This window comes from Mirounga angustirostris, unplaced genomic scaffold, assembly GCF_029215605.1.
Source record: "Mirounga angustirostris isolate CCGP_5_RB_7025 unplaced genomic scaffold, mMirAng1.0.hap1 SCAF_13, whole genome shotgun sequence".
NCBI classification, from domain to species: Eukaryota; Metazoa; Chordata; class Mammalia; order Carnivora; family Phocidae; genus Mirounga; species Mirounga angustirostris.
The window spans coordinates 10946063-11090241 of NW_026991721.1; the positions used below are offsets into that span (position 1 = coordinate 10946063).

Genomic DNA, 144179 nt, shown 5'->3' on the forward strand with positions numbered 1-144179 from the left:
ACTGAGAGAGACAGAAACATCTAGTACCCTGAAACATCTACTAGACAGGCTGCAGAAATTCCTGAAGGGGAATCTAGAAGCACTGGGGGTAAGTAAGTAAACCACTAATAAAGAATTTTGAACCAGGAGAAACTGGGGGATATATTGAGGGTGAAGGATTATTTTGGCTGATGAAGTGGTTGTCATAGAGGCACCAGGTTATGACCTGTGTCAATCATTCTGTGGAGTGGAAGAAAGACACTTTGATTAAAAGCAAGGGACCATGTTTATATGGGCATGGGAGGGGTGCATTAAGAGGAGACTGCAAATGAAGCTCTTGGATGAGCCTCATTGTGACTGTATCTTATGAAAGCAAAGTTGACTCATATGGGCTGGCCTCTGGAAAAAAAAAAAGCACATCTCCAGGATCTGACTCTTCTTAGCAGATCTTTTAATAGTATTCAAGGGGGTCAATCCTATGGATGACCAGGATATTTGGACCAGGTGATTCTCTCTCCTGAAAAATGCTCACCTTTGTCTTTAAAACATGTATTTTTGTTTTGTTAATTTTGATGGTTTGTAATTTGGTTTGTTTTGTCTCTTATCCAGATGGCTCAGATTATGATTGGTGTGAAATGCTTCTTTTATGGGATAATTGGATTTCTTGTTCCTAATTCTGAAATGTACAGAATCATTTTCTTCTCAATTTACACAGGCTTCTCTTTCTGCGGGGCATTGTCTGTGAGTATCTCACATCTAAAATTATAATTATCCAATCATTTATTCATTCATTCATCCACTAAACACACAACTTGTATGGCATCTTGCCAATTCTAGAATACTTGCAACGATAGTTAAGATTGAATTTTCAACCTGAACTTTAATATATATTCTAATGTAACACTTTCCTTAAGCTCTATTCATTGCTGTGTAGTATGATACTATTCAGTATAATCTTGCTGTTTTGCTCAAGGAGAAAATCCTGGGTTTGACACATGGAAGAAGTGTCTCTGAAATGTAATAATATTTGGATCGGAGAAGACGCTGGGGGTAGAGAAGTGTTACTCTTCTTAAGTCATCACACTTCTTGGCCAAATACATTGAGAAAAATGCCATGTAATCTGAGCTCACGTTTTCCCCTTTACTGCACCCCAAAGTGTGTCTTCGAATTATATTTACTCTACTTATTTTATTTTCTCCACATTGAATAAGTAGTTTTCTGCTGTGGTTTTTATGTCCACTTCTCTTATTTAGCTAAAGGAATTTTACTATTCATAAGGATAAAAGTATAATTATGGTACTTTAATTGTGCAGTGCACACACTTTCATGATTTGCTTTCCTCTGAGTTCTGAAGGGATGCCTGGGAGGTGGGGGGCACTAGATAGGAAGAGAAACATGCATCTGGCAATGGGGTGGGAGGGTGAGTTGGAAGAAGCTGCTACTCTGCAGACATCTTTCTTATCTTATAAACAGTTTATCGTTTCTGGAAGTCTGACTGTTGTGTCTGCCAAGAAGCAAACAAAATCACTGGTAAGCTAACAAGTTTTCCATTTGTCATTTCCATTTGTCAGAACTTATAACACTCTTGACTTTCCCATGTGAAGCCCAGTCATCCAGGGGATTCATCATTTTATAGTACATTTCATCATGTAACTGTCCATTTGGCCCAATGAATCATGTGATCATCCTATAGCTAGACACAAACAAGCTGGATCTCCTGGGATTTTAGAAATTCTGATCCCCATATCTTGTCACCATAAGAAGAATGAGTAAAGATTTATCTAGCTATTAAAGCTTTTTTATGGTATGGGGTAGGGCAATGTTAATAAAGATAAAAGCATGGCTTAGGCTTGAGCAAGGCAGAGTTTTATTTTTGGTGGAGGGAGGAGCTAATACAGGGTCAGAAACTAGAGATGCTAAAATGTCCACAATGTTTTTATCCTATCCATGGTATGTGTTTAAGAAAGATCAATCCTCTCCCACTTTTCTTCTCCCAATTGTGATTTGCCATTGAACTGAATTGGCAATCCAGGGATGATGAATGCCTGTAGATCCCATGGCTAAGTTAAGTCAGAATTCTCCTCCCAGTTTATAGGGTCTAGAAACCCCTGGTCCTTAACTTATAAGCTAGTTATTTCCTTTTTTTTCAGCTGAGAGGGAATCTAGGTGCTAACATTCTCAGCACCTTGGTCTCGATTATTGGGATCTGTATTCTGTCATACAATTTAACAAAAAATTGCCGCTATGATTGCAAGGAGGAAACTTTCTGTTTGGGCATCAAATCAATTGCAACTGTAAGTATTATCCTCCTGAATTCTGGGAAGACTGAATGTTATCTGAGCATGAGGAAGATGAGTCATGATCATTGGTATATGGTAATGCATGACATTTTATTTTCTTTAACAGGAACTTGTGATTGTCCTGATTATCCTAACTTGTCTGCAAATTTTAATTTCATTACCTCTCTCCATGCTCAACTATAATGTGGATGACAAGAATATTCACTGGGTAAGTGCAATTCTTGGAAGAAAGAGGATGATTTCAACTATTTCATTAGATGATGCTGTCAGTGACCTTTTTTTTTTTTTTGGTAAAATGAACAAAAATATAAACTATAAGTGATTGTATGGACAACCTGGGAGCTACTAGTTGTGTGTTGAGCACACTTGGAATACACAGTGTATAATTCTCTAGTCCATACATAAACTCTCACTGAGGGGTATATATCCATGAATTCAAACATCCATCCATCCATCCATCCATCCATCCATCCATCCATCCATCCATTAATTTACTGTATGAAGTATACTCTTTAGTGTGATGAATATACAAAGTATCTATCATTCAAAAAATAATAAAATCAAGGCATAATTAATTTAAAAACCTGAAGGAGATGAAATATATAATTGCAGGTATATACAATTGAAAATAAAATAAGCTAAGAAACACAAATATAGTTAGAATTTTATGCTTTATTATCACATGTAACAATTACAGGTAGTACAGAGCTAGTGGCCTGCTTTCCCCAACCTCATCAACTGGTTCTTTTTGTGTGTTGAAATTACTACCACGGCTGTGTGTCAGTTAGAGTTAATTCAAACAGAAAATGGAAAGTTTTATGGCATCAGAACTCCCCTCATTTCAAGTATATAACATTTATCACAAGCATTGGATTCTATGATTCTAAGGGCTAGTTAAGCCAAGTCTGAATTCCTCAGGGCAGTCAGTCAGGAAAGGAAGACCATGGGTGGGATGGACCCCTGGGCATGGCAAAAGGTGTCACACATAAGTAGAATTTCTTCTCTTCCACCTTTTATTGTAAGCAAGAAGAAGCCAGGCTTTTCCTTCAGTGCTTTGGAATTCTCAGTTTGTTATCCAAGTTTATCATTTACTAGTTATGCTTTCCACATAACTGTCAGAGAACATTCGGTTAAATTTCTGCCACTGCACCACAAGACCCTCTCTCCAGTTTCCAGTAATAGGGTCCTCACTTCTTTCTGAGCCACACTGATAGCATTCTCAGAGTCTTTATTTGCACTAACAAACCGTTTGAGACATTTTAGGCTTTATCCATACTGTACCTCAAAATGTTGCTCCTCCAAGTTTTGTTCGTGAAAATTTTGCTCCTCAAAATTTTTCTCAACCTTGTTTCATCCCACTGCCTAATGCCAAAGCCACTCCTGTATCCTCGGTATTTATTTACAGATCCTAGATATACTTATAGCAATAATATTGTATTGTTACCCCATTTCCAGTACCAAAACACATGATAACTTTTTGTTGTTGCCTGACAAATTGCCACAAGCATATCAACTTAAAACAATGCCTACCACCTACTTACTACCTCACAGCTCTGTAGATCAGAAGTCTGGGTGGACCCGACTGGATGCTTTACTCAGAATCTCATAAGGCTGAAGTCCATGTACTAAAAACTAAACAGTAATAAGCCAGGTAGTCTGATACTCACCTGGCTAAATATCTGGAAAAAAATAATCATTGGGTAGTTTTTTTTAACTTTTTATTTAAATTACAGTTAGTTAGCATACAATGTAATATTAGCTTCAGGTGATGTGGAGATCCACTCATCCTGGGAAATGGGTGTGGCCAGAAAGGGGGCCACCCCCTTGCCCGTAGCACAATGCACGTCATGGGGAACCTGGTGCTAAACCATTCTTAGACAACCTGCTTCTGGGTGGGGGTTTTCTTCGTAGCAGAGCAGCTCCTTTGCTGTGATCTATTGGAAGTCAGCCCTCAACACAAGGGTTTGTAAATATTATGTAAATAAAATTTTAAAAATACTAGCTTCAGGTGTACAATATGTGATTCATCACTTCCATACAACACCCAGTGCTCAGCACAACAAGTGCACTCCTTAATCCCCATTGCCTATTTCACCTATCCCCCACCCACCTCCCCTCTGGTAACCATCTATAGTTAAGAGTCTGTTTCTTAGTTTGCCTCTCTCTTTTTTCCCTCTGTTCATTTGTTTTGTTACTTAAATTCTACATATGAGTGAAATCCTATGATCTTTGTCTTTCTCTTACTGACTTATTTCACTTAACATAATACTCTCTAGCTCCAACCACATTGTTGTGAATGGCAAGATATCTTTCTTTTTTATGGCTAATATTCCATTGTATATATACACCACATCTTCTTAATCCATTCATCAGTTGATGGACACTTGGGGCTGTTTCCATAATTTGGCTATTGTAGATAATGTTGCTATAAACATTTGAGGTGCATGTATCCCTTTGAATTAGTATTTTTGTATCCTTTCAGTAAATACCTATTAGTGTAATTGCTGAATCGTTGGGTAGTTCTATTTTTAACTTTTTGAGGAACCTCCATACTATTTTCCAGTATGCGTTTACCAGTTTGTGTTCCCACCAACAGGGGGAGAGTTCTCTTTTCTTCACATCCCCTCCAACATCTCTTGTTCCTGTGTTGTTGATTTTAGCCATTCTGATAGGTGTGAGGTTATATCTCACTGTAGCTTTGATTTGCATTTCCCCAATGCTCAGTGATGTTGAGCATCTTTTCATGTGTCTGCTGGCCATCTGTATGTCTTCTTTGGAAAAATCTCTGTCTTCTGCCCATTTTTAATTGGATTATTTGGTTTTGGGGTGTTGAGTTTTATAAGTTTTTTATATGTTTTGTATACTAACCCTTCATCAGATATGTAACTTGCAAATATCTTCTCCCATTCCGTAGGTTGACTTTTAGTTTTATTCATTATTTCCTTCACTGTGCAGAAGCTTTTTTTTTTTGATGAGGTCCCAATAGTTCATTTTTGCTTTTGTTTCCCTTGCCTCAGGAGACATATCTAGAAAGAAGTTACTACGGTCAATGTCAAAGAGGTTGTTGCCTGTGTTCTCCTCTAGGATTTTTATGGTTTCATGTTTAAGTCTTTAATCCATTTAAAATTTATTTTTGTCTATGGTGTAAGAAAGTGGTCCAGTTTCATTCTTTTGCATGTTGTTATCCAGTTTTCCCAACACCATTTGTTGAATCATTGGGTAGTATTAGTCATGATTGAAATTGACCTCACCCTCTACCTTTTTTGGAGAGCAGCCAGTAGGCTCCTCTGGGCCCAAAGTACACACAATTTATCTTTGGAGTAAGATAGCATATATTTGGAGACAAATCATTGAGGACTTGGATTATATTATTCTTAATGGCTTATTTTACAGACTTTACAGATTATTCCTTAGCATTGTTTGTTTGTTTGTTTGTTTGTTTTTTACAGATTTCTATATTGTTTTGCTGGAAAACACCTTCTGAAGGTCTTTACCAAGACTTGTTTCCTCAAACTTCAATCTATCAAGAACTTGAACGTAAGGAAGAAACACCTTCACGTTATCCCACAGATACTAGCAAACAAATATGAAGCTGCACTTCTGTATTTTGAATCCACAGTGATAGCAAGAAGCACATACTGGGACCACTGAGGCATAAATATACCTGTGTATATTTATATATACAAATATACAATATGTGAGGATACAACTGTGTGGTTTAGAGTTATAAAGATAGCAACTGGCATTTATAATATTAAGAATTTGGTTGTCACCACTTTTTTTGTTATGTTTGGATGTCATCACAGGCTAGGTTTATGCTCTGTTACAAAACTTAACCTAGAAACATTGATGGCTTAACACATCAGAAATTCATTTACTTCCTATTTTTCATGTTCATTATTAGTTGGCTATTCACTTTAGACCCACACTGATATGGGTTCTACCAAATAGAATGATATCTCAAAAAGTTGTTTGTTTTTTTTAATTTTGCCAAGGTAGGGAAAGAAAAAGTTAGAAGTCGGACCTTTGGCAATTAGGTACTTTGGTCTGGAAGAAGCATGTGTCTCTTCTTGCCACAGTCCATTAAACAGCACTGTGTGGGAGACAGGAAATGTAGGGTGACGTAAAGTTCCGAGGTTTAACGTTTGATGAAAAAACAATGAGGTAAACGTAGTTTCCTGAACTAATTGTGAAAATACTTTGCAAGTTTGGTCCATCACTTTTACACTCTGTGTCTTTGGGTGTGTATCTTCTGTGGCTAAACATTAGGTTTATTTATCTCTCAAATGGTCTAGCTCGTGCTTACTCAGTTTAGATTGGGATATCCATCAAGGAAAACAGTAAATATAGGCAAAAATACTTTTAACTATATGAAATACTATAGGTTATAGTATTTCATTAATATAGTGTTAGGTTAATTAATTATACTCTATCATTCTAAGTACATTAAGCTTTTCTGATGATATTTTACATAAATAAGCTCATATATAAAAGCTTGTGTTGCTTAATTGGCCCACTGACAACTAATCAAAATGTTACCCCATTCTTCTTGAATAATATAACCAACAATTTTCAAAGTCCAGTAAAATTAATACTATGTCCCATGAGATCAAACAATTCCATTTTTGTTCTATATAATACAATAACCACTAGATACATATGGCAATTTAAATTTAAATTATTTAAAATAAAAATATTTTTAAGTCTATTTTCTTAGTCTCAGTAACCGTATTCGAAATGTTCAATGGCCACTTATGGCTGGTCCAAAATATTTGAGGAAAAAGATGGAGGAAACTAAGAGGAAAAATAGACGAATATACTATTATATTTGGAGACCTCAACACCTCTTTGACAGCAACTGATATATCAGCCAGGCAGAGAAGCAGTGAGGGTATGGATGACCAGAGCAGCAGTATCAATCAGGTTGATCTAATTGACAGTTACAAACTTTTCCATCCAACAACAGTACATTTTTCTCAAATGTACATGGGATATTTACCAGTTGGTTACTTCATGTGTTGAAACACAACTTAACAAATTTAAAAGAATAGAAATCATACAAAGTATGTTCTCAATAGTTCTAAATAGTCCACAGGGTCACAGAATAGTTTTTTAAAGGTATAAAAATTGTGGGCTTTCTTTTGTCTTTTTTAGCACTTTTTGTGATTTTTTTTTTAAACCAGATGTAACATATACTATAACAGATGGCTACAGATAGAAGCTTTTATAGAGTTGTATAAACATGATGCTATGGACTGAGTGTCTGTGTCCTCCTCTATCCCAAATTCATATGTTGAAACTCTAATCCCCAAAATGATGGTTTTTGGAGATGGGGACTTAGGGAGGGAATGAGGTAAAAGGGTGGATCTGTTGTGATGGAATTAGTACCTTACATAAAAGACATGAGAGAGCTTGATTCGTCTCTTTACTCTCTACTATTTGAGGATACAATCAGAAAATGGCTATCTGGAAGCCAGAAAAAAACCTGACCATGCTGGTACCCTGATCCCAGACATCCAGCCTCTGGTATTGTGAGAAATAAATGCGTTTAAGCTACCCAGTCGATAGTACTTTGTTATGGCAGTTCAACTAAGACACACGAGTTAGTAGACATATGTATATTTCTTTGCTCTGTTAGCTGAGACAACCTGAAAGAAATGACATCCTAATAGCAACAAGCACACCTAGAGTCCAGATCTTGATTTCTAATACCATTCTCCACTAAAAGGAAACAGGGCTGCCTGATGAAATGGCTGATTCCAAGACTTGAGCAGGAACCACATAAGATGAGCCTGAGAATATGGTAGTGCAATAAAACAAGGAAGTGCTCAAAATGAGACACAATGACGGGATACACAAAAGGGACGCAGGAGCCACTGTGATGAAATCAGAAAAAATTTGAGCAATAAAATAAAGTAGTATTCGATTATAACCCAAAGTATATATAAGTATTCATGAATCTATACAAATGAATAATTGAATGCATAAATAGGTGGGAGAGAATAGACAAAACCCCAGTGCAGAATATCTAATAACTTATGCACTTTCAAAGCAGTAGATCATAACTCCTGACTCCTTGAGGCTGGGCTGCACACAGTAGCTGTATAGTGACATTTTTCCAAAGACTACAGTATAAAAGTCATGAAAAAGCTAACTTTAGAGTGGAAAATACTGGAAAAACTGTACTCAGTGAGGTGATTAAAGTCAACATCAACAGTGTAAGTCATGTTGATAGTATGTACCCTTGATTGAATGTGATAAGAATGATATTTTACTTCTGAGTTCTTCCTCCTCAAAACACTAGTCTAATCATGAGAAAAATATCAGGCAAACTCCAGTTGAGGGACATTCTACAAAACACTTGACCAGTATTCCACAAAACTATCAAGGTCATCAAAAACGAAGTCTCGTCAATAGTCACAGCCAAGAGGAGCCTGAGGAAACTTGACAGCTAATAAATGTGGTGTCTTGGGTGGGATCTTAGAACAGGAAAAGGGCACTAGCTAAAAATTAAAGAAATCTGAATAATAATAATGCTTAAGTTAACGATAATGTATCAATATGGTTCATTCTACACTAATGTAAGATGTCAACTGATTTGGGGTGTATGGGAACTCTCTTTACTATCTTCTCAATTTTTTTTAATAAATCTAAAGCTGTTATAAAAATAAATAGTATTAAAAATATTACAGTCTGATACAACTACATCAAAATGTTTAAAATGGAAATCACACAATGTCAAGGTGAAAATGTGCAACGACTGGAACTCAAGCACTGTGAGAAGGCACGTGCGTGTTATATGCACTTTGGATATAACCTAGCAATTCCACTGCTATGTCTATGCCCAGTGGAATTTTACACATGCATGTACCAAAGTGTATAGATACATTTTTATGCACAGCATTATTCATCCCAAGTAGAAACATCCCAAATATTCATCAATATTTAGATGATATATTGTTCTATAAATCTTACAATAGAATATCTTGCAGCAATAAGAATAAGTATTGTTACTGGCAATAGCATGAATGAAGTTCACAAACATGCTAAAAGAAAGGAGTCATATCCAATATATATACTCAGTTATACATATCAAAGTATTCCATTTTGTAAAATTCAAAGATTGCAGTTACCCTGGGGATCTGAGTGAATGCAAGGGGCCATTCAGTCTTCTGAAACTTTGGTAATGTTTACTCATTGATGCAAGTGCTGGTTACATGAAGATGTTCACTTTCTATTCATCTAAAAATTGGGGGCACCAGCCTCGCTCAATTGGTAGAGCATGTGACTTTTGATCTCTGGTTGTAAGTTCAAGCCCCATGTTAGGTGTAGAGATTACTTAAAAATAAAAATCTTTTAAAAAGTTGGCCAGCTGTTACAATGATCTATTCACTTTTTTGTATAGTTCCATTAAAAGTTATCATGAGAAATGATACTGTGCATCCCAGTCATATGATTGGTTATGGGACGATGTGGGAGGATGGGATTCAAAATCACAATCAGCATCAATAGAGGGGGAAAAAATGTATTTTATTTGGTTTTGCAGTAACAGTGTTCCCATGCACAGATGTGAACACTTTCCAGCAGGCAGGTTATTACTGACCTAGTGATACCCAATGAATAATTTTTCTAAAAGCAGGAACTATTCTGTTAAAACTCCAGGTCCTCATAAACATGTTTATCAGGGGCCATTACTGGGGGCACCTTGTCATTGGTTGGCTGGATAACCACCACCTGTGGAGCTTGAGAATAATATATATTGTTATTCACATACTCTTCCAGCTAGAGGGATTCAATTCATCCTGGGGACCCCTACTTCTTTTCTGTAACCTGGGACCTGAGAGTTAAATATCCCTTCCCTCAGGGCCTTACATCCCCACTAGATAAAAATCAATATCCAGCAAGACATGAGGCTCCCAGAAACATCTGCCATAGCTCTCTCTGTGTTCTGCTGTCTCCTCCAATTTCAGGAAGGAGTCGCATACACAACGATCGTTCCTTCACTCTTCATCTTTATCCTTCTCATTGGTTCAGAGAGAAGAGACACAATGAGAGAAACAGGAACACAGACTCAGCATCACATGACAAATGTGAACCCTCCCTCAGGTCCTGAACACTCACCTGTGTGACAAAGCAGGTCACCTTGCATCCAAACACAGAAAGAGAGATAGCGATGCTGACTTCCAGCAGGGAGAGGACTAATATCGCAGTCTCAAATACCCTCTAAAAAGAAGCAGATTCCACCAGGAGAGAGAAGAGGAAAAAGGAAAGGAATATAATTAATAGATGGATACTTCCCCTGGCCCTGGATTCTCTGATGCCAATCTGACTCTTTCTCCACTATAGAAACAGGTATGTTCTCTCTCCTAACAAACCAAAAAAGAAAAATTGAAAAGAAAATCCTAAAATGGCTGAGAGGAGTTCTACTCTGGAACTTCATAAGTGTGGGGAAATTCAGATTAAAGCAGATGTATTTCCTTAGTTTTCTTGGCTTAGAAATTCTCTCTGTTGTCCACTTCAAGTTATCAAGTTATTTTCCTTATAATAACCTCCCTGTATGAATTTATACTTTTTCCTCATCCAAAGAGGAGAGAACCTCCAGGTCTACGAAAGTGATATCATTGTTCTTTCCTTACGCATACATATACCCCCAAGGCTCTGAGCATCTTGGCTTGGAGCCCTGACTCTCCTCACCCCACCTACAAATGACACAGTTTGCTGAGCCAGCATGGCAGCCCACTGCCATCTCAACTCGAACCTGGAGACTTTGAAGAAAGGTCCTCATGATCAATTTTCTAACATCGCTGTGTTCAGTGAAGAATGTGAGAAAAAAAGGTAACTGTTCTGGTAGGTCCTAGCAAAAAGGGACTGAAAATTCTCCCCATGAGATCCAAGTGCCAGATCTTTGTTTGTGGTGATAAGCCAGGATCAACTGAAAGACAGTCATCTAAGACTAATATACATTTAGATAATATAAATATAACTTCAGAAAATGAAAGCAGCTCAGAAACACTTACAAGAATAAGACCCTTTTTTCTGATCCACGTACCATAGTCAGCTCTACTGTTAACATGATTATCCCTATTCCCCCAACCATGGCACTGAGCATGTTCATTCCCAGGCCGCCTTTGATCTGGAAGAGAATGATCAGCGTCCCTTATGTCCCTTTGTTTCATGCTCTTCTTCCCTTTGGAAAACACAAAAACATTCACTTATTTTGAAGGGGTTGAAGACACATTCTTAAATAATTTTCCTAAGTTTAAGAAAGAAAGAGGAGCATGGGCTGAAGCATTGGATTCTGTATTCATAAATTAATCCCAGGGATGGAGTGTCAGAAATAGGGGTGATAAAATTAAGTCAAACCTCAGTTTCCTCGTGGAAGAATTAGCCATGACCCCCATAGAGCCCAAATGATTCAGAGAATTGGAGATTATTTCCTTTGTCTTGAGATAGAGCACTTCTGATTCTGCTTGTTGCTTTGGGCCCAGGGAAATACTTACCAGGTTTAATGTCATGTTTCTTCCAGCAGCAATAGACACAGCTCCAGATACAAAGAACTAAAAATGGAAGAATCCACTCAGCCTGGTGAACCTGCACCTGTACTTCCCCAAACCAGAGATCATCAGAACCCCAAAGAATTCAGGTCACATCTTTTGCTCTAAGAAGTAAAATCCCAGATCAAGTCATTGGTTTTTGAAAGGGAATGCTGGAAGAAATATTTGCAGAATTCTACCACTGAGGAAGTTGAAATATTCCACATACTCACAAATAAGGATCCCCATATAGGATATCCTGAGACCGTGGTTAGGGGATAACACCAAAAGGAAAAGTCAGAAGAATAAAAACACAGACCTATAACAAATAGGCATACTTTCATCAGACCAATCAGGATCTGAGCCACCTGGGGAGTGAAAAAGAGGATGCTCAGAGTATGAAGCACGCAGGTTTCTAGGAAGATGATTTTGTGGTCTTTACACAGAGCTATTTCCCATCTCCTGAGTTTAGAAGGGCCCCCAGGATGAAACCCCTAGGAATCCATGGCCTTTTCTCAAGTTCAAGGCTATTTAGAAAGGTTTTATGATAATTTTCTTTTTCCCCTCTCACTAGAGAAATGCATTTTCCTTTCAGATTACAGCACTTCTGATTTTTAAAAAAATCTATTTCCTGCCACTGTAAGGTTTATGGAGGTCAGTTTATGACACAGTTAATCATACCTCAGGAGCCATAAAGGACAACTGTTCTCCTCTCCGGAAATGGCTATCTCCCCAAATACTATGTTTAAAGGTCAAGCTCACTCACCCGCAGTATTTGGGGCTCCCCCTTCAGGAAGGTCTTCAGGTTGTCTGTTTGGTCTACTTGGATGATGTTTTTCTGTAGAGGATTCGGGCCAAACCATGCAGTTGTTCCTTCTGATGTATTAACACAGTCTTTAGTGCTATAAATGTAAATATTTTACAGAGCACAGATTCATTCTTCAACCCCTTTCTTATAGACATGAAAAATGGCCTTTGGAAGAATGGTATTAATGAGGCAGTTTGGTATGACGGTGAGTTAAATTGCCTGAGTTATGATTCCAGTCGCATACTGTGTAAACTGGGGCAGGTCTCTTTTACCATCTCCATGTCCTAGTTTTTAAAATTATAAAAAGTCAGGGAGGCGCTGGATGGCTCAGACCGTTGAGCATCCAACTCCTGGTTTCAGCTCAGGTCATGAGATGGAGCTTGGCGTCAGGCTCCACATTTAGTGCAGAATCTGCTTGAGATCCTCTCTCCCTCTGCCCCTCCCCGCATTCTCTCTCTCTCTCTCTCTAAAATAAATAAATAAATAAATAAACTCCTAATAAATAAATAATAAAATTATAAAAGGATGTGCTTGTGGTACTTGCCTCTTGTTGCTTGTCATACGTCTATATGATTTCAACAGATTTGTACATGTAAAACTTGGAACTGAGTGCCTGGTATATTCTAAATAATAGATAGCATCATTATTATTTTTATTGTATTATTGTTAAAATTTAATATGATAAATATGCATTCAGAATGCTTACATTTACATATTCTAGGAAAAGAAACTGATGGAAAATGAACAAATCATTATAGTGAGTCCTGTAGGTGCCATTGTTATAATATCATTCGTTGGTCATTATATTATGGATATGGGTAATATCCATTCATTCATTCAGTCAACAAATATTGATTAAATGTCTACTATGTGCCAGACCCTGTTATAAGTTTTGTTGCTAGGAATATAGCAATGAACAAAACACGCACAATTCCTGTCAATTGGAAGCCTACAATACAGTAAAAGAAAATAAGTTTTTAATTTATATAATGAATTTATAAGTGCATGTGAACAGAAACTACATAAAATGACAACCTTCACTTTCCATGTAAGAAACTTAGTTTTAAAGGGATTCTAGTCATGATCCCAGGGTCCTGGGATCGAGCCCCGCAGCGGGCTCCCTGCTCAGTGGGAAGCCTGCTTCTCCCTCTCCCACTCCCCCTGCTTGTGTTCCCTCTCTTGCTTTCTCTCTGTCAAATACATAAATAAAATCTTAAAAAAATAAAAAATAAAATAAAAAAAATAAAGGGATTCTATCACTTCTTCAATGTCAGTCAGCATTTCTGTGTTTGAACCAAATGAGAATTCAATTTCTCTAGCAAATTGGCCTTTGCTAATGTTGCCCTACACCACAAGCATAGTGATGATTTATTAAAAGCTCTGATGTGCCATGCCAACTCAAAATGGTTTTCAGAGTTCTCTTTAATTGTTGTATACTACCCTTGCAAATAGATTTGTTGCATGACAGCTTTTTTTTTATTATGTTAATCCCCATACATTACAAGATTAGTTGCATGACAGCTTTTATTCTTTTCCCTTCCCTGCATTCATACCAGTGCCTCATTACACGGCTGCTGCCCCCATTAAAAGGTGGAATATATTTCCTGTCCCCCTCAATTTTGATTTCGGCCTTGTGACTCACTTTGGCCAGTGAGATATCAGCAAATGTTTTAAAAGCACAAGCTCTTGAGCTCATGTCATGGCTGAACAAACATAACTGGGCCACCTTGCTTGAGGATAAAAGATACAGAAATGAGAAGAGTCATAGCACTCATCTCAGCTGAAGTCATCCCTAACCAGATAGCAATTATCGACCCTCACGTGAGTGATCCCAGGGAATTTCAGAAGAACCATGAACACCCATGTGCAGACTTGTCAGCAATATGCATATTTATTGCTTTAAGCCATTAAGTTTCAGGGGGTTATTTGTTAGGCACCATTACTGTGGTAATAAATCACGGATGCACCCTTGTTCATACTGCCTTATATGCTCTGCCTTAGTTCTAAAGTGACCTATAGTGAGTCTGGTTTGTCTATATTTCCTAGTTTCTGTCTCATTCTTTAGTCTTAAAGGAAAAAAAAAAAAAAAGGTCATTCCTGCATATTTGCCCACACGAACAGAGCTAATTACAAATAGACTCAAACAATAACATTACTACCTCTGTCTGGGAAAAACAATGCGGACAGAGCTTTGACAGCCATCTGTTAAGTGATCAGGATCCAGGTCTAAGCAAAACATCCTGAAGATAAAACCTAAACTTGTGACCTTAGGTTACATCGGGTCTCGGATAATTTTTGTGTGTTTTTAAGACCCATAGATATGGGGCAATGTCAAAACATGTTAGTATATGACATGTGTCTTATGTGTCTCAAAAAAGAGTAATATTTCTTTTTCTTTTTTTTTTAAGTACACTCCATGCCCAGTGTGGAGCCCAACACAGGACTTGAACTCACTACCCTGAGATCAAGACCTGAGCCGAGATCAAGAGTCAGATGCTTAACTGACTGAGTCACCCAGACACCCTGAAAGAGTAATATTTCTATCATAAGACAGGGAATAAAGGATGGACCAGAAGTTTCCTTACATGATCAAGTTTCAGAGTTTCCCTCTCACATCAGGTCACGGGTGAAGCCAGGGTGTGTTTCTGCACATGAATATACACAACAGAACCATTTACCAGGAAAGGAGGACTTTATCTGATCTTCAGCCAGCCACTTCTTCCCTTTCCTTTCCTTCAATTTCTCCAGTTCAGATTCCATTTATTCTGGAAGTTAGTTAGTATTTTTCCTTTGAAGTAATTGTTGAAGGGGGCACAATTCCCTAGCCTGAACATTCACTCCCACATAGATGAGAACCTGTCCTTCAAAAGCAGGCTAACTCGTCCCAAATTTCATTCTCACCTCAGCTTTTACTAGACACTTTTGACCCATGTTCCTACATATCACCCACTAATAGCTCAACCCAGAATTCTTCCTAGAAGCTGAGAATAGAAAATGAACTCTTCCTACCTTTGCATCCCTCTAGAACTGCACCAAATGGGAGGTGAGAGCTCCTCTTGACCATCATTCCTTGAAACCATTTCCACTGAAGAGTCTGATCTGATCTGAAGAGTAGTGGGACAATCACCTTCATCTGTGTTGTCACCATTACTTCCTGTGGGTCATCCTACCCTGCCTACCACAAGGCAGCTGCAAGGAAATTTCAGTGAATAAACTAGTGCTCGCATGAGATAGTGAAGCCAAGGACCAACTAACAGAAACTTGCTTTTAAATCTTGATTGCACTCCCAGCCTATTTTCTTAAGTACCATATTTAAGGGTTTTCCTATCAAAACCTCAGTCACATGAAGACAAGTGATTCTGACTTTTATCCCAAAGGCCAAACAGCAGCTAAGAATAAATTTGAATTTCCACAAGTTAACATTTTGTTAACAAACATCAGGACAAAAAATCACTAACCACTTTACAACTGGCTATACCAAAAAAATTTACTGGGGTGCCTGGGTGGCTCAGGAGGTTAAGTGTCCTACTCTTGATCTCAGCTCAGGTCTTGATCTCGGGGTTGTGAGTTCAAGCCCTGTACTGGGCTCCACACTGGGCATGGAGCCTACTTAAAAAAAAAGTTATTAACCAACCCTTTTATTAGCCCTTTTCTCTTGGTTACATGGGAGAACTCTTCAACCACTACTTTCATTGATTATCATTATGATTATGATTTTGCTTGAGATGTAACTCGTAATGTTCTACCCTGTCTTCTAAGACTTGTTTTCAAATATTTACCCACAGCCCTGGGTCCCATCAGTCAGTTTGTAAATCAGGGAGGATATTCCATTTATTTTATGGCTTGCTAATTACTTAATTTTTTTTTTTAAATCAGAGAACCAATTGTTTCAGAAGATCAAGAGAGAGAAATCAGATCAAAAGAGTTTGTTTTTTTTTTTTTACTGATTCCACTTTTCTACAAAATATAACATTAAATAAAAATCATATTTTTCCCACATTGATTTTCAATGCTCTGCTCTTTACATTTTTCACTGGTTTTGAAAGTCTGTGAAAGGGAGGGCATTCTGTTAGCATATGGGCAGACAAAAGTAGAGTTGTCCGTAACCAACGGATTGTGTTTTTGTGTTTTAAAACTCTATCATGTTTACTTCATCTTCTTCAAAGAGCATTTTCCACTCACTATCATAATGTGTGGCCTTTATTCATTCATTTTCATTATTTTACCATATTCCACTGTGTAAATACAAACATTTTCTTTCTTGCATGTTGATAAAATCTACAGTTCCTGCAATATTTTTATTTCAGCAGAAACCCAATTCAGAACATCCTGGAGCATGTGTCTTTGTATACTGGGAAATAATTTTCAAGGTTTATGTCTTAAATTGTGCACACCTCTTACCATAGGATATTGTTAAATTATTCTCTAAACTCATAGTTTGAATTATCTTACTCCAAGAAATATGTGACAACTGCTGTTACTATTGCTTCACATCCTGTCCAATTCTTGGTTTTATAAGATATTAAAAATAAGTAATATACAAGAGACCAGTTTGTACCCATTCTATGGGCTTAAAATGGTGGTGAGCATCTTTTCACATGTTTATCGTTATTTATATTAGCTCTTTTGGAATTGAATGTTGGTGTCTTCTATTATTCTGTTGGTTGGTTTGAATTTATTGTACTGATTTTAAAATCTTCTTTAAATAACTCTGTCTTGTTTTCGTCTGTTTGGACTACTCTATATAACAGAATACCACACACTGAGTTGCTCATGCATAACAGAAATTTATTTCTCACAGTTTTAGAGCCTTGGAAATCTAAGATCAAGGTGTAGACAGATTTGGTATCTGGTCGGGACCCACTTCCTGGTTCATAGCAGCCAGCCTTCAGATGGCAAAAGGAGGCAAGGTGGCCCTCTGGGGTCTCTTTCATAAAAGGCACTCATTTTATTCATGAGGGCTCTGCCCTCATGATCTAATCACCTCCTACAGATCACATCTCCAAATACCATCATGTTGGAGATTAGGTTTTCAACTTATGAATTTTGAGGGGACATAAACATTCAGTCTACAGCATGCATTAATTTTGTCAGTCAAGTCTGAAACTACTATACACATATACTAGAATTGAAGAACTAAGTAAGTGGATGGTGGATTGTGGAAGCCATGTTTCTCAGTCTTGAAATGAGAGATTATAGACAAGCAAGGGGAGAAGTCCAGAATGATCCACATGGCAATCTATTAGAGATGGAAAAATCAGTATGAACTCATATTTTAGTTAACATAGATACATGTGAATATATGTAGGAATATCTATAGATACATGTGTTTACAGGGGTCAACATGCATACATATCTCCTTGTTCTTTCAATTGAGAGAACCTTAAAAAAACAACACCCCACTAGCAACAAGCACACCTAACTCACAGATCTTTGCTTCAAATACTGTTCTCCAGTAAAAGAAACCAGACCTTGAGTAAATGGCAGACTAGTGTCTTGGGTAAGAAATAGACAAAATAAGTCTGGAGTATCTTTTCATCCCAAAAAGTAAGAAAGTAATTAAAAAGAAACATAATGATAAGGGTATGTCAAAGGGACAGAGGAGCCAATTGAAAGAGCTTATAATGTCCAAAGCTGGAACATTTTAAGCAAAAAAAGATAAAGTATTGCTGGATTAGAATCCAACATATAAAATAAATACCCATACTGGTATAAATAAATGATTGAGTAAATAAATAAAGGGGGATAGACAATCCTGCTGTGCAGAAGAATTCCAAATAATTTCAATTATCTACTGCAAGGGGCTACTTAGGAAACCAGGCAGTAGATAAACTAAATTCTTTCTAGTCTCCCAGGATGTGAAAATATTCTATTTTCCTTCCATGAACTCAAGTTCTCTCAATCTCACTGCTTACTGCCCACCTTTTCCACCTCCTCACCAACCCACCTGCACCACCGGATGAACAGCTGCCTGAACTTGGTGAATAACATTTGGAATTGGGAAAAGGGAGAGAAGATTGTAAGATTATAGCCACAGATATATAAATATCAGGGTTAGACTCACATTACACCAGTGACTAAATCTGCAACCGAGGTAATAATAAAACCTCTCTAACCTTTAGTTTCTTTAATGTCCTTAAATGAAAGCCAGTGGTATGTTTCTTAGTTTTTGTTTTGAATTTGAGGAGACCATTGGGGAGATTACATATAGAGAGATAGATATAGATAGATAAATTATAGATTACATATATAATTATATGACTATATTTTTATAATTATATTTTATTTAAATATTGTATTATGTATATTATATACATAAAATTGACAGTGTGCTCATTTCCATTTGAGCTCATAAAATTCTGATTATAAATGTTCTATAAAATTAGCAATGAAAACAAGGGAAAGAGATATATTCTCCACTTGTATTAACTCTGATAATATCCATCCACACTTTGGCTTTACTGTAGGATATAATTAAGAAAGATCTAAAGCAAAGACATAAAGAAGAGGCAGAGAAGAAATGCACTATCCTCAATATCTATCCATTTCAGTGGGAAACACTAACTTCTAGAATAAGTGGCATCTCAGCCAGGGAAACAGAGGAGTGAAAAGGGGAAGAGGGAGTGGAATAAAGCTATCAGAGTCTAATTCTAGGTGACAGAGATGAGTAATTATCTACAGTACCAGAAGTCTGGACACATCGCAGCTGTGTATCAGAGAGCACCATGGCCTAAAACAAAGATAAGGAAAAACCCACAGGAGATCCTGCTAAAGATTTCTTGGCCCAGATACTCAGACTGTGACAAACACAGAGAAGTTTCAAAACACAAGGAGGTTCCCTAGATATGACACCCACAGCACTGGAGAGGGCCCTAGTAGGCACAGCCCATTGCCAGGTCTTTATTCTTTGGCTGCCTCCAAACAAAGAGAATCTTTAAGCTGGAGAAAGGTCATTTTCTAACTCAGGTTTTTAGACAGATGTTTTAAATAAAAAATTTAAGAATACCTTTTATATGTCACCTAGATTTTGGTTTATATGGGAACCACAAGCTCTCATTTTCTGTATTGACGTCTCTATCCCACTTTAAAATTTCATGTAATCAAAACTTGCAAATGAAATATCTTCTCTTTTCTCTTAAACTCTTCCTTTAGGTTGATCACATCCAGTTACATAAGTGTAACTAGCATTTAGGTGCACGTGGCTTCTACCGTTTTATCCCCAAATCTAAACACATACTCCAGGATGCAGACTCTACACTCAAATGCTTACTCATCATTTTACACTCTTATCTGTAACCTTAAATGCCCAGTGAGAATCTCTTAATTCCAAAAGTAGCCATTAACCATTTTTTTTAAGACTTTATTTATTTATTTGACAGAGACACAGCGAGAGAGGGAACATAAGCAGGGGGAGCGGGAGAGGGAGAAGCAGGCTTCCCGCAGAGCAGGGAGCCCGATGTGGGACTCGATCCCAGGACCCTGGGATCATGACCTGAGCCAAAGGCAGACGCTTAACAACTGAGCCACCCAGGCGCCCCGCCATTAACCATTTTAAAGTGTATGATTCAGAAGAATTTAATACATTCACAGTGTTGTGCAGCCATCACCTCTGTCTGGTTCCAGGAACTCTTCATCACCCCACATGGAAACCCTGTGTCCATTGCTCCCCTACCCACAATCCCTGGAAACCACTAATATGCTTTCTGCATGTATAGGTGTGTCTATTTTAAAGGCTTCATATCAATGGAATCACATAATATGCTTCCTTAAGAACTACAAACAGGGCGCCTGGGTGGCTCAGTTGGTTAAGCGACTGCCTTCAGCTCAGGTCATGATCCCAGGGTCCTGGGATCGAGTCCCGCATCGGGCTCCCTGCTCTGCGGGGAGCCTGCTTCTCCCTCTCCCACTCCCCCTGCTTGTGTTCCCTCTCTCGCTGTGTCTCTCTCTGTCAAATAAATAAATAAAATCTTAAAAAAAAAAAAAAGAACTACAAACAAATATTCAAACAAATACTGTATACATATGTTCATAGCAGTACTATTCACAACAGCCAACAGGTGGAAAAAACTCATGTCCATCAACTGAGGAATGAATAAACAGAATGAGGCATAGCCATATAGTAGAATATTAGTCAGCCATAAAAAGAAATTAGGAACTGATATATATATGCATCAAAGTGAATGAAGTTTGAAAATATTACACCAAGTAAAAGAAGTCAGATACACCTGTGAGTTTTTATTATACAATTTTAAAGGGGTTTCTTTTAGGGGCACCTGAGTGGCTCAGTCTGTTAAGTGACCCACTCTTGATTTTGGCTCAGGTCATGATCTCGGGGTTTTGAGATCAAGCCCCACAGCAGGCTTCACCTTGAGTGTGGAGCCTGCCTGGGATTCTCTCTCTTTCCCTCTCCCCAGCCCCTCCCCCAGCTAGGGCACACGTGTGTACCTGGGCTCTCTCTCTCTCTCTCTAATTTAAATAAATAAATAAATAAATGTTTGGGTTTTTTTTTTTTTTTAACAGCATTTAGTACCTTAAAAAAAACCATGCAGATGGAAAATAAAGGCCATCAACTTGGAGGTAATATTTGCAAGATATATAAATTGCACAAGATTAGCACATGCTGCAGACTGAATGTTCCTATGCACTCGAAGAAAGATAGCTAAATGTCTCAGCCTCTTGCACTTTAAGTTGACAGTTCTGGGAGGTGTTTTACACACTTCTTGAAGGCACTTGGGTAATCGAACCCCAGTTGCCCAAAATGGTGGATTTAACCATCTTGTTGTGGCTTTCCTTCTTTCCCATTTACTCTCCGCATTCCCTCTCACAGCTTTCTGAGCTGACCACCTAATAAACCATCTGCACTCAAGTCCTTATCTCACATGCTCTTTTTAGAGGAAGTAAGGAGAATGGAACCAGAAGTGGCTCTATGAAGTAGACCTTCTTTATCAGATTTTGGAAGTGAGTGTCTACACAATCATAATCATAAAGATTCCAGATTAGTGGAAATTATAACGATGATCTCTAGCATGTTGTAATGTCACCACTGAGACTCCAGCCAGAAGAGGGTAGGAATGCAGTCCATGTAGAAGAGAAAGCTTTGAGTTAAGCAGTTTTAGCGCTTTAAGCAATATGGGAAGATGATAATGATAAGGATTGTCGCATTGGCTGGTGATATTAACCTCATTAGAAACCTTGAAGAAAATGAATAAAATTCTTAGGTTAGTTAAATATCAACCCGATGCACACCATGGAAGTCACAAGGCTTCCCGTAAAACACTTACAAATACATATATTCTGCAGCCATAAAGCAGACTGTGTTGAAAATCAAGCACAAACTTTAAAGTTTGAAAGGACTGCAAAGGACACTAGATATGCATTTTTAATAAGTCTTCTATTGTACTGTCAGAAACCTTAGTGAAGAAAACAATGGGATGATGAGACTTGGAATGGGGATATGGTCGTGAAACTTGAAATCCCAGGTTTTCCTATATCCTGTAAACTGGCAGAGGCTTTCTTATTGCTAGAGAAAAATCTTTCTCTTGCTTTTGCTGATGAGCTTGGAGAAGCGCAAGCATGATCCACTTTAAAAAATGTAAATTGGACTTCAAATGAAAACATCTGTTATTTGAAAGATGTTGATGTAGAAAAGGCTAGGAGTAAAGAGTTTCAAATCATATTTCCAATAAAGGACTTGAATGAAGACTATACAAAGACCTCACAACTCAATAATTAGAAAAGAAGCAATTCGGTTTAAAAGGAGGCAAAAGATTTGACTAGATACTTGACCAAATAAACAAGTGATGGCATGAAAAGAGCTCAAAATAGAAGTTAAAATCACAATGAGATTAATTCACATCTATTAGCGTGGTAAAATGAAAAAGACTGACCATACCAAGTGCTGGCATTGAGGTGGGGAAACTGGGTCTTTCATATACTGCAGGGAGGGATGTAAAATGGTACAATCACTTTGGAAGCTACTTGGCAGTCTCTTAAATGTAAAGTATCTTTCATAGAACTGAGCCTTTCCACTTCTAGGTATTTATCTAGGAGAAATTAAAGTTCGTGGCCATATAAAGGCTTGAACATGAAAGTTCATAATAGCTTAATTTGTCAAAGACCAAACCTGGATACAGTCCAAATGCCCACCAATAGGCAAACTGGTTAACAAATTGTAGTAAATCCATACAATGAAATACTACTCAGTACATGTAAAGACATGGATGACCATCAATATAAGTTTGCTAAGTGAAAGAAGCCCAACAAAAAGAGCACATAGTTGTCAAAAGAAATTACGCATCTTAATACATAAAGGAAGAGAGGCGAGAAAGATAACGTTGTTTTGCAGCTCTAGAGGTTCCTCTTTCTGGAATAATCTACGAGGTCACCTTTTCCCACACAGGAAACAGAATTATCTTCAACACCATCACTGGGGACATTTAGAACCAATGTGTAACAATAACCACAAGAAAAGATTTTATATTTAGTGAGTGTTTTCCTAGCAGTTCATTCTTAATAGGTTGATGGTATGTGTTAAGATATTTCTCATCACCCAAGAGAAATGTTTTTAGAAGTTTCCCAAAGCTGATCTGGTAGCATGTTTCTCTATGGCCTCTCCCCATCTACTTCTCTGCCTGTTTAGGGCTAAGACAGTACCATCCTCTAACATACATTTCATGCATTTCAATTTACCTAGAAAATATCCTATGTGAAGGTTGCTAATAATTATCTTCCCCGGTCCAGTCCAGGGTCCCATACCCACTTTCTCCAACTAGAAATGACAAGGTATAGGTGATTTTTGTCAAAGGCTTCTGAGAAGTTGAGACAGTGTCTCTTTTCCTAATTTCAGGTTCATGATTAGACGTCAATATTTGTGAATGCAAAAATAGGTCCTAAACATCATTCTGACACTTGGCTACAGGATCTTTGAATATACACAATGAATTTGAAATAGTTGTATTTAATAAATCCATTTAAGAAATAAGAAAAATAAACTAAGATAAAATTGCCCAGAGAGAGGTAGTATCTAACAGAGCTACTACAATTTGCTTCTGAGTATATTATATTCCAAAGTTCACATTCAAAACAATCCCTTTTCCTCAATGTCGTTCACCAAAACCCAGAGTGTCCCAGAGAGCAGGTGTCCCAGAGAGAAGTTGTTTGGGAGACATTGAGCACACTAACTGCACAGCGAGTAGAGGTTTTCCAGGGGAGGAAAATGCTCATGAAACACAGTGACTATCAATGGATTTACACACTCTTGCATATATAAATTCACCTCAACACTCTACATCAAGCTGAATTTATGAATACAGTACCCTATTTAATCAGTGTTTTTGTAGGTGGACTCAAACTTCATAGAATAGGAATTATTTGGGAAATTTTATCTCTATGACAATTTTCAGAAAGAAACCTTTGGTTTGCTTTTGTCAGAGGAGGTTAGAACAAATATTACTGTCCCAGGTGCCTTACTAGGCCATACATCAACCAGCATCAAATAGCTCTGATTGCTGTTGCTATCCCAACCATAAGTTTAATCATTGTGATTACCAAAAGCACGGAATATGGAAACAGAAAGATCAGTTGGAAATCTTCTGTTGCATTTTCAAGAACTTTCTGCTCATTTTCAGAGAACCTGAGGTCCACAAAGGGAGAAGATTGTTCTGAGTTTACATAACACAGCAAATAAATTAGGGTCAGAACCAACTTGTAAAATGAGATTGATGATCACAGTTTCTTTTACACTTTATCCCATCATTTGTTGGCAAGAGGTGGCTGGCAATTGCTCTTAAAACTGTTTTCTGTCTAGAGGATTATTTATAGATTGTTCCATTTGATAAAACATTGATCAAAAAGGAGGACTCCACAAACTGTTCTTGGTCTTGGGCATCACTGAATCGATGCTTTGCTTCTCTGTTACTCTTGGTCAGACCCTTACCCTCATACACAAACACAAACACAGACAGGAAATCAACTTAAAGTATTCCAGTTTATTTCACAAATACTAGTAATTGAGGCTACATCAAGAAGATCACAAGTACACAAACAATAAATGATCATATACTGCATTATGGGGTAAAGTGGTTACGGAACAAGAAATGAAGGCTGGATGAACAGGTGTGCTATCAGGCAGTCTTCATGAAGAAGGTGACCTTTACGTTGAAATTTTTAGGAAGTTAATTTGAAGCAATGCATGTGTGAAGAACAGGCCAGTTCTGTGCTCAGTGTATGCCTGAAGTGGGCACGTGATAAAAGGCAGGCAGGGGCAGGACAGCTCTCAGAATAAGACAGAAATTGTGTTGTGTATCCAGGAAAGATATAGTCAACAATTTGGTTAAAATATGCATTGAGTGGGAGAAAGAGTGCTAATGTATGGTACTGTTGTAAAGATAACCTGGATGCATTTCTAGAGGTCCTGGTAGACCAGCCTTAGGAGTTGGATGGGAATGTATATGCCACAAAAGTGATGTGATCCAGAATGGGAATCTCGCTTAGCAGCAACACAAAGGGTATATTTTTATGCTGCTATCAAACTTTGAGAAACATAATTTTATTTCAGAAAAATGAAAGTAGAGCAGTGCCTGGGTGGCTCAGTCAGTTAAGGATCTGCCTTTGGCTCAGGTCATGATCCCAGGGTCCTGGGTGTTGGGCTCTCTGCTCAACAGGGAGCCTGCTTCTCCCTCTCCCTCTACCTGCCGCTCCCCCGGCTTGTGGTCTCTCTCCCTCTCTCTCTGTCAAATAAATAAATTTTTAAAAATCTAAAAAAAAAAAAAAGAAAGGAAGGAAGGAAGAAAAAGAAAAATGAAAGTAGAAAACCTGAGGTACTGGGTTAGATAAGCATACCAAGTGTGTGGTTATGCGATCACTTTCATAGTCTGGGGGAGTTAATATCTTCCTGTCGCTTTCTAATTTTGGCACTCTGAGTACATAAAACATAATTATTTTATTAATGACTTGTGAATATTACCCCAAGATGATTTTTCAGGCTTTCCACAGGACCTTGTCTGCTTACCCTAAGATGTGAACTACTTTTTCCTCCTTTTCATAACAAAAACAGCAACAGCAACATAAACATTTTGCTTACTTTTCTTCATGACTTGCTACTCGCCATCTATTTTCTGACTTCTCATATCACATAGTCTCTTACTAAATGCCTCTGCAAATGTTTTATTCACTTACTTACCACCATGCCCTGGTTCGAATTTCTCTGCACCTCTGCCATTCATTCATCATTGCTGTTGGCTCTGCCCCATCTCCATGCCTCCCCTGGAGGCAGACTTCTCTCTCACCCGCGCTGGGGGCAAGACTTCTCTTGTAGACTTTTCTCTTGCCCATGCTAGCAGATGCTGTGTCTGATGGTGAGTTATTCTCTCTTTATTGGACCTTTCTCTACTTTGAGCTGCCCTCTGTCTACTGCTTCACAGTGCACTTTTCTGATAATTCTCGTAACTTCTACCCTAGGTTTGTTTTTCCTCTTTTTTTCCCTGTGATTATAGGTATATGAAGGTTAACTTGGCTTCCCTTTGATCTCAAAATAATTCAGAGTGTTAAACTGCTTCATTTAATAATGAGCTCTCTCATAATGACACCAAATTTCATCTTTCCCAAAACTCTGTATTGGACACTGTCAGGCCTCTCCATTGCATTTCTCTTCGGTCACCTAAAAATGAAAGTCTGAGACTGAGCTTAATTTAGGTCTATCTGTGCTCCTCTCTCAATAATTCATATTTCTGACTTCCTATCAGTTCTTTCAACCTTAGCAGGTGTCCTCCTTTGACCAACGGTTTGTCTAACTTTATCCTTTAATTCAACTTGTTAACAAGATCTACCAATTTCTCTTTCACTCAGTGTTTTAGATATGACCATTTCTCTCCATTCCCACTAACTCCCTTTTAGGTCAGGTCTTCATTAATTTATTTTCATTTCACATTCCTCATTAAATGATCTTTCCATGTATCGTTTTCCTGTTTTCACCCACCCACCTCACCAGAGACTGAGTAACTTAGTAAAACTCCCCACTGCCCACTCATCAATCTCCAAACATTATTGAACAAATTATGTCAGTGAATGTGCTGGTGATTCAGGAAATAATACAGATTTTTATGAGACTTTGTGTCTTTGAAAAAATTATCATTAAGGGGATGTAAAATGTATGCATGTGGAAAGTTACATTTAGTGTAAGTTGTGTGTGTGTGTATTTGTTTTGAAAAATTCATCTTCTAGAGAGAAGAACAATCTTGACTAGAAAACCCTAAAGAATGAGCTGGGATTTAAGGAAGAGATTAAAGAAAGAAGAAATTCAAGCAAGCACAAAAGAGAGGGCAGAACATTGCAAGCCAGGGTGCTGATGTGAGATGGTCAAGCACGAAGCATATTAAAGAGAAAGTTGAAGTGAAATGAGAAAGTAGGGCCATTAAAGTTAGTCTTAATTTAGTGTGTGTGTGTGTGTGTGTGTGTGTGTGTGTGTTCCCACAACAAATCCTGGCAGGTAAATTATTTCCAATATCCTGGGCAGGTAAATTATTCCTAATAACTTAATTTCACAGATGAGAAAAGCCAGATCAAGTAAAAAAATTAAATAACTTGCCACAACTAATAAGCAATAGGCTTGGGGTTCCAATGCATTTCATAAGATTGATGATCCTTCAACATTCCATGTTGGATTCTCCATATAAGATCACACATAAGCAGGAAGCGTCCATTGCTAAGCTGATAGGATAAACATCCACCAAAATGACTAACACAGACCTGCAGGATTCTATTCAAATCTCCATCTGACTATCCTCCTAATGCTAAATATCTGCCAATTTGGTCTCCTTATCACCTCCAAATTCACTTCAGAGTAATTTCTTTCTCCTTGTCTACTCTACTTCTCACCTGACCTTGTGGGATACCCTCCCAGAATGTTAACCCATTCACTTCGTAAATACACTTTGAGCTCCCATGATGAGGGAAACTGGGAAACACGAGGTGAAAGACACAAGTGTGGGAAATTTCAAACACCTAATTTGTCCTCAGTATATGTTTCCTGCACAGGCTTTGCCCTCTAGATGCTTATAGTCCAGTAGGGGGCCAAATATCATGCACATGTGTAGCTCTTTTGAACTCTGAAAAGGGCTAAGAGCCAAACATGATCAAACTGTCAAAGGTTTTTTTTTTTTTTTAGATTTTATTTGTTTATTTATTAGATTGAGAGAGAGAAGGAGTGGGAAATGGGACAGAGGGAGAGGAAGAGAGAGAGAATCACAAGCAGACTCCCCACTGAGCGAGGAGCCGGACATGGGGCTTGATCCCATGCCTCATGACACCATAACCTGAGCCAAAATCGAGTCTGACACTTAACCGACTGAGCCACCCAGGCATTCCAAAACTGTCAAAGTTTAACTCAGTGCTCAACCAGACTTCCACTTGTTTCCTCTATTTGCTCGGATATAGGCACAAAGCAAATGCTTGCTGATTACATGTTGACTTCCCACAAAAGTTGCTGTACGAGACAGCAATGGAAAACAAGAAAAATAGGAGTCTATCACATATCCACAAATGGGCGGCGGGGGGGGGGGGGGCAGTTTAGGTGAACAGAAACAACAGACAGAATATTACCCTCTGGAGAATAAATCTTAATGTAAAACTGGCAGATCATAGACAGAATCGAAATTTTGCCAGTAGCCCCTTAAACAAAGATTTTGTTCTAGACCCTTTGCTGTGAGTCAGAATGTTCTGAAGACATGATTCTTATGAATCAGCGGGAGAAGATGCCTCCACTTTGTCTTCCAACTCACTGTAAATTGGTGAATATATGTTTAATTCTTCATAAAGACGATCTTCTGCAATCTGATGAGGGAAAAATGATTTAATATCAGTCACCAGGAATTTTCCATCACTAGATGACTCATTTGAGAGACCTAGCTCATCTCTTTTTGCCTTTCTGAGTCTCATACTCTCCCTCATTACACCATAATTATTCCCTCCATCTCCAACAAACCAAGCCAGTCTGGCTGGCCAGTGGGCCCAGAAGAAATTATGTCCGTCAATAACAGGTTGGTGAGACTATTATGTGTCTGAACTTGGGTATATCTGCTGTCTTATTTATCTTTGGAGGAAAATGATAAAAAGGCCACCGGACTTGAATGCTTCAGGCAAGTGGACAGATGGAGAGAGTGTGTATCATCTGGAAGATTTGAATAAGTGTATACACTTCAAGTATTGCTGATTCTTTTTCATACATCAAAGGTATAATGGATGGGTAAGGCAAGTGGAAATGCAGCTGGTTGTCGTGAATTAGGAAGGAAAGAAAACTGAGGCTTCCGAGCAAGTATGAAGGTAAAAGCCAAGAAAAAGGAGAGAGCAGGAACAAATATAAGGGAACTATTCTGGAAGAGAAAATAAGCCCAGATGCCTGAGGGTTTCCATCATAGGCTACCTGCATATTTGTCTCTCATGCTCAACACACTTAGAAGCATATCTGCATTTTCTAAAATTATGAAGATTCCACTTTTCTAATCCTCATTCATGGGGCTATACCATGAGATTTGTGCTTTGATGAGTGGAAATTGTGATTTTAAAGTAAGAGATTTGGAAACCAAAATACTGAAACATGGACAAAAAATTTTCTGGGCGAAATGTTCCATGAAATCCAAGCCGTATTTTTAAGTGATGAAACTCAAATTCTTCAGCTTGTCATTCAGGATTGAGTATCAGGCCTCTACCTACCTTGTTCCCTTGGACTACTTCTCCAACCCCATAGATTATGAGGGACACAGCACTGCAAAATCCCAGAATGGTGAGAAAAAAGATCATTGTCACGATTTCCTGTCAAACAATAAACAACAAGACAAGTAGAGCCACAAGGTAGATACCCTGAAAGTGTGTTCCTTTATAGCAGCCCCTGATTTCATCACCATTTCATCCCCCACCCCCACATGATCAGTCCCAGTGAAGTGACATACACACAAGAAAGCCACAAAATTGTTCGAGGCAGGGGACTCCAACCTCACAGAATTCAGCTGGGGAGGGGATGGCAGCCAGGATCTCTGTGCATGAACCCCCAGAACACTACATTATGGGATAGAGGTTACAGCAAAGGATGATGTTCATGGAAAAGGAAAAGAGGGCTCTTACTTAGAGTGGGACCCAGATCTTAACCTTCCCACAAGAAATACATACCATGGAAAAACAAGCCATAAAGCAGAAGTCCTCTCTGTAAGCTTCCTGGCAGTTGTAGATATAAACCAAGCTCCTCTTCAGGTTGACCGTCAGGATGAAGATTCCTATCCCAGCAGCTATGCTGCTGACAGTGTTGGCCCCCAGGGTTCCCCACACCTGATGATGAAGGACAACACTCAGACCTGAGCCTCCACCTGCTAGTGCATTCAATAGACCTGTCTGCATTTTTAGGGCTGGTTGCACCCAGTCAACTTTGCATTGGTTCAAAATGCAAATTAAAACAAGGAAATCTTGGAAACATACTCATTGTTTAATAAGCATCTATAACCTTCTTGCTAGGACTATGTTCAGAAAGACCCACATGGACACACATCATGTCTCCTCAAACAATCTCCTCAGTCAGAAACAAATCATCTATGTGATTGTGTGATTGTACTTACAAGGACGAGGTCCAGTGTGAGGATATTTTTTAAACAAGTGCCAAGGTAATTATGCTTTACTGTTTTCTAAAAAAGACAGCTGATATTTTAATGATTATATCCAACACATAATAGGTTGGAAAAAAAACCCCACATATCCACGTTCACTCATAATATGGGATATGATGACACGTCTCTCTCAAGACTCCTAAAATTCCCTCTTTCTTATCTTCTCAAGGATGGATAAAGACAGAATGGCAACTCACCAGATAAGTAGCATGTTTCTTTTCAGCCATAAATGGCAAAAATCCAGAAATAGCAAACTGTACAAAAGGAAGGGGGGAAGAGCACAGTGAGTCTTGGACCTTTATTTCTCCTTCAGCCCAATCCTCCAAATATAAGGTAAAGTTGTGGGTGCTCTATAAAGCTATATATTAATATTCCCCAGAAGCTCACTATTTTCTTACTCTTATTTACTATAGAGTGCTTCTCAATGTTAAATGTGCATATGAATCATGTGACAGCCTTGTTAAAATACAGATTCCTTTTTTTTAATTGAAGTATAGTTGACACACAATGTTACATTAGTTTCAGGTGTACCGCATGGTGATCCCACAAGTCTATCCATTACGCCATGCTCACCACAAATGTGGTTACCATCTGACCCCATACAACGCTATTACAACACCATTGACTATATTTCCTATGTTGTGTCTTTTATCATTTTGACTTATTCATTCCATAACTGGAAACTTGTATCTCCCACTCCCCTCATCCATTTTGCCCATCCCCCAACCTCTTCCCCTCTGGCAACCACCAGTTTGTTCTCTGTATTTATGGGTCTGTTTCAAAATGAAGACTTTTATTTAGTTGATCCTGGAGGGGGCTTGAGATTCTTCATTTCTACCAGCCTCCCAGGTGATGTTGACCCTGACAATCCATGGGTTACTTTCAGAGTAGCAAGGTCCAGCAGACCTGCTACATGACTGTTATAAAATGACTCTAATTTGTTGTAATTATTTATTTGTATGGGCATCCTGTGTGTTAGAGTGTCAGCTCCTTTGGGCAAGAAACGTGTGTTTGTGGCATGTATATCTCGAGTCTGACATATGTCATATAGACATACAGTAATTACGAAAATGTACATGGGAGATTTATTGAAAATATAAATCGATAGCACAAATTCAAAACAATTTCAAAGTTTCAGAGTGTATGATGGGTTGAGAGACACCTAATAAGCTAAGTGTATGGAATGAAGGACAATAGAGAGAAGGGTCAAATAAAATATGGCAGAGGTTCAAGGAGAGTCGTGAACAGGTAAGTGACCTGATGAGTTCTGAGTATTTAGCAGAGTGCCAAGCCAATGAGATATTGTTTAGAGTTAAAGTATGTCCTTGTGAATGAAATGTTGATACAAAAACCAGCATGGATTAATCAAAAATAATTATGCTGAGTGAAGGAAGACAGAGTGTAGAGAGAATATGCTGTATAATTCTCTTTATATAAAATCCTAGAAAATCCAAACTCATCTAAAGTGATGGAAAGCAGATCAGTGATTGCTTAAGGATGGAAAGAGAAGGAACAGAGGGAGGGATTACAAAGGGGTGCAAGGAAGTTTTTGGAGGTGATGGATATATTCATTATATTGATCTGATAATGTTTTCACAGGTGTACACAGGTGTCAAAATGTGTCAAATTATAGACTTTAAATATGTGCAATTTATTGCATGTCAATTACACATCAATAAAGCTATATATTTTTGTGTCTCATTCAGTCATCTAGTTTAGAAACAGTACAATGATTAAAGGAGATACAATGAGAAAGCACCTAAAAGAGTTTCTAGGACATAGTAGCAGTTCATCAGATGTCCTTTGACCTCGTTTGACCTTGTTCTCCTCACCTCCTCAGTCACTTCCCCCTGCCTTTATGAAGATAACTTGATTGATAAATAGTGTTAGGGATATTTTTCTGGAATTGGATTCTGAAAGTTTAGATTCATTTTTTATTAGCTAAATGTCCCTTGGGCAATTCATTTAACTTTTATCAATCTTAGGTTTCTCATCTGATAAAAGTGTGCTAACATGTTTAACCCAAGTGCTTTGTAAACTGCAATATGTTTATACACTCTAAATACTGGAATAAATAATTGGTTAGACCTGACCTAGACAAGAGAAAAGCTATGTGCAGTGTTATTTCAGAAGCAATTGTAGTTATTTACTCACAAACACGGCTCCCCAGAATGGGTAGCCTGCTTTAAATGATGAAAAAATGTCTTCTTTAAATTCTGACATATTGATCACGGAGCAGACAATTGTTCCAAAACAAAGACATATCAAGCCAACCAGAATTTGGGTTACCTGTAAAAAATGCATATGTTCTATAGAATAAGAAGGTATTTTCCCAAGATTTCATTAAATTCCTTATGATTGAGGCTAAACATGAGAAATTGTTTCGGTGGTTTAGGCAATCCTGAGATGGAATTCAAATGCAATATTTTCCAGTATCATCAGGCCGCTCTAAGAATGGATACAGTCATAACCTAATGCAGGAATGACCAACACATTTCTCATGTACCTTTATTTACATAGTCATGGTGGACAACAATAATTGTTCTTTCCATCAAAGTGCAGACAAAACTTATTAATAGGATATTAATGATATTAATCCACCAGCAACTGACCAGAGTTGGCAGATTCTATTTGCCATTCTTATCCTAGTCTTCATGAGGAAATGCTTCTCTCTACTCAACTGGGCCCAGTGTCACCTCTTCATCTGCCAGGTTTCTCATGCCTCATGAATCCAAGTGGGGAAACTGTTCATGCACCCAAATACTCTTTCCTAGAGCCAGTCCTACTCTGGTTGAGGTTGGAAGATGCTCACTCACCCCCAGAAATTCCAGCTCCCTCTTCAAAAATATCAGCCATGTATGGCATGGTGGGGATGAAGCAGCCTTCTCCAGTAAGGGATTTTCATGGAGAGATACTTCTGAAAGTTCAATTTCAGGTGCACTGTGAAGTTTAAACAGAAATTCAACCATGAGAAAATTCTCTCTCTCTCCGTGAAAAGTTCTCAACTGACAGAAAGGGAGGATCTTGATTGTTTATTTTTTCAAAAATGATCTTGCAATTAAAATCTTCACTGAAATGTGTAAGAAGCTGAGGCTCAGAGGGTCCAAGTTGATGACCAAGATCACTGTCTAGCCAGTGATGGAGATGAACAAAATGAAACAAAAAATGAACCAAGTCCTAATCCAGGGTTACTACACCAAGTTCTTTCCCAGTGATCTATGCTAATGAGTAAAGATAAAAACAGGCACGTTTACCTATGTGTTTCTCAGTCTTTTCAACTCAGAAATGCACCGGAATATATTTTGTCAATGACACACTCAACTTCCTGCGCAGAAAGGAACGGCTCCGAAGGGGTAGTTCAATCTCTATTCCTGCTGTTATCCTCAGAGGCAGCTAACTGGAAATACTGTCCCTTCTAAAACTTTGGTATATACTTAATATTTTGCAGTGATATTCAATCCAATATTGAGTCCCAAAGCTCTGTCATCAGCCTCTCCTAAACGCTTTAAAAGGGAAGTCTTAATAAGATGTTCGTCTTCAGTATGCAAAGGAAAACTGAATCATGCACCTCTACCAATCTCACTCATGAATATTTCCCCTATAAACAGTGGGGCAGGATCCCATAGCTTGAGGTTCACAAAGAATAACCAATAAGGAGCCCCAGGTCATGTTGAAAAGTTTCCCTTAACATATATCAGATGGAGAGGCAAGAAATCTCAATCGATAGTATGAACTCCCCTACCTCAATCCCAGAATATGAGCCCCTGCTGCAAAAAAACTGAAATTATTTCCAGTCACAAGCTGAGTAAAAACCTTCCTCCCTATCACCCAGAGAGAACTACTGGCAAAGTATAGCAAAGAGCTTCTTTATACTCTTTTTTTTTAAGATTTTATTTATTTATTTCACAGAGAGAGACAGAGCAAGAGAGGGAACACAAGCAGGGGAAGTGGGAGAGGGAGAAGCAGGCTTCCCGCTGAGCCAGGAGCCCGATGCGGGGCTCGATCCCAGGACCCTGGGATCATGACCTGAGCCGAAGTCAGACGCTTAATGACTGAGCCATCCAGGCGCCCCTATACTCAATATATTAATTAAACCAGATGGGTCTGTGCCTAAATCCATGAACTGGCATCTCCCCAGCACTGTGACTATCTCTGGCCCACTGGGAATAGGAAAAAAATAGTAGCTTGTACTTACCTGGACGGCGCTTGTGGGTTTGGGAGAGCAAGACCTGCTCTGCTATTTTCAGGGTCCATTTCTTCATCACTTGAGCTGTCCACCAGTGAGGAATGTTTTTACGGTGAGCGTTGGTGGGCTTCTTCCTGCAGTGTGCTCCACATGGGCAGTTAACCTGGGTTGGCTCATGACACTGATGACTATCTTCATACTTAAGACATTCATCAGATAAGTTTCCCAGCTGATTAAGAGCAATAGGGTTTTTCGTTTGTTAGTTTTTTAGAAAAGAACAAAATTGAGGACTGAACAGGGAGTGGTATGAAATGTGGACATTTGAGACCCCTGGAGAATAAATCTGCCTGAGCCCAGCACAATTTACAAAACCAACAAATGAAACAGTTTAGTGGAGATTGAGAAGGTGAGAGAGAATTGCAGATCAGAAAGAGATGTTCTTCCTTTCTGGAGCTTTCTCTACTTGACCATTTCTGTATCAGAAGTTTCCCAAAGGTACCTCTGGAAACCTGTCTTCCTTGTTTAAGGCATAGGGGGCTTCACACATAATCTAGGGCTGAAACACTACCAGTGAGTGTATCTTAGCCTCTGAATCTCTGGATTTGTCTCTGACTTCAATATTTGTCTTTTTCTCTCTCTTCCTGTCTTTTGGACATGATTTATATGGCTCTCTGCAGCAGATGAGCTCAGAGACTGGACATGAAGTGTCTGACTTCGGCTCAGGTCATGATCCCAGGGTCCTGGGATCGAGCCCCTGTCCAGAGCAGGAAGAATGCTCTGAGCCGCTCCTGATAGAGTGTGGGAGCTAAGTGTTCACACAAAAGACTCCCTGGCTGCTAAACATTACACAGACTCTCTGCTGCTTTGATTTTTGTGATGGCAAGGATGCGGCCATGAAGCACCGAGGGGCGTGAACTTGGTAACAAATCCTATGAGTAGATCTAAGCAGCACTGGCCAGAGCACTGTATCTAAATTAGGGTCAGGGCTTAACTGATGTGTTCATCTTAATAGCATAACTAGCTAGAAAAAAATGAATACATGGCAAAATGAATACACAGGTGAGATTCACAGATTTGGGATTCTTTTATTTCAGTTTAATTATAGACATACCCCTGAGTGGCTCTTCCTTAAACTGTAAGATACTCCAAATTGCCCCCCTAGTCACCTCTATTGTCTCTCTGGGATGTGATGGAACTTCTCCTCATTCTCCAGGAAACTAAGGTATGTGTGTGAACAGAGCACATTAAAAGATATATGAGCGGGCGCCTGGGTGGCGCAGTCGTTAAGCGCCTGCCTTCGGCTCAGGTCATGATCCCAGGGTCCTGGGATCGAGCCCCGCATCGGGCTCCCCACTCGGCGGGAAGCCTGCTTCTCCCTCTCCCACTCCCCCTGCTTGTGTTCCTTCTCTCACTGTGTCTCTTTCTCTGTCAAATAAATAAATAAAATCTTAAAAAAAAAAAAAAGATATACGAGCATACCTTTCATGACAAAAATGTATTAAGCCATGTGCCATCTTCCTATCGTGTCTTTGGGAACTTGTGGACTGAACCAATGTGTTATCGAAATTAAGGAATAAAACTTCTCTATGTACACATTCATCCAAAAAGGACTTCTCTGTCACTGAGCATGCAGAGGTGGATACCCTGGTACCAGCCCTTGTCCTACTCACTCTCACAAGCTAGAAGAGTAGGTCAGAGATAAATGAGGTCATGTCACTAATATGTCAGACGCTGCTGGAACACACAGGAAGATGTAACAATTCTACCTGCTAAAGGGCGTGCAGAATTCAAGGAAGAGATTCCCTGAGAAAGTATCACGTGAGCCAGCACTTAAAATCATGCCCTCAGGAGTTTTCATCTGCAGAATGAGACCACATCTGCTGGCAAAAGCCTGAGGAAATGCCGGTTGGTGGTGTTTTCTGGGAGCATGTACTAGTGCGTTGTGTGTGCAGCAAATAATTAGAAATTAAGCTTGAGGTTGGGCGCCTGGGTGGCTCAGTTGGTTAAGCGACTGCCTTCAGCTCAGGTCATGATCCTGGAGTCCCGGGATCGAGTCCCACATCGGGCTCCCTGCTCAGCGGGGAGTCTGCTTCTCCCTCTGACCCTCCTCCCTCTCATGCTCTCTCTTATTCTCTCTCACAAATAAATATAATCTTAAAGAAAAAAAAAGAAATTAAGCTTGAGGTTTAGACAGGAAACAAATGGAGGATTGTCTTTGGTGTTTGGACATGATACTGTCTTGTGAGAATTTTCAATAGAAACTTGCAAAATGCAAACCAGAAACTGAGACATATCTTATGGCCCCCAACTTGCTTCATACCTTGGTTTCACCAGCACCTTCTTCTACCCCTCTTGAGCTGCTTACCCAATCCTATACCCACATTTGAGTCCTTAGAACATGTGGTGTTGTCTTTCACAATTGTGAACATTGAAATATATGCCGATATGACTTTTTTTTTTTTTTTTGGTGGAGGCAAGATTATCAAGATGAGTTTCAATCATGCTTCTGTCAGAAAGAAAGAGATAATAGAGTGATCATTTCCTGCACCACGGGGCGTGTATAGCCATCCAGCACTGCATTTGCACATGCTTTCCATCAGCACACATGCTTTCCACAAGCAGTTTCTTCTCTCAGTACATGCTGGACTTATTCTTCCAAACTCAGAAGAGATTTGCTTTCAGATCCCACCTGAACAATTGTTTTCTCCAACTGAATATTCAATTTACTTAAAATAAATATGCACCAATTTTCATGTTACAAATGGAAAGATGTTATCTCTTAGGGGGTATTTTCTGATACTCCCAAAGGAATCATTATTACAGTCTCGTTTTCTCTGTCTCTCTGTCTCTCTGTGTCCCTTTGTCTCTCTCTTTAAGAGGCCCAGAAAGGCTGAAACTGACACCAAACACCAAGGTTCCATGGGAAGTTGGGTTATAAAAAGGAAGGAAATGAGAAAATATTGTTCACAAAACCGGACAGGTGGATCTAAAAGCGAAAGCCTTTGTCTCTTCATTTACATGACTTCAGAAATGCAAAGAAAAAGATTTACCCAGACAACCCAGGTACTTAAAATCGCTTTGAACCCTTCCTGAAATTGGAGCCGATCTGCCATCGCTGCTTCAGGACCACTCAACTGCGAAGGTCCTGCACGTGTTTGTTCTCTATCTGCTCACACCCCCTCTAGCTCCCCAAATGGCACTTTAACAGGGAAAATTATAAGTGTGTAATATATTTGTTCTCTTGTGACCAAAAACATCTGCTCAGTGGGGAGAATAAGAGACACCTAGACTCACAGGCAAAGGGCAGACACTAACTCCTGTTTCTATTATGAATGATGAGCTTTCCTAAACCCTTCTCCCTTTACCCCTACCCTCCTACTATAACTATATTGGAACATTTGGTCAAAATCATTTTTTACTGTTTTCAGTATTATTCCAAAACTTTGCATAATTTCCTATTCTTTATCAGCTTATTTTTGAAAATGTAATTTTATCTTCCAATACCTTCTGAGTGTTGTATACATTGCCTGTCAACCCTCTTTTTCCCATTGCTAACCCTGGAGAATGAGGTAGCACATATTTTTCCTAGATCACTTGTCTGCCCTTGTTCCAGTCTGAACTGGTTGCCTCTAAGCATGCCACACTGTTGTTATAGGACTTCCCATTAGCCTGTCTTATATTGGATTCTCTATTTCCCTGATCCCACTTTTTTCTCTTGCTTCGTGTACTCTTGCACATTGGAAATGTTAACCAGAAAAATAAAATGGCCAGTTATTTTCCCAGCAAAATGAGTTCATTCACTAATAGCAGAAGAATCGCAATTTGGGACAAGCAAAGTATGGCAAACTGTAGGTGAGTCCGAAAAACAAGGGGAGGTCAGCTTTTACTAGGTTTTAGAAGGAAACTGGGAAGGGTTGTTTTTGTTTGTCTGTTTGTTTTGTTTTTTTCTTTTTTTTTCCTTTTTTTTATTCTTATGTTAATCCCCATACATTACATCATTAGTTTTAGATGAAGTGTTCCATGATTCATTGTTTGTGCATAACACCCAGTGCTCCATGCAGAATGTGCCCTCCTCAATACCCACCACCAGGCTAACCCATCCTCCCACCCCCCTCCCCTCTAGAACTCTGTTTTTCAGAGTCCATCGTCTCTCATGGTTCATCTACCCCTCCGATTTCCCCCGCTTCATTCTTCCCCTCCCGCTACCTTTTCTTCTTTTTTCTTTTCTTAACATATATTGCATTATTTGTTTCAGAGGTACAGATCTGAGATTCAACAGTCTTGCACAATTCACAGAGCTTACCAGAGCACATACCCTCCCCAGTGTCTATCACCCAGTCACCCCATCCCTCCCACCCCATCCCCCACTCCAGCAACCCTCAGTTTGTTTCCTACAATTAAGAATTCCTCATATCAGTGAGATCATATGATACATGTCTTTCTCTGTTTGACTTATTTCACTCAACATAATACCCTCCAGTTCCATCCACGTCGTTGCAAAAGGCAAGATCTCATTCCTTTTGATGGCTGCATAATATTCCATTGTATATATATATATACCACTTCTTCTTTATCCATTCATCTGTCGATGGACATCTTGGCTCTTTCCACAGTTTGGCTATTGTGGACATTGCTGCTATAAACATCGGGTGCATGTACCCCTTCGGATCCCTACTTTTGTATCTTTGGGGTAAATACCCAGTAGTGCAATTGCTGGATCATATGGTAGCTCTATTTTCAACTTTTTGAGGAACCTCCATACAGTTTTCCAGAGTGGCTGCACCAGCTTGCATTCCCACCAACAGTGTAGGAGGGTTCCCCTTTCTCCACATCCCTGCCCACATCTTACGTTTCCTGACTTGTTAATTTTAGCCATTCTGACTGGTGTGAGGTGATATCTCATTGAGGTTTTGATTTGGATTTCCCTGATGCCGAGCGATATTGAGCACTTTTTCATGTGTCTGTTGGCCATTTGGATGTTGTTGGCCATTTGGATGTCTTCTTTGGAAAAATGTCTGTTCATGTCTTCTGCCCATTTCTTGATTGGATTCTTTGTTCTTTGGGTGTTGAGTTTGATGAGTTCTTTATAGATTTTGGATACTAGCCCTTTATCTGATATGTCATTTGCAAATATCTTCTCCCATTCTGTCGGTTGTCTTTTGGTTTTGTTAACTGTTTCCTTTGCTTTGCAAAAGCTTTTTATCTTGATGAAGTCCCAATAGTTCATTTTTGCCCTTGCTTCCCTTGCCTTTGGCGATGTTTCTAGGAAGAAGTTGCTTCGGCTGAGGTCAAAGAGGTTGCTGCCTGTGTTCTCCTTTAGGATTTTGATGGACTCCTGTCTCACATTGAGGTCTTTCAACCATTTGGAGTCTATTTTTGTATGTGGTGTAAGGAAATGGTCCAGTTTCATTCTTCTGCATGTGGCTATCCAATTTTGGGAAGGGTTGTTTTGAACAAAAGTTCATCGGAGAAGAACAAAGATTTGAGGTTGTGGCGATTTTTCACTGGCTGCAAGCTGTGGTTAGTGCATTGTTGCTGGGGCTGGGAGAGATCTTTATTCTTTTTCTTAAAAGCAGGAGATAAAATTCTTATGTGAAAATATCCTCCCTTGCTAAACTAATCATCTTCCTTCTTCCCGCAGGCAATGCAGGCCGCGGGAATGGTATGTGTGCAAGAGCGCTCCCTAGCTCCATTTCTATTTTCTCATGGTCCCAGTAGAACACAATCTCCAGTTACATGCTGAGAAAGGGTATCTGGGAGATAAGAGTTTTTGAGATTTTGCTGGCCTGAACATTTCCTTTCTTACATCCCCGTACTTGATTGAAGTCTAGAGAAGTATAGCGTTTGAAATGGAAAATATTCTTTCACTCAGAATCATTCACTCCATTTTCTTCTAGCATCTAGAGTTCATTTTGGCAATTCCAATGTAATTTTACAATTATTTACAAAATTACAAATATTTGTATGTGTCATGCAGTCTTTCTCTAGAAAGTTTTATAATTTCTCTTAATCCATAAAGGTAAAAATACATGATTTTTAGATTTAATGTAAATTCTATGCATTAATTCTACTGGGTTGTCAGTAGCATTTTCAAACTAGAGACCCACCCATGTACTCTGTTCCAAAAAAATGCTACCATTCAAAGTTTCTTTCAGCTGGTCCAAGAATTAAATTGACATGAGACAGATTAACAGGAGAAAATCAAATTTAATTTCATATGTACGAGAGTTCCACATATATGAGAGGTACAAAGACAAAAAGGTAAAACGAGGTGTATAAGCCATCCTGAGCTAAGGAATGGGATAGAGATCTGGGGCTTCAAAGAGGGGGAAGGAAAATTACAGGGCAATAAGAAGGGTAGATGTTTGGTAATTAGATGTTTGCCCTGCCATACAGATGGGTCACTCACATAAAATTTATCTTCGGTGGAGTGCCTGGGTGGCTCAGTCAGTTGAACGTCTGACTCTTGATTTCAGCTCCAGTCATGATCTCAGGGTCATGAGATAGAGCCCTGTGTCAGGCTTCACACTCAGTGGGGAGTCTGCTTGAGATTCTCTCTCTAGGGGCGCCTGGGTGGCTCAGATGGTTAAGCGGCTGCCTTCGGCTCAGGTCATGATCCCAGAGTCCTGAGATCAAGCCCCATGTCGGGCTCCTTCCTCAGCGGGGAGCCTGCTTCTCCCTCTCCCTCTGCTTGCCACTCCACCTGCTTGTGCTCTCCCTCTCTCTATCTCTATCAAATAAATAAATAAAATCTTTAAAAAAAAAGATATTCTCTCTCTCCATCTCTTTCTGCCCCTCCCCCTGCTTGTGCATGCTCTCTCCCTTTCAAATAAATAGATAAATCTTTAAAAAATAATTTTATCTCTGGCAATAACTCTTATTCTGGGAAAGATCTCCAATTTAGATCCCTCTAGGTAGTTAAGGGAGAGATAAAAGTTTCTCTTGAGCCCACAGGGTCTTGATTGCCTTCAACTCAAAACAGTCTACAAGCTAAAGAGGCACATCTTGGGGAGACTTTGTTCTGAACCCCTTCACAGACACCACCTTAACTAAGTAATCATGGTTAATTACACTAATGATGCTATGTTGATATGAATATACTGGGTGTCCTTACATGATGTGATGAGAAGCGTACTTCAACTGTATGAAAGTCTTCCCCCAAAACCATAAATCTAGTTGAATCAGGGCATAATATCAGACTGACCCACACTGAGAAGATGTTCTACAAAATACTGGAACGGTGCTTTCCAAAATATCAAAGTCATGAAAAACAAGGGTAGTCTGAGAAAGTGTCTCAGATGAGAAGAGACTAAGGATATATATTGATCTTTAAAAAAGAAAGAAATTTGCCCCATTTGTAGGTGCAAATATAATAAAAGATGAGCAAGATCCTGAAAGGAAAAATCCCATAATTAAAGAGAATAACTGAAAACCATAAGATATTAATGTAAGAAATTGAAGATGACACAAATAAATAGAAATATATTCCATGCTCATGGATTGGAAAAATTGATACTGTTAAATGTCCATACTACCAAAAAATAATTATGTTGTACAACTAAAACAATGTGGTATTTTCACAACAACAAAGTCTCTGAAATAGGAGGCTCTGGGTAGATGCATGCATGTATGTCAACTTCAGTATGGCAAATAAGGAGATATTCAACCGAAAATTTCTAGAATTATTAGCTTTCCAAAAGGAGGATGATGGTGGTGATGATGATGATGATGATGTTACTCTCCATAGAAAAAGTAAGTTACAGATATATTAAAGATCATAATATAAAAAGAAAATCTCCATGGACTTGAGGTAAGGAAGGGTTTCTTGCACAAAACACAAAATGCATAAATCATGATGAAAAGTGAGTAAATATAACTACAACAGCAATTTGGGGTGGAAGCAAAATAAGAGGTAACAAAAAACACCAAAATAAAACAAAACACAATCAGAATGGGAGAATATTTTTGCAACAAATGTTTAACAATAAAAACAAAATGTGTTCATGAAACTTCTAATTCCAGATATAGGTTAAATTTCAGGTGTGGTTAGGTTAGGGTTTGATTTCTATTTTCTGAAATTCTCTTACATTGCCTTCAGATCAGTTTTTGCCATGGCCACTAATAGCTACTAGTTCTAGCTGAAGCTTAATTCACAAATATGATGAAAGGGAAGGTTGTATTTTACATTTGTAAAAAAGCCTCCAACTTAATGTTGATGGTTCCACAAATGAATCAAGCCCTGGTCCAGGGACATTTCATGGGCTGATACAATCAAGAAGAATGGAAGTGTTCTGATGGGTTCAGATTTACCATGGTGAGCCCTGCAGCCCAGGGTGAGGTTAACCCTACCAAAATCTTGAGGCTACCATCAAGCTGGGGATAGCTAGAATGGCTGCCAGATAGACAATCACAGTGTCCACTACAGGACGTCAATATGTTTTGATCAAAATTTGTTAGCAGATTATCTTTGGGAAAATACAAAGAAATTATTTATTTAATTATAACATATTAGAGGAGAAAAGTAGAAATCATTAAAAATGATAATACAAATATTACTCTAAATAACTTTTTTCTTCTGCTGAAGTCTATATGCACCCATCATTTGCTTTGTGTACTCTGACTCCTAATCAACCTCTTCTCCACTAAGTCCTTCCCTTACACTCTACATTGCAACTAAAAGGCTATCTCTAAATTTCAAATAAGTGCATGCCCTGTCCATATTTATCCAGTGGTGTGCTGTAAATATTCAACAACTGGCCTTCCAGATTTGGAGGATGGGGGTGGGAATGTGACTTGTGGCTTACCAATCTCTGAGGTATAAATCTTACCACTACAGCCAATTTCAAGTCACCAAAAACATATGAACTTGTGATCTCTGAAAATTTAAAATCAGCTCTCACAAGTCTACATAAGCCAGCTCAACACCACTACAGACAATTTTCAATTGCTTCTAAAGACTCAAAGAGTTGCTCTGTCTTATGGTATCCTGTGATGTGTATACTTTTTCCCTCTCCCAAGTTTTATCTTGCCATCTGCCCCTCACACAGCATAGATACACTAAACTCTCTTGTTAGTTCCCTGAATATCCCCAATTCTCCCCAGATTAAAGACTTTTGTGTGCATCCCCCTTCATCATGCCAAGTCTAGTCATTTTTAAGACCTCAGTTTAGAAGAAAAGTTTTCTAAAAAAAAAGTGTAATCTCCTTTAGCCTGAGATAGAAACTCTTCCTACGTCTTCCCAGATTCCTATACTCTTCCTATCATAGCCCTTAATACTCCATGTTGTAATTACATATTTCCATGGGTCTATATATCCCACTATGAGCAACTTGAGAGCAGAAACTATCCATCATTCTCTATTGTATCCTAAACTTTTAGCACAGAACATGCACATAGTAGACACTCCTTAGATATTGTTGAATAGATTAAAAAGCAGATAAAAAAAAAAATATATATATATATATATATATATATATATATATATATATATATATATATATATATATATAAAATGAGTGTGTATGTGTGTGTGTGTGTGGCTCTGGAGAGGCAACAATTAGTTGAGAAGAGGGTGAAAGAATTTTTGCACATATGGTAAACAAGGAGCTAAGAGTAGCCCATGGGTATGAACTTATGGACATTATGAATGACTCAGTTTAGTATCAAGAGAAAGGAATTCATTTATAAATGTGAAACATAAGCACTTCAGCAGTAGATAAATCAGGAACCAGATATATCAGAAGGAGCTTTAACATCAAACTGCCACCTTGAAAAGATAGCCATTAATATCACTGGGGGATAGGAGGAGCCACAACGGAAGTGAGGGTTTCTGCCATCTTCCCTACACATCTGACCACCATCCCGCCTCAGCCTTAACAGCAGCAGCGGGAGCACCAATAACACCATTATTTAGTACTTGTAGGTCTATTTCACCTTTGCTATATTTTGTCCAACCCTCATAAGAACTGATAAGGTCGTTGATATTTTTTTAAGATTGTATGTATGTATGTATTTAGAGGGAAAGCACAAGAAGTGGGAGGGGCAAAGGGAGAGGGAGAGAGAGAATCTCAAGCAGACTCTGAGCTGAGCATGGAGCCTGATGTGGGGCTCAATCTCAGGACCCTGAGCTCTTGACCTGAGCTGAAATCAAGAGTAGGTTACTTAACTGAGTGAGCCACCCAGGTGCCTGGAAGTCATTGATATTATCACACCTATTTTATAGATGAGGAAAAACAGGTCAGGGAGATTAAGTAACTTGTTCAAGTTCACATGGGTACTGATTTACAGTATCAGAATTTAAAGCCAGATCTGTGAGATTCCAAAGCCTTATTTTTCACTTCTCTGTTTTATAGTTTCTCACCATCCTTTGAAGAACAAATGTTGATATTGCTCTCAAAGTCCCCAGTCCACACCATCATTTCTGTATCGGGGCATGTTGGAATCTCAGAAGCTGACTGAAATAAAATCTCTGAGGCTTGACCCTCCTACCTCAAATGTAGTAAAAATGTATCTTGATGATAATGATGGATTTTTATTTGAGTTTTCACAATACTGATGTCGGCTAAAGTCAGGAAGTGTTTTTCTGCAGTGAAAAAAATCTGACTCATTTTCTTTTTCAGTGGATGGTTGGGAGTTGGGTTTAGAGAGAATACATAAAACAGGAATTCTTCTACTTGGCTTCTTTAAACCTTATAAATCAGTGGAGTAGGTGGGTAAGAAGAAAGAGCACTGATTCTGGGAACAACTTTGCAGTGGTGATCACAGAAGTTATGAAACCAAGAATGTCTAAAGAAGTGTATTTTTCCTTCCATATCCAAACATACTAATGGAGTTTATAATTAGAACAGAAAAAACTGAGTCAAATATTCAAGTTTCTCATGATTGGTGTCCTAAGAGAGTAGGATTATATTTTGCAGTCTCCCATCCTCCTGAGTTCTTGGATGAAGCTCTGACTCACTGGAGATTTAAGCTTGAATTTCCTTGCTCTCAGACTTATTTTCATCAGGAGGCATTCCTGATGAATGAGAATTGGAAGGAAAGGAAATCACCTGGAAAATAAAACAACAATGTCCAAGAATAGGATCATCCCCTCCCTCCCCTTCCATCCCTTCCTTAATCATCATGATCATCGCCAATAACATGTGATTGCTGATTATTACTGTGCTGAAGTTTTATGTACATGGTCCTCACAACAAACGTCAGAAGAGAATGAAAATGTTTTCATCTTATAGTTGAGTTACCTAAAATCTGGAAAGAATTAATAATTTTTTCCTGGCTAGACAACTAGAAACTGACAAGTTACAAGGAAATAATTGAACTTAATTATATCTGTATAAAAATATACTAAATGTTATTATAATATTCATTATATTGTAGTAGTTGTATTATTATTGATATTTTAATTTATTGATTATGATACTAATTATATTACTATAACATTATACTATGATGTTATACATGTATTGAATATTACATTAAATACACTGTTTCCTCATTTTCCAGCCTTCATTCCATCCCTCATGTTCATACCATCTCCAACTCCAGGAACCCCACAAATCATTACTGCATAAATGTGTCTTTCTAATTCTGGGACTCAGAGAGAACCTCAAACCTTAGCAGACTATGTGAATTATTAGTCATGGAAATAAACCCACCTTATTCGAATTACATGAGCTTTCTATGAAACACATGGCTGAGACAGAGATGCTTATGCATAATTCCAGCAAGGTAAGGATCAGCATTAGGGACATCAGGCCCTAGGGGATATGATGCCTCATATCAAACCCAGTACAAACATCCAGAGGGAAAAAAATGTCATCAGGAAACCAAATATAACACCTCCCACCCTTAAAACAGAACAAAGTGAACCATAGATTAGGTTTAAGACACAGACACACACCAACACTATAAGAGACACTTTGTCACCCTAAGAACATGGAAATATTTTCCCTGGAGAGACACATTGCATTTCTTTATCAACCCACGTGAAGTAGTCATGGGTGAAGAAACCATAAAGGTAAAATGTAAATAGAGGTAAAATGCTGATATTCTCGCTAACATTTACTAATTTGAGTCATAGCAAACTAGGGAGACGAGTAGGAAGTTCAGGAAAATAGACAAAAATGACCCCTCCACCATTTCATTAACGGAACTTCGTTAGAGGGTTTGTGCATTTACATCATTGCTAAAAACTAAACACTAAACTGAAATATTAAACACAAAATTATTGATTAGCAATTCTTCTATTATCACTGGGACACCTTGAAGAAGCAAATACAAAATTGCTCCAGAGGGAAAATACTATGAAATCCACAGGAAAAAAAAAAAATCAGATCCATATAAATATAAACTTAGATAATTAAAAATACAATTTTAGAAAAAAATGAGGCACAAACTCTATGCAGCACACAGGAGGACTGGGAGTCAGTCAGTAAAAATAGGTCATCATGGAGAAAATAGGCAAATTTGAAGGGAAATCTTAATTCTAAGTGGACCTCAGAAGAGAGAGATTATCTCACACAAACAACAAAATCATTTGAAAAGGTTATTCTTAAGGAACTTCCCTTTAAAAATAAAATACCCCCCAGAATTCAAAAGCGAGTCATGATTTGAAAATCCCAGACCACAGAGAACACTGCAAATCTCCCAAGTCAGTTTTATTAAGGAAGATGTGAAAGAAATTTTTTTTTCGATTTAATCTCTCTGGAGAGTGTAATAGTAGTAATAAATATTAATAATATAACACAAGGTGCACTGCTTTAACTGTTCATCAAATGTTAACTTGTTTAATCCTTACACCAACTCTGTGAGACTGATACTATTACCATCCTCATTTGAAAGGTGAGCAAATTCAAGCACAGAAAGATTGTCTAACTTGACTTTCATTACAGAGCTAATGAGTGGCAAAGCCCAGCTTCAAATCAAGGTCGCAGGATACCTGATATATTATTCTTCTGTACATTTTAGATTGTTTGAAATATTTTCTAATTAAACACAAATTTTGAAAACATACGTTTGAAAAGATGCCCATGAAAATGCATAAGTCCTGTGACTGTGAAGACTCACAACTCCTGAAAGACAGCTTATTAACTGCTAAATTTATGGAGAGAAGAACAAATCCAGCTAGAGCCACAGCAACGCTGGTAATACTCATTTCAAAAGTTTTTTGCACCTAAAAATAGAATAGGAATTTTCATTTAATATAGGAAGCACATCCTTCCTTCCTTTGGTGGTGATTCATTTAAATAAGTATCAATTTAAGGTTGTTCACACACCCAGCATCATCCTAGACGCTGGGCACACATCAATGAACAAACAAAGATCCATACCCTCATGGAGCTTACACTCTAGTGGCAGGGACAAAGAAAACAATTAAGCATACAAATAGGTAAATTACATAGTACTTTTTAAAGGGGTTAAGTATTGCAGGCAAATGGAGTGGAGTGAGGAGGACCTGGACATCCAGCAAGGAGTGGAGATGGTGGTATTAATAGGAATGTTGCCCAGGAAGAGGCAGTGAGGAGCCGAGTGGGATACGCAAGAGGATAACTGGAGGAGAGTCCTTGCGGGCAAGGAAACAGCTCAGAGTCCTCCAGCCAGAGTGTTGCAGGCATGTTTGGGGGAAGCAAGAGGACAAGGTGGATGGTTAGAGGGGAGTGGCCAAAGTCAACAATATGAGGAACTGAAGCTGGAGAGAAAGAGGAGAGCTGGATCACACCAGGCCCTGCAGGTCTCGAAAAGAACTTTGGTTCTTCCTCTGAGGAAAACATAGAGCCACTGGATGACTTTGAGCAAAGGGGCAACACAGTTAGATGAATGTACCAAAGGGAACACTGGTGTCTCAAGAGGCTGGTTTAGAGAGGGCCGAGGGTAGAAGCAAGGAGCCCAATTAAGGAAGATGGTGGTGGACTAGAGGAGAAACAGTCAAACTTGGACTGAGCTTGAGCATAGGGCCAATAGGATTTGTTGACAGATTGGATTCAAGATTGTCAAAGAATGAAAAATTGGGGGTAATTCTCAGGTTTTTGGCCTGGGAATCTGGAAGGAGGGAGTTCTCATCAGTGGACATGGAGAGGACAGTGGAGGGGGAAGACTTGAGGAAGATTAGGAGTAGAGTTTTGGGGCTTTTAGAACCCTTAGTGGAAGCAATGAGATCCACCAGCCTGTTGCCCAGGAGGGAGATCGAGGCTGGAAGTATTTATTCACAGTTGTAGGCATACAGATGTCACTTGAAGGTATGAGCATGGATGAGGTCACAAAAGGAATGAGTAGGACAGGTGACAAAGGATTGAGCTCTGGGGCACCCCAGCCTTCAAAGGTCAGAGAGAAGCAAAAGAACTAGGAAAGGACATTGAGAAGGAGACACTGAAAAGACAGGAGGAAAACCAACTAATCAAAGTGTTCGAGAGGCCAAGTGAAGAAATTAGTGGAAGGAGGAGTGGCCAACTATGTGCTAAATGCTGCTCATGAGTCAAGTTAGATAAGGACTGGGAATTGATCTTTGTGTTGTCAGCATAGAAGTCTGCAGTAACCTTAAGGAGAATGATTATGGAGATGGGCTAGGGAAGAAAATAAACCCTTACTGGAATGGGTTTAGTTGAAACTGTGCAGATCTGAATTGGAGACAGTACAGATAATCCATTTAAAGAGTTTAGCTACAGAAGGAAAAGCAAATTGTGCACATAGCTATCAGAAGACAAGAAGGTCAAAATATTTTTTTTTCTGTTTAGAGCAGTAACTGGATGTTTATAGGCTGATTAAAAAGATCTAGCAGAAAGACATTTGGAGTGGTACATTTGGGTGGGGAAAAAAAAAACAACAGAATGGACTCTAGTATTCAAGTTAGGGATACTGGCTTTGAAGAAAATCATAGAGAGGTCACCTGCCGTAAGAGGTTAGGATGAAAAGAGAAATGGTACAGATCTGGTCCACAGAGTGGATATTAGAGTGGGGGTCTAAACGTTCTTCTCTAATGATTTGAGTTTCTCAGAATAGGAAGCAAGAGAATAATAGAGAATAAAGGTGAGAGAAAAGGGTTGGTGTTTGAGGTGGCCATCCAGGGAGGGGGCAGAGTGAATGAGCTAGGAAGTTGTGTAGCTGGGCAGATGATTCAGATAGAACACATAACAAGGGCGTAGTAAAGGGTTTAATGAATCACTAAAGGAATAGAACTTTTGGCTTTCAGTTGTAGAATTAGTGGTGGAAAGTGTATGCTCAAAGTAATCAGAATTGGTCAAGTTTCACTACACAAAAAAATCAAGAAGCCTTTTTCTGAGCTTCAGATTCATCAAATATTCAAGGTAACCATTCCAATAATCATTCGAATCTCTATGATTTTCTGATAATTTAACATCTGAACGCCTTAAGAAAAGAGAATTTTCTTGTGCATTACATGAGACGCAGTGTCTCCGTTGGATTCACCAACCTCTACTCTCCTGCTATTAACGAATAACTTATTTCTAGTCCTATGATCAAAGGAAGACAAGAAGAACTGCCACTTACCAACACTCTTGTGGGTTTTCTCCCAGCTGCAACAGATAAGGATCCTGAAACAATGAACTGTTTGAGCACAGGAAATGAAACAGATAAGAAAATAGTAAGTCTCAACTATTTTTTCTTTGTACTCCTTCAATTAGTAGCTATCTAGCAATGGTTGCACAAAGTTTCTTTTTTAAATTCACATTCTACCACATGGAATTATACTTGATGTCGTTCATCATGTTATAGCAATACAATTTTAAATTAGTTAAAATTTTGAGCAAATATATAATATTTTCATTATGTTTTATGTCTGGCTTTTTATAGGTTATATGAGTGTACATACTTTAAAAATATAATAAATACATATATTTAATGTAACATAATTATCTTTATGCTTCTATTTATAGTAAATGTAAATAATATTTATTTTTTTTAAAGATTTTATTTATTTATTTGACAGAGAGAGACACAGCGAGAGAGGGAACACAAGCAGGGGGAGAGGGAGAAGGAGAAGCGGGCTTCCCGCCGATCAGGGAGCCAGATGCAGGGCTCGATCCCAGGACCATGGGATCGTGACCTGAGCTGAAGGCAGACGCTTAACGACTGAGCCACCCAGGCGCCCCAATAATATTTATTTATATACACATGCATATGTAACATTATTCTCATGTTCTTACTCAGGCTTCATATAAGGGTTTGATTTATTGGATTAGATGTTCTAAAAGAACTTCTGCAAATCTGTCTATATTGATATATCCACTAATTTTTAAATGATTATTTTTGATAAGCTATTGTTTTCATGACTCTAATTTGATAAATTGAATTCTCTACAAGTTCATGGTTTTCTTAAAACTTGATTCTGTTTTATACCCCATGTATCTTACAACGATTTACCAAGCCACTCCTAGGGTTTGAAGACAAAGTTGCCAAAATCGTGGAGAGCAAAAGCTTGCTACATAAATTCAATTCTTGAATTCTGATTGAACACGAAGGAACAGGTTTTGAATTCCACTTCAAATAACGAAGTGGTTATCACAAGAAACTCCAGGCTCGCTAGAGCTTCGTGGCCAAGAGCATACGCTCTGTGTCCTGATGCAGTCTTCAGCTTGTACTCATCCTATAACCTGAGGCAAAGTGTCATGCCCCTCTTTGCCTGTGTTTTTTTTTTTTTCTGTAAAACAGAGATGTGCATATCCCCATGTTAATATCACTGACCTTATTGCTATATGGGGATAAAATGAAATAACACATGGCAAGGTCCTAGATATGAGCCCAGCATACACAAAGCACTCATATTATTAATAATAGCTAAGGTTTTTATATATTTTTTTTCCTTTTAATTTCATAGTGACCCAAAGATAAGCTCCTCATATTATCTCTACTATCCTAGGAAACTGAAGGGTAAGAGCTTAAATATCCATTCTAAAGTCACACAGTCTAATAAGGATTAGTAAGAGGAGGGTTGTTGTATATATAGCAGGGCATGTATACAGAAGGAAGGGGAGGAAGACTATGGTATAGTCACAGGTCAGACCAGATAGGAAAGGCTTCGTTCCATGTCATAGATCTTAGACTTTGCTCCATCAGTTATACAGAGCCAGAGAAAAGCTTCCAGCAATGGGAATCCAACAGTCAGGTTTGAATCTTAGTCTTGAGGATGCCTTAAAGGAGTGAGCTCTGGTTCCCTGACCACTTTTTTTCAACAAACTGACCTCAGCTTTCTGAGAAAAAAATACTCTTTTCCAATTGAATAACTGAAACCCTTCATTGTTCTCTTTTCTACAACATGGAAATTTCCCATTTAGATAGTCAGGATTCACGATGCAGAAAAAATGTGTATTCCCGGTCTTCTAGAAAAAAATCCAGATTCTAACTAGGTCATCTAAACAATCATATTAACTACCTAAACATTTCAGAAATGTTAAATCTAAATTACATGTGTTATACTATATCCAGAAACTGAATATAATCTTTTGTCAAAATACGAGATCTGATTTGGGTCAAGAAATTTTGGCCAGATGATGAGCAATTTTGTTTTAAAGGACAGCTGAAGGTCAATGATTTTGAAAAAAAAAATCAAAGCTTGAATAAATCAGAGCCCAAGATTTACTATAAATTTCTTTCTTCTTCATTTGCCAATTTTGTGTTCCATTTATTATTTTCAACTAAACTTTCCCATCTTTGCTATGTCATGGTAGCATCTTTGTTCGAGACCAAACACATATAAATTCTCAAAAGTTCTAACACCAGAATCTACAAACAAAACAAGTCCTGCCTAATTAACACTTCCTACTAATCACCTTTTAAAAAGTAAACCATCAGGTAGGTGATAATCAAATAACAAAGCTAAATAAATAAATTTTAAGATCACCTAGGACCAAAGCTTATTTTATTGATTACGTTTTGACCCAGATAGGGGAAATCAGTCTTCTGATTTCCAGACTGTAATCAGCAGGCAAATCTCTTATGTCCCAAAGCAGGCTTCTCTTGGCTACACAATACAATTCACCAATACTCAGTTTTCATTTAATTTTCTTAGTATCCATAAACATAATACCTGGGTTTAATATATGAATGCATTAACTCAATGTTTGGGACTTAAGTTGTACTCAGCAAATATGACTTCTCTTAATCAGAAGGGCACTTGGTTTTTATTTATTTATTTATTTATTTTTTATGTTAATCCCCATACATTACATCATTAGTTTTTGGTGTAGTGTTCCATGATTCATTGTTTGTGCATAACACCCAGTGCTACATGCAGAACGTGCGCTCCTTAATACCCATCAGTGGGCTAACCCATCCCCCCAACCCCCTCCCCTCTAGAACCCTGTTTCTTTTTCAGAGTCCATCGTCTCTCATGGTTCGTCTCCCTCTCCGATGTCCCCCCCTTCATTTTTCCCCTCCTGCTATCTTCTTCTATTTACTTTTTTTTTTTTAACATATATTGTATTACTTGTTTCAGAGGTACAGATCTGTGATTCAACAGTCTTGCACTATTCACAGGCACTTGGTTTTTAAAATATGTGTAAAGACTTACAAATCAAACCCATAGCAGGCAATCTTCAAATCACCTAAGAATGACACTATAGTAATCAAACACACTTCTAGCAGTCGTATTTAAGCAGTGAACTCTGGTCAGGGGAATATGAATACTTACAAATATAGGACCCCACAGTGGATAGGCTGTGTAGAAGACAAAGAAAAAGTGCCTGAAGAGATGGTATCTGTTTTGTAAAGAACCTAGAAAAACACCCAGGATCAGAATCATTGCTCCATTCAGGATCTGGATGGCCTGTAAGAAGGGGGGGGAGGGGTTGCAAATAATGGTTATATACTAGTGTATGTGGAGAAGAGACAATTTTAATTTTCTTCAGAAAGGAGATATCAGTGCTTGAAATGATTATAAAGTCAAGCCGGACTTACCCTGGGAGGTTTTCATCCCATGCTATCCCCACCGATCCCAGTGGCAGCCCTTCATCTCCCCCTCTCCCCCTGCTCCTGTTCATTCTCACAAACACCTTCCAGAAAGTGGCAGAGGAGTAGAGGCAACGTGGCTGGTAATATAGATGGGGTCAAATATCTTCCTAGTATACGTTAGGGCCGTAATATGATGAAGGCACTCAGACATTAAATAGCAGTTCATTCTGCCTTTCCTCAACGCAATTTTTAAATTTAAAATACGGAATGTGAGTTCATAAGAACTCAGCCTCCTGCTGTGGTGGTCAGATTGCAGTCCATTCTCCAGCGTTGATAGGATGTTTCCTACTCCCCAGGTCTAAAATAGGCCCCAGTCTTTTCTTAAAGAAGCACATTATTGACTCAGTGATGAATAACTCAGATTCTTCCTGATGGGAATAAACAAGGTTTTCCACATGATATTTAATTTCTTCCAATTATTAGAAAAATTCCAAAATTTTTCTAATTTTTACACTAAGGTTGACATACCCCAAGGGCTTGTAGTTTCTCCTTCCAGTGATTTTGCAATTCATCAATGGGCTGGTTGACAGAGTTATTTACCAACACTGATTCCGCCTGGCTTGCTGGGGGACCACCTGCTGAGGCTTTCCCAGGTCCTGCATTACCAACTTCTTGGGAGGCCATCTGGGGTTATTGACGGCTGTCACAGAAAAGAAGTCCAGAGGTTTGACATTTTCCCCTTTGCCACTAGCTAATATTTTTTTAGTGCAACAGAAGGGTTCAATTCTGTCCATACATCAAAATGACTTCACAAATGGAGCAACAATTTACATGGTTGAATTTCATTTCGTCTTGGAGTAGTAATCATCAGACTATTGTAGTAAGTCTGGGTGCCTCATTTAACTTCGAAACAGTGAAGAGTGATCCCCTTCTCATTTTTATATGCACACATACATTATTACATAGCCCCCCTGTCTCTTCAAATCAATCCTAGACAATGAGACAGATGGTTTCACTGAGCGCTGAACTCTTAGGTGAGGAAGATGACTTTGGTCATATTCCTATAATAATAATAAGTATAATTTATTGAGTACTTACTTCTACATGCCAAACGCTGTCTGGTTGCTGCAAATGTGTGAACATATTTAATGCACCCGACAGTCTATGTTGCAATATTATTCCCACTTTAAAGATGAGAATATTGAGGCATAGAGAGGTTAAACAACTTACCCAAACTTACACAGCTCATAAGGGAATTCAGCTCTACTAGAGAGATTCTACTTTAAGGTCCAACATTTTCTTTAAATCATTATGCTGTATAGTACTATATGGAAGATAACCTTCTGGGCAGCTATATAGCAGTGGATAGAGTTTACTCACCATGGAAGAGCCAAGTTTAAGTCTGAATTTGGCCACTTACTAGTTGAGTGATCTAGTAATGGGAACCTCAGTGTTCACATATGTAAATGGAAATAATTTTAATTTCATATTAACATTGGTATGAAGTCCCTAACCTAACAAACAGTTGGTAAATGTTGACTTTAACTTATACTCTGCCTTGTGTCAAAAAGTACTTAAAGTATCACATATAAGGGTCACCAAACAACCACCTCAATCATTACACCTCAAGAATAAGTATTACTAGGGTGCCTGGGTGGCTCAGTTGGTTAAGCGACTGCCTTTGGCTCAGGTCATGATCCCGGAGTCCTGGGATGGAGTCCTTCATCGGGCTCCCTGCTCAGCAGGGAGTCTGCTTCTCCCTCTGACCCTCCCCCTCTCATGCTCTCACTCTCTTTCTCTCTCTCAAATAAAATCTTTATAAAAAATACATATCACTAAAATATACACAGTATGTTCAATCTTGGACAATATAACTTCATAGTATAAAAATTGATAAAGGGAAACCTTATTTCGAATGGAGTCAGGAGGCCAAAATGGGGGGCTCTCATGCCCTACCACTCCTCCTGGTTGTAGACCCAACAGGAAGAAAAGCTCCTGACATCTTCCAAGTCAACCCTACTTTACTATCCCAGCAAGGATCAGTCCAGCCAATGAGAGACTGTTACAACTCACCCATGAAAAACTACCCTACTTCAAACTCCCAGTTTGCTGCAATGGACTTTTTGTTTATAACAGTAACTCCCAATTCCCCTCTTTCTCTCTATATAAAAAGCAGTTCCTCCTTTTTGTTTTCTGGACTTGCCTATGATTTAGTTGTAGCTTGCCTGTCCCAAATTGCAATTCTCTGCTCTTCCTGAAAAACCCATTTTTGCTAGTGAAATAACTGAGTTTGATTTTCAAGGTTAACAACAGTGTCCTCCAACACGAAGTGATTGCAAAATGCTTATCTGCTTTTACAACTGATGAGGTAGAAAGTAGGGGATTAACTACAAATCTATTACATACTGCTGAATTCTGCCAAAACTACTGGCTTTGAGTTTAGAACAGTATCTTAATTTCTACTTTTTGTTGGAAATTGTATAGCAGATCTATTTTTCTAATAATTCACTCATGTTTGTCAAAGTAAATCCATACTGCATCCTTTCAGGATAACATTTACATTTCTAGTTCTCTATCATAGGGGGTATATGACACGCTTATTTAATCACTAAGGCACAAAGAAGGTGAAAGTCAGAATACATTTTAACCTTCACTTTATCACATTGGTAATTGCTATTTTACCTCTCATCAGTTTCCTGCCAAGACTGATTTTCATGCTAACATTTAGGTACATGCTCTATTTAAACACTGATAAATGCGAAATACTTCCATGTTCAATACTATGCATGGAATCCAAGAATGAGAAAAGATCAAAAATTTTACAGCAAACTCCATTTTAATGAGTGCCTAACATAATCCTCATCAGGATGTACAATAAGAATGTTTAAATGTAGAATAATCTTCTTTACATCCCTCTTAACTATTTGGAACATCACCTTGCAAAGCTCAAACTTAAAATTTATTGGGGGGCGCCTGGGTGGCTCAGTCGGTTAAGTGTTGCCTTCGGCTCAGGTCATGATCTCAGGGTCCTGGGATCAAGCCCCGCGTGGGGCTCCCTGCTCAGCGGGGAGCATGCTTCTCCCTCTTCCCTCTACCTGCTGCTCCCCCTGCTTGTGCTCTCTGTCAAATAAATAAAAATCTTTTAAAAATAAAATAAAATTTATCCATTGGGAAATGTGTGTGTGTATATGTGTGTGTATATATATATTTAAAGATTTTATTTTTTTAAGTAATCTCCATACCCAACGTGGGGCTTGAACTCACAACCCAAAGATCAAGAGTCACATGCTCCACTGAGTGAGGCAACCAAGCACCCTGGGAAATAAGTACATATTTTAGATAAGATATCTTCTGCACTAAAATGTACGTAATGTGGGGAGCGGTGCTCCTTCATGATCAGATAGCTGCTTGCCTGTTACTTCAGCTTCATGCCTCCCCCTCCCTATCTCATAGCTCCATCCAGCCATGGTTTATTTCTTTTAATCTCCCAAGCATCAAGCTCTCAAAAGTCTCAAACCCTCCTTCTCAGTATTAATCCTGCCTTCCTGAAATGTTGCCCCTCAAGCTCCACCTAGATAATTTCTGCTCTTCTTCCAGACTGACTCTCTGCCCACATCCACATTTCTCATGAAGCCCTCTTCAGTCCTGGCCAAGTCTGGAGGAAGCTCCCTGTTATTAAGAATGTCCTCTGCTTCCCTTTTCCTACTATTTACCCTTCTGAGCCTCAACTGACTGGATGCTCAGCTGTATCTGCTATCTTCCCAATGTGGTAACTCCAGTGCCTGGGTCCATGTCTGTCACACGCTGGACACTCAGTGAATACATGTTTAATAAATAAATAAATTTTTGGTCCAGCCTGATGGAGACATGCCTTATTGAAAATATGTTTGCAAGGATTGGAGCCTCTCATACAGAGAAACTTCTGGAGTGAGGAAATCTATTCTAACCACATCATTTAATTTGACTTTTTAAAATAACTATAAATATCAGGGAGAATTTTCAGCCTTCAGGCAAACTAAATTATGTTCACTAATTTGTTCAATTTAGCTATTAATTTTCTAAATGGGAGAAGTATAGATTTCCTGAGAACCCCAGTTAAGTTCACCCATCTGGTTTTTACTGTGTGTCAAGCATTGTTTAAGTGTTTCACTCATTTAACCAATTTATCTCTTACACATCCATATGAATAGGTGCTACTCTTACGATCCTTTCCATTTTACAGATAGGGAAGTGGAGCATCAGCAGGTTAAGTCACTTCCCAAAAAACATACAGCCAACAAGTGAGGAGATAGGGATCAGAATCTAGAGTATCAGTACTATCCCTCTGAGCTTATGCAGAAACTCACTCGCTGGATCCCACACCTCAGTTGTGTCCAGACCCTCCCATTCCCACAGCTGGCAGCCAAATTTGGAGGCAGTCCCTTGGATTTAATATATCTCCGGGGTGTGTGTGCGTGTGCATGTCCATGTCTTCCCAAAGAAATGACTATATTATAGAATTATGTCTAACGTTTTGGCACCAGGGGAACAAATTCTAAAGGGAAGCCATGCTCTTAGCTAAAGTTCCAAATCTCTGCATAGCAACCATACAGAAAACTCTGCAGACATCCTCATGGCCCACTAGGTGGCACGGCTAACAGATAATAAAAAAGGAGGCTTTCTCTGAAAAGGGAATCTACAGGGTTTACCGTGGAGACTTCAGGCCTTGGAAGACGTCTTACCTCTGAAGCTGAGCAGGAAACACTCGATAATGATTGCTGTAATGTCTTTTCTGGAAAACTGCAGCCTCTTCTGACTTGGGCTTAACGTACCTTTGCCTTGTACAAGACTTCAGAGGAGTTGGTGAAAATGTGCTGGCTGGAGAGTGCGCTAACCACGTTTGCCTCTGAGATCACTCTGATTTCACTACGCTTCCTGAAGGCTTACCCTAGATTAGGAAACCGGCAGCAGGAGTAACTGTCTTTTGGCTTTGAGACATTGCCCAGCACATTGTTGGAACAAGAAATACAAGCAGGAAATATAGGCAGATGGGTGAGAAAGCATGGCAGGTTGGGGATCGAACAGTTATTTCGGAGAACAAAGAACGAAGTCAGTAAGAGCAGTGTCTGGACGAGGGAGAGTGGTCACATGCATCATCACATTCAATTCTTACAGGCTTAGAAAGGCTAGTTACGTTGCCAACATTACAGATACAAAAATTATGCAAATTGTTGTTTAAAGGGGCACCTGGGTGGCTCAGTCATTAAGCGTCCGCCTTCGGTTCAGGTCATGATCCCAGGGTTCTGGGATCGAGCCCCGCATCGGGCTCCCTGCTCAGCGGGAAGCCTGCTTCTCCCTCTCCCACTCCCCCTGCTTGTGTTCCCTCTCTCACTGTGTCTCTCTGTAAAATAAATAAATAAAAATCTTAAAAAAAAAAAGAAAAAAATTGTTGTTTAAATACATTGAATGATTACTATGTAGCGGTCATTGCTCTAAACGCTTTACATGCCTTGACCCACTTCCTCCTCACGCTAACTCCAGACCTAGGTGCAACTGTTAGCCCAATTTCATAGAAAAGAAGACTATGGCATGGAAATGTTAATAATGTTAATAATGTTAATAACCAGCTTTCCTAACATTAGCCAGTACCTGTCCAAGCTGCGTGCAAACCTCAGGCTCTGGGTAGGGTGAGGTCAGAGGCCTGTTACCTCCAGTGGGATTTTAATAACACCTCCCTCCACTTTCAGAGGTGTCCCAGCTTGGAGATGAATCATTGTAAAAATGAATAAAAAGAAACCTTGTTTAAAATGGTGTTGGAAAAGGGTACCTGGGTGGCTCAGTTGGTTAACCATCTGCCTTTGGCTCAGGTCATGATCTCAGGGTCCTGGGATCCAGCCCCAAGTCAGGCTCCCTGCTCAGCGGGGATCCTGCTTCTCCCTGTCCCTCTGCCCTTCATCCCTACTTGTGCTCACTCTCTCTCATGCTCTCTCTCTCTCTTAAATAAATAATTAATCTTTAAAATAAAATGGTGTTGGGAGGCCAAAGTAGGGAGCTCTCACACCCTACCACTTCTCAGGGATTGCAGACCCCATAGGAAGAGACCTACCCTCTCAAGCTACTTTACCTACGTTGCTACCCAGTACGAGGAAGAAAGGTGCTTCTCTAGCAACAGCCCAGTCAATGAGAGACAGTCACAACTCAGCCGCTGAGGAGCCCGTATACTTGGAACTCCCTGTTTAGTCCAATGGACTTTGTGTTTATAACAGCCCTCCCCAGCGCCTCCCACCTTCCTCTATAAAAGAGCAGTCCTCACTCTGTTCTCCTGACTTGGCTGTGGTTTGCTTTAGTTTGCTTTTCTCAAATTGTAATTCTCTACTATTCCCAAATAAACCCATTTCTGCAGTTTCATTCTTAAGCTTAACATGACATAATCACCCTAAATAAGTGTCCTTAAGTAGGTGATGGAATGATCAGAGACAAGAGACAGTAAGGAAATAAATAACATATGAAGATTCAAACTGCAATTTTTAGGAAGTTCACAGGGCGGGGCTGGTGAGGAAGGCCTGGAAAGGGAAGTCTATGAGAAAGAGGAGAATGTTCCCAACAAACTGTGTGAGGTTCTAGTTCTAGAAACTGGAGCAGAGGTGGGAACTTGGTCACAGAAAAGAAAAAAAGAGGGCCGGGTATGATGAGGAGAGCTCTGGGAGACTGTGAACTTGGGCACTGGATATAAAGTGAGCTGAGGTCCAGCAGTCAGGAAAACTTAACAATATGCAGGAGCTCTGTGACCAGGGCAGGCACCTGAGACTGGAGCAGATGCTGCGGAGCTAGGGATGACAGAGAAACTCTAACTGTAAATCATGAGGAAATAGCTCACAAGATGGCAGCAAAAATATGTTCCTCCTGCTTCCCTTTAGCCAGGGAGCCATTGCAAATGGAATACTGAAGAAGCAGCAGGAAGAGGAGGGGGAGCCGGGGAAGGGAAGGGGAGGAGGAGGAGAGAGGAGGACAACGAGAGAGGAGGAGGAGGAAAAGGAGTGGGGTAGGGAAGGGGAGGAGGAGGAAAAGAGGAGGAGGGGAGGAAGAAAAAGAAGATGAGAAAGAAGAGGAAGAGGAGGAGAGGGGGAGGTGGACGGGAGAGAAGGGGGAGAGAAGGGGGGGAGGAGGAGAAGAGGAAAAGGATGGGGAGGGAAGGGAGGAGGAGGAGGGAGGGAAGGGAGAAGGAAGAGGAGGAGGAGAGGAAGAAGAAGAAGAGGAGAAGGAAGAGAAGGAGGGGGAGCAAGGGGAGGGAAGGGGAGGAGGAGGAGTAGAAGGGGAGGGAATGGGAGGAGGAGGAGGAGAAGGGGAGGGAAGGAGAGGAGGAGGAGGAAGACGGGAAGGACAAGAAAGTGCCTTCAGGGAAGGAGAGGAAGAAACATGAGTAAATGAAAAAAAAAAAAAAGTAGTTCCTTTTAACATACTTGTTTTAAATGTAGAGCTGTAGAGGGGAGGAAGAGCTCTGAAAGGAAGTTACTTAAACTCTAAGACTTCAGTTGTCTCGTTTGTAGATATAAGACCATAGTGTCCACCTTAGAGAACAGTACATACAAAGATTAAATGACAGAATACATGTAGACATCTTAGCAACTAAGGTCTTTACAATGCATTCAAAATAAATGAATAAAAATGGGGAGCCTCTCCAATTATTTAGAGAGAGAATGATTATGAGAAACTGCTCTCAAGAGAAGATTCCCAGAGATGTCTCCCACTGGCGTGCCGTATCCTTGGATTCCAGTGGACGTAGAGTGCTGGTTTCCAGTGTGCCTGGTTTCTGTGCAGGGACTGATGCTCACTTGGCTTTTGCAGCAGGCCTTCCTGTCCTTGCCTTTTTTCCTGGGATAAAGCCACTGTACAAAGTGCTTCATCTTCTACCCACAGTATTCTTCAGAGGAGGCTATCCCTTCTGTTAACAGGACTAGGGGTTCTTGCTCACACGATTTTCTGCTAACCCCCTGGTCTGGGCAAGGACTGCTCTTCCCTCTGGCTTAGGAGGCTCGTAAACCTGCATCTTCTCCTCAATGCTCCCCCTCATTTGTGTCTCCTGGGGTCCCCTCTCTTATCAACTGGCATGGAAATCAGACCTTTACTCTTCCTTGGAGCCTGAAATACAGAGATCTGGGCTCCTTCTGACCAGGCTGCTCCCTCTCGCGTCCACATGGGGGTACAACACTTGAGAAGCTGCTAAGTTCTCACCAGGCACCTGCCAAGGCTAATTCAGTGGGACCACTTTGATCCCTCAGTTAGCAGTTCTTTAAGGCTGCCCTAGACATTGACCAAGCCAACCCTTTGGCCCTTGAATAAGTTTTTAAATTCATCTCCAGTGTTCTTTTTCTACAGTGAAAATGACCTAGAGTAGATAGAGCCTTGGTGAGCATCTTCCTTCCAGAACTTCTCTCCCCTCTATTCTCTACTGCTTGAATACTGCTTTGCTCTGGCTGGATTCCTTGGGACTAAGGTTTCCAGACAAAATTCAGAAGTCCCAGTTAAACTTGAATTTCAGGAAAACAACAATTTAAAAAATATATAAGTATGCACCATATGATATTTGATCATTTAATAAGTCCCAAATATTGCATGGAATATAATTGTACTAAAAATAATGCTATGAGAAATCCAAGTTTAACTGAGCATCTTGTATTTTGATCTGCCAAATCTAAACCATACTTAGGGCACAAATTCCACTCTATTCTCGTGGATCATTCCTGACCATTGCCAGATACATTGTCAGCCCCTCAGCCCACCATGGTGTTAGACTTCAGGTTTCTAAGTGGCCATGGGGCTTGTCATGAAAGAGTGGCAGAGTTTGCAGCAAGCCCCAGGTGAAGTGCAACTACAGGGATCCCACCCTGATGGATCTGCCCCAACTTAGCGGCCAAGTGAACCTTCCGAGCATCTTCTAGTGGCTTCTTGGTAAGTCATTCTCTGAGTGAGCCACCAAGTCACTCTTGCTTCCTTTTCAGAGTCAGCCTACAGGTTTTTACCAGGTATTTGGGGGGCCTTTTAATGGGCTATTTGGGAGGGAGGGACTCACTACTAGCTGGGCTGTGGTTGAAGTAGAAGATGCCTGGGTGCCTCAGTCCAAACATCTTTAGATCCTTACTGCCCCCCCCCCCCCACACCGCTTCATGATTCCATCTCCTTTCTATCTCTCCACCAAAATCCCTATTGGTCTTGCAATACCTTTTTTTTTTTTCTTTTAAAAGCATATATTTCATAGAAGAACTTTCATTTTCTAATAGACAAATTCCAGTTGAAAAGTCTAACTGATCTACTATTAAATGTATCTCCATGCAGTTAGGTTAATATGGGATAAGCTATTGTGCCTTGTAGCCAGACTAGCATATTTTTTATGTCAGGTTCATTGAAATAATTTATATACAATAAGTTTCCTTTTTCAGGTGTATAGTCCTATATACATTTAGCTAACATACATAGAAGTGTAAACACTATCATAATCAAGCTCTAACAGCTATGCATCTAATTCTCAGCATGTTGAATTTTTTCTTTTTATTTATAATTGACCTGGAACTCCATCATGTCACTAAAACCTACTTCTCAAGGAAAAGATTCCTACAGTCACTTGCATCCTTCTGCACTTTCCAGGGAAAGCAGTAATGTATTTTCAAAAAGAAAATAGGCAGCATTTAAGCATATGAACTAATCAATACTAATTACTTGATGAGCTGTAATTATACCAAGTCCAGCTTTGTCTCTGGCAAAACTGAAAAACAAAGCATCTATCATTATATTGGCTTTGTAAATGTTCTGGATGAATCCACCCCTCAGTCACTTACATAGAATGAAACAGAATGAACATACACACAAAAACTTACAATGCTCTGCAAAGTCAGGGCAGGCCACCTGCTACAAACTTACAAGAGGAACATTTAACAACAGAGACATTCTTGTGATTTCCATTTTTTGATTTCCAAAAAGGACTGGCAATTATTTAAGGGACACCTTAACCAAAATAATTCAATATCTTTTCATGATAAAAAACTGTCAGCCGATTAGGTCCAGATGGAATGCACCTTCACATAGGAAAGCCTGCATAAAGCAAGCCCATAGTGAACACCATACCCAATGGTGAAAAGCCGAAAGCTTTTCCTCTAAGAAAAGGAGATCACCAATTTTAAGAACAACTGGCCAATGATTTAACCTATGTTTGTTTTATCTGTAAAATTGGTGTACTCTTCATACATAACTTTGGGGTTATTGGAATTAAGTACGTTTTCATTACATGCTGGTAACATCACCCAATACATGTGAAGCCTCATAGAAATGTTACCTCTTAGCTTTATATTAACTGTCAGAGGTAGATGCCCACTGTGACAATGTTTAAATTCTTTGACAAGTAAATAACTATAAGCAGCATTTTATTGAAAGTGATAATAGCAGCACTAATTTTTTAAAAATTTAATGAAAATAACTTAATGAAAAATACCTTGGCAAAATTAGATTCCAGGCTCATGTGACACCCAAAATATACATTTACAAAGCGATTGAATAACAAATGGCACAGCTCCATTCTCATAATTGATATAAGAAATATCCCAAAAGTCAGGAGTGACTTTTTTGTCTATTACATGGGAAGACTCCCTCTTCAGGGAAAAGATGTCCAGGTAGCTGGTGATAAATGATCATATGAAGATGATACTATGATGGGAGGATACTACCCTTGACCACCTCAATCCACCAATTATTTCAAGTGTGGAAAAATCCCATCAGGGAGAGAACAGAAAACCTGACATCAAATTTCAGTTAAGAAAGTGATTATTTAAATTCTAGAATATGAATCTAATTTCCTTCTGCAATAATTAATCATATGTGATACACATTGAATTATTTTTAGGAATCAACTTTACCAATTAATTAGGAAAGCCACATGAGTTAAAGTGTCTTCACACAAAAGGACTTTGTCCTGAGAGTATGTTAAATTTTAGACTCTGCACAAATTTAGTCTCTGGCACATTTAGATACTTCTCTCTATTCTTTACTTTTACTAAAAAATATTTAGAACATACTTCTCGAAGGTTCATATCAATTGGATCAAATTATTGTCATTGAGGACATTTTGTTTTACCGTATAAAACAGAAAATAAAATTGAAATGGATAGCATAAATTACCTAATAGTTAACATTAAATTAATAAGCTGTACCCCTAATGAATAAAAAAATGAAAAATATACCTTCCCTGAATCAGGACCTTCACTGAATTAGGGATTTTTAGGGATAAGATGTCTAAGAAAAGATTTATACCAACTTTTTTTAACACAAAAAAACAGTTTTTCCAACAAAATTCATGACACCAGTTCCAAGTCTCCATTCCTCCTTGAGGAAGAAACCCGTCTGACTTGAACTTAGTAAGCCTAGTTCTTCCGGTGTTGTCTCAAAGTCAGCAATAAAGGGACTGGGGTCCAATTTTATTTCATTTTCTGTAGAAACTGGTGTAAGCCACACCGACTTCCTAAAAAACAAACACAAAAACACAAAAACAAACAAACGAAAAACACAGGAGCAGATATTGTTGGTATACTTGGTACCTGGTCTCTCGGAGCCTATACTTGGGTCCAAGTTATTTTTTTACCACTATACCACCGTGGCTCTTTTGAGTACAGTGATTTAGGGATGTGGCACAGTGCCCATGCCCTCTGGAGAGCAGGTGATTTGAAATGCTTGCTTTAGTAAAGTACCAAAGTGCCCAGTAAAATGGATTCAGACAAGTGGATCCTAAGAACAGTAAGTAAAAGCTGTCAGAAGCTTAATCTGACCCAATGTAGTGGAGGCAAAGGGTGTGTGTGTGTGATCAGCAGTAAAATGTATGCACCAGTAACTGCATTGTATATATTTGTTGGCCGGCTTTTCATTTTTTTCTAAGGAAGATGAGCTGCAAACAACATAGAAATCACTATCAAAGCAGAAATGCCAGAGTTATCATTACTGATCAGGTAGCCTATGGAGAGGCAATAGTTCCAGAGCATGATTTCAGAACATTTTATATTACTCTAAGCATTGGCTAATACGTAGGAACGAAAATGTGTGTGTGCACGTGTAAGTCTCTACAGAATCGAGTGTTCATGTCAGCTACTTCCCAGAGTATCACTAAATTCCTCAGTCTTAGATGTGCCTTATGAAAATAAGTTAAAAGAATATCAAGAGTATTTAACAATATGAGTGTACGTAATGTCACTGAACTTTACACCTAAAAATGGTTAAAATGATAAATTTCACCTTACGTATATTTTAGCACAATAAAAAAAAAAAATACCAGGGGTGCCTGGGTGGCTCAGTCTTTTGAGCATCTGACTCTTGACTTCAGCTCAGGTCTTGATCTCAGGGTCATGAGTTCAAGCCCGGCACTGGGCTCCACACTGGACATGGAGTCTACTTTAAAAAAAAAAAAAAAAAAAAAAAATCTCCCCTGCAAAAATACTGCACATTTACTCTGAGCTGTACCTTTTTTTTTATGTCAACTATTTCCATATATTAAACAAGGATAACATTTTTCCAAGATTTGTAACTAATAACACTCAATGTAAATATTACAGTGACAAGATTTGTAACTCATAACATTGAATGTAAATATTAAAGGGTTTCAGGATACATCATTCTACTTGGTCTCAAAGTTCATGTGGGGTCCCTTTGGGATTCAATGTCTCAGTTCCACAAAACTGCAAGCAAAGTGCATTTAATGCTTAGGTTAGTAACCCTTCCCTTTCATGCATTTCCATGAGTTAGTATTAAAATGAAAAACTCATGTTCTCTTTTTAATCATTTACTCTATTAACATGGAATTAAACTGTAAGATGTATTAGAGCATTATGAAGGAAGAGATATTGAAAAATAGTATCAGGCTTGATTCTTCCACTTATTAAGGTGATTCAGTATCTAATGATTCTGCTTTGTAGTTCAGTTGCTGCAAAATAACCTAGTTACACTAGATTGTATGCTTTGATTCTAAAATGAATATTACATTTAAAAATAAAAGTATTCAGTATTTTTTAGAGATGCTAATTTCGTGTTTGGATGTATGCTTATGGGTGAATCAAGTCTAAAGTTCATGTTTCCCCAGCAGCATCTTTAAGTAAAGGTGAGGCAGATACATTCCAAAGAAGTCTGGTCTATTGGACTCACCTAGAAGCAGAACATTCCAAAGGGATCTTCTGATGGTCACAATGTAGATTCCTAGGGTTAAAGTACATCTCTGTTTGAAAAAGGAGAGTATCCTCTGAAACAACCTAGGGGAGCACAAAGTTTAAATAGAAGGTACTTCTAGTAATAGGGGAGGCATACACACATTTGAGTAGGAAGTAGAAAACATTTAAGATCTCAAAGTTGACTACTGTCACTTTTATGTATATACGAAGTTCTGACAATCCACTGGGACAGAAGAGGAGTATTACCTGTAAGAGCATATAAATACCCTTTGTGCCTGGAAAAAAAATCTCAGTAGTACATAGGAGCAAACCTAAACTGCCAATGAGAGCCATGTTTATGATTCATTAATGGAAGATTTTTTTTATTATGTTATTCACCATACATTACATCATTAGTTTTTGATGTAGTGTTCCATGATTCATTGTTTGTGTATAACACCCAGTGCTCCATGCAGTATGTGCCCTCCTTAATACCCATCACTGGGCTAACCCATCCCTCTACCCCCTTCCCCTCTAAAAACCTCAGTTTGTTTCCCCAGAATCCACAGTCTCTCATGGTTCATCTCTCCCTCCGATTTCCCTCCCTTCATTTTTCCCTGTCTTCTCTTAATGTCCTCCATGCTATTCCTTATGTTCCACAAATAAGTGAAACCACATGATAATTGACTTTCTCTGCTTGACTTATCTCACTCAGCATAATGGAAGATTTCCAACAGTTCTTTTGAAAAGGAGGATCTGGAGTTCAAATAACAAAGTGGTTTAAAGCACAAGCTTTGGAGGGTAATCATCCTGGTTTGGCATCTACATTACCATCAACCAGCTGTGTACCTTGGACAAATTGTAAAAGCGCCCTCTAGAGCTTCATTCCGTTTCCTCATTTCTAATAAAGCCAACATCTTATTTGTGGGTGACTATTACAATTAGTCATTGGCCCAAAATATCTTTGTTGTATGAATATAACTTGTTTAAATATGGGACTCCATGAAAAGAGAATATTACAGGATAATAATACAGTTGAAGATTTATGCCTAGAAGAATAAGTAACAGATTTTATCCCAGTGAAAATCTACTTGCTTATATGGACACACATCCCTAGAGCACAGGCAGCTCAAATGATCCAATGAATAGGATATATACCTTTCCAGGAACTGTGACCTTTCCCATTAGGAGTATCAAATGGAATTTAAAATTGTCTGCTAAGCTTTGGTGAAATACAAGCGTAGCCTAAGGACAACTTAAAATCGGTTTCCTAACCAGTCTGGAAATGTGGGTTCTCAGGTCCTGTGCACACAGATGGCCCAATGTCCAGTGAATGATAAGTAAAGGAACTGTGTCATCGTCTACCCATAAATTACGATAACTAGAAGCAAAATTTGTTCTTTAAAACAAAACAAAAAAGACAATAATTTTATTGCCAGGTATAAAGATCTAAAAAAACTATTTAGAAGTTATTTTTATAAATAATCACTATTCTCACCTGTATCCTGATCCCACAGTCATGTACAGGGTATATAAAATCATATGCATATGTTTGTATCCGAGTCACGGGGCAACCCGATCCCAGATATAATTCATCAGCAAATATATACAGACTGCTGCTGTACCCACATGGGCTAACCGAGATCATCACCCAGTCCATAGAACATCTTACTTTCACTGCAGAAAGAATCATAGGAGAAAGCGTCAGATACGTATTTATCTCAGGGAAGGGTTCAAAGAATATTCAGCTATGCCCTTTGTGATTAAATAAAAAGTATTTCTTTCTCTGACAAAGATAATCAAGCCTTAAAAAACAGCATATAAAAGGTTTTCACATCACCATTAGTTTCCAAAATATCTTCATCATTATATCCTCAAATAACTAGACTTCAATTATTTCACAGGGAAGAAAATCGACACACAAGAATAAGAAAATCACAATCTTCTAGCCCCCTGCCTCTTCTTAAAGAAATTAGATCCCAAAGAGGGTGATGTATCTAGGGCTACACATAATGGACAGAAGTAAGTTGCAATGCATTGGAATAGGAGCGATATATTCCCAGGAATGCTTTTTGGAGAGAAGGAAAAAGAGTGGGAGAATACGATCCATATCTGGAGAAACCAGAACCTGAGATGATCAGAGCCACAGAGGGAAGAATCTGAAGAGAGAAAATCCACTCAAGTTCTGTGAAAGTTTTTATGTAAAACCTGTTCTTACCCTCTTCATTGAAATCTTCAGTCAGTTAGGAATAATTACTATTTCTAATGGATTAATGTATCTTGTGGAAGTAAAAATGTGCTGGATTCTGACCAAGTGTGCCAGACAGACATTAACCAGAGTTTCTTAGAGGATGATCAAAGTTAAATTGCATGGGTCTTACTATTGTTCAGAAAGAAAATACAGATTTATTAGCTTTAGTGTTTAAAGAGGCATGATTAGTAGTTGGGGAAAAAAACTAGTAAGATTACAAAACTTCCAAATCAGAGAACAAAACAGAATGAAGGAGAAAAACAAATTTCAAACAATTTAGGAGAAGGTGAAAACGCAGGAGGGGAAAGAGACAAAACACCAAAGCAAACAAGAAGGACAAAAAGCAACAAGATGGTTGCAATAAATGAATTGCAAGTATAGGTCAACAATAAAAATAAATGTAAACGAACAAAAATACTTCAGGCCTAATGACCGACAGCCGAAAGAAGGAATAAATTATAATGTATTTATATAATCAACTTCTATATAACATGGAAAATATATTATACCTATAAAGTGATCTGAAAACAATTGTGAGAAAGAAGCGAGTCAAAGACAAGACAAACTTTATATATCTATTGATACAAAGTTCCAGTGAGAGAGAAGCATTTTTTAAAAAGATTTTTTCCAAACAGAGACTATTCGTAGATAGCTAGGACCTGCCCTACACTTATTAAGGCGTGAGAATCAAAACCCAGTATAGGACTCTACATCTCAACCAATACAGCTTCCTCATGTTCTGCAAAAGTGAAAGTCACTGGGTTTAAATCTTATCCTCCTATTTTGACATTAATAAAAATAACTCAAACACAACCTGTCACCAAAGCTAGGATAAATATATTAAACATGGATTTCATTTCTTTTTTTTTTTAAGATTTTATTTATTTATTTGAGAGAGAGAATGAGAGAGAGAGAGCACAAGAGGGGAGAGGGTCAGAGGGAGAAACAGACTCCCTGCCGAGCAGGGAGCCCGATGCGGGACTCGATCCTGGGACTCCAGGATCATGACCTGAGCTGAAGGCAGTCGCTTAACCAACTGAGCCACCCAGGCGCCCTGGATTTCATTTCTTAATTGTCTTTATTTCACAGCTGCAGGGGCACCTGGGTGACTCAGTCGGTTAAGCGTCTGCCTTCAGCTCAGGTCATGATCCCAGGGTCCTGGGATCGAGTCCCATGTCGGGCTCTTTGCTCCGTGGGGAGTCTGCTTCTCCCTCTGCCCCTCCTCCCACTTGTTCTCTCAATCTCTCTCTCAAAGAAATAAATAAAATCTTTAAAAAATTATATATTCACAGATGCACAGAACCCAGTAAGTGTTGAATATATATAATTTGAATTGTAGTCCTCATTGATCGTACCACTTGCATGCAGCAGTTCCCCTTTACCAAGTGAAAGTCTGACTGGCCATCCAACCTTTAGGAAGGCAGCCTTCTTACAGCTGGCTGGACAGGGCTTGAATTCTGTAGATACCCAATTATTAGATTTTTTAAAAACTCGTTAAAACTGCAATGCAATTTGTTCATGAATCAGTGAAGGCCACCGAAACTGGAGACTCACAGTCGGGTTGAACATTAAGTTCTGGCAATTTGATTGAGTGTGCTCAGAGCCTCAGATCACTATGTGGAAGTGGGCCAAACTGGTTCCAGTGAACGTGCACCCAAGGTGGCCATTCTAGCCAGTTACTGGAAAGTTAAGCTGCAATGGTTTGAAATGACATTTAAGACGAGTTTCCTATACTCTCAAAGGTCTCCTAGTTACTATATGTGTTCCAGAGATAGCCACAACCAAAGCACTTATGTGTCAATTCTCTCCTTGGAGTCTAATAAAACCTGGAAGTAAATAAAGCAGTATCTTCTTATTCCATAAATAAGTAATTCAGTCACTGCTGAAGTCTGATCAATGCCTCCTATCCCCCACCAGCACGTCTTTAAAGACAGAAGGAAAAAAAAGGGGGACAAAGCAACAGTAGAAGTACATTCAGTACATCAGGTCTGATGATGATTAGCCATTGTCTCCTGCAGAAAGGGCATAAAGTGATGAGTAAATTGGTAAGGGGCTCTGAGTCGAAAGCCTTGCTTAAAGGCTGCCTTTGGAAGACATATGTAAACAGACCTGTGGTCAGAAAAATTAGGAAGCAAGATTTCCTTCCTAAAGCAATTAGGATAATATGTCATGGATGTTTTCCATTATTCATGCCAATCTCAATAATATATCATATGCCAAACATTATAACTGGAGTTTGCATATCATCTAAAAATTAAATTTCCTGTGCCATTAAGCACAAACCATACACGTGATTGACTTTGACCATCTTCTCTTCACGGATTTACTTAGTAAACTGCCCCTTTATGGTAGCTGTAGAAATACTAGGAGCTGGAGGAGGATTTTCCCACAGCAAAGCTCATTAAATTATCTCCCAGTAGATGAATCTTGCATCAGTTTAGGAATTGACAGCAGGTAGTTGTTGAAGAAATAGTCAAACAAGTGTCTTTAAAAATGACCATCTGCCATCAATATTTTGTATCTCCTACTTCTCACAAATAAGTCTAACATGACTCTGAGCAAAGCCAGAGGGACTAATTGTCTATTATCTTCTTTCCTGTAGGACTGGCACTCACTTTTATATGTCCATTACAAATTAATAATAGAAAGTCAGGAACATACAATGAAAAGAGTAGAGTTTCAAGCCTTGACTGGCAAAGCTCCCAAAACAGTAACAGAACCAGGAGACCTTGGAATACATTCAGGATATTCTTAAATGCTTTGGAGGATCAAAATCTTCCTACCGTGAAAAAATATTCATTTGTCACGAGTAAGAGATTCCAACTATTTAAGCCTGTAAGTTTTTGGTTCTTTATAAATAAATCATCAAGAAAGTAAGAAAATTCAGGGAGAGGTTTTGGAGGGAAAGTGGCATTGGAGAAGGCAGGTGTTCTACATCAGTGACAGCAAGCTCCAAATTGCTCCATGTGTTTGAAATATTATCCTAGCGTCACCTGATAAGATTCTCAGGAAGATCCTTCCCAAAGGAAAAAAAGAGTTCTGACAGTTTAAAGATATTCAAAAGGTAAGTGGACATGGACCTACAGCAAGTCTGGGTTTCTGGTTTCATTTTTTTTCATGCTACATTAGAGTCATTTCAGTCTGACATTATGAGGTCATGCCTCAAGTGACTCAGAAATTATTTGAGGGAAAGCCTGAGGAGCACCTCTAGTTGCTACACAAATTGGCTGAAGTAGAATCTTCCTTGGACCCCAGCATCATGGATCACAGCCAGGCATCAATGCCCTCCTACCCTGACCCCAGATGGCCCTGACACCCTGCGCCCCCCAACCCCAAATGGTCCCAACACATTTGAGCCCCCCACCACAGATGGTCCCGGTGCCCTGGGCCCCCCACCCCAGATAACCTCAGTATGTTGACTCAAGTCTTCTTGGCCCAAAAGTATTTCTCTTCTACCTCATTGTAAGATCCAATCTCTTCCAGAGGAGAGTCCCTGCATGGAAAGTGATCATAACCCTTCCAAGGAAGTGTTCTCCAGAACTGGCTATTTACCATAGATGCTCTCGGTGCAAGGCCAAATCAAGACAGCAAGGAGCGTCCAGACCCCTAAAGCCACAGAGACCTTCATCTGAGCAGACCCCCAGCCAGCACTTCTCAGGAAACAGGAAGTGGGGCCGGCCGTAAGTGAATTTATATGGCATCCCACTCTCAGCTGCCTTCATTTTCCTACTGATTTAGAGAGCCCATGGGGTGCTCGTGCAGTGTCAACCACCTAAAATCTGCGACTCTCCAGATTCCCCAAATGCTGAATCTCCAAGAAACATATCAGGCAAAGAGTGCTGTTTGATGAGGGTGCTTGCATGAGGCCTGTTGAGATGGCCTAGGAGGCTGGCATGGCCCACAACACTGCCAATAAATGCTCAATTGTAGGAACCTGTTTCCACTAGGTGATTTTTTTTTTCAGGTATCCTTCTAATAAGCCGAACAGCCTAAATCATATATATGTGAAATCCAAAGACGTTTACTTATTCTTTTCTTTGGGTTTGGCTGGAAGAAGGAGCAGCAGAGATACTAAAGTGACTTGCCCAGAAACAAAAAACCCCAGGAGGAGACAGGGACCTAAAGAAAACCATCTTTCTTGGCATTAAGTAAATCCACACATCCATCTTTGCCGATTCTTCCATAAATTAATGTTTTAGTTACTTTAGTGAGGTCAAGCCTTAAAAGTATTTGCTTATAACACAAGAGAACAATAATTTTTTCATGCTGGGAAGATTTCTCAGAAGAGAAACATATATACATATCATCATATATTTTGTCCCCTTGTGTTTATATGTATATGCATATGTATATATAATTATTTATGCATAATAGATATATTCAATCCAGTACTCAGAATAAAAGTTCCAGCTAAGCATTTTTATTGCATTTTCTAAAAATGTCAGTTGTGACAAGAATGTGACAGTGTAATTTTAAAGTGAACTTGGAAATCAAGGTTCACAGTAAATAAAATTCCAAGCATCTGAATTAAAGGCCTATTATTGGTTTTCATGACAACTAAATTATCTTCTCAATGTTACAATCTGCTGTCAAATAAGTACATGAACAGGGCTTCCTTATGTGTCGTGAAAAGGACTTTTGTTCCCAAATCCCATTCTCTCAGGGACAAGGAGATCCCTCAAGTTGTGACCTGCATGGTGTTCTGTCTGCATCCGGAAAGCTGGAGAACCCAGCCACCAGCTACAAAAAGGAAGAGAGTTGAAGAAAGACAAAGACAAGTCCACATCATTATTTTTTTTTTGTCTTTCATTTTCTTTTTTAACTTTCTCCTGATGTTAACATTTCTATGATCTAAAATCCATAAGCGGGGCACTTGGGTGGCTCAGTCATTAAGCGTCTGCCTTCGGCTCAGGTCATGATACCCAGGGTCCTGGGATCGAGCCCCGCATCTGGCTCCCTTCCCTTCGCGGGAAGCCTGCTTCTCCCTCTCCCACTCCCCCTGCTTGTGTTCCCTCTCTCGCTGTGTCTCTCTGTCAAATAAATAAATAAAATCTTTAAAAAATAAATAAACTAAAACTCATAATCTTTACATTTATCTTTTAAATCATTCCAGGGCTGCCTGGGTGATTCATTCTGTTAAGTGTCTGCCTTCTGCTCAGGTCATGATCTCCGGGTCCTGGGATTGAGCCCTGCATTGGGCTCCCTGCCCAGCAGGGGGTCTGCTTCTCCCTCTGCCCCTCCCCCTGCTTATGCTTTCTCTCTCTCTCCCTCTCTCTCTCAAATAAATAAATGAAATCTTTAAGAAATATAATTTTAAATCATTCCAATATAAACATCTAGTATTGTTCCAGAAGGCATCAGGGTCCACTGGTGAAGAGCTTAACCTCTGGAATCATAGACCAGTTTCTCCACTCTCAGTTTATGCAAATTTGGGAAAGTTAAACAAGCTAAGGCTCACATTCATACTCTGTAAAAAGGAGGTAATAATACTATTTCCCTTGGAAGTTTATTGTGAATATTAAAAGGGAAAACAAATGTAAGCAGTCTAGCCAGAGTTAATGGTGTACAAGAAATACATATAAAAACAAAGTAGGGTTGCCTGGGTGGCTCAGTCTGTTGAGCATCCTACTCTCAATTTCAGCTCAGGTCATGGGATTGAACCCAGCTTAGTTCTTGAGAACGAAGATTCTCTTTCTCCCTCCCTCTGCCCCTCCCCTCCCCAGCTCATGCACTCTCTCTCAAAACACACACACACACACACACACTCTAATGTAAATAGTGTACAAAAGTACATATGGTCTCCTCAAACTTAAGCACAGTGAGGTTTCATACAGTTTCCCAAGGAAATGTTATAGACCAGAACAGAGTGGGATGATATATTCAAAGTGCTGAAAGACAAAAACTGAAGGTTTGCTGCATTACTCCCAAAGGACTTCTCGAATTATTATGCTGAATTATAATTTTCAAAGATGCTGGATTCAATACCACAGTGTTTCAATACTATACATTTCTGAATCTGTTCCATAAGCAATATTTTTCTATACATATATATTCATACATGGGACAACAGTTTTGGAATCTGCTATTGTGGCCAATGACTACAAATTGAAAAGGTATCTGCCTCCTTTTTATTTTTTTAAGACTTTAGAATTGCTTATGAAATGTGAGAATTTTCATTTGTTTACACTTAGAAAAACTTGCTTGAATATATCCTATTCCAACACCATTTTACTAGTAAAAATGTGATGACTTCTAAGTTCTCTGTCTCTTTAGACTTTCTGTCTCTTGACTGCACCTGCCAACATTTTACTTAAAAAGTATTCATCGAAACCTCAAAAAAAAAGAATTTTTAATTTCCTCTATACTAATTTGTTATTATTTATCTGGTTTCTTTTTCTTTTTAACCTGAGTTCCATTTAATTGATTTATTTCCTTTTATCTATGCAGTTAATTCTCTAGCAAGGTGGAAGCTCCTATATATTTAATTCTTTGGAAGTTTTATTTTATTTTTATTTTTTTTAAAGTTTACAAGATTACCTCTGTGTCAGGGTCTCCAAAACCATCCCCAGTTTTGATGATTTGCTAGGAGGACTCAGCATATAGTCATATCATAGCATAGTCATATCACACTATGATTTAATATAGCAAAAGGATACAGAGCAAAGGAAAGGTGCATGGGGCAGAGTCCAAAGGACACCAGGTGCAAGCTTCCAAGGGTTGTCTCTCAGTGGAGGCACACAAGATGTGCTTAATTCTTCCTGCAATGAGTTGTGGCAACATGCAAAATGTTGTCTACCAAGGAAGGTCATTATAGATTCAGCATTCAGGGTGTTTATCGGGGGCCAATCACATAAGCATCCTCTGCCTAGCACATACCAAAATTTCATATTCTCTGAAGGAAAACAAGTGTCGAACATATAGTTTGCACAAATAGTTTAGGCACAAGAAGCCTCTGTCATCAGAGTGGCGGGAACTCTCCCCAAATCAAAATCCCAGATGCCAGCCTTGCAAGCAGGCATTTCTTAGTATAGCAGTCTCAAGCCTGCTATTTTTAAATCTATTCTGGGCATCCGTGAATTGTCAAGATGGGAGTCCTATGTTTTTCTATCATCGAGTTAATTTGTATCTGTCATAGGCAGAATTCTAAAGATGCTTTCTATAATTGATTCAATCAAACATTAACCGAGGTACTGCTGTCAGGGATTTACAGATATAATTAAGATAAAGGACTTTAAAATAGGGAGATTAACCTGGATTTTCTGAGTGACCCAATCTAACTACATAAATCCCTTAAGCAGAGAACTTTCTCTCGCTGGAAGCAAAAGAGATATCACCTCAGAAGGGGATGTCAGTAAGATCTGAGGACTGTGAGGAATTCAACCCGCCATCATTGTCTTTGAAAGGGTCCACGAGGGAAGGAATATGGAAGGTCTCTAGTGACCTCCAGCCAGCAGCCAGCAAAGGAAACAGACTTTAGTCCCACAACTACATGAAATCAAATGCTGCCAACATCCTAGATTACCCTGCAGACAGGGCCTCTCCAAGAGCCTCCAGAAGAAACAGCCCCGCTGACAACTTGATTTGAACTTGGTGAGACTCCAAGCAGAGAACCCAGGTGAACCATGTGGTGCCTACACTCCAACCATAAAAAGTGTGGGGTAATAGATGGGTGTTGTCTTTAGGTGCTAAGTTTGTGGTAATTAGTTACAACTGTAGCAAAAAACTAATACACAATCTGTATTCTCTTACAGGGAATTTACTACATTTTTCCAATGTTTTGTGACAATTTGGGATTTTATTTCTAGATTTTATATTCCAATATGTGTCTTCCCCAAACACATGGATGTGTCTGAAATTGTGTATCACCTAATAGTTGATACGTGTCGATTGGACTGTTAAAGCAGGACTTTGCAACATGCTTTGAGGGATCCTAGTGGGTGATACAGAAAAATCCCTTATGAATTCATTGAAAATATTGCATTTTATATTTACTCTGGATTCTCATGAAAAGAAGGCAGTTTCCCTGATTCAGACCCAGTAAAACTGGGACAAGAAGTGCTCATCTGTACTTGTAACCAGCTCCAGGATATTCTGACAAACTCACACAATCATGGTCTAAGTTTGGAAAAACACTGCTTTCTAATTTTGCCCTACCAAAAGGCATCTTATTATGAATGTACATCCTTAGGGTGCTGAAGAAAGGTGCTCAGAGAGCATTTTTGTCCAATTAAACCTAGTGCAAGATCTTGAGACAAAGGGGTTGTGGATAGGGATAACAATGTGACCTGGTTCCATATTTTAGCAAAAGCCAACCTTTAAAAAGCTCCATTTCAAAAGTAAATGCTTAATAAATTACCATTAGAAATTATATAGTATGTCACATGGATTGCCTCAGCTTCTGAAGGCAGGATAATTGTTGGTGAGCATTGTCAAATTTAGCTATAGGAATCTCCAGGATTATGAATTAATATAACAAAGGACAAGCAAAAGAGTACACCTGTCATCATCAAAAACCTCAAGACTAAGTCCTTTCTACAAAATATTTTTACTGAATTTTAAGTACCTCCAAATCAACAGGAATTTATTTTAGGATGTCTATTGCTTAAATTATATTTGGGCATGAGAGCCTTACAGCAGATTAAATATGCAATTCCTATTTGTGAATTATACTTCAATAGAGCTGAAAAAATCCTTCTCTTTTAAAACTTGGGAAAAAAAGAACCTGAATTTTAACAATATCCCCAAGTGACGTGCATGCATTTTAAAGTTTGAGAAGCAACGGCACAATGAATGGATAAGAGCATCAGATTGGGTTTGAATGCTGAGTGCGCCCCTTACTAGCTCTATAATCTTAGCCTGATTACTTAACTCCAAACTCTGAGTTCTTCATCCATAACATAGTGACAGTAACAGCTCTGAGGGTGGTGTGAGGATTATGTAAGATTATACTCAATATCTGGCACATTGTATGCACTCAAAAAATGGTGCAAAATGTGTACAACTCTTGTCATTGTCCTAGTTGGAAGCATTTTTCCCCCCATGTGGACCACTGTGGTAACTTCCTGCCTGCTTTTCCAGTCTTAGCCTATCCCCATTCATCCCATCATATACTCCAGTGCCAGTTCTTTCCACTAGCAAAGATCTGATTGTGATACTGCTCTCCTCAAAAAGCTTCAGGGCATCTCATTGCATTTATACGCCCCTCACTGGAATCGTAAGCCAAACTTCTTTGCATGAAATCCACAGCCTCATACTCAATGAGCCCAGTCCAGACAGAATGATATGGTGGACAGAAGGAACACCTGAGTCAGGAGCTTCACAATTTTGCCCTTGTTTTAACAATATTGAGCTGTTTGACTGTTGACTCTCTTCAGGCTCCAATTTCCTAATCCATACAATTAAGTAATTTGGTTAACAGTTTTACCAAGGTCTTTACACCTAGCAATGGATGAGGCTGGAACTTAAACCTACTCTATGGACACACCAGGAATAATTTGATAAAGTGGCATAATACAAAACCCACATACAAAAATCAGTGGCATTTCTATACACTAACAAACCATCTGGAAAGGAAATCAAGAAAACAATCCCATTTCCAATACCAATTAACAGACTAGAATAGAAATTCATTGTCATATCCAAGGTTATGAAAATTTACCACTATATTGGGACACCTGGGTGGCTCAGTTGGTTAGGTGACTGCCTTTGGCTCAGGTCATGACCCTGGAGTCCCGGGATCGAGTCCCACATCAGGCTCTCTGCTCAGCAGGGAGTCTGCTTCTCCCTCTGACCCTCCCCCCTCTCATGCTCTATCTCATTCTCTCTCTCAAATAAATAAATAAAATCTTTAAAAAAATTAAAAAAGAAAAAAGAAAAAAAAGAAAATTTACCACTATGTTTGAAGAATTTTATATTTTTAGCTCTCACATTTAGGTCTTTGCTACATTTTGAATTAACTTTTGTATATGGTGAGCAGTAGGATTCTAGCTTCATTCTTATGCATATAGATATCCAGCTGCCCAGCACAATTTGTCAAGAGATTATTCTTTGTCCATTTAGTGATCTTGGCATCCTTGCTGCAAATCAATTGATCATAGATGTAATGGTTTTATTTTTGGATTCTCAATTTTATTCCATTAGTCTATATTTATCCTTATGCCAGTAACATAGTTTTGATCACTATACCTTTGTAGTATGTTTTGAAATTGGGACATGTGAATCATCCAATTTTATCCTTTTTCAGGATCATTTTGGCTATTTTGGATTTCCATATGAGTTTTAGGATCAGTTTTTCCATTTCTGTTAAAAAAAAATGCCACTGAGATCTTAATAGGGATTGTATTCAATCTGTAGATTGCTTTGTGGGGGCATACTGTATCTTAATAATACAAGTTTTCCAATCCATGAACAGAGGATGTCTTTAATTTGGTCTTTAATTTCTCTCAGCAGTGTTCTATAGTTTTGAGTTGGATTCCTTGCCTATTCCTACACCAATATCACACTATCTTAATGATAATCAATTTATGGTTTATCTTGATATTTGGTATCGTAAGTCCTTTTACATATACTCTGAGAGTGCTTTGACTGTATTTGATCAATTGCCAGCCCGTAATTTCTTGAAGTTTGCACTTCTTTATTTTTTCCATATTTTATTTTATTTTCACCTTTTTTTATTTATTTAAATTCAATTAGCCAAGGTATGGTATATCATTGGTTTTTGATATAATGGTCAATGATTCATCAGTTCAGGTGCTCATCACCTTTCTAACAAGGTTTTAAATGTACAGTACAGGATAGTTAACTATAAGCACGATGTTTTACAGTAAATCTCTAGAACTTTTTTTTTTTTAAAGATTGTATTTATTTATTTGACAGAGAGAGACACAGCGAGAGAGGGAACACAAGCAGGGGGAGTGGGAGAGGGAGAACAGGCTTCCCGCTGAGCAGGAAGCCCAATGCTGGGCTTGATCCCAGGACCCTGAGATTATGACCTGAGCCAAAGGCAGACGCTGAACAACTGAGCCACCCAGGCGTCCCTCTAGAAGCTTTTCATCTGCCATTCCCTAATTTAAAAAAACTGCTTTCCAAGTTTAAGTTTAAAAAAGAAAATCTGATTTGGGGGTGCCAGGGCAGCTCAGTCGGTTAGGTGTCTGACTCTTGATCTCAACTCAGGTCTTGATCTTGGGGTTGTGAGTGCAAGCCCCAGGTTGGGCTCCATGCTGGGTGTGGAGCCTACTTAAAAAAAAATCTGATTTGATTAGTATTGGAATGAATCTATAATCCATGAGTCTTCAGTTCATGAACATAATATCTTTTTAGGTCTTTTTAGGTCTAAGCAGAAAGTTTTATGATTTTCTCTTTGGAGTCCTTGCATACTTTTTTCAGGTTTATTCACAGGTATTTGATATTTTCATGCTATTGTAATTATATTATTTTTCTTACTGGTGCTGGCATATTAAATTTTAGTTGCTCTTAATATATTAACTGTAATAATTTGTCTATAGAGTCTTGGTATTTTCTACATAAGCAACTCTTCACCTGTGAACAATGACAGTTTTCTTTTTTCTTAATAGCTGTTTTATCTTTCATTCCTTAATGCTGCCATGTACTCTACCCAGAATCTCCAACACAGAGCTGACAAATGTGGTCATAGCAGGTACCTTCACCTGATTCTTGATCTCAGAGGACAAGTTATCACATTTCATTACAAAATGTGATATTTGATGTAGGATATTTGAGTTAAATTTTATCAAATTAAAGGTCTTAAATTTATTAAAGGTCTTGAATTCGATAAACTTAATCAAATTTAATCAAATTAATAAATTTAATCAGTTTCTTTATATCAATATTTTGCTTCTTCATCACCTATAGTTGATTAATTTTACCAAATGTTTTTACTACATCTATTGAGATGACTATATCATCCATTAATCTGGTATTGTGGTAAAATACATGGATAATTTTCTCTACTATCAAGTCTAGATTTCATTATTGATGCAAACCCAATTAGCCATCATGTATTATCTTTATTTGTGTGTTTCTGGACTTGGTTTTTCTAACTTTTTTTAGAATTTTTATACCTATGTAATATCAGCAAGAGTGATGACCTATTATTTTCTCTTTTTATTATCTTTGTCAGGTTTTGTTATCAAGATTATTTTAGTTTCATAAAATGAGGTAGAAATTATTACCAGTTTATCAATTCTCTCAAATAATTTATTTAAGATTGAATTATTTTCTTCTTAAATGTTTAGTAGAAATATATTAGCCTGTATTAGGGTCTTGGTAGACACTGAGCACATGACCCATGGCTGTAAAATAGTCTTAGGACCAGAAATCCCAATCATGTTGTGGATCTGAACAGAGGCCCCAAATTACCAGGTTGGTGTGGCTCAGAAATCCTCTATAGAGAAACAGAAATGATACATACAGGAGAAGGTGAAATACGGCCAGGATAGGGTCTTGCAACTCCATGAAAATATCTCAGGAGGGCCTGTCTCCCAGACATATCACCCTTGGGGCCATTGACTCTACTGGCCTAATGAGGACCCAGATAGAGGACCTCCTAGATGATGCACAGGCCTGGTTCACTGATGGCTCCTCCCAGTTACCTTGTACAAGGATGGACTGGGGAGAGGCTACGTTCCAACCTGAAAGGGACCTCTCCCTTACCTACTATGGTAAAGAACATGTGGCACAATGGGCAGAAATTCCTGCAATATGGATGGCTATCAGAGCCACCCTAGCCAATGAGCCATGCTGTATTTTCACTGACTATTGGGTTGTGGCTAAAGGCTTGGTTGTTTGGTCAGGCCAGTAGCAAGACTCAGACTGGCATATAAAAGAAGCCCTCCCATGGGGATAAGGTAGTCAGATAAAAATGGACACTGTTGCTAATAAGTTTTTTGTTTCCCATGTGGATGCTCACCAAAAGGCCTCTACATTAACAAAGGGGAACACAACCAATAAGTAGTCTGTGCTTGTCAGCTAAATGCAGAGACTGAATTATTCTCTATCACAGAGTAAGCAGATGTGCAACCAAGTGCCTCCTGGATCCACAAGAGGATGGCTAATGAAAATTCAGTCATCATCTTGGATTGGGACTACATGCATGGACGGCCACTGTCATGAAAGATGCCAAATGGGCATGGAAAAGCAGTCTGCCTGCCAGACTCCAACCAAAGCTAAAAATACTGTGCAGGGACAAATGCCTCCAGCCAAAGGCCAGAATGTTCATAACAAATAGATCCTGCTGGGCCTCTAGTCCTGCCCAGAGCATTCAGCTGGATCCTGACTACATTGACATTTTCTCCAGGTTTGGTCTAACCATCCCCATGCATTCCACTGAGTTGGGCCACACTATCCAGGCCCCATGAGGCCACATTTGTTTGCTATTTATGTTCCCTAAGCATAATGCATCTGATAATGGCCCCAAATTTGCAGTCCAAGCTATACATCAATGGGCCCAGTAATGGAGCATCTGATGGACTCTCCAGGTTCCATATGACTCCTAGGGCACAGGGATGGTTGAGCATTTTAATTGACAGTATAAAAATAGGCTTAAGTGGCTGATGAGGAAGAGACAAGATAACCCAGCCTATTCTATACATCTCAGGGGAGTAGTGTGGGGTCTTGATACAGCAATTCCCAAAAAGGGTAGTATTCATTTGCACTACATGTTTGACCAGGGTATTCATCTCCTTCCTTTGATTATAAACCATTCTTTACAATTATTTACACATCAGTCTCCAAGGGTGGGAGTTGCCCACAAGGCATCTCTTTTCATCCTTTCCTGAAAAATCAAATAAGTGGCAGATCAGGATGCCTATTAAACAGCAGTGGGCAGGGAGACACTACCCTCCTTCTCCATTTACCTCCCTGGTACAGATCATGGGTTTTTGCCTACAAGGACCTCAAAAATAATGGCCATCAGTTGAAGGTCTGAAGTTCAACATTTTCTTAATGTAGCCCTGCCACTTTGTCTTTGTATTCCCATAATCTGGATATCAGTGTATTAAATAGAAATTTTTATTAAACCACAAGAGTAAACAAGCCGGAAAACTCACCACTCTGGGTGTGGGATCAAGGGCACTATCCTTGCCTGTGTTGCAGGATAAACTACCTGTCTCAGTCAGTGGGGAGGAATTCCCTCAACTGATAGGACATGACCTCCTTTGGGCCTGAGAGCATGGCTACAGGAATGAGAGGGGGGAGGGATCCAACCTGTCTTCTCTCTCTCCTGCAGGGTAGCCCATGTGACTCTTGCCTTGCTGAAGACACTAGTATGCTGATCTTGGGAAGTTGCCACTGCCCCAGATTTGACAAACTATTAGATATATCACCTACTGTTCAGTCCCACAAGTATACATCCAATTGCTACGCCACTGAATACCACAGACATTTCTCTAACCATGTATGTTTCTGGTACCAAAAGTATTCCAACCTTAATCTGGACCCATCTCTGTAGCTGGACTCTAACAATCCCAGGAGCAAAATGCCTTCCGAAAAGTCAACTCACTCATGTCAAAGATGGGACACCTTGAGAAAGGAATACACCTCAGAACGCTTGGAGAAAGGAATGCAGGATCCACTATAAGGGCTGTTTTGACCACGACCCTTGCTTTTTGCTGTAAATATTAAGTTGATTATATACACCGTGTGATTTGAACATTGTTCTCTGGGTTTTTTCCATACCTGTAGGAGAGATTGAGCATTCCAATATTGCCCCACACAACAGCTTTCTTTGTAGAAAATCTATTTTATTTCTAAAGCTATTTTTTTTAATTTTTTTTTATTTATTTATTCATGAAAGTCAGAGAGAGAGAGAGAGAGAGGCAGAGGCAGAGGGAGAGAAGCAGGCTCCCCGCCTAGCAGGGAGCCCGATGCGGGACTCGATCCCAGGACCCTGGGATCATGACCTGAGCCGAAGGCAGACACTTAACCGTCTGAGCCACCCAGGCGCCCCTCTAAAGCTATTTTGTAAGATTTCTCTTTATTCTTGGTTTTCTAAAATTTTACTAATATAAGTCTAATAAAGACCTGGGTTGAAATAATTGAGATAGAGGACACACACCTCACATGTATCAGAGAATCCTTGACCTGAGGAAGTATAAGAATTCAAACAGCTAAAACAAATTATCCTGAAATTTAGACAAAATAGCTGATGTTTTCCTTCACTCTCCAGAGAAGATACATAAAAATTATTTATTGAAATAAAAATCATGTTCTTACATTCAAGTATAAGGTTATTCCATATTGTGTCAGTAAAGTGCCCCAGTGTTTTACTAGGAAGGCAAGACAAGTAGAAAGGAAAGGGAAATGGGGACAGGGTGATAGAGCAGGGTAGTATTGGGGGAGCATATTTACTTACTGCACCACCCAAGAAGCAGTGGCATTTGAGACATATTTAGGGACTTCATCTTCCTCTTGATTTTTCTTATGAGAAAGAGGAGCCACTACACATTTACCTAAATTTTTGTTGGTCTCTTAGCCAAGTCTCTTGCATCATGGAAACTCCTTTCTGAGATGGATTGGTTCTTTGGACTGAACTGTGTCCCTCACCCCACCCAAATTCATATGTTGATGCCCTAACCTTCAATGAATAGCATTTGGGAGTCAATTAGGTTTAAATGAGGTCAGAGTGGGATCCTCGTGATGGGAGTAGTAGGATCCTCGTGATGGGAGTATGGCCTCATAAGAAAAGACACCAGAGCAGCCCTGGGTGGCTCAGTCAGTTAAGCATCTGCCTTAGGCTCAGGTCATGATCCCAGGGTCCTGGGATCGAGTCCCACATTGAGTTCTTGGTCAGCAGGGAGCCTGCTTCTCCCTCTCCTTCTCCCTGCCTCTCTCCCTGCTTGTGCTGTCAAATAAATAAAACCTTAAAAAAATAAATAAAAAGACATCAGCACACCGCTGCTCTGACACCCACCCCCCAATTTCATCTTATTTCTTACCTACCACTAGAAGCAGTGGTATGAAGATGAGAACTAGATTAGTTGCATAGTGGTCTGTGATTCCTTGTGACTCTGAACTTTTTTTTTTTTTTTTGGAAAAAAAGCATAATAATTGTAAGATTTTTTCTTTTTAAAATGCCTTTATTACAGGGGCTCAGTTGGTTAAGCATCTGCCTTCGGCTCAGGTCATGATACCAGAGTCCTGGGATGGAGCCCCACATCGGGCTCCCTGCTCAGCGGGGAGCCTGCTTCTCCCTCTGCCCCTCCCTCTGCTCATGCTCTCTCTCTCCCTCTCTTTCTCTCTCTCAAATAAATAAATAAAATCTTTTTTTTAAAGATTTTATTTATTTATTTGAGAGAGAGAGAATGAGAGAGAGCAAGAGAGGGAGGAGGGTCAGAGGGAGAAGCAGACTCCCTGCCGAGCAGGGAGCCCAATGCGGGACTCAATCCTGGGACTCCAGGATCATGACCTGAGCCGAAGGCAGTCGCTTAACCAACTGAGCCACCCAGGCGCCCTAAATAAAATCTTTTTAAAAATAAAATAGAATGCCTTTGTTATAAATTTAAAATCTAGAGAAGCTCCTTTTCCCCCTACCCAAAGAATCCATTAATATAGACATTGGAGCAAGTTCTTCATTTAAAAATATCATTTATGAATTGGTAAAAGATATCCACAGGCACCAGTCCAGCTTCTACTAGACAGTGCACTCCTCAGACAGTCATCATGCCAAGATCAGCAAGGTTGCCTCACCATCCAGAATTTATAGGTTAATTCCTGTCCTTAAGAGGGAATGATAAAATTCATGTTGTCAAAAGGGGGAAAACTATACCTGCAATGAAGGGGGAGGGGAAGGAAGAAAGCATAGTAGTATAGTTGCACTGAAGGGAAACTATTCATAGCTAAAAAGTCACTGAGGCTCAGCAAGGCAGGAACATGAGGGGGAAAGGCATCAATTTTAAATCACAGAACCCACTACAATATTTTAATGATTAAGTATAGCAGACATATGACATTATATGTGTATAATTAATAAGTGTTTATAAATTTTACCATCTCTCAAGTTTTGATAAATAGGTCCGCTGATATGTAGAAAAAAATAAAAGAGCTTTCCCTTCTACAATGCAGAAGCCCAAAGGCCATATATAGGCCACTTTTGTGGCTTAATTAAGAAGTGTTTCCTCTTGTAGGCATTTAGTTCTTCTAGAACAAAAAGCTGATGTGAGAGCATACATATGAATTACCACCTTCATGGAAATTTCCAGTCCCATCCATATGTAGGTTATAGTCGAAGATTTTTCTCTGGCTGAATTGAGATCAATAAAACTGATGGAAAAAAATGATAAAATAGCTCTTGAGGTTACAATTGCAAAAACACTGCTTTACCTGAAAGAATAATGAGAAATGCTCAGGCCAGGTATAACTCCTAATCACCATAAGAGTTCATGGCTATGATGATCCTGAACTCAAATTATGTGGCCACATAGGGCACTTTGTGTGGCATATGTCAACACTTTACTAAACACTTGCCTTTTTTCATGAGTGTATGGGAAAACATGTGTAGTACAAAGTCAAAATACTTGCCCAAAAGATACTTGTGGATGAGTCCCCACATTTTCCATTTGAGGTGATGTTGACTTTTCCTGTCACACTGGCCCTTGGGCTGTTGCCCTATGTTTACTACTGTTATTCTTTTTCTCTTTTTGCACGAAAGTGAATACAGTCTTTCTGAAAAGAGAAAAGAGAAATACATAGATTTCAGGCTGGCATATATCCGCTTTGGGGGAGGAAGAAGAGATTGTGATGTAGAGAAAAAAAACCACATTAGACAAATCTGGGTTGTAAAGGACAGAATGCCAAATCAAGTACCTTAGACAAAAATGGAAATCTGTACTTCACAGGAGAAAAACATTCTTAAAAGGAAGATTCAATAAAACTCCTTAGCCCAGAATTTGCTCTTGGGGCCCTAAAGTGATTTCATAGAAATGTCAAATACCAGAAACTCTTAGTAAGTGGCTGAGACTCTATTCTCTCCAGTCCTGCCAACCACACATCTACAGAGGATGACTAGAGACATGCCATTTTGAGTTGTTGGTTTATGATAGAAGGATGAAGTGGGCATGAACATTCTCCTGCCCTTTATGAAGCCAAGTAAGAGTGTTTTAAACCAGCTCTTCAAATGCTGAGGGCGCCTACAGTAGACTGACCTCTTACTCCCAAATGGTTTTGTGCTTATGTGGGACTAGCACAGGAGAGATGCACAAAAGTAGAAAATAGACAAGTGAGATAGGGTGGAAGAGCACCCCACTTGACCATGCTAGGTGGTTTTCCCACAGTAGGCTTCTAAATATTTATCCAGGATACCACCCTAGAATACTTATCAACTGGAGAAGGAACCCCCCCAAAACAAAGATACTAGAATGAACAATCAAGATGGAGAATAGAAAGGGCAGGGAGCAGGGCTGGGTGAGAGTTGTGTGTAATAAGTAAAGCCTCATATAGAGTCTTCCATCTGGAATTCTGCAGCTGGGATGACCTTCCCTTACAGGGTCCACCCAAAGAATCATTCATTCATAATTTTAAACATACTTGGATTTCAGAGTATAGGGCATAATCACCTAGCCTGTTACTAAAAATGGACCACAATTATACCATGTAACTCAGACACATGTGCCCCTCACCCTCCTTCAACCCCCATCGTAACTGAACACAGCATGTCAGTAGGAGAATCAGGGGAGAAATCTAGATCTATAGATCCTACTGAGCCCTCTCCTACTCCAGATCCTTTGTGCACAGGGTTAGAAGTACAGAAACACTGACTTTCATATAAAATTTAAAATGCCCACTGGACTTAATTATGTTTTCACATAGGAGAAGGACCAAAGAGGTTAAGGAATGGAGAAAGGAGATTGTTCATAGCACAGCAGAAAGCAGTGATCAGGAAATAAATACAGCTATTTAATCCCTGTGTCTCTGTAGAGCTCAGAAAGCTCCTCTGCTCCATTCTCTCTCTGCAGAGGGGAATTCTCACAAATAAGAAGAGAATACGGGCCTCCAGCAAGTCCTGTTTTTTATATCATAGTACATCACCAGAGACTGACACAGTCCTAGTTTGAAAATTTGGGAGAAATACTCTGATTTTTAATCTCTTGGGTCATCCCCAGCTCTGACCCCATAGTCTGCAGACAAATAGTATGGTTCATATAAGGACCTCACATCACCTTTAATAGTGTTATGACAGGGCCGGCTGGGGATGGTAGGTACAGAAAAGGAACACCTAAGTGAAAGAAGGGAAATTTACCAACAAAAATCCTGCTGCATATTCTCTTTCATAACTCTGTTCTTCAACTCTTACAGAGTCTTGGCTAAAGCGATAAGCAGCAGACAACACTGAACTGTGTGGCATATAAAACTCAGAACCATTTGTTTTCCTGTCAGCTGACTTTGATGAGCAATTATGATTCACATTTATATTAGTGAACCGATTCATCTAACAATTACCAACATCTCTTGATATTTATAGAGGGAACTTCCAACAGGGTTGAGAACACAGGATCTGGAACAAGAAAGCTGACTTCTGGCTCAAAAATACCTTCAGCTACCAACTAAACCTTAACCAAGTGAGCCTTGTCTACTCATTGAGAAAATAATGGAAAGAAAGGACTGCATTTTTCTTTTTTGATAGACCTACTCACATGGCTAAACAGAACACTATTGATCAAAGTGGACCCAAAGCTCAACCTCAGCATACTGTCCAATAGCAGAACACCTGGCAGCCAAAGATGTTAGGTAACCTTAATCCCAGGGGTCTACTTCACTTATGTTTGAATATAGCAGGATATCGGGAGGTAACCAGTCATATTTAAATTTGCCGGCACATAAGTGATTGAACTTTCGAGGAGAGCACCCCATGGGCGCTCCTAATGAGATAAAGAGTATAAAACTCGTTATTTTTACTATGTCTGAGGGCTACAAACAATTTAGGAATCCAAAAACATAGGAATCACCATTTTTACAATATATAAAGTAGATATAAGTGGAATATATAAAGCAGAACAACAGAGGTAAGTGACAAAATGTCTGTTTTTAGAAAAGACCCCATGAATGGCTCTTGACATTCTATTGGTTTGGCAGCTGAGTCTGCACAATTTTGAGTCACCACACCTGTTTACAAGTAAGGGTCTGATTTAGGCAGACCTAGATTGTAGGACAATCTATGCAAGTTACTCTGGGTGGGACCTTTAAATATTTGGCACATTCAGAGCAGGGGACAACATCAAATAGGAGGTAGCAACCTTTCTCTGAAATGGGCTAAAGAATAAATATTTGATTCGTTGAAAACCATAGGGTCTGTTATATAGACTCTCATTCTGCCACTGGAGCAGGAAAGCAGTCAGAGATGATACTCAAAGGAATGTGCTTATTCTATTAACACCATTTACAAGCATAGGGAAGATGGCTGGATTTGGCCCTAGGGCCATACGTGCTGAGCCAAAGTTGGCTATTATTTTAAAACAAGATATATGACAGCAGCAATTCTATGAACAGAAAAGCAACCATTTTCTGGAAGCTGGGACATGCAGAGAAGTGAATCAGGGGTGATATTTGGGAAGATAGACCACAAGGGGAGGGAGCCTCCATCATCCAGCTACTGGCAAGTGATAGAGCAGCGCAGCACAAAATCGGAACTTTTACAAGTCTGCTCCACTGAGGGACGTCACTCCAGTGGCTAGGCGGGGGGTGGAACACTCGCTGGGACAGTGTGGTCTCAGGACCCTCGGGGTCAAAGAAAGACCAGGGGTGCCTGAGTGCGGCAGAGCTCCCAGGTATCAGAGCAGGGAAGCTGGCTGCAGAGATGGAGCCGAGGAGTGGGCCCTCAGCTCGGGGTTGCCATAAACCATGATCCGAGGGACAGTCTGGCCACTGCTCTTTCAGCAGGGACCCAACAAGCAGCAGATCCAAGGAGACTCCCCTTCCTCCCCCAGGAGGAGTGGAGTGCACCGCAGGAATCTTCTGGGTTTGGAGACTCAAATGGGATCATGTGCCAGAGATAGAAATGCTGGGTCACAGGCCAGGTGAGCACAGAGTGCGGCCGGAGACCAGGGAGACAGGAGTGATTGACTGCTTTTCTCTGGGGCCTCACTGAGGAGTGGGGCACCGAGCTCTCGGCTCCTCCGGGGTGGAGATTGGGAGGCTGCCATTTTCACTCTTGTCCTCCAAAGCTGTAAGGAAAGCTTGTAGGGAACAAAAGCTCCCAAGAGCAAACCTGAGCAGAGACTTAGCCTGGCCCCTGGCAAGGGCAGGGCAATTCTGCCTCAGGCAAAGACATTTGAGAATCACTGCAACAGGCCCCTCCCCCAGAAGATCAGCAAGAACACTCAGCCAAGACCAAGTTTACTGGTCAATGAGAACTGCAAAACTCCAGTGCTAAGGGAATACAGCACATAGAATTCATGGCTTTTTTCCCATGATTCTTTAATCTTTCAAAGTTAATTTTTAAAATTTTCTTTATTTTTTTCTTTTTCTATTTTTTTAGTTGAATTTTTCTTCTTTCCTTTTTCAACCAACATCTTAGCAATTCCTTTTTTAAAATCTTTTTTAATTTTCATTTTTACAGTCATATTCTATCCTTTCATTGTATTTAACCTTATTTTTTGTATACATATAAGTTTTTCTTTCTTTAAAATTTTGGGATACAGTTTCTTCTAACAGACCAAAATATACCCTAAATCTCATGTATGACTTTGTCCTAGTGTCCCCCCAATCACATTCTTTTTTTTTATTCTTTTTCCAGCAGCTTATCTTATTCCTTTTTTAAAATCTTTTTTAATTTCATATTTACAGTCATATTCCATCCCTTCATCGTATTTACTGTTATTTTTGTATATATAAGTTTTTCTTTCTTTAAAATTTTGGGAGGAAATTTCTCCTAACAGACCAAAATACACCCAAAAATCTAGTGTGTGGCTCTGTTCTATTCACCAGCCTGCTCATTCTTTTTTTGCTTTTTTCCCTTTCTTTCCCCCCTGGTTTTGGGTCTCCTCTGATTTGTTTAGTGTATATTTTTCTGGGGTCGTTACTACCCTGTTAGCATTTTGTTCTCTCACTCATCTATTCCCCTCTGGACAAAATGACAAGACAGAAAAACTCACCTTAAAGAAAAAAAAAAAAAAAAAAAGAACAAGAGGCAGTACCAACTGCCAGGGACCTAATCAATACAGACATTAGTAAGATGTTGGAACTAGAGTTCAGAATGATGATTTTAAAGATACTAGCTGGGCTTGAAAAAAGCATAGGAGATACTAGGGAATCCCTTTCTGGAGAAATAAAAGAACTAAAATCTAACCAAGTCAAAATCAAAAAGGCTATTAATGAGGTACAATCAAAAATGGAGGCTGTAACTGCTAGGACAAATGAGGCAGAAGAGAGAATTAGTGATATAGAAGACCAAATGATGGAGAATAAAGAAGCTGAGAAAAAGAGAGACAAACAACTACTGGATCACAAGTGGAGAATTCAAGAGATAAGTGATACCATAAAGCAAAACAACATTAGAATAATTGGGATCCCAGAAGAAGAAAGAGAGGGGCAGAAGGTATATTGGAGCAAATTATAGCAGAGAACTTCCCTAATTTGGGGAAGGAAACAGGCATCAAAATCCAGGAGGCACAGGGAACCCCCCTCAAAAATCAATAAAAATAGGTTAATACCCCAACACCTAATAGTAAAACTCACAAGTCTCAAAGACAAAGAGAAAATCCTAAAAGCAGCTTGGAACAAGAGGCCTGTAACCTAAAATGGTAGAAACATTAGATTGGCAGCAGAGCTGTCCACAGCGATCTGGCAGGCCAAAAAGGACTGACATGATATATTCAGAGCACAAAATGAGAAAAATATGCAGCCAAGAATACTATATCCAGCTAGGCTGTCATTAAAAATAGAAGGAGAGATAAAAAGCTTCCAGGGTAAACAAAAACTAAAAGAATTTTCAAACACCAAACCAGCCCTACAAGAAATATTGAAAGGAGTCCTCTAAGCAAAGAAAGAGCCTAAAAGTAACATAGACCATAGAGGAACAGAGTCAATATACAGAAACAGTAACTTTACAGGTAATACAATGGCACTAAATTCATATCTTTCAAAAGGTATCCTGAGTGTAAATGGGCTAACTGCCCCAATCAAAAGACACAAGGTAACAGATTGGATAAAAAAAAAAAAAGACTCATCAATATGCTGTCTGCAAGAGAATCATTTCAGACCCAAAGACACCTCCAGATTTAAAGTGAAGGGGTGGAAAACCATTTACCATGGACATCAAAAGAAAGCTGGAGTAGCAATCCTTATATCAGACAAATTAGATTTTAAACCAAAGACTAAATAAGAAATAAGGAAGGACACTATATCCTACTTAAAGGGTCTATCCAACAAGAAGATCTAGCAATTTTAAATATCTATGCCCCTAACATGGGAGCAGCCAATTACATGCCAGTTAACAAAAAAAATCAAAGAAACACATCAGCAATAATACAATAATAATAGGGGACTTTAACACTCCCCTCACTGAAATGGACAGATCGTCTAAGCAAAAGATCAACAGGGGAATAAAGGCTTTAAATGACACACTGGACCAGATGGACTTCACAGATATATTCAGAATATTCCATTCCAAAGCAACAGAATACACATTCTTCTCTAGTGCACATGGAATATTCTCCATAATAGATCACATCCTGGCACAAATCAGGTTTCAACCAGTACCAAAAGATTGGGATCATTCCCTGCCTATTTTCAGACCACAGTGCTTTGAAACTAGAACTCAATCACAAGAGGAAAGTTGGAAAGAACTCAAATACATGGAGGCTAAAGAGCATCCTACTAAAGAATAAATGGGTCAACCAGGAAATTCAAGAAGAATTTTTAAAATTCATGGAAACAAATGAAAATGAAAACACAACTGTTCAAAATCTTTGGGATGCAGCAAAGGCAGTCCTAAGAGGAAAGTATATAGCAATACAAGCCTTTCTCAAGAAACAAGAAAGGTCTCAAATACACTACCTAACCCTACACCTAAAGGAGCTGGAGAAAAAACAGCAAATAAAGCCTAAACCCAGCAGGAGAAGAGAAATAATAAAGATCAGAGCAGAAATCAATGAAATAGAAACCAAAAGAACAGTAGAACAGATCAATGAAACTAGGAGCTGTTTCTTTGAGAGAATTAATAAGATTGATAAACCCCTGGCCAGACTTATCAAAAAGAAAAGAGAAATGACCCAAATAAATAAAATCACGAATGAAAGAAGAGAGATCACAACCAACACCAAAGAAATACAAACAATTACAAGAACATATTATGAGCAACTCTATGCCAGCAAATTAGATAACCTGGAAGAAATGGATGCATTCCTAGAGATGTATCAACTACCAAAACTGAACCAGGAAGAAATAGAAAACCTGAATAGACCCATAACCACTAAGGAAATTGAAGCAGTCATCAAAAATCTCCCAAAAAAACAAGAGCCCAGGACCAGATGGCTTCCCAGGGCAATTCTACCACACATTTCAAGAAGAATTAATACCTATTCTTCTGAAACTCTTCCAAAAAGTAGAAATGGAAGGAAAACTTCCAAACTCATTTTATAAGGCCAGCATTACCTTGATCCAAAAACCAAAGACCCCATCAAAAAGAAGAACTACAGACCAATATCCCTGATGAACATGGATGCAAAAATTCTCACCAAAATAGTAGTACATAAAAGGATTATTCATCACGACCAAGTGGGATTTATTCCTGGGCTGCAAGGTTGGTTCAACATCCATAAAATCAATGTGATACAATACATTAATAAAAGAAAGAACAAGAACCATATGATACTCTCAATAGATGCAGAAAAAGCATTTGACAAAGTACAGCATTCTTTATTAAAACTCTTCACAGTGTAGGGATAGAAGGTACATATCTCAATATCATAAAAGTCATCAATGAAAAACCCACAGAGAATATCATACTCAATGGGGAAAAACTGAGAGCTTTTCCCCTAAAGTCAGGAACACGGCAGGGATGTCCACTATCACCACTGCTATTCAACATAATATTAGAAGTCCTAGCCTCAGCAATCAGACAACAAAAAGAAATAAAAAGCATCTGAAGCAGCAAAGAAGAAGTGACACCCTCACTCTTTGCAGATGATATGATACTTTATGTGGAAAACCCAAAAGACTCCACCCCAAAACTGCTAGAACTCATATAGGAATTCAGTAAAGTGGCAGAATATAAAATCAATGCACAGAAATCAGTGGCATATCTATACACCAACAACAAGACAGAAAAAGGAATTAAGGAGTCGATCCCATTTACAATTGCCCCCCCCAAAACCATAAGATACCTAGGAATAAATCTAACCAAAGAGGCAAAGGATCTGTACTCAGAAAACTATAAAATACTCATGAAAGAAATTGAGGAAGACACAAAGAAATGGAAAAACGTTCCATACTCATGGATTGGAAGAACAAATATTGTGAAGATGTCAATGCTACCTAGAGCAATCTACACATTCAATGCAATCCCCATCAAAATACCATCCACTTTTTTCAAAGATATGGAACAAATAATCCTAAAATTTGTATGGAACCAGAAAAGACCCCGAATAGCCAGAGGAATGTTGAAAAAGAAAAGCAAAGCTGGCGGCATCACAATTCCGGACTTCAAGCTCTATTACAAAGCTGTCATCATCAAGACAGTATGGTACTGGCACAAAAACAGACACATAGATCTATGGAACAGAATAGAGAGCCCAGAAATGGACCCTCAACTCTATGGTCAAATAATCTTCGACAAAGCAGGAAAGAATGTCCAATGGAAAAAAGACAGTCTCTTCAACAAATGGTGTTGAGAAAATTGGACAGCCACATGCAGAAGAATGAAACTGGACCATTTTCTTATACCACACACAAAAATAGACTCAAAATGGATGAAATACCTCAATGTGAGACAGAAATCCATCAAAATCCTAGAGGAGAACACAGGCAGCAACCTCTTCAACCTCAGCCGTGGCAACTTCTTCCTAGAAACATCGCCAAAGGCAAAGGAAGCAAGGGCAAAAATGAACTATTGGGACTTCATCAAGATAAAAAGCTTTTGCACAGCACAGGCAACAAAACCAAACGTTGCCCTCCAGTTAAATTTTGTCACAGGCAAGAGAGATGTATTGGCAGAATTTTTTTTAAATGCACGTTGTGTTCACTACAGCGTTATTCACATTAGCCAAGATATGGAAACAACCTAAGTGCCCCTGGACAGGTGAATGGAGAAAGAAAATGTGGTACATACATACAGTGGAACATTATTCAGCCATAGAACAGGAAAGCACACTATTTGCAATATGGGTGGCCCTTAAAGGCATTATGCCATGTGAAATAAACCAGCAAAAGGCAAATACTGTATGACTTTACTTATATGTGGAATCTAAAAAAGCCAAACAGACAAACTCCTAGAGACAGAGAACAGAATAGTGGTTGCCAGGGGTTAGGGAGTGGGAAAATTCAGAAGGCATTGATCAAAGGGTCCAAATGATACAAACTTCCAGGTAGAAGATGAATACATTCCAAGGCTCTAACATAGAGCATGGTGACTACAGTTAACAATACTGTATTACATACTGAAAGTTGCTGAGAACATAAATCTTAAATATTCTCACCACAAAAAAAGAAATGGTAATTTTGTGAGTTGATGGAGATGTTAACCAACTCTACCATGGTAATCATTTCACAATATATACACATACCAGATCCTCACAGTGGACACCTCAAACTTACACAATGTTATAGGTCAATGATAGCTCAATAAAACTGGGGGAAAAAAGAGAATGCATGGTGTTTAAAGTCCCCCATTTACCTGATATCTTTTCTACTGTGAAATTATCACAAAACTTAAGATAGAGAGTAGTCAATATTACATGAGCTATAAAATCAATTTACAATTAGTTTTAATAGCACAGTCACAAAGAACGTATTGTTAGTTGAAACAATAACTGCTCTTACTTCAACTCTGAGTCCACAAGAAGAGAGAGGGTAAAGGAATTCAAAGAAATCCCACATCCCTCCAGTTACCGGACAGCCCTTCCCAAATAGATTTCATAATACTGGGGTTCCTGGTAATACAGATAAGGCTTTTAATTCTGAACTGAAGCCAGCGCTGGTTACAGATTACAGACACTGATGAAAGAAAAAAAAATGGAAAATATTAGATCCCATATCTGGCCCCAAATAACAGCCTAGAAAACTTTCAACTTTGTAGTCAACCTGAAGCTCAACTCGAGAGTGAAAATGGCTTGATTCTATTTCGGTATGTTCCACTGTGAGATCTTAGAGAAGTTACTTAAAGTCTATTGCTTCATCTGAATGTGAAGGAAATCCTAAGAGCTACTTCTTGAGGGTCTATAAACGAACTATCAATTCCTTAGAGGTTACCCAGAGAGAATACAAATTTCATCTATAATTGGATCTCAAATACACTTCTGAAATATTTCCAAACATAACTGATATAGCTCTAAAACAGGGATGGATAGGTTTCAATACTTGGTTGTACAGACCTAGAAAAATTCATCAGCTGCTTTCATTTTGAAAATGCTTGAGCCGGTTGATACTAGCTTGCTATGTGAAACTAAAGACTTCTACTGGAATAAACAAAAGCATAATACACTCCATAGTAAGTTTTGTTTATGGATTGCTAACTTTGTCGTTTGGGGGAGGTGTCTATTTTTCATTATATCTGCATGAAGTCAATTATATTATTGATCCACACTTATGGATGAATAAACTTAAGCTCTGATATCTGGTAAATGGCAGAGCAGGACTAAAACATATGCAGAATCCGTTCGGAGCAATCTCCGGATCTCCTAGACACCTGCTTTCTCCTGACTCCAAAAGAAAAATGCCAACCCCCAAAGCCAACAGTATGTAAGAAAGAATACCCACTACCTGAAATGCCACCCTCCAGAATTCCCTTTTCCTTACCATCCTCAAAACCATGTATCAACACAAAAAGCATGAAAAGCCCTCCAAACAAGCCAGACCCTCATCATTTCAGATCTCAACCCAAGATGCCAGAGGAAACAGGAAACCAAGTGAAGTGGTCTCCACAGGTGTTTATAAGCCTCTTGTCTCCTCAGCTGCAGGTACTGATCCATCATTCTGAAAGCAACGCCAAAACCTTCAACATGATTGGCTTTTCTGCCTCAAGGTTGAAATTACTATAAATTACTATAATCATAATGATTCAGAAAAGCAAGAGGAAATATATAAAGTGGATTGAGACTGTATCCACCCAAATGGTGTCTTCCCCAAGCATAGGGAGGTGTCTGAAACTGTCATATATAGGATACATGTCTATTGGACTGTGAAAGCAGGACTTTGCTAGATGATCTGAGGATCTTCAAGTGGGTGAGACAAAAGAATGATTTATACATTGATTGATAATATTATGTAGCATAATCACTTTGGGGTCTTATAAAAAGCACCCAGTCCCTGGCCCCATGGCCAACAATTCTGATCCAGGGAGGCTGGTTTGACACCTAGTTATCTGGGCTCTCTAACCAGCTCCGGGTGACTCTGATTCAGGGGGAAAAAATTCACAGAACTGTGGGCTAGGCTTTTTAAAAACACTGCAATCTGGTTTAGTTATGCTTTCCCAAAACGCATCTTGTCATGAATGTGTACATCTCCAGGGAACTGAAAAAAATGTTTTCCAAGGGTATTTTTTCCAGTAAAAACTGGCAATGCAAATCTCAAGAAAAAGGGATTATGGATGAAAATAGAGTTTGAACTGGGTTCCTGTTTTGGCAAAAACCAACCTTACAAAGCACACCATCCCCAAAGCAAGAGTTTAATAAATTATCTTCAGAAATCATATCATATAGATTGCCCCAGCTTCCATGTATAGGATAATTTTTGGTGATTATCATAAAATAAGTGTAGGAAGTCTCCAGGATTATACATTGATGTAGCAAAAATCAAACAATAATGTACATCTGTGATCATCACAAACCTCAAGGGAAAGTTCTTCCCATTAAATATTTTTTTAGTGTTTATACTTAATCTGTTTATTTATTTATTTTGTCATGTATTTTTAATCAACAAGTTCTTATTTTAAGATATCTAGTCTTTAACTTATAAGTAGAAATTACAGTTTGCAATAGATTTACATTTACAAGAACAGTATCAATGTATTTTAATACTTTTCAGAATACTTTTCCATTTTCTAAATTATTCAAAAAGTGGGGCACCTAGATGGCTCAGTTGGTTAAGCAACTGCTTTCAGCTTAGGTCATGGTCCCAGAGTCCTGGGATGGAGTCCCACATTGGGCTCCCTGCTCGGCAGGGAGCCTGCTTCTCCCTCTGACCCTCTCCCCTCTCATGCTCTCGCTCCCTCTCTCTCTCTCTCAAATAAATAAATAAATAAATAAATAAAAATAAAATCTTTTAAAAAATTATTCAAAAAGTGAACATATTGTTATTTTAGTTCAGGTTTATTAAGATAAAATTGACATATAACACTGTGTAAGTTTAAGGTATAGAACATGTGGGTTTTATACACTTACATATTGCAAAATGATTACCACAATAGGGTTAGTTAATATTTCCATCAGCTCACAAAATCACCATTTCTTTTTTGTGGGGAGAATATTTAAGATTTACTCTCTTAGCAACTTTCAAATATTTAATACTGTATTGTTAACTATGGCATCATGCTGTACATTAGATCCCCAGAACTTACTCATCTTATAACTGGAGGTTTATATCCTTTAACTGGCACCTCCCCATTTCCCGCATCTCTCAGCCCCTGCCAACCACCATTCCACCAACTGTTTCTATGAGTTCTGATTTTTTTAGATTCCACATATAAGTGAAATCATACAGTATTTGTCTTTTTCTATCTGACTTATTTCACTTGACGTAATGCCTCTATGGTCCATCCATGTTGTCACAAATGGCAGAATTTCCTTCTTTTTTATAGCTGAATAATATTCACTGTGTGCACGTGCATGCAAGTATGTGCATGCATATGCATACCACATCTTCTTTATCCATTTATCCATTGATGGGCACTTAGGTTGTTTCCGTATCTTGACAACTGTGAATAATGCTGAACATGGGAGTAGACACATCTCTTAAAGGTCCCTATTTCATTTCCTCTGGATATACACCCAGAAGTGGGATTGCTGGATCCTATAGTTGCTCTAGTTCTAACTTTTTGAGGAACCTCCATAGTTTTCCATCATATAGATTGCCCCAGCTTCCATGTATAGGATAATTTTTGGTGATTATCATAAAATAAGTGTAGGATGTACATTCCCACCAATAGTGCACAAGAGTTCCCCTGCTCCTCATCCTTGTCAACACTTGTTATCTCTTGTCTTCTTGATGATGACCATCCTAACAGGTATGAGGTGATACTTCATTTTGGTTTTGATGTGCATTTTCCTGATGATGAGAGATGTTGAGCATCTTTTCATGTACCTGTTGGACAATTATATGTCTTCTTCGGATAAATGTCTCTTCAGTTCCTCTGCCCATTTTTTAAACCAGATTGTTTGTTGTTCTGCATTATTGTATGCATTATTTACATATTTTAGATATTGTATGTATGCATTATGCATTGTTGTATGCATTATTTACATATTTTAGATATTGACCCCTTATGAGACACTTATTTTGCAAATATTTTCTACCACTCCATGGGTCACCTTTTTCATTTTGTTGCTTGTTTCTCGTGTAGAAGTTTTTTAGTTTGGTATAGTCCCACTTGTTGATTTTTGCTTTTGTTGCCTGTCCTTTTTAGTGTCACATGCAAAAAATTTTTTACCAAGCTTTTTCCTGATTTTTTCTTCTAGGACTTTTACTATTTCACATCTTATGTTTAATTATATTTTGAGTTTCATCCATACCTCTCACCAAAACTGTTTTTGCCAAAGTCATGAGTGTTCTCCACATTGCCAGAGATAATGGTCAAATTGTGGTTCTCATCCCATTTAACATTTTAATGCAACAGTTGATGTGGTTGATGGCTCCACCTGCTTGGCTCCCAGAACCCCACTCTATCCTGCTTTTACTTCTAGTCACCTTACTGACTTTTCTTTGCTTCATTTGAAGGTTCTGCCTCCTCTCGACTACCTCTTAGCATTGGAACCCCAAGACTTAAGCCTTAGACCAATTATATTCTCTTTCCTTACTTATTTGCCTTGAACTCATCGAGTCTTAACAGCTTTAAAAATTACTTTTTGCTGATAAATACAAATTTTCTACACTAGCATGTACCTACTCCTCTCAACTCCAGACCTGTATATTCAACTACCTATTTGCTACCTTCTCTTGAAGATCTAATGGGTAACTTAAACTTGACAATATCAAAATAGTTACTGAGCTCCCACATTGTTTTATGAGTTAGTGGTATCTCCCATTTTATAGTAGCTTGAAAATCATATAAAGTCTCCTGGATTCCTCTCTTTCTTATGCCCCATATCCAACTGTATGTGAGTACTCCTCAGATATATTACATATATAATATATATACCACATTATGTATGTACTATGTGCTATTACTACACAGTGTATGCATGCATATATATGCAAAATCTAACCACTGTCACACCTAATTCAGGGTTCTCAACCTCAGCACTATTGACATTTGGGGCCAGATAATTCTTTGTGGTGGGGGGCTGTCTTATGCACTTTAGTATGTTTAGCAACATCCTGGCCTATACCCACTAGCTCTCAGCACCAACACCACCCCCTATTAGAGGAAAAAACCAACTATCTCCAGATATGTCCCCTGAAGGGAAAGATGACCCCTGGATGAGAACCACTGGTCTAATATGCCTTCATTGCCTCTCACTTGGGGTACTGATGTAGTGAGTCTCCCTACTTCAGCCCTGTTCCCTCTTGTGTCTATTCTCCACACAACAGCCAGGGTGATCCTGTTTTTGAAAGCAAACAAATAAAATAGAGAAATATCACACGAGGCTAAAGATCTATTCAGACTCTGGTGCTTATAAGGCTGAACTTGGGGCCAAATTCCTGTTACTAGTAGATATATTGATTTCTACTTATTGTTTCAGAACATCACAGGCAGTGTTTGTGGTGCTAAGTAGCATGGGTTTTGAAGTCAAACTCTGGGTTTACTTCCTGGCTTTACCATCTACCAGCAAATTATCTTGAGCAAATAACTTATTTTCCCTGTGCATCAGTTTCCTCAACCATAAATTGTTATAACTGTGTTTACTTCGGGCGCCTGGGTGGCTCAGTTGGTTAAGCGACTGCCTTCGGCTCAGGTCATGATCCTGGAGTCCCGGGATCGAGTCCCGCATTGGGCTCCCTGCTCAGCAGGGAGTCTGCTTCTCCCTCTGACCCTCCCCCCTCTCATGCTCTCTCTCTCTCTCATTCTCTCTCTCAAATAAATAAATAAAATCTTAAAAAAAAATAACTGTTTACTTCATTCAATTGTCATGAAGAACAAACACATTCATACAGGTAAAGTGCTTACAACAGTGCAGAAACATGGTATGCAATTAATAAATGTTAGCTGCTATTTATTATTGTTGTTATCTGTGAGAACACTATGCAGTGTGGCTCTTTAATCATTGGAAGAAAAAAAATCTCAGTTCAAGATTTTAGCCAGAAAAATGTAATAAAAAGAAAGTCCTGCCCAGTATCATAAATTTACTAAGACCTGATCAAAGTTGTTATGATCTGAAGCTTGATAACCGTAGACTTTCTCAAAAAGGTCAGACAATAAGATACAAAAAGAAATATAATCTCAACCCATGGATCCTGTCCTGCTATGTTTTGTCTCCTCCTGCATCTTCAGCTCAGGATAGTACATGTGGTCTTGACTCCTTGGTGAGTTCCTGTATCATTTTAGCCTTCTTTTCTTCTTAGACTTTGTTTCATTTAGACTTTGTATCTCCTTTCAGAATCTTGAATGTGGGATCAAACTTAAAATGAAAAGAACCTGATTTGGCTAGTTAAGATCTATCTGGTTTTCAGTAACCCTGACACATTAGCAAAAAGCAAATTATTCCATTTTTCAGGATTCCTAGTACTGTTGTATTCTGGGCAACAATTATAATAACTTTGGAAGAATGCATGGCCAGGGATCAACAGATTGATGTTCCCATTAGGGTTTTATGCCCCTTCCTCTGGTGATGCCATTTAAACTTTTGGGTTCAGTTTCTTATCTAGGAAGTACAGATGAAGGCAGGGGCCAGGACAGGAGTCTGGCAAACCCTATTCACTTTCAGACAGCACAAAGCAGTGGCATTTCCGCCCTGTCATTGGGAGTTTCTTGAGATAATTTGTTTTAAGCAGAAGAGTCTCCTGGAGAGTCTAAGGGGACAAGGAAAGATTTTAAACAGATATTTATCTCAAGTGTCTCAGGAAACTTAATGGCATTTGAATAGGGAGTTATGGATCCTTCGAACTCTCTAAAAATGGCAATGCTCTCCCTGAAGTGACTGGAGATAGCATCTACTCATAGGAAACGAGGCCATTTTCTAAATGGACAGGTAGGATAAAATCTGCCACAGTGCTTGTATGGAAAAGGCAACCAATTGAAAGAGAAAGGATCTTTGTGATTCATATTTGAGAAAGTGTTTGTTTACGCCCTTTGAGAAACACCATTATAGCTAGAGAACCGATCAGTGGTAAAAAGCATAAGTTTTGAGACCACATGAATTCAGGATGGAATCTGGGAGCTGCCGCTACTCACCAGGAATCCCTGGGAACTTCATTTAGACAATTAGTCTGTTTCCTTATCTCTGAGAAAGCAGTGATCAAGGTGATGAGGAACAGTAGTGACGGAGTTCTGGGCATATGGTAAATGCCCAACAGGAAGAATAGCTGGAGGGAAGGAGTTAAGACACTTAATAGCGAAATGCTTTCCTAAGAGCCTTTCATATGTGATTCTCAATATAGGACTCAGCTCTTTACTCCATAGGAAGATAAGATGAATCAGAGGTACTTATACACATTATATGCTTTTTTCCCTAGATTTTATTTTATTTATTTGAGAGAGAGAGGAAGGGGTGGAGGGAGAGGGAGAGAGAGAGAATCTCCAGCAGACTCCCCACTGAGCGCAGAGCTAGATGCAGGGGCTCAATCTCACGACCCTGAGATCATGACCTGAGCTGGTCTCAGGAGTTGGATACTCAACCAACTGAGCCACCCAGGTGCCCCTACCTGCTTTTAGGTATAATGTTTCTACTTCCTTCGGACATATCATGCTATTAGATAACTTGAAAATATAAGCACAGATAAAATGGAATTCACCTACTATCACTACCCACAGATGCTTCAGTTAATAAACAGGTATTTTCTGCTGCTTTCTCCAACCCCCCAAATCTGTATCAAAGTTGACGATGCTCCCCTAATTCTTATTATGGTGAATCTGTAATGTGCTTCCCAAATCCCTCTTCGTAAGGGTCCTGTCACCCCAGCTGCTGGAATGCTGTCACCAGATAGCCTTCAGCTCTCAGCCCCTTTAGGAATTGTCACAGCTGTAGAGACCTGTCTCACCAAGGCCACACCCCTCTCCTGGGGTGGCCCATTTCCAGTGATTTATCCAGGAGGAATAGGAATCTCCCTGCAGGCTCAGCCAGAGCTGTCTTTGGACCCATATCACAGCTCAGTTTCTCCCTTTGCTCACTCTTCTTTTTCCTTTTATAGGTGTTGATCCCAAAGACACTTTTTTTTTTTTTGAGTCCAGATAACTCTTTGTGTAAATCGATGTGTAACACTGTATAAGTTTAAGGTACAAAATGCATTAATTTGATACACTTATATTGCAATATGATTATCACCACAGCATAAGCTAACATCTCCACCACATTCCATAATTATCATTTCTTTTTTGTGGTGAGAACGTTCAAGATCTACTCTCTCAGCAACTTTCAAGTGTATAACACAGTATTAAACTATAATCACAATGCTGTGCATTAGATTCCTGAAGCATAATCATTCCTAACCGCAAGTTTGTGCCCTTTGACCAACATCTCCCCAATTCCCCCACCTCTCAGCCTCTGCTAACCACCATTCCACTCTCTGCTTCAATGAGTTTGGCTTTTTTTAGATGTGATATGTGATATGATATAAGTGATATAAGTGATATGATACAGTATTTGTCTTTGTCTGACTTATCTCACTTAGCATAATGCCTTCAGGATCCATTCATGTTACCACAAATGGCAGGATTTCCTTCTTTCTGAGTATACATGCCCATACACACACACACACACACACACGTACACATGCAACTTCTTTATCCATTCATCTGTTAATAGATATTTGGGTTGTTTCCCTATCTTGGATATTGTGAATAATGCTGCAATGAATATGGGAGTGCAGCTATCTTTTTCAATATCCTGTTTTCATTTCCTTTGGATATATACCCAGAAGTGGAATTGCTGATCATATGGATAGAAAATTGTAAAGACTCAACCAAAAAGCTTTGGAACTAATCAATGAATTCAATAAAGTTGCAGCATATAAAATCAATATAAAGAAATCAGTTGCATTTCTACATAATGAACAACAAAATATCTGAAAAAGGAATAAAGAAAACAATCCCATTTACAATAGCATCAAAAACAGTAAAATACTTAGTAATAAATGTAACCAAGGAAGTAAAAGATCTGTAGCTTGAATACCTACTTTGATGCAAGATATTGAAGACACAAAGAATGGAAAGCTATCCCGTATTCATGTATCAGAAAAATTAATATTGTTAAAATGTCTATACTACTCAAAGCCATCCATAGGTTCAATACAATCCCTATCAAAAACCCAATGGCACTTTTCACAAAAATATTAAAAAAAAAAAGCTATCCTAAAATTTGTATAGAATCACAGAAGACTTCAAATAACCAAAGCAATCCTGAGAAAAACAAAGCTGGAGGCATCACGTGTCCTGATTTCAAAACATTCTTCGTCCAGTTCCAGATGGTAACGTAGGAAGATCCTGAACTCACCTCCTCCCATAGATACAATGAATCTACAGCTACTTATGGAATAAATTCTTCTGAGAAAACCCAAACTCTACTACAAAAATATAGCAATCAAAACAGTATGGTACTGGCATAAAAATGGACACTTCTTGGGGTATCTGGGTGGCTCAGTTGGTTAAGCGTCTGCCTTTGGCTCAGGTCATGATCTCGGGGTCCTGGGAGCAAGGCCACTTCAGGCTCCCTGCCTTATATGCCAAAATAGCTGGAGTACTCAACTGTGAGAAATTAACTACCAACTTTGAACGGCACACACATACCATAATTACACCATTGTCTAAGACTTAATGCTTTTTATTCAAATATCAAAGAACATGAGCAACAGTAAAGCAACACGTGCTGTTTGAGTCTTCCCCTGGAACAGTGAATTTTGTGAGCCTACAAAAGTGCCCATGAAACTCACACACAAAGTATAATGTAACTAACTATTGGAGTATATCATACACTGGAGGAGGCAGGCCTTTTAAATATGATTCAAAGGTCAATAGAAGGCTCTAGTTCACTTGCTTTGGAGTCTCAATTTTATGTGGAGTTATTTTTATGCACTAAGGTTTATTTTAGAATCTGCATTTCTCTTTTTTTAAGGTTTTATTTATTTATTTGAGAGAAAGAGCACAAGCAGGGGGAGAGGCAGAGGAAGACGGAGAAGTAGACTCCCCGCTGAGCAGGGTGCCCGCCGTGGAGGGGCTCAATCCCAGAACTGGGATCATGACCTGAGCCAAAGGCAGATGCTTAACAGATTGAGCCACCCAGGTGCCCCTAGAATCCGCATTTCTTTTTTTTTAAGATTTTATTTATTTATTTGAGAGAGAGAATGAGAGAGAGAGAGAGAGCACATGAGAGGGGGGAGGGTCAGAGGGAGAAGCAGACTCCCTGCCGAGCAGGGAGCCCGACGTGGGACTCGATCCCGGGACTCCAGGATCATGACCTGAGCCGAGGGCAGTCGCTCAACCAACTGAGCCACCCAGGCGCCCGAGTCCGCATTTCTAACAAGCTCCCAAGTGATGCTAATACTAACTGTCCACAGACCACCCTTTGAGAATCAAAGCCCTAAACTGTTTGCTTTCAGAGCACGTGCAGAGCTTCCCAAACTTTAAGGAGCATACACATCACCTGGGGATCTTGATACGGTGTGTATTCTGATTCAGGAGGGCTGGGGTGGGGGCTGAGATTCTGCATTTCTAACCAGCTCTCATGTAATACCAGTCAGCGATGCTGGTCTGTAAATAATTTTTAGCGAGGCCTAAAAATACTTTAAACAGAATTTAGATTCCTTTCTTTAAAACAAAAGATGCAATGAAAAAAAGTAGAAATTCAGAATCTCACTAGGAAAAGGAGCCTGAATGAATATTGGGTTCCAAAGCATTCTGCTTTTTTGTCTCCAGATCGCCAGCTCTAGGTTCAGAGAATTTGTGCTGTTTTAACAGTACGTGCAGAGCAGAAGCTTACAGAAATTAGAAATGATCGGAAAATGCATTTAGCTTACATATAATACCATTCCTTGATATTTCCTGGATTTTATTGTTACATTCACAGTCTTTTCTAAAAGCAAAGGCCACTAAATGATGAGATCTTCAAGGGCAGGGACCATTTCCATGTATTTGTGCATCTCCAGAACTTGGCAACCTGGTACCTAAGGTTGGCACCAGGTACCATCGATGGTGGGGGTGGGGGTGGGGTGGGGGTGGAGAGCAAGCAGTAAAAAAGAAAGAAATATAACTAATTAACACTTTTGCTGCTTAAGGGTTTACCAAATATTTATGTTCCACTTGAATATAGACACAAATATCTCAGTTTTAATATTGTGCTTTTACATGTTTATGTGTATTAGAAAAAAACATCAAAACATCATTTCAAAAATATTGCCATCTAAGGGGGCAATATTAATGGAGAGTCCAAATGAAGGTCAAGGCTCGGGCACAGATAGGCACATCAGTGTCTCCGATTAAATAATCTCTATGCCCAGTATGGGGCTCAAACTCACAACCCTGAGATCAGGAGTTGCATGTTCTTCCAGCTGAGTCAGCCAGGCGCCCCTCAGTAACAAAATCTTAGCCCCCATATCTGCCAATGTACAAAACTACAACCTTTAGCAACTTGTTAGCAAACCGATAAAGAAATAAGTGGTTTAAATCTTTAAATGACCTGGTTCAATCTCTAGAAGAGCAGTACTTCCAGGGTGAGGATGAAGGCATTGAAGAAAAGATGGCCCTTATCTCTGGATTATTTGTCTTACTTCTACTCATGAGCATCTATCTTCAGGCTTTTATGATCCTTTTTTTTTTTTTTTTTTGCAATAAACCCCCAATTGCTGAAAAATCTCCTTTCTCTATTTTAAGTACTTTTTAAAAAAAACATTGTAAACTGTATTTTAAGTACTTACAAAAAGTAAGTGCATTAATAATATATGTCTTAATGAAAATGCATTTCAATTTTTGGCAGTATGGGAAATGTTAGGAAGGCAAGATAGGACCTTCTCCTCTTTACCTGCTGCATTTGAGGTTCTAGAAACTTCCAGACAAATTGAGAGTGATCATCTAACATACGGGCCAAATTTGAGGTTTCCAATTGTCCTCAATATGTCTTCTTATGACTATTTATTGCTATTTACTTTTTTCTGAATACAGTAAAAGATTGATGCATTGGCTTTGGTTATTATATCTCTTTAATCTTCTATCATATACTAAAACCTCACCCTCAACTTTCTTTTTCAGTTTAAATTTTATTATTTTTTTCTTTTTAAAAATTAAGGCAAACTTTACACACAATGAAATCCACTCTTTTTAAGTTAGAGTTCCATAAATCTTGATAAATGTGTGCACTCAGGTAACTACCACAACAATCAAGATACAGAATTATTTCCATCACCCCAAAATGTTCCCTAACCTCTGTGCAGTCAGCTGATCTCCCAGGCCCAGGCCCAGGCAACCACCTATCTGTTTTCACTCCCTAGAATTTTGTCCTCTCCAGAAAGTCATTTAAATGGACTCATTCAGTATCCAGCCTTTGCGCCCGTTTTATTTCACTTAGCTTAAGGCCTTTGAGATTCATTCAAGTTGTTAATAGTAACAGTACTTTGTTCCTCACTATGGCTGACAACGTGTGGCTGTTCCGCTAGTTAATCATTTATGAACTCATAGACATTGAAGCTATTTCCAGTTTGGTGTTATTATGAATAAAGCTACCATAGATATTTGTGTATAGGTCCTTGTATAGACATATATAGTAATTTTTCTCGGATAAATACTCAGAATTGGAATTGCTGGGTTGTATGGAAAGCGTAGGTTTCATTTTTTAAGAAATGGAGAATCTATTTTCCAAATTGATTGTGTCATTTTGAAATCTCACCAGATATTTAGAGTTTAATTGCTCACCAGTACTTGGCGTTAACGGGTCATTTAAATTTTTGCCCTTCTAGTAGATGCATCCCTCGCTGTCCTTAAAATTTGCATTTTCCTAGTAATTAATGATGTTGCACAACTTTCCATGTGCTGATTTGCTCTCAGTATGTCTCCGTTGAAGAAGTGTCTGTTCAAACATTCTGCTCATTCTTACTGAGTTTTCGTCTTACTGAGTTAAGCTTCCTGAATTTTTCCTGGTTTTTAGGAAGATATCTTTTTAGAAGAGTCATGGCTTCCTGTCTTAATACTTCAGAATATTCATTTAGAGTATATCTGATTATTTCCTCATAATTAGACTCAAGATAAACTTTTTTTTTTAAGATTTTATTTATTTATTTGACAGAGAGAGACACAGTGAAAGAGGGAACACAAACAGGGGGAGTGGGAGAGGGAGAAGCAGGCTTCCCGCCGAGCAGGGAGCCTGATGCGGGGCTCTATCCCAGGACCCTGAGATCATGACCTGAGCCGAAGGCAGACGCTTAATGACTGAGCCACCCAGGTGCCCCAAGATAAAACTTTTTGGCAAGAATAAATCATAGGTGATGTTGTATCCTTGTAGTAAAGATCTTATAAGTTTAGTAACATTTATAAATCGTTTTCATTGCTCATTTTTCTAATTTTTTTCTTTATTGTGTTACAGAGTTCTTTATACATGAGGGAGATTATGCCTTTATCTGTAAGATGAAAATATTTTCCTCCCAGGCAGTCATTTGTCTTTTGACTTTATTTTTGCCATCAAAATTTGTTTAATTTTTTTTTCAAATTTTATTTGGTTGCATTTTACTTCTTGCTTCTGGGATAGGAGTCATAATTAGGACAGATTCCGCCACACTGTTAAGAAAATAATTAACACAGGGGCGCGTGGGTGGCTCAGTCGTTAAGAGTCTGCCTTCGGCTGAGGTCATGATCCCAGGGTCCTGGGATCAAGCCCCACGTTGGGCTCCTTGCTCGGCGGGAAGCCTGCTTCTCCCTCTCCCACTCCCCCGGCTTGTGTTCCCTCTCTCACTGTGTCTCTGTCAAATAAATAAATAAAATCTTAAAAAAAAAAAAAAGAAAGAAAACAATTAACGCAAGCAGGCTAAGTACACTGTGGGCTTTTTACAAGGACCAAGGTAAAGTCAATCCAAGGCCAATAAATCACTTTCCTTTGTCATTTGAAATTCATGGCCATTTGTGTTTTTGTATCCAATGTGATCCCCAAACACTTAACTGATTCACATTTGCTCTCAGCTAAGGAGCTAGTAACACTAAAACATTTCAGCTATGTCCTATTAAGACTTGCATGCCCAGAAGGAAGGAAGGGAGGGAGGAACGGAGGAAGGGAGGGAGGAAGGAAGGAGAGAAAGAAGAAAAGAACTCTCGCCAGCTAAGGTGTCCAGGGGTCCCACCTACAGGTCTGGTTTCCAAATAAGGGAAACAGGACACCTCAGCCTCACTCTCAGTAAGCCCTGGACCAGCACAGCCAGCCTTTCTTTCAGAGCCTCCGAGAGGGATACTCCCATATGTGTCTCCTATTCATGCATGTCAAGGTATTCCTTTATGTGCCTATAGCTTTTCCTTCTTACTGCTTTGGGCTTGGAGTTCCATTTATATTTCCCAGATTTTTTCTTTCACAAAAAGAGTTACTTCCCTTGTAAAATTTATAGGACAGGGACTAGTCACAGCAGAGAGTCCCCAGTGGTCACATAGTTCTCTTAATGGCTCACTCATTTTTTTTTATAGCATCTGTAGGTCTAAAGAAATACCTCATGGCTTCATTTATTAAGTGGTTATAGCAAAAATAATTTAGTGTCGGGGTGCCTGGGTGGCTCAGTTGGTTAAGCATCTGCCTTTGGCTCGGGTCATGATCCCAGGGTCGTGGGATCAAGTCCCACATCAGGCTCCTTGCTCAGCAGGGTGCCTGCTTTTCACTCTGCCTCTTCCCCCAGGTAGTGCCCACACTCGCTCTCTCTCTCTAATAAATAAAAAATAATAACTTAGTGTCTATTTATGCCCTAACAACTTCATAGCCATTTGAAAACATGAGAACACATGCATTGAAAGAAAACTTAATGTTTACCTTATTGATTAACCACAATTACTTACCAACAGAATGTGTATGCCTGTTTGACAACACACAGTTTCTCAATTTTGGAATCAGATTGGACATCAACATTCTTGTTTTCTGTTCCACACTGATTTTCCCGTGGTAACTGCTTTTGCGTTTTATCGCAGCAAACACAACACCCCAGCTTTTCCAAGGTGTGGCCTCACTGAGAGGAATGTAATGCCATCAGACATCGGAATGGTGGGTTACCTTGAGCTAGTCATTTGCCCAGGGCCTGCCAGCTTTCAAGTATCACTGTGTCCCTTGAAATTGTAAAGTATTCTCTAGTACCCCTGGGACCTCACTGCAGAGCCTCCGGGCTCCTCGGGACACCATATAAAAACCACAGACAAGGACAAGATTTGTCTGTCTGTAGAGAAGTCTGACTATGAACGACCCCTTTAATGGAACAGTAAATTCTCACATATAGGATTTTTTGGTAAATGAATGAAGATAACCACATGTGGTACACTTTGTTTTATATATATATTTTTTTCACTAATCCATTCATTCAATTCTTCAATAGGTATCTACTGAGCACCTTATATGCCCAGGGACATGTCTCAGAGAAATGAAAACTGGTTTTCACACAAAAACCTATATAAAGTTGTTCCTAGCTGATTTATTCAATACAGCATAATACAGAATATTGTGTCCTTCAGTAAGTGAAGGGTGAAAGAAACCGTGGTCATTGAGGTCATGGATTATCACTTGGCTATAAAAAGAAACACGTTCTTGATTCACTGCAACATCCTCATCTTACAACTGGATGTCTTTACCTTCTGACCCCCTTCACCCATTCCCCCCCTCCCCAGCTCCCTCAAAATAACTTTGTTAATAAAATAACTCTTTAACAAAAGACCTTACCCAGTATGGTGTTGCTCATATTCTCCCTTGTTTCAAGACACTTTGAGAAGCATCAGGTCAGTAGATTCTGAAATGTCATTATTTTTAGAAAATGACTTCAGAGTCACACCAGGTGAGCAAGCCCAGCAATTTAAGGTTTTTTTTTTTTAAGATTTTATTTATTTATTGGCCAGAGCAAGAGAGGGAGAGAGAGAGAGTACAAGCAGAAGGAGCAGCAGAGGGAGAGGGAGAAGCAGACTCCCCACTAAGCAGGGAGCCTGACCTGGGGCTCGATCCCAGGACCCTGAGATCATGACCTGAGCCAAAGGCAGATGGTTAACCAACTGAGCCACCCAGGTGCCCCTGTTATGCACACTTTATATGACACTATGGTTTTCCATACCCAAGTGATCAAGAGAGGCTCAGACTTCAGGAGCTAGAGAGAACAATGTGTTGTTGAAGGCCTTCTCCCTCTTCTCTGAACTGGGTTAATCGAACACATCTGAGTGTGGCATTGGGTATAAAACCACTTTAGGTTCCCCAGCTCCTCTCAACTTCCTGTTGTCCAAGGAGCCCTGAGCCCGGCACCTAGCATACTGAAAGCCTGTGTGGATTTACGGCTGCTCCTACTTGTTTCCTCCATTTGGATGTGTTCTGGGCAAGAGCCAGGTATCAGAGGTGACCCCGAGGGATGGTGCCTTGAAGGGGGTAGTTTCTCAATGACCCTGAGCCATGGGGCTTCTGGTAGCTTGGACCTGACTGCCCCCCTCAGTGACTCTCCTAGTCTGTGCTTTGTCTTCCCCTGGGGTCCAGCCAGTACTGTTGAATGAGAAGGAGTATTGTACTCACGGGGTTGTTTTCTCTGCTGATTCTTAGAATTAGCCTCTCCTCTTCTCTCCCACTTCCTCCATGTGTCCGCTACTGGAAATTCCCACCAAGCCATCCTTGGACCCTCTGCTCTTTCACGTGACTTTCTCTTCCCATTGCTAACACCTCATCTGTTCTTTGATTTTGCACCTGAGTTCCTTAAACAGACATTAACTGGCCTCCCTTGTCTAACTGTCTCTCTTCCCCTCTAGAACATCTCTGCACAAGATGTGAGGCAAGGACACATTTCTTAAGATGACACTCTGACCAAACCCCTCCTTAAAAACTCTGGTGCTTCTCTGCAGCCACGTGGATAAAGCATAGACTGGTCTTCAGCATGCCATAAAGACTGACCTCAGGCTACCCTCACATCCCATGTGTCTGTTTGCTCCCCAAACAGGGACTTCCAGATTGCTGGCTTTCCCACTGGCACCACATGGCCTCACTCTGGCACCTGGAGAGAATCTGGTACAGAACCCTTTAGAACATATTCAGGCCGTGCGGATCACAGACACTTGGTTATATCAAAGGAAGCAGGTGTTAATTGAAAAATCTTACAGACCCATAAATTGCTCTAAATGCTTAGAAGAAAAAGTTGGGTGGATTATGAATGCATGTCACAGGCAAAATTGATGTGGTTCTAGGGGGATAGGAGAGCCTTCCTGAAGTTCTATGGAAGGTAGGACCCTGGGGATGACACGTCCTTACTTAGGGTAGGATTGGGGTATTGGGGAACAGGGAACAACTCTCTTTTTGCCTTAAGTTAAAAAAAAAAAGGTTGTGCAAAATGCCTCTATTTCAGAAGTGGTGCTCTGTGTCTGGGCTGCTGAAATGTGACCAATGGGAATGGAATGCAGAGAAGTTGAAAACTGTGATTTGAGTAGACGAGGGAGGGTAGAAAGGGTAGCGGGGGATTTTGAGATGAAGGGGGGATCTTAAGGAAGAAGACCATTCCCTCTGCACAGGGCGTTCTCTAAAAACAAGCCTTCCCCAGACTTGGGGTGATGTGGGGTCCCAGCCGTTATTAGAGAGCTGATGGAGAATGTCCAAGTTGTGGGAAAGCTAGGGATGGAAGATTTGTGATGGAAACACTGGGACTCAGAAGTGAGGCAGGTAGGAAAAGAAATCAAACAGGCCATCCCCTTCTGTGTGCAGGCACCTCACAAAGAGCAGCACCAGTGCTTCCCCCACCCCATCTGGCCCTAGAACCTGAAAAACAGGGCCTGGCTTACTTGTGGGGCAAGTGCCAGATGAAGCAGTGCCTTGCAGCTCATGTCAAGGACTTTGGTCTTTTTCCTACTCCCCATGGGAACCCCAACCAGGAAACCACAGTAGTGGTAATAAAGGTGAGAATAGTGGGCTGAGTGTCCGTTGCATTCAGTTGACTTAGGGTTTCAACCTGCCCTTTTCCCAGCCTTGCCTGATGTCCTCCCCCACGCTGCCATCAGCATTCACAAAACCACATCGAACAGATGAAGAATTGTGGAAGGTAGAATGAATCCTCAACAAGCAATCCCTTGTAAACAAGTTGTCTGAGGTGGTGGAGTCCTGGCCTTGACCAGGCTACTAGCCTGTCAAGATGACCCCTGACCAGATCGTAAACTTGGCCACTCAGGCTCCTGGGTCCCTATTTTCCACATCTGCCAAATGCAGAGATGCTTATTCAATTTCTCAAAGATATTAAGAAGTTCAAACTTAATTGATACTAAAAATGGGATGGTCCGAGGAAAAAATATGCAGATGCTTTGTAATTATAAATCACTCCCACAGTTTTAGACAATGAAATTGAAAATGTACGTGGGCACACGCACGCGCGTGTGTGTGTGTGTGTGTGTGTGTGTATTTCCCAGTGGTAGGAAATGCCTGGTGGCAAAAGAGGCAGATGAGGCTATTAGGGCTTACTGTCATTGTACTTCAGAGCTGACAATGAGTAACTTTGTGCAATTTCTATAGAGTCATCCATCCCCTCTTCTCTCTGAGGAATACATTCCAAGACCCACAGCCGATGCCTGAAACCATGGGCACTATGGAACCCTACATATACCATGTTTTTCCCATATACATAGGCCTATGATAAAGTTTTATTTACAAATTAAGCACAGTAAGAGATTAACAACAATAACCAGTAATAAAAAAAGAACAATTATAATATACCATATGAAAGTTACGTGAATGTGGTGTCTCTCTTTCTCTCTCTCTCAAAATATCTGATTGTACTGTCCTCAGCCTTCTTCTTGCAATGATGGGAGAAAATAAAATGCCCATGTGCTGAGATGAAGTGAGGGGAATGACATAGGCAGTGTGACACAGCGTTAGGCTGCTTCTGACATATGGTCAGAAGGAGGATCATCTGCTTCCTGACCGTGGTTGACTTCGGGGAACTGAAAGGGGAGCTGTGGACAAGTGGGGACCACTGTACCCCAAGTTCACCTGTAATACTGAATCTTGCCCTCGTGCCCTCAGGCACGACTCAGGCAGCTTTATTTGGGCTACTTCTGTTACTATAGTAACATCAGGATACTTCAGGCCCCTCACAAGGGTCTAGAATCCGATCAAGATCTCGTCTCCTTTCCTGAAAGCAAGGTCCATGTTATACTTCTGTTTCTGTCCTCCCAGCATTTACAGGTGGCATCAGAAGGCTCAACTTCCATCTAATATTTTCTTCCCTTGCCTGCTTACCTACTGTGTGTCTGTTTCCAGCAGGAAAGAGCTTCTATCTTTCTGGATCCTGCCTTGTAGTTTGGGACAAAGACACTATAACCAGGTAGCTAACTGATAATCCCAGATTATGATAAGGGTGACAGTGGACATAAATAGGGTGGTGTGCAATGGCAGCAAGGATACTCATATAAGGCCTTCTGAGAAGGGGACATTGAACTAAGACATCAAAGAGGAGCCGTCGAGGTGAAAATCCAGTGGATTTTCCATAAGGAGCCAGAAAGAAGGTGGCACCCTCAGTGAACCACAGGCAGTTTGTTGTGGCTCGAAAGTGGCCATCAGAACAAGAAGGCGCTGGTCCCTGGTGCATTTTAGAAACTTATGCTGCTTTGATCTGAACAAGACTGGGAGGAAAGTAGGTACCATCCCACACAGCAAAGAATTGTCCCGTATGAATTTCCAATATTTCTTAGGTGCAAAACTCTTTATAATGATCTGAACCTAGAATTTACCCTTCACTTACATATAAGCAAAGAATCTTTTTATATGGATTAGATATACATAAAACCAAGGGGAAAAGGCACATTTTTTTTTTGCTTGGAACTTTACTGAATTGTTCATCATTCTGGAAATATCTCACTGCTGAGAGAATGGAAGGCTAGTCTGGTCCTTGAAATCTGTATCTGTCTATTCGCAAAAACATCACACACGAGGACTCTGATGTGTGTGTCACAGTATTCCATTGGTCTGAGCAGCTACAGGTGAATATAAAATAGACATTTTACTTTATCATATATTGCTTTCCTTTTATTTTACATTATAGTTAGTTAATTATAGTGACATTTTAAAGAAATGTTCATAGATAATCTGTGAATTTTATTTAGGGAAAATATGGAGGCACTAAAATTCCTTATTGTAAAATTATAGCATTGGGTCTGACAGGTTGAGGCTTATTGGGCTTGAGCTTGGTGAACTGAGAGAGGTTAGATGATGAGACATTCAGGGACCCTGGGCGTTGAAGGTGTTGTAGGCCATTGGCATTTCTGATTTTATACTAAATGCAGGGGAAGCACTGAGAGATTTGTACACAAGCTGGTAAAATCGTCTCATCTGTATTCCTCTGGGCGGCTGTTCTACAAGGAGAACAGGACCGGAAGCAGGTGCTTCCCCGGGCAACTGCCCCCCAAATGTGCCACTTTGCATAACTGATTATTTAAAATAAAATTTACTTAAGAGCCAACCTGCACAAGAAGGATACTCAGGCCCTCCTCCATCCCCCTGAAGGCAGCAAATAAATCTCCCATGTGAAAGGTACCCTCTCATACCAGGAGGGACAGAGACAGCCTTATCATTGGTGATAGGAAATTTAGAGCCAAGAAGGCTATATAAACTCTTGTTCCTTTTTACTAATTTGCTACCCCAGCCCAAATTCTGTTTAGAATTTCTTACTAATTGAAGATTGCAAAGTAAAGTTTTCTTTGTCCTGTCAATCCCTCACAGACTTTTTATCTGTTTGTCTGAAAAGTATAAAAACTGCCTGCCTTGGTCATTTCTTTAGGTTTCAATTTCATTACCTGGGCCTCTGCATTAATGTAGTAAAACTTTGGGTTTTATTCTCCTGTTAATCTGTCTCATGTCAATTGACTTCTTAGTCCAGCTGGAAGACCTTGAGGGCAAAGGAAGAATTGTTCCTTCCCTTCATCCTTCACAAGGCCCCTGAGGCAGCCCAGCAAGAGACACAGTGGTAGTCTGGGCCAGGTATTGATCATGGAGAAGTGAGTCCACATGAGATAAATTTCAAAGGTAAAAGTGAAAAGACTCAGAGAAAACTCTGAAAGTTAGGATCATGTCTACCAATACCTTTTCAGATTTTATTTTCATGAAGATGGTATCACTTTTTAAAATTTAGAAGCCGTGTTACTTACCATCAAAGGATTGTCAGCTGTATGTTCTATGGAAATGATTCAAGCATGGTCACTTTCTTGTGTATAGCATGATAGATCGGGTAAAAAAAGATCTCCAGGGAAAGGACAGAGTTTTTCCAAAGTCCAAAGTGGCCATTCAGCTTCTGTCTTGGACCTGGATGAGTTCTTAACTGCCTAGTCACCCCCAGGAATCCCCACATATTTTCTGTTCAGGCACTGCTAATAATATTTTCAATGTGCACGTCCAATTAGCCTGAATTCAAGCAAGGGAAAGCCACTCTCTGAAGCTATCATGCTCCCAGTCCTTTCCACAGTCATTTTCACAAGGAACAGCTACATTTCTCAGCAAAGGTAAGGGACACCTTGATCCCAGTCTGCGAGGGCAAGACTGAGACTGCAAACTTCCCTAGGTAGTGCTCAGGTATTAAGAAGTTGTCCCTTTCAGCCTGCATCCTCTTATTATTTCTTGTCACCACCTTTTTGCCTCAAGTAAAGAAAGCTGCTTGCATTTCAAAGGTTTTGTTTTGCTTTGCTTTGTTTTCACTGCCTCTGACCCATCACTATGATTGTCTCTCTCAGGCTATGCATGTATAGGATTGCATGTATAGGACTGGGGACCACAATGTCAGGGTCACGTGCTTTCCTGGGCTCTGCAACATCAGCAACCCATATAAGGAGAGGCCCCTGCATAGCCCTCCCTATGTTCCCTGTGCTAGAGTGCCTGATACTTGACCAGCTAATGTGAAACTCCACTTTCTAAAACTATTTACCTACTATGTGCCCCCCCTTACCACCTTCTCTTAGAATGATCCTTTATTTGTACAGCTTCCCAATGTGTGCAAACAAGAGCCTTTCAAAGAGCAATCCAAAATCTGAACAAATCAGCCACACAAACCAAGATTCTAAAATAAACTTCCTCCCACAAAAATACATGTGTGTGGACGAAGAGGTAGACAAATACAAAAATGTATATTTTCTAGGAGTTGTACATTTAAAGAGGCCCAGGCCAGGTGCACCACAAGACTATCCCATACTGTCCGTTGACTTCAGTCCAGAAAATGGGTAGTTTTCTATACAAAATTACATTTAAAATAGAAACATCAGTGATTTGGCACTCTAGTTACAGCACTACAATACCATTCATTCAGTTAACAAGTATATATTGAGAGATTACTAGGGGCAAAATATTATTTTATGCCTAAGGATACATTAATGAAAAAGAAAAACAAGTATCTTCCCTTCTTGACCTTACATCCTAATACATAAGAAAAACAAAATAAGTAAAATATATAGTCTGTATTAGTGATGAGAAGGAAAAATAGGGAAGGGGGATATAAAAATGTTGATGAGCATGAGATTTTAGGTAGGGTGGGGAGAAAAGGACTCAAAGAATAGATAGTTTTGAATAAAGAGACAAAGTAAGCAAACAGCCATATGGATATCTAGACAGAGAGAACAGAAAGGGTAAAGCCTTCCTAAAATAATGCCATTTAAAATAATCAAGGGTGTTACATGCAACTAATGAATCACTGAACACTACATCAAAAATAAAAATAAAAAAATTAAAGTGACAAATAAATAAATTAAATAAGTAATTAAGGATTCATGCATACAAAACAATAGCACACATTTCACATTGGACTCAAAAGATATTCATCAAATACATTAGAACAGTTAGCTTGATGGAGAAAGGATAGATTGATTAAATCAATGAAATCAAGAGATAGGTCCTGCATTGGCCAATGATAATGTGTGATTAACTCAACCCTTGAAATCACTGTAAAAAGTGTAACCACCAAGTTTGATTTTGTTTAAAATTAGAAATAGATGAAGCTAGTCTTGTTCGTTTTCCCAGGTGGATAGAAATTACAGTGGATGGAGCTAGAGTGTATTATGCTAAGAAAAATAAATCAGTCAGAGAAAGATAAATACCATATGATTTCACTCATATGAATTTAAGAAACAAAACAGATGAACATAGGGGAAGGGAAAAGAAAATGAGAGGGGAGCAAACCATAAGAGACTGTTAACTGTAGAGAACAAACTGAGGGTTGCTGGAGGTGAGGTGGGTGGGGGATAGGCTAACTGGGTGATGGGTATTAAGGACCCACTTAGGATGAGCACTGGGTGTTACATGTAAGTGATGAATCACTAAATTCTGCAACTGAAAACAATATTACCATATATGTTAACTAGTTAGAATTAAAAAAAATTCTGTCTTCAAAATTCCAGAGCTTCTCTGGTGAAACACACTCAAACTGTATACTACCCCCCACATCAACCTCACCCAGAGAACCCACCCATCCTGTCTGATGGCTTATCATCTAAAGACTTCAGGAAAAACATTTAGGACCTTTTAATTCTGTTTGCATAAACCGTCTCCAGTACCTTATGCAGATCATACAAGTTCTAGAGAAAAGGTACCTGACTCAGAAGGACCTTCAGGATCATATCATAACAGTGGTACCTTCAGAGAAGGTACCATACAGCTGGTGGTGGTTATTTCTATCTTGACTGGGCCATAGAATATGAAGATATTTGGTTTAACATTATTCTGGGTATGTCTGTGAGGGTGTTTCTGGATGAGATTAACATTTGACTATAGACTGAGTAAAGCAGATCGCCCTGCCAAGTGTGGGTAAGCCTCATCCAAGTCCAGTTGAAGTCTGAATAGAACAAAGAGGCTGAGTAAGAGGGAACGCCTCCTGCCCCATTGTGTTCAAGCTGGGATATTGGCTTTTTCCTGCCTTCAGACTCAAGCCGAAACTGGCTCTTCTAGGTCTCAAGCTTTTAGACTAGAACCACACTGTTAGTACTCCTGAGTCTCCAGTTTGCCAACTACACATCTTGGGACTTATTAGCCTCCATAATCACATGAGACAATTCCTTATCATACATACATACATACATACATACATACATACATACATACATCTATTTGGTTCTGTCTCACTGGAGAACCCTAATACACAGCTACATAAGTTTTGCTCAGTGTTAGCATTGAAAGGATACAAGTTACTCTATTCACCTTATGAATCTTTAGTACCTGTAACAATAAAACGCTAAATCTTAGGAGGTTCTGTTTATAATGAATAAAAGCTCTCTTCAAGCTGCCCCAAATGGATTATTGCGGACACCTGACAGGCCTCACTTATACTAACACAAGGCAGTTGGTCCTCTCACTACTTCCTATTCCCTGAATGGATGTTGCCTTGGGCTCTGGCCAGATGAAGGTCTTTGGCGGTAGGAGGGCTGCACCTCCTTTTTTCTCTGATTTGGACTTGCTCTGGAGAACAGCCAGGTATTTACAGGGCACTAGGAGAGATGGTGGGTAACTGATGATCAATAATGAGGCTGCTCCTTCGGCTTTCCAAATATGAATGTTTCAATCTGCTGCTACATTGCTAATAACTAAGGGCCTACACTAAATGATCTGCTTTGGATCATTGAGATCAGAAAGCCTTGTTTCCCACCTGGCTTCACCACAGGTAACTTCCTTTACCCTGGAATAACCTTTCCCCCTTTAAGGATAACTTATCATACTAGAAGAAAATTGGGTTTGGTCGATTAGATAGAGGTTGCAATATATATGAGATGGAAGGGTTATCTTGGCTTTAGCTGTGGAGAACGATGCCTGGACAGAAACCTTGGAAAGACACATTCATGCTATATATATATGTATCAAATGCTTATCTCTGGATTCTCAGCTATTTCAGAGGGACCTTTACTTTTTCAGGTTGGTAAGTGAAGATGTCAGTATTTGGAATTATTTGTAGCAGAAATTTTAACCACGAGGCCAAGAGAGTTATATCCCAATATGTTTTCAAGATACAGAGTCTAGTCCACCTCCAGAATCCAGTTATTTGAAATACACACATAAGGACCTCAGGATGGAGATTCTTAGTGCTATTTCTAGAGAAAAGGTAAATGATCTCTCACAGCTGGAGAGACCAACTCAAAATTCTGATAGACACAGGTCCCACATCACACGGTGGTTTTTTTTAAGATGTTTTATATAGGGAAGATCTGGGGGACAAAAGAATAGACATCTGGGGCCCACTCCACATTCAAAGAATTGGAACTCTAGGGGCGTCTGGGTGGCTCAGTTGATTAAGGTCCAATTCCTGATGTCGACTCAGTTCATGATCTCAGCTTTGTGGGATCTCTCCCTCTGCTCCTCCCCTTACTTGTACTTTCTCTCTCTCTCTTTCACTCAAATAAATAAAATCTTTGAAAATAAAGATTTGGAATTCTGAAAATTTGGCCAAGGAATTTGATTTTTAACAAGCACTAATGTTGACTCAATGATAAAATTTTAGTAAAGAACCAGTGACTTTATCACTTCTTGATTCCAACCACAATTGGGAATCAACATGAAGTCACTTTTTTTTAAGATTTTATTTATTTATTTATTTATTTGAGAGAGAGAGAGCACAAGCCAGGGGGAGAAGCAGAGGCAGAGGTTGAAGCAGACTCCCCCCTCGGCAGGGAGCCCAACATGGGGCTCCATCCCAAGACTCTTAGATCATGACCTGAGCTGAAGGCAGACACTTAACCAACTGAACCACCCAGATGCCCCTGAAGTCACTTTATGTACTGTTCATAGTGGACAAAATTGTCAGAAAATGTGGCAAGATCCTTCAATTCTTTCCTGCCACACATGAGTTCATTTTAATATCTTCCAGATGCTAAGTTCTCGGAGATCTTACCACTACTACCATTATCTCCCTTGAACTCTTCCAACTATCTATATAACATATTAACTTGGATGTAGAACATGTATCTTTAAACTATTAGGTCTTAAATGAAATGCATGCATTTTTTTAAATCTCAAACTTGCCTCTCTCCAGTTTTCTTCATCTCAGTTAATTGTAGTACCATCTATTCAGATTCCCTTAGAATTATCACTTTTCCTTCCCCAGCCCCACATATCTATGAGCCCAAAGTGTTTCTAGAATCCCACTGGTTCTTTGCATCTCTTCTACAGAAAATCAAGTCCAAGCTGCCAACAGCTGATCCTGGTCTATATGAATTTCCTTGTAAGTGTTCTCCCTGATTCCAGTCCAGGCCAACAACTCACTCTCCTTCTACCCACTAGAATGAACTTTTAAAATTATAAATCAGATCCTCCTTACCCCATATCATGCTCCCACCCCCCTCCCCTCTAGAACCCTCAGTTTGTTTTTCAGAGTCCATCGTCTCTCATGGTTCGTCTACCCCTCTGATTTCCCCCGCTTCATTCTTCCCCTCCTGCTACCTTCTTCTTCTTCCTTTTTTTTTTTCTTAACATATATTGCATTATTTGTTTCAGAGGTACAGATCTGAGATTCAACAGTCTTGCACAATTCACAGCGTTACCAGAGCACATACCCTCCCCAGTGTCTATCACCCAGTCACCCCATCCCTCCCACCCCATCCCCCACTCCAGCAACCCTCAGTTTGTTTCCTGCGATTAAGAATTCCTCATATCAGTGAGGTCATATGATACATGTCTTTCTCTGTTTGACTTATTTCACTCAACATAATGCCCTCCAGTTCCATCCACGTCATTGCAAATGGCAAGATCTCATTCCTTTTGATGGCTGCATAATATTCCATTGTATATATATACCACATCTTCTTTATCCATTCATCTGTCGATGGACATCTTGGCTCTTTCCACAGTTTGGCTATTGTGGACATTGCTGCTATAAACATCGGGGTGCACGTACCCTTTCAGATCCCTACTTTTGTATCTTTGGGGTAAATACCCAGTAGTGCAATTGCTGGATCATATGGTAGCTCTATTTTCAACTTTTTGAGGAACCTCCATACTGTTTTCCAGAGTGGCTGCACCACCAAAGCTTCATTCTTATGGACCTTACATTCTCATGCAAAGAGGACAATGTTTGAAAGAATATAATTACTAGGTCCAATTTGTAGTAAGAGAAAAATAAAAAATTGTATTGAAAAGGAACACTAAGTTAAGCTATGATCACTAAATTTCAATATCAACTTTGTTCATTTTAGTTTGGTCAAATAACTGGATTGGTTGAGAAAATAACAAGATTAAATATAGATATTAAGATTAGGATGTAGATTTTGCTTTCCAGAAGTTTAAATTGGGAATGAGGGTAGGCAGACTACTGCCCATAATTACTAATATAAATGCCAAAGTGGAGATGGCCTTCCATTTAGAACCATAAAAAACAGGGCATCTACCATCTTGTTTGGGTTAATTCTCATCCATGGATACCATCACCTGGATTCTTCTTGGTGGTAGGAGGGCATGTTATATTTCAAGGGACAAGGTAAGACTATGAACATCACTTCTAAAATATATTCTCTACTACCAAGGGGGTGCCTTGTATTGTTTACTGGCTCTGAGCTTCCCTGACCTTCCATGGTACCACTCTATTCTCTGACAATTTTTCTTTTCTACCTCTCAATACTGTATATACAGTGCAGCCCCTCTTCGTTCTTGGCCAGGGTTAAGCCAACTGCATTTCATAACAATCTACTTATGGACTCTGATGGAGTGTTCCTGGGAGATCAATGTCCTGTAACCTCAGTCCCTTGAGGATTTTATGAGATTTGATACCATCTCAGGGACTGTAACATCAGGATTGAGGTAATTAGGTATCTACCCAATTAACTAAACCTTCTTAGAGACGTTCAGCCTCACAAATTGCATGCCATGGGTTTTTCTTAGTTTTTCCCTACTGCTAAACTAAGCTGATTTTGCCAAATGTCACACAGACCCTGGGAGGTAAAAGAAGGTAAAAAGAAACAGTTTCCACTTGTCCATCAGTGGCACCCCCCTCTAGAGAATGCAAAACTAAACAAGACATGGAACGTGTCCTAACTATAGAGAGCAGGCTTTTCTTCTTCTTTTTGTATCAGGGGTTAACAAATTACAGGCTGACGACCCTATTTGGCCCACCAGTTACTTTTATGTGGTCCATGAGCTAAGAATAGATTTAAGATTAAATGATTAGGGCACCTGGGTGGCTCAGTTGGTTAAGCGACTGCCTTCGGCTCAGGTCATGATCCTGGAGTCCCTGGATCGAGTCCCGCATCGGGCTCCCTGCTCCGCAGGGAGTCTGCTTCTCCCTCTAACCCTCTCATGCTCTATCTCATTCTCTGTCTCAAATAAATATAAATTTTAAAAAAATCTAAAAAAAAAAGATTAAATGATTAAAAAATAATAAAAGAAGAAGAATGTTTTGTGATATAAAAGGCATATGAAATTCAAATTTCAGGGGCCCCTGAGTGGCTCAGTCATTAAGCGTCTGCCTTCGGCTCAGGTCATGATCCCAGGGTCCTGGGATTGAGTGGCATTGGGCTCCTGGCTCAGCAGGAAGCCTGCTTCTCCCTCTCCCACTTCCCCTGCTTGTGTTCCTGTTCTTGCTATCTCTCTGTCAAATAAATAAATAAAATCTTTAAAAAAAATTCAAATTTCAGTGTCCATAAATTCAGTTTTATTAGAACACAACCCCATCTCATTTGCTCATTCATTTATATACTGTCTCTGGCTACTCTCAGACTATAATAAGGGCAGAGGTGAATCACTGGGACAGTGGTCATGAAGCCCAAAAAGCCAAAGGAATTTACCATCTGCCCTTTACAGAAGTTTGCTCATCCCTGCTCCGTAGTATAAAAGCTAACCAAGAGGCCTCATATCCCTCTAAATTTTTATAGCCTGAGGAAGCAGCCAGTCCTTCCTGGTTGTAGGCAAACAGAGGAAGAGTGTGAGTGGTTGATACCTTTGATCTTAATATTACTGCCCAATCCACCTCCTGGCCTCTCAGATCTTCCCAAAGAATCTGGTGCCCATCCCTGGCTTGGGGGTCAGGATGGTAGAACAAGAGCATCAGTCTGAGGAGGGTTGTGGAGAGTTGGAAACCCTCATAGGAAGCTTTGATGCCTTGCCTTCCCACGTAACCCACTTCATTCCACCCAACCTCCATGAGAAACCCTGAAGGAAGGTCCTTTCCTTTACTTTTTCTCCATTCAAAAACCAAGAAACAAAGACTTAGAATCTTTTTAAAACAATTTTTGACATTATGTTCATGTTCCTATAAAAACATAAGGATGCTGATGAGAGTGAGTGTCAGGGCCAGGTAAGCTAATGGAGGAGTTTCAATTATGTTAAGTGAATATTAAGAATACATTTTTAAAAATGCGCAAACACTGTGGCAGTCTCCAGATGATGAGATTAAATCTTTATATTGTCCATACTGCATTTTTCGCATTTCCTTGTAAGAAAAAGTTATTTCTCAAAAATATATAAACTTCTTCAAAGTATTCTTTATAATTAGATGTATCTCTTACTCATCTACTTTTCAAAGGTCATGCTCAGCAACTCAAAGCCTCCTAGAATCTAGAGAAAAGTTTCTCAAGAAGAGGTTATAAGCCCTTTCTTGATAATGATAAGTAATAGCTTTGAGGCAATATGGTTCACATTCAAGTGGCAGGTGCTCCCAAATCCTATGAGCCAAACCCTATGCAGGCGTTACCTCTTCTGGCCACTTAGGAAAAGGCCCCCTTTCCCAGGGGGAAGACAGCTTTCAGTGCCCATGTACCTGCTGAACCACTAATTCCTAACAAAATCCTTAAGCTGACTTACATTCTCTGTCTCCTCAAGTCCTCCCAGGGCATCGTATCCCTTTTGTACCTGAACTCATCTTTATGTCAAAGTTCTCCGATCTTGAAGCTTCCATACCTGTGCCCTGTATTGTCCCCCCGTGAGTCTAGAACACCCAAGCAGTTTCACATTCTCTCAACTGCCTTTAACTGGTTGGGGAGGCAGGGAGCCCTGAAGCCAGGAGACCATGTGATTATGACAGGGTCGACCAGACCCTCCTGAGACTCTTACCCCAGCTCTGCTACTTATTACCAGTGTGACACTGGGGAAGTTACTCCATCACTCTGTGCCTCAGCCTCCCCATCTTAAAAGTGGACATAACAGTGCCTATTTCACAGGTTTGTAGTGAGGATTAAATGAGATGATGTACATCAAGAGACTGGAAGAGCTCTTGCTTACAAGACACACACAGGACACAGTGCCTGCTGTCAACACTGCTGCAGTCCATTCTCTTCAGTGTGTAAAGAGCTGCATGTAGGACGACAGGTCTGACTTCACCATCTACCCAGAAGCTCTTAGACTGAGAAATCGGTTTGTTCTAATTATATTTACTGTCCATAGGACAGATTCTGTGCTCTTTTAGCCAAGACCAACTGGGAGTATCAGAGGTCCTGATTCACCTACAGGGGATGGGAGTACTGTGCACTAACCACTGTGAATTTGTGGGTTGAGGAAAAAGAGAAGCTTACTAGAACCCTAGTTTTAACTAGTTTAATGTTAAATATTTTAACTGTCCCCTGTGACCCATGGTACAGGACTCCTATTGGCTTGTTTAGACTCTAATTTTTACAAATGGCCTAAGATCATACTGACTTCTCATCAGCTAATAGCAAAGCTGGTGGCATATTTGGGAGGCCCTTCATTTGCATAAAGCTTACAAGGTCCAGTTCTTAAACTGATAACCCACTTTCTAAACTGAAGGCAGGATGACAACATTTCGTACTCTTTCTCCCACCAGTGGAAAAGGATACTGGTGCCAAAGCAGGAAAAGTAAGGGTCAAGGGCTTGGTTTCAGGTTCTGAACCTCAACCACCAGGACTCGCATGGATCTTAATTCCATCCCTCTCTCTTCATCTACTTCTCCGTTCTGTAGGCATCCAGCTCCTATAAGAGTAACCACAGGAAATGATGCAAATAAACTGGAGAGACTGTCAAAAGGAAAGAGAAGGTGAGGTCACTGAAAGCACATAGATTAATGCTGTCCCCGGATATTGTGTAGCAGCAAACAATGAGATTTTTACAGGCAAGTTATATAAACGCCTGTGCTTCCAATTCAGGAAAGGGTCATTAGTGCTCCCTTGCTTACTAGAGGTGTGGATCTTTCTGGCAGTCCCCTGTCTGTCTGGCATGAACTGGCATATTAACCACGTGACTCAGATTGTCCCTCAGGAGCCATGGAGGATGAGGCAATAGATGGCACATTCTTACCGAAATCAATTATCAACAGAATATTAAATATAAATGTGTTAGAATTAATACTAAAATCATAGAATGTGGACTTTGATAAGGTAGATAATCCATGAGAATGTGCACTCAGAATATCTTAAACGCATACTCTGTCTTAAAAGGATTAATGCCTGTCAGGGTACACATTTCCTAAATTATATGGATTTTCCTTCCCAGATAGCTAAGAAGGAAATTCTGAATATATACAATTGTATATGTTACACACACCGGGATGTTGCTCTCCCTGAACAGAAAAAGCTAGCTGTACGCTGGAGATGGTAAGCACTTTTTAAAATTTGGGATATGTGACAGATGTTATTGTAAAAAAGATATATATGTTACATATCTCTGATATAGTCAAGGTTAAAAGAAGCAAAAATACATCCTCAGACATATATAACTCCTATATTAATTTTTTTGGACATGACCCCGAACATTTCCTCTTTTCTTTCTACCCTCACTGTCCCTCCCTGTGACTTGGGAACAGTAAGCTTTCGGGGGCAAACAGTAGAGAACAACACTGGAGCAGATTCTGGTTCCTTTTCTTCTTGCAGAACAACTATGTTAATGCGCAGTTTTGCTACTTAAAAAAATCACACGGCTCGACTTTCTCCACCTGAGAATTTGGAAGGCAAATATAAATCCCTACAGCTGTGACCGGGGACCTGCATGTCAGTAGCGGTATTATTGTCTGAGGATCCTATGTGTTATCTTACATTTTTAAATGTTTTAGAAGCCTTGATTTTACCAGGGGCTGGTCTACAGTCTTAGAACGAGTTCTATAAATTTTGATGTGACGTTCTACTAATGGGTCCCCCTATTCTGACCCATGAGCACTAGAGGCTGGGAGCAGAGCTTCCACCTGGTCAACACTATCATCTCAGGTCTGGGTGAATCAAATCAAGGTGCAGATGGATTGAGCGTGGTCAGATAGGTCTCTGTGTATTTCTGAAACACCTAAGTGTTAATTAAAGTCAACCAGCAGGTAGGACAGGTGGAAACAGCCTACCATACTAACTACCTTCTTCCTACCTCCACCTCTAGTTTTACAGGCTCGTGAACCTCAGAGAACACAGACTGCAAAAACCCACCACAGAGTTTCTGATTCCATCTCTGTGGGTGGGGTCCGAGAATGTACACATTTATCAAGTCCCCAGGTGAAGTTGATAATACTGGCCGCTGATTCCACTTAGAGAACCACGGCTGTAGGGAGTGTTTGGGGGGATGATGTGAAAGCAGGTAAAACCAGTCTTCCAAACCCCAGATTCTCTCAGTTTAATAGGTACACAGAAGACACAGTTCTAGAACACCCTCAAATAGCATGTTGTGCTTGCACGTCCCACTAATCTGCAATTTGGAGCATAAAATACCAAGTTGTAGGAAGTCAAGCTAATAGGATATTCTCTAATGCTTACCAAAATGTGGTTAACTACCAACACCTGAGCACGGCTTCAAACGTTACAACACAGGAAGCAGCCACCCACCACAACGTCCCTGTCTCCTGGGTGGGCTTTGGCCCAGGGTTGGACCAAATGAAAGACATTCCCCCCACACACACACACATAGAGTGGCTGCTCCTCCTTGTTTCCACCCTGGGGACTAGTTCTGTGCACCAGACAGGTATAACAAAGTGACTGATCTTCTCCCTCCCCCATGACCAGAGGTCATCTGTGAGGCAAATTTTGGGTTTATCATCCCTCTCCAAGTTTTATCATTTTAGTCCATATTTCTGGATCCATAGGCATCACGTATCCATAAATATTATCTACTGCTGTTTTCCACATCTTTGTTTATTATTGCTTTTGATGTTTTTTGTGTGACTATGCCACAAATTATTTACCCATTCCTTGCTGAAGGACATTTAAGCTGCAACACAGGCTGGTTTCATAATGTTGCTATTTACAACCTTGCATACAACTCTTCTTGCTTCTGAAGTGCTGCAAATTACCTTTACATTTTTTTATTAGCACTAGCACCTTAATTTAATCTTTTTATAAGAAAAAGCAGTAGTTTTTATGTACTGCAGTTTATTAGGCTTTTCTTTTGCAATCTCTGGTTTTCTACTATGCTTCTCCAACCCAAGATTTTAAAAGTATTCACCATTATTTTCTTCTAATGTATTTATGAATTAATTCTTAATGCTGATCTTTGATCCATTTGGAAACTTTTTTAAAAAGAATGAGCAGAGGTGTCTGGGTGGCTCAGTCAGTTAAGCATCCAACTCTTGATTTCAGCTCAGGTCATGATCTCAGGGTCGTGAGATTGAGCCCCAAGTTAGGCTCTGTGCTGGGCATGGAGTGGAGCCTGCTTAAGATTCTCTCTCTCCTCCCTCTGCCCTTCCCCATGCTCTCTCTAAAAAAATAATGAGTAAACTGAAATCTAATTTTTCTCCCAGAATGCCAACACAATTATATTAATATCACTTATTAAATAATCCCTCTACATCCTGATTTTAATTAATAATTATATATCATCTATCCTTGGAGGAAGGTATGGAAATGCTCTACTGCAGATAGTCTCATACTTATAGGCCTGCAGTGTAGTCAAACTTAAAACTCTATGTCCTTATTGATCCAATGATGTTCATTTCCACCACAGCTTCTAAATCTATCACTCAGCTTTAAAAGATTTTAATATTTTACATATATGTTTTAGTTATATTTTAGAAATAAAATGCTACAGTGGAGACCCCCCATGTGTCCCTACTTCATCTAATTCCACCTTCTCCTGAGGCAATAACTATATTCTTAGGCATGGTTTTATACTTTTACTAAGCGCATACATGTAGATAGCATTTGTTTTGCAAATATAGCACATTTGCCCATTTTTTAAATGTCACAAATGATGTCCTACTGGATATATCATTCTATAACTCTTCTCTAATACTGTTTAATTGACAGACCTATGGCTTATTCATTGCAACTGCTACACAGGACTTACTATTTGAACATATGTTGTTCTATAAGTCTTCTATAAATTAACTCATTTAATCATACAACAGTTCTAGGAGGTAGATATTATTTTTTCCCATTTTACAGGTGATCAAGTAATACATGGAAAAGCTAAATTACCTGCCCCACAGCACACAGCTAGCAAGTGGCATGTAATCTGAAGAGAATAGTCTCTGAGAGTTCACAGCTCAAGATGGGTGTAAAAGGAGTAGATTAAGGCCATCGTTAATATTGAAGAGGGCTCCTGGTATGAAGATGTGCTTAATTAAGTGGCAGGTGTGAACCACTTGCTCACCTGTCTGAAAGTTCTTTTTCCACTCTTTTTTTCCAATCTCTCCACTCACTATAAGAAGCTAAACTAGAAAAATTCTAACATGTTACCAGGCATAAACTAGCAATCCTCTGTAAGTGGTTTATTGAGCAGCTACTAACAGCAAGGTGGATGACAATGATCCTTCCATGACCAGCCTCCTTGCTCAGGCCCTATTTTGAGGTTATCGCTCAGACATCAAGATGTGTTGCCACAAAGACACAGCATGTTTTATTTACAAAACCACTTCCACATAAAAATTATATCCAGACATCTTATCAGAAGAGAATATGCAAGCGCTACATGGCCACTTTGTTTAAAAGAAACACTTTTAAGGACACCTGGATGGCTCAGTCAGTTGAGCTTCTGACCCTTGATTTCGACTCAGGTCAAGATCTCAGGGTCATGAGATCGAGCCCTGCGTCAGGCTCTGTGCTCAGCACGGAGTCTCCTTCATATTCTCTCTCCTTCCCCCTTTGCCCCTCCCTGCTCACGCTCTCTTTCTCTCTTTCAAATGAATAAATAAAATCTTTAAAAAAAAAACAAAAACAAATCAAAATGGATTAAGAATCAAGACTTAAATGTAAGACATGAACAATAAAGCCATTAGAAGAAAACAGGGAAAAACTCCTTGACTTTGGTCTGGGCAATGATCTTTTGGATAGACCCCAAAAGCACAAAGCAACAAAAGCAAAAACAGGCAAGGGGGACTACATCAAACTGAAAAGGCTCTGCACAGCAAAGGAAACCATCAACAACAGAGTGCAGAGAAAATCTATGGAATGGGAGAAAATATATGCAAACCATACATATAATTAAGGTTAATATCCAAAGTATATAAGGAACTCAACATTTCAATAGCAAGAAAACAAGTAACCTAATTAAAACTGGGCAGAGCACCTGGACAGACCTTTCTCAGAAGACAAAAAGGCCAATAGGCATATGAAAAGGCACACTACATCACTCATCACCAGAGAAATGCATATGAAAACCACAATGAGCTATCACCTCCAGCTGTTAGCATGGCCATTATAAAAAAAAAAAAAAGATAATAAGCATTGGCAAGGAGAAAAGGAAACATTTGTGCTGCCTTGGTAGGAATATTAATTGGTAGAGCCACTATGGAATGTTATGTATCGAAGTTCCTCAAAAAATTAAAACAAAACTACCATATGATCCAGCAATCCCACTTCTGGGTATTTATCCAAAGGAAATGAAAACAGTATCTTGAAGAGATAGCTCCACTCCTGTTTATTGCAGCATTATTCACAACAGCCAAGATTAAGAACCAAACCAAGTATCCATCAAGGGATGAATGGATAAAGATGTGATACACACACACACAGGAATGTTATTCAGTCATAAAAAAGAAAGAAATCTTGCCATTCACCATATGGATGGACTTCGAGGACTTAGTATAATCCTAAGTGAAATAAGTCAGAGAAAGACAAATTCTGTATGATCTCATATGCACATGGAACCTAAAACAAGTGAAGTCTAGATACAGAGAACAGATTGGTGGTTGCCAGAAGCAGGGGTGAGGAGAGCAAAATGGGTGAAAATGGTCAAAAGCCACAAAATACCAGTTATAAAGAAGTAAGTCATGGGACTATAGTTAATGATACTGTATTGTATATTGAAGAGTTGCTAAAATGTCAATCTTAAAAGTTCTAATCACAAGAAAAAAAACTGTAACTCTATATGGTGATGGATATTAACTAGACTCTGGTGAGCATCTCACAACATAGACAAAGTTGAAATCATTATGTTGTATGCTAAAAATGGAATAGAATATTGTGTCTTAATTATATCTCAATAAAGTAATCAACAAAAAATTTCTCTCAAATTATTAACTCAAAAGCCTACAACCATAAAACTCTTAGAAGAAAGCAGTCACAAAACTTCTTGATCTTGGATTAGGTGATTGTTTCTTAGATAGGACACCAAAAGCACACACAACAAATAAAGGGGGCGGGGGTGGAAGATGAACTGCACTTCAAAATTCTAAAATTCTGTGCTTCAGAAAACACTGTCAGTAAAGTGAAAGACAACCCATATAATGCAAGAAAATATTTATCTGATAAGGGACTTGAATCCAGATAGATCTAGAACTCTTACAAGTCAATAATAAGACAGATAACCCAATTAAAAACTAGGTAAATGATCTGAATGGTCATTTTCCAGAAAGATATACAAATTGCCACCAGGTACACGAAAACATGCTCAACACCATCGTCATTAGGGAAATGAAAATTGAAACTCAATTAAATAGGATTTCACACCCACTATGATTGATGACTAGTATCAAAGAGAAAGAAAATCACAGGTATTGGCAAGGTTGTGGAGAAATTGGACCCTCATACATTGCATGAGAAATGAAACAGTCACTTTGGGAAACAGTCTGGCAGTTCCTCAAAAATTTTAAATACAGAGTTACTGTAGTGTTGAGGGAGTAGAAGACTAGCTGAGGACAAAGCTGAAGCTGCCACCCTACAACAGCACCCCCCAACCCTGCATTTTGTAGTGTGACATTCCTCAGGCACTCCTGGCTGCCCTCAAGGAAAAACAAATGGTTAACTGATAGAAATTACAGTCTTGTAGGACAGGAGTCTCCCTTAGTTTACAAATGTCCTAGTGATTTCCAAGGAAGAGGCTTTCTCATCAATAGCCTAACTTCCAAGAGACCCATAACTCAGTTTCCTGAAGCCCTAATGTCACCCTCCCCTCCATAAAATTAAGGGAGGCTGAGGCAGAAGGAAATGTAAATAAAATTGGATTTCTTTTGAACCTGAAGTCCATTGACAAGTATGTGTGATAGGAGGAATGTAACATTCCTCCAGGAAACTCCCAATTGTCTTCATGTTAGTGCCCCATTAGAGGGGGGAATAGCCTTGGCTTGACAATAACCAGGCCTCTAGTATCCTGAGAGTCCTTAGCATATGACAGTCCTTCTGGACACCCCCTTTGTCCTCACCTCCCCAACTCCTGAGTACCTGGGGCTTTGAGTCTTTGCATCTGGACTCTGAGCTTCGGTGCAAAATTGGTGAGTACTTCTCTACTCTTCCTTTACTCTCATTTCTGGGGCTTTTCAAGGACTACGGTGTTATTGGAACACTTTCATGCCGACTGCTCGGGCTGCAATCCTCTAGCCCGTGGCTACTCTACGGGGAGGAAAAAGCCTGCCTTTTGGCTGGAAGTTAGTACCCTGGCCAGGATGGTAATAAGAGCCAGAAACTGGATGCCCTCTTTATTCCTGTCCTTATACAAAGTTGTCTGTCTTGGGCACAGGACAGCCACCTAAGTCACCAGGACGTCTCCCAATCTTAAGACTCCCATGTGAGGTTTCCTCCTGATTGATCTAATGTGATCCCCTTCACATCCCTGGTCCAGCCACTTCCGGCCACAGGACCTCCACTGAGAGCTGGCCGAAACCCGTACCCGATTTAATTAAACTCAACCAGGGACCGTTTCCTAGGGAATTTGGCTGTAAAGACTACATGTGTTGGAATGTCACTTAGACCATGATGGATTTCAATCTTTACTATTTTCTGTCAATGTTCCTCTACTAACAACTTAAATGATAAAATTGGGTAAATTCCTCTTGTAAAACTTTCCTAGCATTTTCCATGGATTAAAAATGGCAGGGCAATAACACAACTTTCAGATTATAGGACAGCACAGTATCTTAGTCTGTTCACCAGGCACCCATCTGTAGCCTAGGATGCAGTGGGGAAGGGGAGGGACGCCGGCATCCCTCTAGGGCCTTTTATGGCAGGAATGCTTTCATGGGAAGGCAAGATGGTGATCAATAGCAATTTTTGTTGAGGGACGCCTCCAGTCGCTGGGGCCTCTGACATATCCTGCATGGGGCACCACCCAGGAGTTGGGGATTTTGGTAATGTGTCAACGTCTAGTGCGTTGGGGTCCCTGGGTAAGGGTCTACGAAATCACCAGGACACAGGGGATGCAGAGCAAAGGCAGCACTTGCAACTGCATACTGCCGTTTATTTCTCACATAGCTATATACTCGCAGAGATCAGATAAACATAACAATGTATCAAGCCAACATCTGTGAAGTGAAATATACACGAAATGCAATAAGAACAAAATACATCCTGCTTATGCTTGCAGAATAAAGAATTCTCTTAGCCATCCTTCCTTTGGAGACAACATGTTCTTTGTCTTTAGAAAGAACACTTCTGTTTAGAGAGATACACTTTAAGCTAGGCAAGAGCCACTTCCTGCTGATCCAGGCATTTAGGACTTGCAACATGAGATAAGGGGAAGAGAACATTTTCTCCTCCTGGCCTAGGCCTGCCTGGCCGACCTTAACCTCAGTGCAGTCCTCAAATGATCTGGGCCTGCAAGGGGCCTACAAGCCTACACCATCTCAGTAATGGACCTTCTTTACTTTTCTAGGAGCATAGGATCCTCTTCTGTTCCCAAGGATTCTCCTTTGGGATGCCTTTTAACCCACTGGAATCAATCTGAACTACAAGATTTAAGAAAGAAAAGAATGATCTTCTTCTGTAACACTGCATGGCCTCAGTACTCCTGAGGGTACTGGGACATTAAGTTACATTTCAATCTATCAGTTAGACCTCTTTTGCAAGGAGAAGGGCAAATGGACTCAAGTCCCATATTTCCAAGCCTTAATGGCCCTAAATCTGGACGTGTCTATAACCCTCAACCAGATTAACAAACCCCCCCCCTGGATTTATTGGATGATGATTGTCTAAATAGGACGATTCCCCTTAATAAACCTGGGATATTGGAGGAGTTGCCGGACAGTCCAAAGAAAGAGGACATTGGCTCTGTTGCTATCCCTCCTCCTTATAAACCCCAAGACCCCTCTGCTCCCAGCCCAGCTGGACATACTAGAAGCGGGATTCCCTATCTTCCAGGAGCTCCATCTAAGTATGGGATGCATCCTCTTAGGGAAGCTGCTAATGGAGAAGGGGCACAATTAGGGTCCATGTCCCATTCTCCATGGCAGACCTGGCTCAGATAAAACAACTATTAGGACGATATTCTGAAAACCCCTCTCAATTTATTGAGGGCTTTCAAGAAATATCTATTATGTTTGATTTGACCTGGCAGAATATATATACCATTTTAACTCATTGTTGCACCCCTGAGGAAAAGAAACATGAATCTGGGAGGGAGCTCAAGAGTTCGCTGATGAACTGGCAATGAGAGATAAAAAAACGTTATCCAGTTGGGCTTGCTGCTGTCCCTAGCACTGAACCACACTGGAACTATCAGGAGAAAGAAAAACGAGACCATAACATCACTTGTTTAATAGAGGGGATGAAAAAAGGATTCTCTAAACCTGTAAACTTTGATAAACTTCAGGAAGTTACACAAGGAACTTATGAGAATCCAGCTCTATTTCAGGGCCGATTGGTAGGAGCCATCTGTAAATATACAAATTTGGACCCAGCCTCACCCGAGGGAGTAACCATACTAAATATGCATTTTATAAGCCAGTCGGCACCTGACATTCACTAAAAACTAACTAAAATGGCTTTAGGCCCTCAAACTCCCATCCAGCGCCTACTAGAAGTGGCGACTGGAGTCTTTATAGAGATACGGCCTTAAGGCAAGAAAAGGACTGGAGAGCTGAATTGCAGGTAAGATACAGGCTCAAATAATGGCTGCTGCTATTGTGGATTCCCCATGGCACTACAAAAGAAAAGGGGCAAAAGAAAAGGCCGATATCAGACAGAGAACTAGGTAAGTCCCCAAGCTACAGCTATGGCCAGGTTGGACATTGGAGCAGAGAATATCCAAACAAGCGCTCTCCACTAGGGCTGTGTCCTGTCTGTAAAGAAACAGGACTTTGGAAGAGAGACTATCCTCATCTCCAGAGAGAGAGGAAGACAGGAACTCACTTCCCCGCCCGAGTCAAAGCTGGAGGAACTGGCAGGACGGGGCCCTGAGGCTGGTCCAGCTCCCTTTGACATCAAGACGACTGAGCCCCAGGTTACCCTGGATGTGGGTGGTAAGTTTATCAATTTTCTTACTAATACAGGAGCCACTTACTCTGTCCTTATTCAGCACTCTGACCCTACTTGTCTTTCTAACCTTAAAATTGTTGGCATAGAAGGGGAAACTGAAACATGCCATCAGACAATGCCCTTAACCTGTAAATATAAAAGTCAATTGGTCACTCATGTTTTTCTAGTCCTTCCATCTTGTCCCACTCCATTACTTGGACGAGACTTAATGTATAAACTGGGAAGCTGATTTGCTCTTACTATAGAGGGGGATGGCTTGTTCTCTTTAACGCCTGGAGAGCTAAAACCATACCCTACTATCCCTCCTAATGTCTGGAAGGAAGTAAATCCACAGGTCTGGGATTGTGATGTCTCAGGACAGGCTCTTACAGCCCAACCAGTTAAAGTGACCTTAAAAGACCCAACAAATATACCTCATAAAAACACCCTCTAAAACCTGAGGTCAAAGCAGGGTTGCAACCACTTATTGATAAGTTTCTCAGACATGGTATTTTAAAGCCTTATTAATCTCCTTGTAGCACCCCAATTTTACCAGTAAAAAAGCCAAATTGGGAATATCGAATGGTACAAGACTTAAGAGCTATAAATGAGGCAGTAATGCCTATTCATCCCATAGTGCCAAATCCATACACTATTCTCACCCAGGTCCTTGGTGACGCCAACTGGTTTATAGTACTTGACTTAAAAGATGCCTTCTTTTGCATCCCACTAAGCGAGGAAACACAGCCACTATTTGCTTTTGAATGGACCTCACCTTCAAGCCCAGGGGCTGCTCAATTAACCTGGACAGTCTTGCCACAGGGATTTAGAAACCGTCCTCACCTATTTGGAACTGCACTTAGCAGAGATCTCCGTGTTATAGCCTTGTCTCAAGGGACAAAAATTCAATATGTAGATGACATTCTAATCTGTAGTTCCACAAAGGAGACATCTGACAAAAATTCTATAACTTTACTTAATTTCTAGGCAGACAGAGGGTATGGTATCTCCCCTAAAAAGGCACAAATATCTAAACAAAAAGTACAATATTTAGGATACAAACTGACACCAGGTCACCATATTCTATCTACTGATAGAAAAAAGGCTATATTAGATCTTGAGCCCCCGACTACAAAAAAACAACTCCGTACTCTTCTAGGTATGGCAGGTTTTTGCCACCTGTGGATTCCTGGATTTGGACTCTTAGCCAAATCATTGTATGACTCAATTAAAGGCCCCAGTGAGGAACCTTTGCTCTGGACTAAAGCTCAGCAGACAGCCTTTCAAACATTAAAAGCTAAACTTTTGTCAGCTCCAGCTTTAGCGTTACCAAATTTAGAAAAACTTTTTACTCTATATGTAGCAGAAAAGCAGAGCCAAGCCTTAGGAATTCTCACCCAAAAATTAGGAAATGAAGCAAGACCGGTGGGCTATTTTTCAAAGTCACTTGACAATGTAGCCCAAGGGTGGCCAGCTTGTCTTCTTCGAGTGGTGGCTGCCACTGCCCTCCTGGTAGAAGAAGCCTCATAGCTGACTATGGGACAGTCCCTAACAGTAATGATTTCACATCAGGTCCAGAGTGTCTTAGAGACCAAGGCCCACCAATGGATGATGGGAGGCCACCTTACTAAATACCAGGCTATGCTTTTAGATACACCAGAAATAATACTTAAAACTTGTCAAACTTGAAACCTAGCTACTCTTATGCCTGAACCTGACCATTGTACTTCTACAGAGCATAACTGCACAGAGATCATTTTTCTTGTCTATTCTAGCAGGCCAGATTTAAAGGACTCCCCTATTAAAAATGCAGATGATAATTGGTTTACTGATGGCAGCAGCTCTTTCTGCCCATGGGTCCTGTCCCCATGCTTTAATAAAACCACCTTTCTGCACCAGAGATGTCTTAAGAATTCTTTCTTGGTCGTTGGCTCCAGACCTCACTTATATTGTAAAACTTCATCAGTAGAACTTGGCAGTTTTACTCCTATGTATTTACCCAAGACAACTGGAAACACAGAATCCTGTGCACAATTGTTCATAGCAGCACTATTCATGAATAGTCAAAAATTGGAAACATACAAAATATATTATTCAGCCATAAAAAGGTATTAAGTGTTGACACATGCTACAAAATGGATAACCTTTTAAAACATGCTAAGTGAAAGAAATCAGTCACAAAAGGCCACATATTCCATGACTCCATTTCTATGAAATGTATTAAATATGGAAATCTATAGAAAGAGAAATTAGATTAGTGGCTGCCACAGGCAAGGGGAAGAAGAGATTATGAAGTAAATGCTAATAGGTATAGGGTGCCTTTTGGGGGGTGATTAAAGTATCCTGGAATTAAATAATGGAGATGGTTACACTACTTTTTTTTTCAGTAAACATTACAGAGTTTAAGCAACTCCAGAGTTAAGCTAAATGTGGGATGTTATCTCTGTTTTGCTTGCTGTGTGGGATGTCCCCTGGATTGGGGGAACCTCAAGCTGGTTCACACGTTTGGGTCTCCATAACCAGGACAATATAAATAATCAGTGGAACACAGAAACTACAGTTTCTCCATAGCTCTTGGCCCTCCTCCATAGCAGCCAAACACACCTTCTGTGTGTGTCTGTCAACTCCATTCCTTATCCACACTTCTGGTGCCCCATTAATACTATTACCGGGATTAGATCCTAAGGGAATTTTTTGATAGATATGCAAAGATACGTCCTGCAGATAAAGCTATCCATCACTAGATTTTCATAAGGAAAAACTAGAAATAACCAAGTACTGTTTATCTTCTATGCAGTATCCAGTGACTTTTTGGATAAGGAAAAATATATATAGTTTTGGTGAGAAAATATTGATGTAAGATAAGCCCCAGGTAGGACACATGGCCAAGGCAAATAAACAGCAGATGTTAAAAGATAACTTTATGACTCAGGAAAAATAAGAAGTGAGAAGTGAAAAAAATGAAGGGCTTTGTTTTCCACAACCTGATTTAGAGCTAACACACAGTCACTTAGGGAGGGGACAAGAGATGACTAGAGGTGGGTAGCTGGCTATGGGGTAGATCAGGAGATCAGGGTGGGACATGGCAGAACAATAGGGAAACTTTTTCCCCACATAGGGTAGATGAGGATGGAAGGAGTTCCACAATGGGAAATACCTACATCTAGAAGGAAGAATAAAAACTAGCTCTTTCCCAAGTATTAGGATAAACTAGATAAATCACTCGCTTTGGGGGGAGGAGGAGGGCAAAAGAGAGAAAGCAATCTCACTACAGAAGTCAGCAAACCAAATTGGCAAGTCACTTCTACTTAAAATAGCAAACCATAAAAGGCCAGCAACCTCTCAGAAACTACACCTTCAAACAATAAAGCATGAGGACCACTCTTGTACCTGGATCTTGCTCACAAAAAGCTACAATCATGCACAAAAGTAAAAATAATTGTAATCCCACAAAATCGTTCATGATGTCAGCTCCCAACCAGTGACCAAAACACAGGATATTGGAGGCCCCTGGCCTGCATGCTGCAGATCATTTTATAGCCAATCCCACCAACCCCCAGCTGAGGGCACTTACAAATCACTCTGTTGATTGCTTTTGTTTTTCAGGAATATATGTATTATGTTTTTGCTGATCCAAACTGCTTGATATTTGGAAGATATAAAAAGTACAAAGAACACAATAAAAACTCTTTATGAAAGCCACTATTTTGGGGTGCCCATGTGGCTCAGTCTGTTGGGTGTCCAACTCTTGATCTCAGCTTGGGTCTTGAGCTCAGGGTTGTGGGTTCAGGCCCTGTTTGGACTCAACACTGGGCATGGAGCCTACTTAAAAAAGAAAGTCACTATTTTTATATTCAAAGAAAAATTTCTTTCTACCTCCTAAACCTTGACCTTCCTCTGATCACTTCAGTACTGATACCAAGTGTGCAAATAAAGTGCCACCACCAAGTCTTTGAGAACTATGACTTCTCCAGGCCCTCCGAAATTCCTGGGAGAACAAAATGCTCAGGGATTGTCAACAGGTATTTATTGAATTGTTGGGGAAAAGCATTTAGGATGTTTGCAAACTTTAGAAGCATCAGAACTTTCAGAATCACCTGCAGGGCTTGTCGAACTACAGATTGCTGGGCTGTGCTCCAGGACATTCTTCTTCAGATTCTTATCAGGTCCCAGGATTTGCATTTCTGAATGTTCTCAGGTGATGCTGATGCTGCTGTTCCCAGGACTACGCTTGGATCCACCGACTCAGCTAACATCACCTTAAGGAGCACCCTGTTCAGTGGCTCCCAAACTTTCTCAAAATTATCTGAAATCCTATTTAAAAAGACAGACTGCAGTCCTGTGGGATCAGTCATAGCTGGAAGCCTTGGAATACATAAGAATCACTGCAGGTTCTTGCTGGAAATGTGAGTTCCCAGAGTCTACCCCAATTTTAACAATTGCCCACAGGTGACTCATGGAAACCCACACTTTGGTAAACCTTGAACAGGTCCTTAGGACTGCTGATGAGGAGGGAGTGAAGCAGGCCTCCAATTCTCCTTCAATTAGCTTCACTTCACTTTCGTCTGTTTTACCTCCGAGACTTTTTTTTTAAATCACCAATACTATAAATCCTCTGTGCCGTTTGATTTCAAATGTATGATCATGATTCCAAATAAGAAATCAGTGTGCCTAGGAGCTACTCAATAAATGTCATCTTTGACAAATCAATGAGGATTCCAAAAATGAATCCAAATCCTGCTTCTTTTCATATATTCCCCTGCTATTTCCAGCACGTGTATAATAAAACATTGTAAAACATTTATGTTATTTGTGCTGGTAGTTGTGGTCTTTTGAGGCTCAGGAATGACCTATAGGAAAACACAGAGTCCAGTCCAACTACCATAAGCACTGGGCCTGGTTCCAGAATCAGCAGTCTGAACAAAGCCTTTCCAAATGAGGGGGGAGAAAACCTTCACCCAATGTAGCATTTCACACTTCCTTTTCAGCTTTAGCTCCCTCTAGACATCATGTTATAATGGGAGAAAAGAGATCAGATAAATTCATTGCTACCATGGCATTTTTGTCACCCTAGTTCTGCCAAGAGGGACTTCTGCTCACAGAAGAAACTCACTCTAGGCTTCCCCACTGTGCCTCTCACTTGGGGAAAAAGATGTGTTGTACCAAGGGACAAGCCCCCAAGAACCCAAGCCCCCAGAATTACCTGCCCAAATGGTCCTGAGCTCACATCCAAGGCCTGCATGAGCCCATTCCTGAGTCTACCCTCCCAGGTGTACATACTGCTGGGCCCAGTGGGTGGCCAAAGGGTAGTTGTGTACTGGGAATATGGATAGAGCTTGGACATGTCATCTGTAGTATCCACACACATGTCGTCCATCAGAGTGGGGCTAAAAAGAGGAGAAACCAGACCATAGGCCACAGGAAGGGGAGTGGAATAGTGATGGAGAGTGGCTTGAACCACACTGCAGTGCTCCAGCATGGAACTCTGAGGCTGAGGATGCTAAGTTCAATCTGTCTGTCTCATTATGCAAGCTGATTTGTCAAAACAGGAGGGCAGAACCTATCTTGATTAAGCTTCCTCAACTGATTTATAACCTTTATAGATATGGCAGATATCTACATCTGTACCCCTGCTCCAGTCCCCAAACATGCTAGGGAGAAACAGACCTGCAGCCCTTGGCACTCAGCTCAGAGTAGCTTGTGTTGGTTATTTTCTGATCTCCCTGGGAGCTCTTAGGACTTTGTCTGGTTCTGCTGACAAGCCTTAAAGGAAGTGGTTTTTACAACACATCATGGTTCTCGGCTTGCTCTTCAGTGTTCACCTTTAGTAAATCAAGCAAATAACCAGAATTACATAACTCTTGCTTGTCAGCTCAGAAAGAGGTGAAACAAAAGAAGTAGAGATTATCTCAAAGTAGATCTGCTTATTTAGAGAAAGAAACACTAAATAGGCAACTCTAGCATAGTTCAGAGTTGGGTGATCTTGACTCCAAACCCAAATGCTTAAATCATGAATTCACTCTCAATCCTGATAGAAGCCACACTAATCATTTACTTTTATTTTCTGGCTTTCTATTTTATAAACATGAAACATTTATTCTGAGATTATCAACCAATACATGTTACTAATTTATCATTTGCCTTAAGGATCTTAGGTGGTTCCTTTCAGCAAATATTTGACAACCTCAGGATACAGGAGGAAATACAACACTGAACAAGAAAGACTTATCTTTACCTTTGAGGAACTCACAAGCTGGCAAGGACAAGCACATTAAACAAACATAGTTAAGAAATAATTCTGCAAGTGACTGATTGGAACTTTCACAAGTGTTACAAGGGAAAGTATGGAGTGCCAAGAGAGTAGATAACAGGGGAACAAAACCTGGTCTGGGGGTGCAGACAGAGCATCCCTGAGGAAGTAGTTCTTAAGCTGAGGGACATGAAGTGGCACCACCTTGAGATTTCATGAGATTACTAAAGGAGAAAGAAGAGTTTTAGAAATTGAACCTTAGAATATTACAACTTTTAGAAAATTTAGGTGCATTAGGAGTCACCAGCAAGATAACACCAAAAAGGATCCATCAGGATAGGAGAAAGAAAGAAAAAAAAACTCCATAAAAAGATGAACTCTTAGCCAAGTAAAGTAAGGAGAAAAGAGTAATCAATATCAGGTGAGATAAATGAGAATTTTAAGTGAACTTTGAAAGCACTGGTATGGAAGTGACTTGTTATCCTGATAAGATCAGTTTTAGTAGAGAGGTCTAATTTCAGGCTTACCACTTCTACTTCCATTTTTATATATTTTAAGCCTTTGCCCCATCAAATCTAATCTCTCAGGAGACATAAATAAACATAACTATGATGCTGTACATTAGATACCAAGAATTTGTTTACCCTGTTGCTGAGAGTTTGTACCCTTTGACCAACATCCCCCAATTCACCCCACCCACAGCCCCTGCAACCACCATTCTACCATCTGCTTCTATGACTTTAACTTTTTAAGATGCCATGTATAAGTGATATCATAAGGTATTTGTCTTTCTTTGTCCGATTTATTTCATTTAGCATAATATCCTCAAGGTCCATCCATGTTGTTGCAAATGACAGGACTTCCTTCTTTCTTATGGCTGAATAATATTGCACTGTATATACATACCGTATTTTCCTTAGCCATTCATCAGCTGACAAATACGTAATTTCCATATCTTGGCTATTGTGAATAATACTGCAAAGAAAATGAGAGTGCAGTTATCTCTTTAGATATATGTGCAGGATTACTGTATCATATGGTAGTTCCATTTTTAATTTTTGAGGAACCTCTATACTGTTTTCCATAATGACTATATCAATTTACATTCCCAACAACATTGCATAAGGGTTCCCTATTCTCCACACCCATACCAATGCTTGTTTTCACTTTAATACCAGCAATTCCAACAGGTGGGAGGGGATATCTCACTGTGGTTTTGCTATGCATTTGCCTCATGATTAGTGATGTTGAGCACCTTTTCATGGACCTGTTGTCCATTGGTGTATCTTCAATGGAAAATGTCTATTCAGGAAGTAAGAGGAGCAAGATGGCGGAGGAGTAGAAGACCTAAATTCAGCTAGATAGGGATAAAACCATTCTGAACACCTACGAACTTAACAGGAGATCGAGGAAAATAGCAGCAACTCTCTGAACAGAAAAGCAACCACTTTCTGGGAGACAAAAATGACAAGACGGAAAAAATCACCTCAACAAAAAGAACAAGAGGCAGTACTGACTGCCAGGGATCTAATCAATACGGACATTAGTAAGATGTTGGAACTAGAGTTCAGAATGGTGATTTTAAAGATACTAGCTGGGCTTGAAAAAAGCATGGAAGATATTAGAGAAACCCTTTCTGGAGAAATAAAAGAACTAAAATCTAACCAAGTCGAAATCAAAAAGGCTATTAATGAGGTGCGATCAAAAATGGAGGCTCTAACTGCTAGGATAAATGAGGCAGAAGAGAGAATTAGTGATATAAAAGACTAAATGATGGAAAATAAAGAAGCTGAGAAAAAGAGAGATAAACAACTACTGGATCACAAGGACAGAATTCAAGAGATAAGTGATACCATAAGATGAAACAATATTAGAATAATTGGGATCCCAGAAGAAGAAGAAAGAGAGAGAGGGGCAGAATGTATATTGGAGCAAATTATACCACAGAACTTCCCTAATTTGGGGACGGAAACAGGCATCAAAATCCAGGAGGCACAGAGAACCCCTCTCAAAATCAATAAAAATAGGTCAACACCCCGACATCTAATAGGA

General features: G+C 39.5%; 4 protein-coding genes across 4 annotated transcripts; 1 reads left to right on the forward strand and 3 right to left on the reverse strand.

The window, feature by feature from the left end:
• The first annotated feature begins 571 nt into the window (after positions 1 to 571).
• On the forward strand, positions 572 to 6841 carry LOC123856371 (high affinity immunoglobulin epsilon receptor subunit beta-like). The gene is made up of 5 exons (XM_045892575.2): positions 572 to 720; positions 1454 to 1510; positions 2131 to 2274; positions 2387 to 2488; positions 5730 to 6841. Exons 1-5 carry the CDS (start codon positions 589 to 591, stop codon positions 5868 to 5870), a joined length of 576 nt encoding a protein of 191 aa, XP_045748531.1. The 5' UTR covers positions 572 to 588; the 3' UTR covers positions 5871 to 6841.
• Positions 6842 to 27784: 20943 nt separating this feature from the next.
• MS4A2 (membrane spanning 4-domains A2) lies at positions 27785 to 34588 on the reverse strand. Its single transcript, XM_045892576.3, has 7 exons — positions 34465 to 34588; positions 33086 to 33209; positions 32424 to 32558; positions 30467 to 30523; positions 29782 to 29937; positions 29329 to 29427; positions 27785 to 28449 (listed from the first exon to the last, which is right to left on the reverse strand). Exons 1-7 carry the CDS (start codon positions 34521 to 34523, stop codon positions 28351 to 28353), a joined length of 729 nt encoding a protein of 242 aa, XP_045748532.1. The 5' UTR covers positions 34524 to 34588; the 3' UTR covers positions 27785 to 28350.
• A 10831-nt stretch (positions 34589 to 45419) lies between these two features.
• Positions 45420 to 54039, reverse strand: MS4A3 (membrane spanning 4-domains A3). Its single transcript, XM_045895242.1, has 6 exons — positions 53884 to 54039; positions 53096 to 53230; positions 49957 to 50013; positions 47468 to 47626; positions 46110 to 46211; positions 45420 to 45503 (listed from the first exon to the last, which is right to left on the reverse strand). The coding sequence occupies exons 1-6, from the start codon at positions 54037 to 54039 to the stop codon at positions 45420 to 45422; spliced, it is 693 nt and encodes a 230-aa protein (XP_045751198.1).
• A 10602-nt stretch (positions 54040 to 64641) lies between these two features.
• Positions 64642 to 72388, reverse strand: LOC123857957 (oocyte-secreted protein 2-like). The gene is made up of 4 exons (XM_045895244.1): positions 72313 to 72388; positions 68008 to 68186; positions 66508 to 66611; positions 64642 to 64840 (listed from the first exon to the last, which is right to left on the reverse strand). Exons 1-4 carry the CDS (start codon positions 72386 to 72388, stop codon positions 64642 to 64644), a joined length of 558 nt encoding a protein of 185 aa, XP_045751200.1.
• Between the last annotated feature and the right edge of the window lie 71791 nt (positions 72389 to 144179).

Bases quoted from the DNA above. Each gene is read 5' to 3' on its own strand.
- MS4A2 (XM_045892576.3), bottom strand. From the start codon at position 34,523: ATGGACCCTGAAAATAGCAGAGCAGGTCTTGCTCTCCCAAACCCACAA. The intron at 32,559-33,085 runs GTGAGTGAGCAT...CATTTTTTACAG, and splicing joins GGGAGCTGGAATTTCTGGGG to GTAACCCAAATTCTGGTTGG. The intron at 29,938-30,466 runs GTGAGTTGCCAT...CTTCATCATCAG, and splicing joins AGAAACATGCTACTTATCTG to GTGTGGGGAACCCTGGGGGC.
- LOC123856371 (XM_045892575.2), top strand. From the start codon at position 589: ATGGCTCAGATTATGATTGGTGTGAAATGCTTCTTTTATGGGATAATT. The intron at 1,511-2,130 runs GTAAGCTAACAA...CTTTTTTTTCAG, and splicing joins AGAAGCAAACAAAATCACTG to CTGAGAGGGAATCTAGGTGC. The intron at 2,275-2,386 runs GTAAGTATTATC...TTTCTTTAACAG, and splicing joins GCATCAAATCAATTGCAACT to GAACTTGTGATTGTCCTGAT.
- MS4A3 (XM_045895242.1), bottom strand. From the start codon at position 54,039: ATGGCCTCCCAAGAAGTTGGTAATGCAGGACCTGGGAAAGCCTCAGCA. The intron at 50,014-53,095 runs GTAAGTATTCAT...GTGCTCAAACAG, and splicing joins CACTGTGGGGTCCTATATTT to TTCATTGTTTCAGGATCCTT. The intron at 46,212-47,467 runs GTATGTTTTCAA...CATATCCCCTAG, and splicing joins TCATGGGCATCTTTTCAAAC to GGCCTGATGTCCCTAATGCT.
- LOC123857957 (XM_045895244.1), bottom strand. From the start codon at position 72,388: ATGAAGGTCTCTGTGGCTTTAGGGGTCTGGACGCTCCTTGCTGTCTTG. The intron at 66,612-68,007 runs GTGAGAATAGTG...GTGCTCCCCTAG, and splicing joins ACTGTGGGATCAGGATACAG to GTTGTTTCAGAGGATACTCT. The intron at 64,841-66,507 runs GTGAGTCCAATA...TTTGTTTTTTAG, and splicing joins TTGGAATGTTCTGCTTCTAG to GAAGTCGGTGTGGCTTACAC.